The following is a 144,179-nucleotide window of genomic DNA, read 5'->3' as shown; positions in this document are numbered from 1 at the left end:
TCCTTTTAGAAAAAAATAAACGTCAGTGGTCGGACAGCCTGTGGACGGGCTGTATTCAACCAAGTGGGAATGTGACGCCCTGGCGCCGCCAGGTGGTCACAGAAGAATACTACACCCCACATAACATTATCCCACACCAGGTCCCATCAGCCACAAAATCCTAGCCACCCCCCTCAGGGTAGGAAGGACACACCAGTGGGCAGGACCAGGCGGATTGGGAGCGCCCACCTAGGGGTCTTGAGGATCCGGGGGCGGGAACAGAGTAGTCGAAGTTCGTCAGTTTCAAGTCAGTTTTTAGTGAGATGAAGTTTGGAGTTGGAGTGAAGAGGAGACTGTGGCAGTGACAGACTGTGGAGGTCAAGGCTAGTCGCCCTGGCCTACTGGCTAGATAGCAAGCAGTGGACGGTGTCCAAAGGCGACGGGAGTCCGGTCGCGGGAATTCCAAAGTGGACTGGGACAGGGTTGGAGCCCGCCGGTACGACAGCAAAGATCCGGTCTGGAAAGCGTGCACAGGCGGGGTACCTGGACCCTAGTTAGAAGACGGTTGCAAGCCCTTTCTCTAATTCACCAGGCCGGGAGCAAGGTTCCAGACATTGCTTCAGAAGTGTTAGCCCAGGCAGATAGAGCGAAACGGCAGCCCACCACGGGGGATAGGGTATCCGCAAACACCCACTGAAATCCCAAGGGTCAGTTTTCGCGGGCACGTCTCCCAACCAGAATATACCGGGAGCGGACCTCCCGGTTCCATACGGAGTTGTCCAGAAGTGAGGAAAATTACAGAGTGCCGGAGGCAGGGACACCGGTACACCAGCCGGGTGTGGGACCAGAGTACACCCGGACGCGGCAGCCGGCCACTGACACCTTGGTTTACCAGCAGACTTGTGTGCATTTATTCAACAGTGAGTAAACCAACATCCCCCGGTGCGGCCCAGGGCGCCACCTCCGGCCTACATCACTCCCCGTGTCCTGGACACTGAGTCCCGGGGCATCCACCCCTACCCACGGAGGGGTTAAACAACCAACTGCCATTCCATCGCCTCCAACAGCAGCGGTGGTACTCCATATTACCACACACTGTGGGTGGAGTCACGAAGTAACCACAGCAATCCCCGTACATATACGTCCCTTTTTATTTGAGTGTCCGCGCGACCCCCGGGTCTGGAAACCCCTTGAGCCACTGCGGATCCGGATCCGAGCAGCCCGACTGCTGACGTGGGGGCGGCACATATATGTAAAGTACCTCTACAAGTCATAGAGGCAGTCCCTGATTCTGGAACAATAATAAAGATAATAAAGAGAGAACTCCGGCACTCTACCCCAATACTGTCAGACAGGAAATTAATAGAAAAAAAGGGATTCTTTTTATATATATTTTTTATTGAAAAAAGAATTCATGCATATATGATGTCCAAAAAACAACGTTTCAACCATAATATGGTCTTCATCAAAGGACCATCTGTAATTATCAGGCAAGGTGAGTTGTTACTAGGCGATGCGGCGCGGCAAGCACCAGGGAGAAGAGACTCAAGAACATGAATCTACATAGAACCTTAGGTCTATCAATTGTCGGTATGTCCACAACCACTATACTGGTATAGCCCAATCATATTATATATTCAGGTATAGCCACAGTTTTATATGTAATCGTCTTGTTAATGGATATGATTATCCAGTAGGAGGGAAGCAGTGGCTTGCCCCTCTATCCTATAAGTGTAGTCAAGCAGTGTCAAAATTCAGGATTAGTGTGGGCTTGTATACTGTAGTGAAGGTGCAATTATATATCCTTTTTGTAGTCTTTACTGCAGCCCATGGGGATACATGCCACTGTGCTTGAATATGTAGTAAACAAATTCTGATCAGGTTCCTAGGTAGGTAATAGGCATACCCTAACGGGTGCAGGACTATCTGAACCTGTGTGATAGAATAATTGGACCAGCTCCCTCTGCGTGGCGCCACGATTACATATAAAACTGTGGCTATACCTGAATATATAATATGATTGGGCTATACCAGTATAGTGGTTGTGGACATACCGACAATTGATAGACCTATGTGGCGCCCCTGACCTGGTCAGGCACCACAGAGTATTGCACCCATGCGGGGACAATGCTTCCAGGTAATTTCCAAAGGCCAGGATGAGGTGCACACACAAACACATAGTGACCAGGTCTCCCACACCACTAGAAGGGACCCTTGGGTAGCCAGTAGGGGTTAACTTTCAATTCCCAGCTAGGGGTGTGTTCAGAGGCTGGTTGCTAGGAAGCAAGAGAGAGGAAGTGAAGAAGGAGTCTGGAGTTTGAAGGGTGTGGAAGGAAGCAGAGAGGGGGCTCTGGTGTCGGCCAGGTCCTGAGGAGTGCAGTAGCTGGAAGCGGGGGAGAAAGGGTACCGTGGGTCGGCCTGAAAGACATCCAGAGAGAGGGGTGGCTGAGTACGGAGATCCTGGTATCCGAGCACGCAAGGGGAAACAGATCCCCAGTACAGGCAGCAAATCATCCAGAGCTGCTTAACCTACAGGTGGGGGTACTTCATGCCCTCACCACTACTACACCGAGCTCGAGCCAAGCAGCAATCACCAGGCCCATAAGGGGACAGGGCCCGAAGCCATCCCACCAAGGCCACGCTGCCGGCAGACGGGCCAGAGAGAGGGGAGCAGGGTAGTAACAGCTTCCCTGGAGGAGTCCTACCACGCTTCAAGCAAGGGATCCTCCCAAACAAAAAAAGAGTGCAAGGAGGGCGAGTGGACAGCTACCCTCAGAACGGCCTCCTGGAATTCCTGGTTCCACCTGGTTATCACAGTGCCGCCCGGGCATCTCACCGTGACCTCCAAACAGTGAGTAAACACGTTAAAAGACTTCTTGGACTGTGTTTGAGTCATTCTGCGACCTGTGGTCCCACACACGTACACAGGGACCTGGGGCTTGCCTTACTCTCAGGAGGCTATTACAACCGACTGCACCCACCATCAGCCCCAGGCATCCCTTAACCTGCAGTGGCGGTCCTCACTGACCGCAATTCTGAGAGTGGCGTCACGACGAATCCCAAAACGAAGGTTCCCTACCTGTGACCAGACCGTCCCATCCCGTGGAGTCCCTAAGGGTAATACACTGCTGCACCGCACCTGTAGGGCTTCACACCTAAGGTTCTATGTAGATTCATGTTCTTGAGTCTCTTCTCCTTGGTGCTTGCCGCGCCGCATCGCCTAGTAACAACTCACCTTGCCTGATAATCACAGATGGTCCTTTGATGAAGACCATATTATGGTTGAAACGTTGTTTTTTGGACATCATATATGCATGAATTCTTTTTTTCAATAAAAACTATATATAAAAAGAATCCCTTTTTTTCTATTAATTTCCTGTCTGACAGTATTGGGGTAGAGTGCCAGAGTTCTCTCTTTATTATTGTCGATTTTTTCTCCCGAGCACCTAAGGTGAAGCAGGGTCCTATCTCCTGATTCTGGAACAGACGTGCCTAATTTGCTATAATCATTCACAAAGAGCTCTCCCTGTCTTACTGGTGACAGGGCTGGAGCAAGGCAGCTGCTGTGCCAGTGCAAGATTTCCAGCGTTTGGAGAAGGACAAGGTATCTTGCTGAAGAGGCCATTACCACTGGGCAGTACTACATAAAAGTATTATTCACTGTTGGCTTCAACTCCTTCAACTATGGGCCAGAAACAACCATAAAGAAAGAAAAAAGGGTCAAATTATTCATAACATGGAAAAGATTTATGAAACTATACTTCACGTTATCTAAAAGAACAGTGGAAATGTCATAATACAAATGTGATATAATATTTGTGTTTCTTTAACTTATGCCTTATATCTTTGTTCTTGACATTCAAAGGTAATCAAAGACACACAAGTAACTTTTCAGAATACGCTTCTCTGTGTGTACATAACATTATATCTGGCCATTACATGATTTGTATCCTTCATTTTCACCAGTTTTCCCTCTGCAGGGTCTATGTCTTGATAGCAATTGAGCTGCTATGATCTCTACTGTACACAGCACAGCATACACGGTGGGGTTTCTGCTCACCATTCCTTTTGTTAGTACACAAAGAGCAGCAGCAGCGGAAGCATGGAGGGAATTACACAGCAGTAGTGAACACTGATATGAATTCAGCTCTGGGTGAGGAAAAAGACTTACTAGAAAGCTCAACTGTGTCTCTTTTTGTTTTGTTTGTTTCCTCACTTGGCTCCCCTCTAAAACGGTTTGTCTGGGACAATTTTATTTTTGAACTATGGGGTTAAGAACAGGCAGGTAGTTGCTAACTACCTGTGTTTTCTACCCAGCTGCTTCATGTCAACAGAGCAGACTTTTCTCTTTCTGGCTACTTTCTTTAGCAGCCATCATACAGTAAGGCAGTGGTGAGCCGGCTGTCAACCGGCAAGATGTGGTGGAACATAAGCTTCTCTGTCGACGTGACGTCAGCAGAAGCCACTTAAGACTTAACGTAGGAGTGGTCTACGAGAGCTCTGTGCTGGCAGACATCTCCACCAGGCAGAACAGGCAGGTAATTAGCAACTCCCTGCCTGTTAGTTTTTGACCCAATAGGAAAAAAAATTAAAAAGTCCTGGATAGAGATGGGTGTACCCGCAGCCCGGGTCAGGAACCTACTTGACCCGAACTTGAGCCTGGACATTGAACGCCATATAAGTCTAAGGAGACCCAAACTTAAATGCTATAAAATAGTGGTAGTAAGGGCTAGGGGGCTGCAAAAGGAAGCAAAATGGGGATTAAAGCAAAGCAGGACAATTATACTTACCAAGTTTCTGCCATGCTGTCAAACTGCTTCCAGGTACTCTCATTAAATCTTATGAATATTCACTGCTTCCCCCGCCCACCATCTGTAAAAAAAGCAGCATGGGATCCCTGGTATTTTGATACACAGCCAAGATAAAGTACACAGCTGGGGGCTTCAGCCTCCAGATGTCTGCTTTATCTGCTCTGGGTATCAAAATACAGGGGACCGCACATCATTTTGTCTAATTATTTATTTATTTTTACACTTCACTTTAGGGACCAAGACAGCTAGTATGAGTGTAACCATCACAGACGCCGCCACAAAGTGTAGGGGCGCAGTCTGACTTCAAGCAATCACAGACGCTGTCACAGAGGGTGGGCAGGGGAATCGGTGAATATTCATAAGGTTTAATGAGCGGACTCGGAAACAGTGTGGCAGCAGTGTGGACATTAGTTAAGTATAATTATCCTGCTTTATTCTGCAATTTGTTTTGTTTTCTTTTTTTTTCTTTTATTTTTTATCTGGGCGGCATCCCTGAGAAGTCCATTTTCGGGGTCTGTGCATAGACATTAGGTGTCTGGTACAGACCCCAAACTTACAGTTCGGATTTGCCCGTCACTAGTCCTGGACAACTTTATTAACTCCCCTTTGAGAATTGGCTGTGTAACATGTCACCACAGTGAGTAGTCCTCCTTTTCTAAGCAAGACAGAGTTGAGCTCTTTCTTTTTCAGCGTGGATGACAAGTTCAGAAGGCAGTGGAGAGGTGAAGAAGTGTCTCATAAGAGGGGAAAGAGGCAGATTTATCTCATAAGATTTATTATTATAAGATATATTTGCCTGTATTACTGATTTACGCAAAGTTTGTAGTTACATTTTACATGGTAGTGGTGTTTCTTTTGGTCAACTGTATTGCGGCTCAGTTTTGATGACACAGATGTATCAGACATTTATTAGACACTGGCTGCATGATTTCAGACAGGTATGTGTGACTCTGAAGCGCTACAGTTTTTCAGTCAGGGACTGAGACGCACTGAAGACTAGTCGAACAGGAAGTTCCCCAACAGCTTTTTCCCTTCACCATGGCAGCACCTTACGTGAAAGAGTGTCCGCCCCCAAGAACAGGAAACCTAGAGATAAAAAGGGTGGCACCTCTCCGTAGCCCCAATGTGTGTTTCCTGTTCCTAGGAGCGGACACCTACGGACATGGATGCCTGGGGAAGTTTCTTCAAGGCATACCTGCATCTCCCTCGGGGTCCTCGCTGGGCCTGGGGCATGGATGTGGAGACTGCGGGTGTGGGCCCCTGTCCGTCTTCCTTGCACAGAGGACGCCTCTCTCGTGGAGTGCACCGCAACCACCACAGCCAGTCCCGGGAACCGCTTCATGCTTGTGGTCTGGGCCAGGGGGAGGGGGTCCTGTCCAGAGTATGAGCTTGCATTCCAGGTTCGGAATCAGACCAGAGGATCTGCCGATACTGCACCCAGACAAATAATATTTGAAGGGACACAACTGGTGGCGCCATGTCACCTGTGGACCTGGACACGTAAGAATAGCCTCATTATTGTCATTATTTTAATGTAGAAAATTGACATCTAAATCAAAGAATAAGGAATGCGCCTTATGCAACAGAAAGCTAGCCAAGGAGTATAAGAAACTGTGCTGTTTTGTATTGAGAAAACGATAGAGGAATCCCTCAGTTCATGGTGGCCAGAGGACTATGGGGGTGCATTAAAATATATGGAGGAATATGGAGAGGTGCATAATGTCACGGGCGGGGAGGACACCGCCGCTGCGCTCGCTAACGCTCGGGTCCGGTGCTGCTGCGACTGCTGCTCGGTGGCTCGAGTGGTGGGCCGGATCCGGGGACTCGAGCGGCGCTCCTCGCCCGTGAGTGAAAAGGGTGGTTGGTTTGGGGGATTTAGTCCGTGACGCCACCCACGGGTTGTGGTGAAGATAGGCACCACCGCTGCTGGTAACGGGGATCCCGGGAGCGATTGTAGGGAGCAGGGTTGCAGGGACAGCACTGCGTGGTGCCGGATGGCACGGGTGTACTCACTCAGTAAGAGTGCACAAAGTCCTCGGTAAACCAAACGGCTGGATGGACGGGTCCCGCAGCCGGCTGCAGTGTCTCTCCCCGGACAGGTGATGGTGGCTGTCTTTCCCTGCACCTTTGTGTACTGTTTGACTACGATTGATCCCCAACGGTAGTCCGCTCCCCGGTGTATGGATGCCGGAGGAGCTCGTTTGCCTGCAGGCGCTGGCCCTTGGGTCTCTAGCCTTAGGCGGTAGCTGTATACCCTCACGGTGTGGGCAATTGGCTTCTAACGGGTCTTTGGCTGTTAGGAAACCCCTTGGGTTCCTGTCACACTCGGATTTGACTGTTGACGGCGACTCCAAGCCTAGTCGGGGTCCGATGGCCCTGCCTGTGTGTACTGGCTTCACTTCGCTCCCCGGTCGGTACCGGCGAGCCACCGCCCGTCCCCGGTCCCACAGTTCCGCGTTGATTCACCACTCCTGCAGACGGCCACCACCGTCTGCCAACCTTGTTGTTAGTGCCTGGGCCACAAACCCAGACACTCTCCACTTTGCTCCTCTCACTTCAACCTCCTCCACTGTTGTGTCACTTTTCCCGCCTCCAGGCCTGTGAACTCCTCGGCGGGAGGGGCCAACCACTTGGCTCCGCCCTACCTGGTGTGGACATCAGACCCTGGAGGGAGGCAACAAGGATTTTATGTTTGGCTAATGTTACTGTCTAGTGGGGGTGGAGGTGTATGTGTGTTACCTGTGACGACCTGGCTAGTCCAGGGCGCCACACATAACACTATATGGAGGAATATGTGGGCTGCATAATACTATATGAAGTATTATGGGGTCTGTATTATACTAGATGGAGGACTATGGGGGCTGCATTATATTATATGGAGAAATAAAGGAGCTGCATAATACTATCTGGAGGACTATGGGGTCTGCATTATACTATATGGAGGAATATGTGGGCTGCATAATACTATATGGAGGAACATCGGGGCTGCATTATATTATATGGAGCAATGTGGGGTGAATTATACTATATGGAGGAATATTTGGTACATTATAATACATGGAGGACTATGGGGAGTGCATTATTATACATGGAGGGTTATGAGATACATTAAAGTATATGAAGGACTATGTGGTGCATGATACGATATGAAGGCCTATGGCGGGTGCATTTTAATATATGGAGGACTATGGGGAGTGCATTACAATATATGAAGGACTATGGGGTGCATTATACTATATGGAGGACTATGGGAGATGCCTTATAATATATGTAGGACTATGAGGGGGTCACAGTTGGGGATCTATCGTGTTGGGGGTCACCATTCATTGCTGGGGTAGTTGAAGGGGGGTACAGTAGGGTCAACACACTGTGCGTGTAGAGAATACTGTGGGGGAATTCACTGTAGGGATATCATTCAGTGTTTTGTGGGACACTTTTGTTGCCATAATGGCTGCAATGAAAGGGGAATTTAGCCAATAGAAGGAAAATTACTTTGTAAGGGCTGCAAGGTTGTGAAACATGTGTGGCGCCCTGGACAAGTCAGGGGCCACAGGTAACAACACACACACGCCCCCCACCCCCAGCAGTTTCAGAGCAGACATCCCCAGTGAAACTTGATTCCTTTCCTCGGGCCCGGACTGACACACCAGGTGGGCGGAGTCAGGAGATGGAGACGCCCACCCAGGAGTTAGCTGGCCTGAGGCAGGAAACAAGCCCAGTCAAGTCCTAGGAGAGGAAGAGAGAGGAGTTCTGCAGAGAGGCAGACGCAGACTGGGGCCTAGGATTGGAGCCTAGGGCCCTCGTGCAGCAGAGAGTCAGGCAGACGGTAGTGGCCGTCTGCAGGGAGCCGGGGAGACAGTTGGTGGAACCGTAGGTAGCCGGGGCTGGGCGGTGGCCCACCGGTACCGAACCGGGGAGCCAGCTGGAAGCCGGAGCGCAGGAGGAGCGTGCACGGAGGTGGAAGAAAGGACTTACACCACCAAACTGGGTCAGGGGAGAAACAACAACCGCAGCCGTCTGTGGGCACCCGTCCATCCAGCCGAGTGTTTTACCAAGGGCTGTGTCGTGATTACTGGCTGAGTGAGTACCCCGTGCCGTGCGGCACAGCGCTGCCCCTGCGACCCTGCACCTCGCCAGGCCCCGCAAACCGCCTGCCATCATCCCCAGCTTCCCCATCACCGGGCCCCGGGACAACCAACCCCCTACCCACGGAGGGGAGAACTAACATCTAGCTGCTCCATACCATCATTCCCGGGATCCCCGTCCAAAGCAGCGGTGGTGTTCCAACCTCACCACAACCGTGGGTGGCGTCACGGACAATCCCCCTTACCTAATCCCCTTTTACTGTGGAGCCTGGGATCACAGACCGGGTCACGCCACCGTGATACCCGCAAAAGTGACCCGGTGGCCCGGATCTGAGTACCCCTGGTCCCCGGGCGACACACATGCTCTTCTGTGACCCGGCCAAATATTATTATTTTTATTTATTTTTGGGGGGGGGGTAACAACACTGCCTCTGACACCATTGCTCCTAGTGTCATTGTCTGCAGCGCTAATGTTGACAGCACTGCAGCCAGTAACAGCTGATGGCACAGGCCGCTGCTCAGAGCTGCTGAGCTCACTAATTTACAATAACAGACACTGGGCGTAGCGGCTTAGATTTGATGTTGGACCTGGGGAGGGTAGGTATAGCTAGGTTTTTTTTTATAAACAGACTGTACCTGGCAGAAGAGTTTTCAGAAACTAGAAAATCCCTTTAATATGTAACCAGAACAAGTATTATCATGTTATTGTAATTCAGACAGACTTGTTTCTCCCGGTTATGCTTTAACTATCTCCGTGTAATCTTGTGTGTTTAATCTACATTTCCCAATAGCTAACACAGATGGGTATTCCTGTAATGTTATTGTGCTATTCAGGTTCTACATTCCACTGATATAGACAAAGGCAGGTATGATAGATAGTTATGTCTAATCATACACCCAGAGAGTTGCAATGCATCAGAGCTGCATCACCATTGATACTGGCGGACAGGGAGGTCTGTGCTCTCCGACTCACTGGTCAATAATGAGTAAAGGTCAATGCATTTCTCCTTTAGGCTACATTCCCACGATGAGTATTTAGTGACATTTTCATGCTGTGTAATTTATATGCACCAAAAAAGTGGCGCTTTAAAATTCCAGCACAATGGATAGTATTAATAGAAATCTCCTGCCAACTGCACTTTTTATTTACTCAGCATAAACCGACCTGCGGTGCATATTTCAAATCCACAACATGTCAATTTCTCTTGTGGGTACGCTAAGTTTTATGTGCAGATTTTTGTCATACACTTATATTAGATGCTTTTCCACTGCGTAAAAATGCATAAAAAAAATGCATGTAATCTGCACATAAGTGTATTGATAAAGTTTTTTTCAAAGCCAAATACCAGCAAATATCAAAGACAAAGCAGCTTTATTTAAAGCATGACATAATAATAATAATAAGTTTTATTTCTTTAGCGCCAACATATTCCGCAGCACTTTACAATTCAGAGGGGACATGTACAAACAATGAGACAATACAAAATAGCAAAATTAAGATACCAAGAGGAGTGAGGGCCCTGCTCGTAAGCTTACAGTCTATGAGGGAATAGGGGAGTACAAAAGGTGAATGGGTGGGAGAAAAGCTTGTCATATATGGTCCAGCCATTGATTTAATAGGGGATTCAAAACCAGCTGCGTGAACCAGTCACCAGCCAGAATTTATACAGGTACATAGTGTAAAAAAAGTATATGAAGATGAAGGAACCAAAAGGTACAGGGGACAAGTAAATTTTTATGAAGGGCAGAAAGGGACTAGATTAGATCAGGGTGGTGAGGTGATAGGCTAGACTAAAGAAATACGTTTTTAGGGCCCGCTTAAAAATGTGGATGTTGGGAATTAATCGGATTGTTTTTGGTAGTTTTTTCCAGAGCATAGGCGCAGCTCGTGAGAAATCTTGAAGACGGGAGTGGGAGGTTCGAATTGTTTGAGGAAGTGAGACTTAGGTCATTAGCAGAACGGAGGGCACGGGTGGGGTGATAGACAGAAATGAGGGAGGTGATGTAGGGCGGTGCGGAACCGTGGAGAGTTTTGTGAGTGAGAGTGATATGTTTATGTTGGATTCTGTAGCGGATAGGCAACCAGTGTAATGACTGGCACAGAGCAGAGGCATCAGTGAAGCGGTTGGAGAGGAAAATGATCCTGGCTGCGGCATTCAGAATGCATTGGAGAGGGGAGATTTTAGTAACAGGGAGACCAATTAGTAAAGAATTACAATAATCCAGGTGAGAATGAATGAGAGCGACAGTAAAGCGGGATTTACACGAGACGATAGATTGTGCGATATGTCGTTGGGGGTCACGGTTTTCGTGACGCACATCCGGCATACCGCACGACGTGGTTTCGTGTGACACCTCCTAGCGACGCAGTATCGCTCACAAATCGTGAGTCGTGTACTCGTCGCTAGGTTTCATAAAGTTGTTTAATTAAAATGGCGGCGGTAGTTCATTGTTTCCGTGGCATCACACGTTGCTCCGTGTGACCACAGGAACGATGAACAACAGCTTTACCTGCCTCGCGCGGCACCCGCCGGCTTAATGGAAGGAAGGAGGTGGCGGGATGTTTACATCCCGCTCATCTCCGCCCCTCCGCTTCTATTGGCCGCCTGCCGTGTGACGTCACTGTGACGCCGAGCGCCCCGCCCACTCCAGGAAGTGGACGTTCGTCGCCCACAGCGAGGTCGTCCGGAAGGTAAGTACGTGTGACGGGGGTTAAACGAGTTTGTGTGCCATGAGCAACTAATTGCCCGTGAGGCAAAAACGACGGGGGCGGGTACGATCGATTGTGCTATCGCACAATCTATCGTCTCGTGTAAAGTAGGCTTAAGAGTTTTGCAGAGTCAACGGTAAGAAAAGGACGAATTCTAGAGATGTTTTTGAGGTGGAATTGGCATAAACGAACGAGAGTGGGAGGGGGGAGTTAGTAAAATCATTCACTGAGCAGAGGCGGGAGAAGACCAGGTCCCGCGTATTCCTTCAAGTGTAGGAGAGTTAGTTAGTTATAAAAGGCCAAGAGAGGAGGTTAGAGATAAAAGATGAGCAGCAGCTGGGGAAAAGGGATCATCAATAGGGATGTTAAAGTCCCCCATGACAAGAGTGGGGAGGTCATAGGCTAGAAAATGTGGAAGCCAGGTGGCAAAATGATCTGAGAACTGATTGGTTGGGCATGGAGGGCAATACACAACTGCTACTTGCAGGGAGAAAGGTATGACATGCCGAAAAGAAACAAAAACTGTAGCTCCAAAAACGCAATAAAATTGCATGTAACAAAAATGCAAGTAACCTAATTTAGATAATACCGTGTTTCCCCGAAAATAAGACATCCCCCGAAAATAAGACATCCCAGGAGTTTTCAGGGAAGCTTTAATATAAGACACCCCCTGAAAATAAGACATAGCTGCGGTCAATAATGAAGTGTCATGCAGCGGTGAAAGAGTTAAAGACACTGCAGGACACTTCATTATAGGCAGCGGGCACCCCCAGAAGAGAGAAGACAGAAGAAAGAAGACCCCCGATCATACTCACCAGACGCCGACCGGGAGCAGGTGAGCGCATCAAGGTCCTGCAGTGGCGGAACACACATGTACACGCGCACACACATACACACACACACACACACACACACACACACACACACTTCAGATCACACTCACTCACTCTCACACACACATCAGATCGCATCCACACACTCACAACCTCCGGCGATATGGCTTGCTTCTCGGCGGCGATACTGTGCGTGCAGTGACCTTCCAGGACCTGCCGAGGATCACATGGCCGGAAGCATGTGGTATCTCCGGATGTTGTGAGTGTGTGCACGCGTATGTAAGATATCGTCAGTGTGTGTGAGTGTATGCGATCGGATGTGTGCGTGTATGCTGTCTGTGTGAGTGTATGCGATAGGATCTGTGAGTGTCGGCAGAAGGCAGAGGAGCACGGCGTGCAGCACAGCTGCTGGGACCGCCCACCGGAGGGCACAGGGAGAAGAGTGGTGTGTGTGTGTGTGTGTGAGTGTATGCGATCAGATGTTTGCGTGTATACTGTCTGATGTGTGACTGTGTGTGAACGTAAGCGATCGGATCTGTGAGTATCGGCAGGAGGCAGAGGAGCACAGCGTGCAGCAGAGCTGCTGGGATCGTGGGGTGGGTGGGAAGAAGTGGGGTGGGTGTGTGTTTGTGTGTGAGTGTGTGTGATCTGGTGTGTGTGTGTGTGTGTGTGAGATCTGATGCCAGCCAGCACAGGGGATGCATGCAGCGTACCTGATGGGAGCTCACAGAAGGATCTGGGAGCCATACAAACGCCCTGGGCTGGTAAGTATGACGATCCTGGGATGGGGGGGCGGTCTGCTTTTTGTGGGTGGTAAACTTACCCCCAACCATGTCTCCTCGAGAATAAGACACCCCCTGAAAATAAGACATATTTTTTTTTTTTTGCCCTGAAAAAAGCACTAAGACAGTGTCTTATTTTCGGGGAAACAGGGTAGGTGCAGAAATTCTGCAACATCAGAAGGTCACCAAAAAGTTCCAGAATGGTTGGTAATTAGAGATGAGCGAACCTGAGGTTCGGTGTTCGTACCAAACACGGACTGTTCCCAAAAAACAGAGTTCGGGTGTTTTACGTATGCAAACCACTCGTGCGAGCATCGCTGTACCTGGGTACTCTCGGTGCTCAGCCCAGTGCGAGGTGCCTGCAGTGTTTGAATGGCTCCCACTGGGAGTAACAACAGTGTGCACCAAACAAAAAAAAAAAAACGACTGGCTGCATGTGGGCGAAGACCTGAACTGCCTAATTAGTGACTTCCATTGGGGTTCACGTCAAGTTTTGTATAATAAATTGAGCCTTCAACCAATGCAGCCAGTCACATGCTGACAACACAAGACAAAAGGAACATGTGCTATTTCATTTTGTTTTATTAAAGCGGTGGAACACCCTTTCAAATCTATAGTTTACATATCTGTGATTTGGAATCCCTACATATTAAAAGAATAAGGAAAAGTAGGACAAGGCGTATATAGTACAAAAGACAAAACACTTTATTAAAATATATATGTGTAAAATAGGATGACAGACCAACAGGAGGGAAAGGTGAGCAAATTACACCAGCTCAGGTACAACTATAGCCTAGCCACTGTGAAATATATGATGACAATTAACAATAATAAGAATAGTAAACCGGGCGGTTTAAAATTTTGTATAATTACAATAGTCATATCATATTGAAAAAATACTGTGAGAAAGTCAGAAAAATATGTTACATGATATGAAATCATATTTATTATAAACTAGCTGTGGTATTCGGGCGATGCCCGGGATAGTAACTGTCTCTCTGTCTCTCTCCCAGTCTCTGTCTGTTTTTCTCTGTCTGTCTCTCTGTCTGTCCCTTTCCCTGTCTGTCTCTGTGTGTCAATCTTTGTCTATCTCGCTGTCTGTCTCTGTATCAGTCTCTCTGTCTCTCTCTGTGTCTATCTCTCTCTATCTCTGTGTCTGTCTGACTCTTTCCCCGTCTGACTCTTTCCCCGTCTGACTCTTTCCCCGTCTGACTCTTTCCCCGTCTGACTCTTTCCCCGTCTGACTCTTTCCCCGGTCTGTCTCTTTCCCCGGTCTGTCTCTTTCCCCGGTCTGTCTCCATCTCTCTTTCCTCGTCTGTCTCTTTCCCAGTCTGTCTCTCTCCCCGTTTGTCTCTCTCCTCGTCTGTGTCTCTCATCATCTGTCTCTTTCCTTGTCTGTCTGTATCTGTCTCTTTCCCAGTCTGTCTCTTTCCCAGTCTGTCTCTTTCCCAGTCTGTCTCTTTCCCAGTCTGTCTCTTTCCCAGTCTGTCTCTCTCCCAGTCTGTCTCTCTCCCCATTTGTCTCTCTCCTCGTCTGTCTCTTTCCTTGTCTGTCTGTATCTGTCTCTTTCATCTGTCTTTGTCTGTCTCTCTGTCTCTTTCCACGTCTGTCTCTTTCCACATCTGTCTCTTTTCACATCTGTCTCTTTTCACATCTGTCTCTTTCCACATCTGTCTCTTTCCCCATCTGTCTCTTTCCCCATCTGTCTCTGTCTCTTTCCTTGTCTGCCTCTTTCCCCGTCTGTCTCTTTTCCCGTCTGGCTTTTTCCCCGGTCTGTCTCTTTCCTCGGTCTGTTTTCATCTCTCTTATCCCATCTGCCTCTCTCCCCATCAGCCTCTTTCCCTGTCTGTCTCTTTCCCCGTCTGGCTCTCTCCCCATCTGGCTCTCTCTCTCCCTGTCTGTCTCTCTCCCTGTCTGTCTCTTTCCTTGTCTGTATCTGTCTCTTTCCCCGGTCTGTCTCTTTCCCAGTCTTTCCCTATCTGTCTTTGTCTGTCTCTTTTGCTGTCCGTTTCTTTCCCGGTCTGTCTCTTTCCCCGGTCTGTCTCTTTCCCTGGTCTGTCTCTTTCCCCGGTCTGTCTCTTTCCCCGGTCTGTTTCAATCTCTCTTTCCCCATCTGTCTCTTTCCTCGTCTGTCTCTTTCCCCGGTCTGTCTCTTTCCCTGGTCTGTCTCTTTCCCCATCTTTCCCTGTCTGTCTTTGTCTGTCTCTCTCTCTCTGTCTCTTTCCACGTCTGTCTCTTTCCCCGGTCTGTCTCTTTCCCTGGTCTGTCTCTTTCCCCGGTCTGTCTCTTTCCCCGGTCTGTCTCAATCTCTCTTTCCCCATCTGCCTCTTTCCCCGTCTGTCTCTTTCCCCATCTGTCTCTTTCCTCGTCTGTCTCTTTCCCCGGTCTGTCTCTTTCCCTGGTCTGTCTCTTTCCCCGGTCTGTCTCTTTCCCCATCTTTCCCTGTCTGTCTTTGTCTGTCTCTCTGTCTGTCTCTTTCCCCGTCTGTCTCTTTCCCAGACTGTCTCTCTCCCCGTTTGTCTCTCTCCTCGTTTGTCTCTTTCCTTGTCTGTCTGTATCTGTCTCTTTCATCTATCTTTGTCTGTCTCTCTGTCTCTTTTGCTGTCTGTCTCTTTCCCCATCTGTCTCTGTCTCTTTCCTTATCTGCCTCATTCCCCGTCTGTCTCTTTTCCCGTCTGGCTTTTTCCCCGGTCTGTCTCTTTCCTCGGTCTGTTTTCATCTCTCTTATCCCATCTGCCTCTCTCCCCATCAGCCTCTTTCCCCGTCTGTCTCTTTCCCCGTCAGGCTCTCTCCCCACCTGGCTCTCTCTCCCTGTCTGTCTCTCTCCCTGTCTGTCTCTTTCCTTGTCTGTATCTGTCTCTTTCCCCGATCTGTCTCTTTCCCCGGTCTGTCTCTTTCCAGGTCTGTCTCTTTCCTTGTCTGCCTCTTTCCCAATCTGTCTCTTTCCTCGTCTGTCTCTTTCCCCGGTCTGTCTCTTTCCCTGGTCTGTCTCTTTCCCCGGTCTGTTTCAATCTCTCTTTCCCCATCTGTCTCTTTCACCGTCTGTCTCTCTCCCCGTCTGTCTCTTTCTTTGTCTGTATCTGTCTCTTTCCCCGGTCTGTCTCTTTCCCCATGTGTCTCTTTCCCGTCTTTCTTTGTCTGTCTCTCTGTCTCTTTTGCTGTCTGCTTCTTTCCCGGTCTGTCTCTTTCCCTCCCCATCTGTACCTTTCCCCGTCTGACTCTTTCCACATCTGACTCTTTTCCCATCTATTTTTGTCTGTCTCTCTGTCTCTTTCCTTGTATGTCTCTCTCTGTCTCTTTCCCTGTCTGCCCCTGTCTGTCTCTTTCCCCGTGTGTCTTTGTCTCTGTCTGTCTGTCTTTTATTTTCCTATCTGTCTTTGTCTGTCTCCTGTCTGTCTCTGTCTGTCTGTCTCTTTCTCAGTCTGTATCTGTCTTTGTCTCTCCACCGACATCATATTACCTCACACATAAGCTTCTTATACTATGAATGTCCTTTGCTCCTATAGCAACCAATCATACCTCCTATTAATAGCCTGTAGCTCGCAGCTCCATTCAGTTTAATGGAGGCAGGTTTTTTGGAGGATAACTGTAAAGCGCAGGGTTAAATTTTCTTGACAAAACATAGTCTATGACGTTCCCTGAGTCACATGAGGCGTCTGTGCAAAATTTTGTGATTGTAAATGCGACGGTGCGGATTCCTTTAGCGGACATACACACACATACATACACTCAACTTTATATATTAGATTCCCACAGAAGGTTTCCATAATGGTGATAGATATGAAGGACTAATGCAAGGGAAAAGCTCCACAAAACATAAATTTACTAGGCACAACTCCTATAGAGGCTAATAAGTCTAAAAATAACAAAAGCAGATGAAGCAGGACATGCCTCCCCATGATTAAGCTATTCTGACACAGCAAAACACACGTCGGGCATCCACACTGCTCAGTCACCTTGCCGTTGTACTCCATTTCCACTCCTCCACATGTAGTCCGTTGAAGCATTGCTGCAGACATGCTTCATCTGCTTCTTCTTTGTTTAGGCTGATTAGTCCCCATAAGAGTTGTGCCTAGTGAATTTACAAGTGTTTTGTCTTTTTGTACTATACACTTCTTGTCCTCCTTTTCCTTGTTCCAGTAATTATGGAGTTTGTACTTAACCCAGGGGTCAATACCTTGTGACCTCTCGTTGTATTTCCCAGTATGGCAATGTTGGTGCATTTATTTATATATCAAAAGAATACAGAGCCCTGGTAAAGCATCTACATCGGCGGTCTAGGGCCGGCGAACCAGATCACTGCGTACTTCCTACCCTACTGCCACCACATCCCCGGTGCCTTTTCTGATTTGTCAGCTGCCATGACATTGCGATGTCATGATGGCAGACTGCAAATGTTTTTTCTCAATTCTACTATATAAATCTAACGAAATTAGATATTTTCAAAATTACAAACAGTCATGTAGCAGGGTACTTGTCACCTGCATTTTTAAGCAAGAAGATCATTTTTTAATCATATAGGTCAGGGGTACTGAATGGAGAAAACATCTGCTTCCCTGGGTCTGCGGTCAGATGAAGATGCAAATTGGAAGTCAATAGTAGAGACGTGCTCCTATTAAAATCTCACAAACTTTGTAAAACTATTTGTATCAAGATTAAAAGTGAGGTCCCATCACGTGACTGAGATTCAATGTGACTGTCATGAAAGTTGTTATATGGGTCTCCACTGTTAATATTTATGAGTGAGAAGTCCACTCCAAAACCCCAGATTTATTCAGACCATACTTAAAACTGGCTCCGTGTGCTTGTCTGCCTCCTTTTCATTGCACATATTATTCTGTTCCATATAATGGAGCAAAGTAATGCATGCTACAATTTTTTTTCCATGCAGACTATTGATCTTATCCGCCCTTCGTAGCCTGGGTGGCAGTTTGGCACCAAGAGCTGTACCCGCCCCCTGCAGCAAGTGACCAAAAACTAAACTTGCCCAAGAGCCCAGAGGTCCCACCTCCCAAAAAAGTGGAAGAGGATGGGATAACTGGGAAGTTGGCAGGAGATCACTAGAGAGCTACCTGGAGCGCAGGGTGAAGAAAATGGCATACCCTAGTTGTCCTGGAGGCGAACCGGTGCTGCCAACGATGATGGATGCAGACTACCTGCAAGGGGAGGTGGAGCGGCTGAGCCAGAGGCTGGCGAACATGCAAATGCAGACGTCCATGATGGGAGCAGTGGCGGAAATGCGTGCCCACCAGCAGAAGGCAATGCCGACCCCGGAGGAGGCAGGGACCGGTACCGAGGTAATGACAGATCCCGTTACCCCGGTGACTGGCGACAGCTTCGGAGAGACTCCTGCTCGTCCCCCTGCTTCCAACCCTGTCCCGGAAGCTGACAACACTGAACTGCCTTTTGTAACGGCCCCGACCAGTGAACCGGATCATCCATTGACAACAGGTGGAACCCCAGTGGGACCGCTGGTTGAGCCTCCAGTCCTGGCCTGTGGTCGAGCTCTGCCATGTTTGGCTTGGGGGGGACTAATGTCCACCCTTGTCGCTCACTACCGTACCCCGGAGTGTGGAGGACGTCACTAGCACGGCGTCGAGCAGCGACTATGAGGCATGCCAGGAGATGATCATCAAACTGGCAGCCGAGGAAGAACAGTGCTGGGAGGCAATGGAAGCCCGAAACATGGCTGCAAAACAGCGGCTCCAGAAGTCCAGTCCATTTGCCCGCAAACCGCTGAGGTGGGAAATCATTGTTCAGTTCGACCTAGAGAATGGAAGGGGCTTCATCTCTGAGCCGGGACTGTCAAAGGAAATCTTTGTCTCACGGAGGGTTGTTAAGGCCTATCTGGACCAGGGACACCCGGGCCGCGACCTCTATCATGGAGACGCAGTGATCTACACCCGGCACAAAGGTGAGTGGGGCTGGTATGCCCTGTGTGTGGGGCTGTGTCATCCAGAGGCGGCTGCTCCAGCTCGGAGACCCGTCCCAGTGCCCCACCAAGGGCTCACACCAGCCCGTAATGTCCGAGGTGTGGACAAATGTACCCAGACCTATGGAAAGAGCTTCGGGAAGCCCACCTGCCCGGAGTATCCCTACCCACAGTAAAAAGTACAGAAGAGTAATGTAAATAGTTGATCTGAATATTAATAATGCTGCATAGGTGTTTTTTTTTTCTTCTTAAAGTAAAATAAGGGTGGTTTAAAATCGACATCTGGGCCACTAGACTAGGTGTGGCCAGGACTACCTAAATAATCGGACAGGAATGGAGCCAATCCAAGGATTCGGGTCCCAGCGTAGCTTTAAGCCACCGGAACTTAACACAGCGCAAGTAGGAAGGACTCACAGAAAGAAACACCGGTTCTGGCCTCCAAACTATCTGGGATCTGCTGGAGCCCATGACAGCGGAGTCCGGCAGTCCAAAGGTGGTGACATCTCAGTGAGTAAAGAACTATATTTCTACTGACTTCTCCTGAGCATCCCCAGTCTTCTGGAATTCGCTGCCTCAACACGTCAGACTATCTGCTACACTTGCAAGCTTCAAACGGAACTTGAAAACTCATCTGTTCAGAAATGCCTATAATCTACAATGAACTCACTGCTTCACCACCACCACCGTGCGTGCGGAGCTGCCGCCTGACCACCGTGCGTGGCTGCCGCCCAACTTACACCCCACCTACTGTCTCCTCCCCAAAATTCTATAGAAAGTAAGCCCGCAAGGGCAGGGTCCTCTTCTCTCTGTACTAGTCTGTCTACTGTAACTTGTATATGTATTTTGTATGTAACCCCCTTCTCATGTACAGCACCATGGAATCAATGGTGCTCTATAAATAAATAAATAAATAATAATAAATAATAATAACTTTGATAGCAATCCCTGTGTCGCTCCCTTTCTTCACCACCTTCAACCCTGCGCTCCGCTGAAAAATTACTACTACTCCCAACCTTCCTGAGGACCTGAGCTCTGGCTGTGGAGAGCTGTATCAACCTAGCTGCGTCACCATCGGCCCTCAGCGGAAACCTCTTGCTGCGGCGGCTCCTAGTTTAGCCGCACACCACAGGTGGCGTCACGAATAACTACTATCCCCATCATTATCCCCCATTTCTTGACACCGCCGGTGTCATGGAACCGGGCCTAGCTGCTGTGACATCCAACCTCCCTACACCGGCCCGATGACGAGTAACCCCCCCAACCCCGTGGGCGCGTCAGATCCATTTGGAAAATCAGTCTTCTGCAACGGCTATAAGGGTCCATGTGCAGTCCCTGGAGCATACAAACAAAGCATGGACCTATATTTGCTTGTCTGAATGAGTTCTCAATAATGAACCCAGAACTTTATACTCACCCGTCAATTCAGTTCCCAAAGCAGACCTTTTTAAAATTAATTAAGACCCCAGACCAGACTGCTAGAATTATCAGACCTCATACTGGATCTCTAACATTAAAGGCTCATGCAGACAAGCGTATAAATCAGACGTCCTAATTTTTAATCCGCACACAGACCAATGTTATTCAATACGGCCGTTCAAATGAACAATTTTTCTCTCGTTCCGATTGATTGTGAGAAATAAAAAAATCACAGCGTGTACTATTCTTTTCCGAATCTTCAATGCGACTCAGCCACTCAAATCTATGGGTGCTTAAAATAAATCGGAACATCTGTTATAGCGTCTGATTTTTATGGATATATTTCTCTTATAAACCTAGGAAATTTGATTATTTGATATTTGAAATTTGATAGTGTACATTTTTGTTAATGTCGATATTAAAAAATGGATTCCACAAGGTAAAAAACAGACACAGTGAAAATCAATGATGAAATTGGCCTATACGGGATGTCTCAAGTTCTTATATAGTTAAAATTACAAAGTGCTTAGAAAAACAAGCAACTTTGCAATTTACTTTTTATTAGAACTCCTCTCCATTCATAAAATGAAGGGATCGAGTTTACAGTTCATTGCCTAGGTTAGCAGCCATGCCGCTTGCATGCTTTACGCTTTGTGGAGCAGAGTTCCCCAACTCCAGTTCTCAAGAGACACCACCAGAGCATGTTTCCAGGATTTCCTTAGTATTGCATAGGTGTTAATTTAATTACCTACTCAGGTGATGATTCTAACACCTGTGTAATACTAAGGAAATCCTGGAAACATGCCCTGTTGGTGGGACTTAAGGACTGGAGTTGGGGAACACTGCCGTAGAGCCTGATCACGCCACTCTGAAATGAATTTCAGTCTCCCTGCAGAGGCAAAGCTTCTTCATATAGCAGTACCAGAGAGCAACCTGTATGAACCAATGATGTACCCACATGCTCAATCTTCCAACTGCCCCAGGCAACCAAACAACTGAAAGGAACAGGAATGGTGTCCTACTGAAGACAGGAAATTAGAACAATAGTGGAGACCATAGACCAAACCTACTAACTGTAATCAGACCTTAGATCAGCCCCCTAAAATTAGTTTATACCCCAAAACAGACCCCATAAAACTATTCAGAACCCACACTAGGGAAAAAAAGAAATATATATACTCACAGTCTTGGGTCCTTTTCACTTCCATGCACCCTCTACACAACATCCTAATGCCGGCCAGTGTCAGGATCTTGTGTGCCAGGCCTCAGTAGTACTTCCATTCTTGATGGTAGACCTGCTCTCATTGATGCACTGGGGGAGGGGACTGCTCGGACAGCACACTGATCCATAGAGTTGCATTGATACAAACACACACAAGTTTTAAATACAGATTCATGTATCCAATATGCGAGGCTCAGAGGATGTCCTATTCTCATCCTGTTTGCGGATCAGATTCGGCCACTAAAGTCTATGGGAATCTGTGAGACGTGGATGAAACATGGAAAACAGTAAGTGTGCTTCATAGATCCATCAAAGCTTCATCGGCTTTTTATTAATCCATTGCTAAGAGTCAATGGATAAAAAAAAAAGTTAAATCTTCCTGTCTACCTGCTTCAGTGAAAAAAAAAAAAAAATGGAGAAGAAAAAACAAAGCCACTAAGATGAAACTGAGAAAAAAATTGTTCAACTTCTCCCAGGTGGTAAAACTTACACAAATGTGTGAATATAGTCGAATACTAATCTCTACAATACATCTCCCACAGATACACATATTGATAGGATGAGTTGGAGTGGTATTTTCATCTCACTGTCATATATCTATTTTCACTGAGTCAGATGGGACGTTCCTTACAGAAACCTCCAATATTCAATAACAACATAATGAATTTGGGACCTGTAGACGCTGGTAGCCTTGTTCAGCACAAGTATGATGGAGAACTCTCACTGACCCCTTTTTGTGTTTAGTTCCTCAAACCCAACAAAGAAAGACTTGAACTTCATGATAAAATACAATCATGTGCTATGTCCTCTGATCCGAATTGTTGATATTGCAAATGTTTTGGGTCAGCATTGACTAAATTAGACTTCTGCCAACCATTGTCTTTTAGGAAAACACAACACAGCATGTGACCAAAAGTCGGTAAGGGAGGTCGATTGAGTGCTGAAAACATAATGTTCTACATGAGGTACTATTATATTATTTGTTGCCTATTTAGTGCAGCATATGGTGAATAATGAGGAGGCTTGTGTCTATGCCTTGTAGAGGATTTTTCACCACATTTTTCATATTGAACTGGATGCACGATTTATTAGCCGCTGCAGAGCAGGTTAAAACATTTTTTGTTATTTTCTTAATTTCTGTTGCCAAGATATTAGCAATCAAAGTATTTTGCACCTAATGAGTTAATTATTGTTCAAGTCCAAGCAGGTGTTATCAGAGTTTTCATGTGTACGTCTCCCTGTATGATGTGGACCAATCATAAGCAGGCGGAAGAACAGTAGAAAAAGAACACACCCACACCGCAATTTAGGATTCCCAGTATGAGCGGAACCATGGAAGTTTGGTTTGGCAGGTGCAGCCGGACATATGAAAAAGTTTGGATTGGGACCCGGACTTGACCTGAACGCCGATGGTCACTGGATGGTTCAGGTCACTGCCCACATGCAGCTAGTCATAAACAGATCCCGTCCAGGGGCGGGTAGGCGGGGTTTTTTCATTTATTTATTTTTTTTTAGGGGGGAGGGTGCACACTACATCCGATCATGCTGTTGTTACCCCCAGTGAGAGCTGATCAAACACTGCAAGCGGCTCACACTGTGCTGAGCACTGAGCGTACCCGAGCTCAGCGATGCTCACACAAGTGATTTGCATACGTAAAACACCTGATCTTTGAACTTGAACTCTGTTTTTTGTAAATTCTGTGTTTGGTACGAACACCGAACCTTGGGTGGGGGAAGGGCAGCGCAGCTAAGTAAATAAACATATCCAGTGACACCAAGTTCGTAAAAGTCTGACATATTAAACCGTGGAATTAATTAATTGACCCCCTTTGTAAACAGTGTAAAGAGAAAAAAAATAAAATTGTTAGAATTGATTTTTTTGGTCACCTCACATGCCTAAAAAAATGTGATCGTAAACAATCAAAACATGGTATGTATACAAAATTGTTGTCAATAAAACCCATCAGCTCAATGCGCATACAACAATCAATCCTTCAATCAGCCCCATCAACAGGAAAATAAAAATGCTAGGGGTCTCGAAAATGATGACGGAAAGCCAAGAAATTATTTTAATTTTATTATTATTTATTTTATTATTTTATTATTCAGAATTTTGTGTCATCACTTAAAAAAAATCAATCCATGTTTGGTGTCACCGCAATGAGACTGACCTGGACAATCAACAAACGAAAAACAAGCGTTAACTTGCATATTTTTCTCCATTTCATTCCAGTTGGAATTTTTTTTTGCAGTTTTTCAGTACATTGTACGGAAAAATGAATAAGATCATTGAAAACTGTAGCTTGAACAAAAAACAAGCCCTCATATGGTTATGTTAACAGAAAAATAAAAAATATGGCTGTTGGGAGAAGGTGGGGAAAAATGGGCCAGTGGTTGTCTGAGCCATGTTCTGCCATGCTGATAGCAGTTGGGCATGCAAATCATCAGAATCTGCTACTGGCAGCTCCCTTTGCAATTGCCAACCAATAATGTTCAACGTGTACAATGGGAGACAAGAACATTTTGAAAATTGAGCCACAACTAAAAAAAAAAAAATACATAAACATACAGCCCCTCACACAATATGATTCTTCCAAAATCTCTACACAGTTTGATACCACACACAAATTATGATCTCCTAGACAAAGCATAATTCCCCACATCTCCCCACACACGGTATGATTACATCACACACAATATGAACCCCTGAGACCCATAGAGTATGATCTCACATAGCTACACACACGCCATAATACCCCCACAAAATATAATCCCTCACAAAGAATATGATTCCCCATACACAGTGTAATGTTCCACAGCCCCCCACACACAGTATGATGCCCCACAGCTCCCCACACAGTATGATCCCCGCACACTATAATCCCCCCCACACACAGTATGACCCCCACAGCTCCCCACATGCTATAATCCCCATACACACTATGATCCTCCCTACACAGTGTAATTCTCAACAGACCCCCACAATATAATCCCCCACATAGTATGATCCCCATAGGTTCCCTCAACTATGGAAGTATAATCTCTCACAGTAGTCCCCACATGGTATAATGCTCTCAAACATTGTGTATTTTACACATAGTATGATGCCCTCACAGTCCCTCTACAAGTACTGACTAAGTTTAAAAGCCAAGCATCATACATTCCCCTAACTCTGGATCCTGGGGAATCCTTCCACCACTGTGAGTCATGGCACTGGTGGATCATAGTGGTGACATTGTTGGGGAAGACCTCCGGGTCTCTCTCAGGGTCTCGGAGGAGGATTCCATATCAGAACTGTGCAGATGTATATGAATCAGAAGAAATGACCACACAGAGACATATCTCTATATGGGAGAAGCACAGTGCTCTTCTGACCCTTGTAGTCAACATATATGTATGTATATATATATATATATATATATATATATATATATATATATATATATATATATATATATATACTGCTTACTCAATACATCCACGTTATCTCTTAACCAACCAGCTATCTAGGCATAGTTCATTCCTTGTCTGAACAGTCTTAGCAACATTCGTTAGCAAAACATTCAAGTGTGTTTAGACCTAGATGAGAGTCTATGAATGGAACAATGTCAGTTACTTATTCTCTTCTATTCATGAATGTCAGTTACTTATTTGAAACTACAGATATGCATTCTTGTATGAATAGAAGAATGCTAGTTACCTATCTGAAACCACAGATAAGTATTTCTTCCATTCATGAATGTCAGTTACTTATTCATGAACTAAACCTTATTCTACTTAGCCCTGAGCTTAATTTGTTTTGGTTATACATTCCGTTAATATTTCAATTAGGTATATGTTGAGAAGCAATACATAAAACATTCAAAGGACAGATTATCTTATTATTATACCGGACAAACGATTCTTAGCCTAGACCTTCACAACATCATTGCGCTGGGGTACACACAGGACTTTAGAGTTCCGGCGCAATGATGTCACCATGGTCCTCTGCTCACACGTTAGTACCCTGTTCATCACCCTTGCAAAGCAAAAATATATATATATATATATATATCTAATATATAAAGCTGAATGTGTGTGTGTGTGACAGACAGACAGACTAAGGCAATTATATCTAATATATAAAGCTGAATGTGTGTGTGTGTGTGTCCGGGATTGGCATCCGCACCGTCGCAGCTACAGCCACAAAATTTTGCACACTCACACGTATGGACCCCGAGAGCGTCATAGGCTATGTTTCGAGGGGAAATTTTAACCCCACGCTTTACAGTTATTCGCCAAAAAACCTGCCTCCATTAAAGCGAATGGAGCTGGGAGCCACAGTGCAGCCAAAACTTCAGAAGAATGTGCAGCCACGCCCTTATATGGAATGTTGGCGTGTGACAATGCAGCCAGGGATAGAGACATACACAGACAGACAGGGAAAGAGATTGAGACAGACAGGGAAAGAGATTGAGACAGACAGGGAAAGAGATTGAGACAGACGGAGAAAGAGATTGAGACATACGGAGAAAGAGATAGACAGGGAAAGAGACAGACAGACAGACAAAGAGCTAGAGAAAGACAGAGAGATATATACAGAGGGGGAGATAGACAGAGAATGGGAAAGAAACAGAGAGACAGTTACTATCCCGGGCAGCGCCAGGTGCTATGTTGTGAGGCAAAATGTTAACCCTGTGCGTTCCAATTTACCAATCAATTTTGCCCCTATCTACATAATGGGGAAAAAGTGAAACGAAAAGTGTTGGGGGAAAATTGACAGCTGCCAGATGTGAACAAGGGGGACTTAAAAAATGAGAGCGATAGTGCCAAAGAGTATATACCGTACAGTTGCTAAGGTGGGGCCCCGACATGGGATACTCACCACACTCGGGGATATGAACACACATACAAAATGCGCCACACACTACCACGTGCTTGAACACATATACCACCCTCAGCACACATGTCACCACACACACACCAACCTCGCCACATAATCACCCTAAACACACACAAGTCTGGGATTATCCTTCAAAAATAAAAATTGATTAATAAGCAGCCAAACTACAAGAACAACAAATGTACCACATAGGAAATACGGCAGCTGTCAGTCACATGACCTGCCTATATGTGTATGTGTGAGCTAATATATACTGTCAGGGGGGAGGGCTTTCTGTTGCCTGGAGATTTATCAGGCTGCCAATAGCAACCAATCACAGCTTAGCTTCTATTTTGCTAGTTAATTAACCCCTTAACGACCGCGGGCCGTAAAATTACGTCCTAAATGACATAATCTTACTGCCCGCGGTCCTCCGGCGGCAGCATGCCGCGATCGGCACACATCTCAGCTGATTTTCACAGCTGAGATGTGTGCCTGCTAGGCACGAGCAGAATCGTTATCTGCTCGTGCCGATTAACCCCTTATATGGCGCTGTCAATACATGACAGCGCCATTATAAGCGCGATTGCGGTAAGCATTTACTTACCGCCCGAAACCGGAAGTCACGTGACGCGATCACGTGACTCCCGATAGTTGTCATGGTAGCACAGGGTCATGTGATGACTCCTGTACTACACATGACTTGGTTTCACTTTCGCTGTGCCCGGGGCACAGCAAAAGAGAAAGACAGCGTATCTGCTGTTTACAGCCTTCCAGCTGTGATCAGCAGATACTGCAGAGCGATCGGAATGCTGATCGCAATAGCCCCCTAGGGGGACTAGTAAAATAAAAAAAAAAAGTTAAAAAATAAGTTTTAAAAAATTAAAAAAAAACAAAAAAACCTAAAAGTTCAAATCACCCCCCATTCGCCCCATTGAAAATTAAAGGGTTAAAAAAATAAAAAATATACACACATTTGGTATCGCCGCGTTCAGAAACGCCCGATCTATCAAAATATAAAATCAATTAATCTGATCAGTAAACGGCGTAGCGGCAAAAAAATTCCAAACGCCAAAACGACGTTTTTTTGTCGCCACAACGTTTGCGCAAAATGCAATAAGAGGCGATCAAAACGTAGCATCTGCGCAAAAATGGTACCGTTAAAAACGTCAGCTCGAGACGCAAAAAATAAGCCGTCATTGAGCCTAAGATCCCGAAAAATGAGAACGCTACGGGTCACGGAATATGGCGTAAAACGTGCGCCACTTTTTTCGGACAAACTTCCGATTTTTTTTTAACCCCTTATGTAAAAGTAAACCTATACATGTTTGGTGTCTACGAACTCGCACTGACCTGAGGCATCACACCCACATATCAGTTTTACCATATAGTGAACACAGTGAATAAAATATCTCAAAAACCATAGTGCTATCGCACTTTTTTTGCAATTTTTCAGCATTTGGAATTTTTTTGCCATTTTCTAGTACACAATATGGTAAAACTGATGGTTTCATTTAAAAGTACAGCTCGTTCCGCAAAAAATGAGCCCTCACATGACCATATTGACTGAAAAATAAAAAAGTTACGTCTCTCAGAAAAAGAATGGCGAAAAAAAAAAACGGAAAGCGAAAAATCGGCCGGTCGTGAAGGGGTTAATCTGAGCTCTGCAGAGGGCACTGTCACGATGGAGACAAGGTTGAGAAGTTGTATAAAAACAACAATTATTGACAGCACCCACCACGTTTTTCTTATATTTTTGCCTTACAATTGTTTTAATGAGCCATTCTGACGGCTTTAACGAGTTGAGTAGCAGTCTTTATGAGGACTAGCACTTCACTACTACTCTCATCAGAGTTGTGTTTGACCTGCTCAACTCCACTAGGTGAGAAGATTCCATCTACTATTCCCTGTTTTTTATCACTAGGACTTCACAGTGGAGCGCTTTCTTTTTGGTCTTCAGTTCATCACCCTACCATTCTGTAGGTCACAGGCCTAAAGCTAATCTGCAGCCTACACAACGAGAGGCTAACAGTGCCTCCAATAGATACATATTGGTTTGCTTTTTTTGTGGTCAAAAATTATTTATTCCATTTCATTCCAATTCTATTTTTAGAAAAAAAATGTGTCCCGAGGTCCTCTGTTACAACCCACTCAGAGATGTACATAGAAACCTGCCCTTTGCTGTGGGGCCCCAGGGCTGTTATTAAACAATCCATCAGGTTCCTGCAATCGAGTCACAAAGCTCAGTAAGGTGACAAAGTCACTCCTCATCTCACCACATACAGTTGAAACCAGACAATTACATACACTATCTAAAAAGACACATATGAATGTTTTTCTCACTATCTGACATGAAATCAGAATAAACCTTTCCTGTTTTTTTTTTTTTAACTATATTTTTATTCAAATTTTTCAATAACATAACACTGGCATAAGCGAATTCAGCATTGCAAATTCAACATTACATTGTCATGTTTGATCATCCCAAATTCCATACCAATTTTTAAAATCAATAACCGTAACATGGCAAGATAAAGCAAAGCAAAGGAAAGCAGCGACCCCTTAACCCATCATTCTTATCATTCCCCCCATTGAACCCTTGTGAACATGGTAATGACATACAATAAAGAAGTCCCACTCAAATCGGTTATTTCCCCCTCTCCATTTAGTTAGCTTTCAGCCTTTCCTCCCCCACCTCCAAGCCATCCAATGTACCCTTCAATTTTTCAGTATGATACCAGACTGTGTCTTTGAAAGGTGACATAATCCTGACTATCTCCTCCCGAGTACAATAGGCCAGTATGAATTTCTTCCATTTGGTAAAGTGCTGTCGTATTCTATCCGCCCTTCTCTCTGCATCCAATCCTTCTATTTCAAGAAGATGCATGAGCTGACCCAAGATCTCTTCAATCGCGGGGACCCTAGACTCCAACCAATTTTTTAGTATCGCTCTCTTGGCTGCCAGAAGTATCACATGCATAAGTCTGGGTGGGTTAGTCATCTTCCCTTTGGTATCGTTCCCCTCCTCCCAATGGTGAAAAATAGCGAACCCAGGTGAGAGCCGAACTTCAAGACCCCACACCTTTTGTATACAACTTTTGATCTGTGACCATAATGGACTCAAATGGGGGCAGGACCACAACCCGTGAAGGAGATCAGTTCCACTACTCTTACACTTAGGGCAATACGTAAGCCTGTCTGGCTTTGTTGCTGATGGAGGGAGATTGAAACCATAAATTGCCTTGTGCATAATTCTAAATTGGGTTTCTCGCCAATTCTCATTTAAAATTGATTTACGAAGAGCATTCCACCCTCCCCTAATTTTTACCCCCATAGACGGGTCCTCAAATTGTTTTTCCCAAGATTTAAATAAACCTTCCGGGTGCTGTCCTATTAGTAGATCACGTATGGCTCCATAAAGAAAAGAGATAGATGATGAAGTTATTGAGTTCTTTACCAGACAATCAAAAGAGTTAAATACTACCTCCTGGGTCACATCATGCAACTGAGTCATAATACTATATCTCACTTGGTCATATTGGATTACTTGGTTAGGCCGCAGGCCATACTGCGCTATAATTTCGTCTTTACTCAACCATCTAGGCTCTGAGGTGTGCAGGAGATGAGCAACAGTCCTTATACCCCTCACCTTCCACTCTTCAAACAGCTTATTGCTTGTCCCCTGCACAAACTCTGGATTCCCCCATATAGGCAAGTATTTGGATATTTTATGGGGAAGTTTGTAATTTTTCCTCAACGCCTTCCACGCTGCAATCGTGTCTTTAAATAAGGAAGAGTGCTTGACTTTCACTGGGAGATTAGCCTGCCTAGTATGAAGCAATGCCACCAGATCCCAAGGCTGTGCATAGTCTCTCTCAAGCTCTAACGCTGAACCTTTCCTGTTTTAGGTCAATTAGGAACCAAAATAATTTCTATTTGCCAAATGCCAGAATAATGAGAGAAGGTTTTAAGGCATTTTTATTACTTTCTGTAAAGTTAAAAGTTTACATACACTAAGAGTATTATGACTTTAAACAATAATGGACAGCCCATATGATGATGTCATGTCTTTGGAAGATTATGTTAGGTTTATAAGCAACATCTGAGTTAATTAGAGACGCACCTGTGGATGTATTTTAACGCACACCTGAAACACACAATGGGAAAATCAAAAGAAATAAGCCAAGATCTAAGGAAGAGAATTGTGGACTTGCACAAGTCTGGTTCACCCTTGGGTGCAATTTCCAGATTCCTGAAGAGGGACCATTGAGCATCAGTCCCCCTGGCCATGTTCACCATTACAGATGACCTTCCATCTTTGGCATACACCATTAGGGATCATTTTTGGTTATGATTGCAACTGAGTTAAATGGATGGTATTGACATTATTTCCAGACTCTCAGTGACTTTTATGGACACAGCCACCCACATGCACAACTTTCTGCTTTGTAACCTTGTATGTAAGGCGGCTGCAACTTTGGATTGCTGAATATTACACTTCGTATGTGACTAAAAGCATTAGGGGTACTTTGCACGCTGCGACATCGCTACTGCGATATCGTAGGGGTCAAATCGGCGCCAGTAACGATGTCACAACGTGTAAAGCCTAGATGCGCCGATAAACGATCGCAAAAGCGTCGTTGTAAAATAGTGAGTTTATGGAGATTTGATTCATAGACTGGATTACATGCATTCATATAATGTATGTATATTGCCCCATCCCTTTAAGGAGAGTCTGTAAGTTGGAAAATGCTAACCAAGGTTTTTGACATTGTAGAACCAAAGTCATCTGCTAGTTGTTCATCAAAGCCATCTGACATTGTTTGTCAAAGTTGTCAAAGAAGAGCTATATTCTGTTTGGAATGTTGGGCTAAGAGCTGAAATAGCTATGAGAAACGTCTTACTGTTACTCTAAGGTCAAAGTTCAGCGAGCTTCAAAGGTTTATAAATAAGTTGAAGTAGGTTTTGTTACAAGTCTCTAGTGCGCAGGTACACTTATTTCGTGGGTAAAATGTACCACGTGACATGATGTAATGCTCAACCTAAAATAAGGATAGTTAGTTTTTGTGTTACCATGTAAAGAGATAAGGGCTATCAGGAGGAGGGGTTTTGGGTTATAAAAGAAGCCCACACTTCAAAGGTAGTGGAGAAGGAGGGAGAGGCAGAAGGTGACAGGAGAAAGACGGACCCATCTACAGACCATCCCGAGACGGCTTACACACTACAGCGATGTAAGAGATATGAACTGTTATTTTTTCTATCTGTCTATCCATCTATTAACTCAAGCCAAGACAGTTATTTTTCTCTAATGACTGTAACCCTCCAACTCTTATCTGAATAAATTCATAATATGTTTTTGACCTATCTTCGCTCCAATCATTTATATACTGGCTATGCAGTTGTCGCCGTAAACCCATTATTTAACATTTGGCGAGCACCAGCCTGAATGATTGTGAAACACAGCTGTTTTCTGTGAGAGGTGATTTTTGTCACGCTGCCTATTCTTGCAGAAGGACTCTTTTTTTTTTTTTCTCACGTCATTCCCTGCCTTTGTCCGAGAAGGGGGGGTCTGTGGGTCTGTGAGTAATTTCTGTCCAAGCTGCAGGCGAACGACGATACACTGTGTCCACATCAGAACCTAAGAGAGGGTTAACGTGACAAGCTGCACGGAGGTCGTATGTGTCAAAGCCATTCCAGGACCATCCATCCAGTCGGTTGGAGCCATCTGAGGACCATCCATCCATAAGACGGTTGAAGCCATTCCAGGACAAGCATCACATATTGGTGAGAAATGGATTTTATTCATCATTATTCTAGTAACTGTCATGTAGAGTATTCTTTTGACCATACACATAGTGACGCACAGTTATGGTCAAATCTGTACCGGCAATGTGAACTTGAGAATACTAAGCTAGATAAAAAGTTTTTTACTATGAATCGGTTACAGAAAAAGATACAGAATGTATTGGGTATGGTATACACTTACAACTCCATGGTGGGTGGGGCACAGCCATATGCACACACTATCTGCATGGTGACTGACACACCCATAACAACAGACACACCCAATACAACAGACACACACGTCACAGATTCAGAAGCAACAGATTGTCCAAATTGTTCGATATTAGCAGAACATATCGAACATCTGGAGGATCAGTTGGAAACAAGAGCAGATTTAATATCAAAACTACGGAAAGATATTAAATATGTATCTGTTAATATGAGACAGAACAAGACAGATGCTTCCGCATCACCTGGTTCAGGTTCAGACATCCCGGACAGGCTGGATACGGCCGAGGACGAGAGTCTGAATGAGGGGGAACTTCGGAAAAAGAAGTTACATGATAAGGCCGCCCGTCTTAACATTAAAATCCATGACCAACTAATGAAAATCATTAAAGACATACCGAAATATGATGATAAAATGGACGCCTTCAATAATGCGGACATTTTTGAGTCACATTCCGATAAATATAATCTAACAAATGAACAGAGAAACAAGATTTTCAGGGTATGGCTTCCCTCCCACATGGCAAAAAGGTTACAAGCAACACCTAGGACAGGCGAACACAATGACCTGATCCATGACACAAAGGAAGATAGGCTGAGACAGTTAATTCTCTTTACCACAGGAGAGTCTACCCCAACAGTCGAATTGTTAGAAAACCTTATGACACACATACAGGAGGATCCGTTTGTCTTCTTAGTGAAATTCGAGCAAGGATATCATTTGATAATGGAAATCGGATCTGATCAAGAACCGCCTTCCATGATCAAGGCCTTTGTTAAAAAGTTTAAATATTTGGACCCTGCTTCATTCGAAATAGCTTCTAGGATGGAAAATCTACAAGAGGCCACATCATTTATTGATAGAATACGTAGACGAATGAAGCAAAATCAGGTAAAATCAAAAATAGCCATGATAGAAGGGAACACTGACACATTAGTATCCCAGGAAAAACAGATCAAAAACAACAAAAGACCGGTGTTGAATTCTAAAAACAAGAATTCAGGGGGGGGTAACAGGAAAAGCACAATTCATTGCTTTTTTTGCGGCCAACCCGGACACCTGAAGTGGGAATGCAAGAAATTCCTGAGGGCGGGAGCTGAGGAAAGGCTGGGTAAGGAAAATGGACTGATGCCAAACACATCCAGTGCACCTCCCCCATCTTCAGCACCTCCACCATTATACACGCCCACTCATACTGACAACAGAAATAACCAATCGCCATATATGCCCACTCATACTGACAACAGAAATAACCAATCACCATATGCACCTCTGACCAGACAGATAAGAGAAATGACCATACAGGGATTGGATGGAAGGGGCAAGACACCTGCTGCTCTTCTCCCTTCTCCATCCTCCTGACTAGCAAAGCCGGTCCCCAGGCTCCATCCACTGGAATTTGTCACTCGAGTTTCAATGGATAGCTGTGGTCGACCATTTTTAAAGGTAAATCTTGAAGGTCAGGAAGTAACATTTCTCCTTGATACAGGTGCGCAATTGAGTGTCACAAATGTTGATTTACATTTAAAGCCAGATTCCCCTGTATGTACAATTGTTGGTTTCAGTGGTAAAAATGGAACAAAGGTGACTTTAGCGCAGGATGTTTCTTTGGAAATACCTGGTTTTTTGAAAACGAAAATGGATATTTGGTGTTGTCAGGATACTGAGAATATAATTGGCACTGATTTTATGGAAAAGCATGGCTGGATTATTGATTTGGGTAACAAAACAGTTTGGAAAGATTCTAACGGTTGTAAGGCGGTAGTTATTGATCCAGATGAATATAGTCATGTCGGGACCATTTGTTTGACCGATGTAGTGTCAGCAGATCATTTGTGGCCTGAAACTGGTGGTGATGAAGTATTGACTGAGTTAGTACAGCGGTTTCCTTCTTTATGGGCTCAGTACAGGAATGAGGTTGGAACAATGAAGGATGTAGTTGTCAAAATTGAAGGCCGAGATCCGCCTCCACAGCGTCAGTATAAGTTGCCTCCGGAGTCAGTTGCTCCGATGTCGAAGATTATACAGGAATTGTTGGCTCAAGGTGTAATACGTAAGGCAAATTCTGTCTGTAACAATCCATTGTGGTGTGTTCTGAAAAGCGATGGTAGCTATAGGATGTTGTTGGACTTGAGGATGTTCAATAAGTGTACTCCCAATGTAGCACCGATTGTAGCTGATACACATGACATGATGTCGAGATTGGATGCTAAGGCAAGGTATTTCTCAGTATTGGATATCAGTAATGGTTTTTTCAGTATACCGATTGAGCAAAGTTGTCAATATAAGCTTGCATTCAACCACCTCGATCAGCAATTTGTATGCTGTAGGCTTCCTCAGGGGGCTAGTATGTCGCCAAGTATTTTTCATCAGGCGCTAGCGAACGTTTTGTCGAAATTTTCTCGTCCAGAATGTTTATTGCAATATGTGGACGATATCTTGTTGAGCACGGAGGATGAGGAGATGCACGTGATCTTGCTTGCAGAATTGTTTGAGCTGCTGCATGATGCAGGTTTAAAACTGAATACCAAAAAGGTCAAGCTGATGCAGACTGAGGTCAGGTTTTTAGGAGTTCTGCTAAGTCCAGGTACACGGCGACCCCTACAGGACAGAATAGAGGCAATTGCATCTCTTCCAATTCCAACATCACACAAGGCACTAAGACATTTTTTAGGACTTGTAAATTACTCAAGGGATTTCATTGAAAATTTTGCTGACAAAGCCAGACCTTTGTATGATCTTTTAAAAGGTGACAATGATGATTATTTTGGTCCCTGGATTGTTGAACAGGAAAAAGCCTTCACACAATTGAAACATGATCTACAACACGCACCTGCGTTAAGTATGGTGGAAAAGAACGCACCTTTTGCGCTTCAAGCACACACTTCAGAGACAAGTGTCTCTGTGGTTTTGCTGCAGCTGCAAGGGGGGGAATGGAGAATCTTGGGGTACTTCTCTAAGCTTCTCTCACCTGTTGAGAGGGGGTTTGAGGTGTGCGCAAGACACCTGGTGGGAGTGTATTTTGCGATAAAAATCACTCAACACATCATCGGGTTCCAAAAGGTTATTCTCCAAACGCCACATTCCACACTGAAACTTCTCTTTGAGAAAAACATCCCAGGTGTGTCAAATCAGAGATTTGCCCATTGGTTGCTCTCATTGTCTCCAAATCAAATTGAGGTAGATTATAAGGCCAAGTATGTTCTTCCTCAATTGATGCAGTATGAAGGACAAACCCATGATTGCATAGAAACGTTCCATGAACCAAGTCCATCTCTTTTCAGACGACAGTCGGAAGACGCAGATGAACCTGTGTTTGTAGACGGTTCTAGATTTTTTCTGGAAGGACACTATCACACAGGATATGGAATTTTCTATTCCAAGCGAGGACAAGTGGTAAAACATAAGTTACCGAGTCATTTCTCAGCTCAAAGGGCAGAGATAGAAGCGGTAAGAATGGTCCTACAGCTGAATGAAGCTGATGATCAAACTCCAATGGTAATCTACAGTGATAGCTCCTATGTTGTCAGATCCCTAACCGATTACCTGCCTGTTTGGGAAAGGAGAGGCTATGTGGACTCGTCCAACAAAGTCTTGTTGCACCGCGAAACGCTAGAATCAATTTTTGAGATGGCATCTAGGGCCCCAAATAGATTTGCTATAGTGAAAGTCGCAGCACATCAAAGATCTGATGATGAGTTATCTGTAGGTAATGCTACCGCAGATGCTCTAGCCAAAGAAGCTGCCCTGACAGGAGAGGAAGTGTTTGACTCTGAACCCTCTGAGAATTCAGCGGTTCAGAGAACAGACACGTACATACCTTCATTTGCAGAAGAACAGAGAAAAGATCCTTCTCTTGTTATTTTTCTGGATGATCCAAAGCCTCCTTTCATCTGTGAAAATGGGGTTTTGTGTCACAGTTCAAATGAAGAATTGCGTCCAGTTGTACCAAAACATCTACAGGTAGAATTCACTCGATACAACCATGAGAGTTTAGGTCACTTGGGACAACAGAAATTGTTAGTCATTCTCAAGGAGAAATTTTATTGGGAAAAAATGGACGAAACAGTTCAAAGTGTTGTACTATCATGTCTCATTTGTGCCCAAATAAATCCAAGACCTAAAGGACAGAAGCCACCACTTCTACGAATCGCACCTGCAGATGGTCCATGGTCTACACTGCAGATAGACTATATTGGTCCTTTACCCTCAGGTAAACATGGTCTCAGGTATGCATTGATTGTGGTAGATGTGTTCTCAAAATGGGTAGAAATATTACCTGTTAGGAAAGATGATGCTTTGTCCACAGCAAGGGAATTGGTACAACATGTCTTTTGTACTTGGGGGATCCCAAGGATGATTACCTCCGATCGAGGTAGCCACTTCACAGGTAAAATCATGCAAACTGCTTGTGCTATTCTAGGGGCGCGACAGCAATTTCATGTCCCCTATCATCCACAATCTGCGGGAATTGTGGAAAGAATGAATAGGACAATCAAGTCCAGAATTGCAAAGATGCTTTTGGACAAAGGTAACACTTGGGTTGACAAGGTACCTTTCATACTGATGAGTATAAGAGGTTCAATCTCTTCTACAACTCAATTCACTCCGTTTGAGTTGATGACGGGAAGAAAAATGCCATTGTGGTTCCCACATGAGCCATTTTTATCCACTCCACAAAAAGATGCTATCTCAAGGTCCCAATGGTTGAGATCGCTACAGGAGAACCTGAAAGCGATTCTGCCATATGCGGCATCAAGAATGCAGAAAATGGAGCCACCCTATGAGTCCAAATTCAAGAAAGGTGCTCTAGTGATGATCAAAACCTTTCGCAAGAGTGGTCCATGGGAGTGTAATTGGGAAGGTCCTTTTGAAGTCCTTGAGACTATGGGACAAGTCATGATTCTTGTGCACCGAGTGTCAAATGTGGTAAAAAAGACCCGGAAAACACAAAAAGTGTGGGTTCACGTTGACCAGTGCAAAATATTTGTGACAAAATAATGATACTGCATTTCTTTCCAGGAAGAAATGGATTCCTATACGAACTGGAATAAAGAACCTAAAGACTGTGAAGGAAAGATGACATCAAGCCTTCTGGAGAAAGAACATCTTCCCAAGCTCAAGACAAGCTTCTACGTGATGGGATCTACGTTCCTGCTGCTTTGCTTTATTTTCGTCATTGTTTACATGTTACATCAAGGAACAATCGCCAATGATGTGAATGAACAGACTAGAGAGATTCAACATTCTCGAAGACCAAGAGGATCAGATACACGGAACTTACTGACAGAGAACATCACGGACGATTCTGTGGAGATAACAGGAAATATCTGCATGGGATATGGAACAAAATGTTGCATTGAATTACATTTCATACACGACACAGACATAATATTACATGCGATTGCAGGACCTAAAACTAGATTCACACAATTACAAGGAGAATATGTACACAATAATAAAACTGGTACATGGGAATGTTCTCCTACAGATGTACTATACTGGAACATAGAGATCAGAGGTGATGAACCTGCTGTATGGTCCGGTGATATTACAAATGACATGATTGCAAAGGGAAAGTTTGGAAGATCCAAAACAGAAATTTTGTTAAAAACTCAGGTTTTTGGGAAAATTCTGGATCCTTCTTTACTCTCCATCACAGAAGGAGATAAAGATTGGGTCAAAACATGGAATTTCCAGATAACACGGGAACCTGTGCAAGTTCAGGTATCTGTAGTGTTTACCGTTACTAACACTATAGTTCCGGAAATAAGGGTTTCACCACAGACAGTACATAATAAAGTAAATACATTACCCATAATGTTAAAATGTAACACAAGGTTGAAATTGCCTTCTGAGTCTTTGTTGACATGGACCAAAAATTCATCATTTTTGGGAAGTTTTTTAAACAGTCCAACTAATGTCATTCACAGAGGTCAGATTGGTAATATCAGGTGGATGGATGATACGTTCATTTTTTCCATAGAAAATCCATCTTCCAGGGACTCTGGAATTTACCAGTGTTGCGTTGAAACAAAGACACATTACAGACATTGTAAAGACGTTAGTGTGAATATTTGGTCAGCAGCAGATAGTGCATGCACAGACACGAGGTTCATGCCATCTACTCCTTTCCAAATTAATCAATTTCAGTCCAAGTCCTTATTAAGGGATGGAGAATTTATGACCATGGTGTGGACTTTCAATATGTCTCATTGGAAGATCTCTACCAGGTTTCCTCAGTGTCAATCACATCTCATAAACATGGAGATGGGGATAGAACAATGGTTTGGGAAAAGAACTACTCAGACTAGGAGTAAGAGAGGAGTGTTAGAAGGAATTCTGGGAGGAATTGGGACAGTGGGAAGTCTGACTAATGCCATGAATATACAGACACTTAAGTCAGATTTGGATAATATTGGTTTTATTGGAGGAAAAGGTGTAAAGGTTCAGAAGAGTCTGAATCAACTTCTTGAAAAGATGGTAATGAATACAGCTGCTGTACTAGGCTCTTCCGTGTCACATCTACAGGATGCTACATTAGCTCTCGTGGAAAGCACACACGAAACACAAGTGGCTAAAGCGTGCCTGGAGATACAGGTAGAGTACTCTTCTAATTTAAAGTTGATTGCACAAGCTTTACAGAGTGGAATTACTCCACTGGGAATACTGCGAAATTTACCTGTAGAGTATGATTTTGCATTGAATCATACGGATTTGTGGGTAAATAAGTGGTTAGGATGTGAACGAAACATTTGTGTTGGCACATCGCTAATCCCAGTGATTGGAAGAGAGGGAACTATTGTTCCTGTTACAGTTTTGGGTATACCTGTGAGCAACACACAACAAGTGTTCTATCAATTGCAGTACACAGATTTTGCATTTGATGGAGTGAACACTGAACAAGTAGACATTTCTTCATGTTTGCATTTTGTTTCTAAGGTGATGTGTTTACCTGGACAGGATAAGGTGATTTATCATTCATGTTTTCATAATCATTCTTCTTGTCATGCGAGAATAGAGACTGTACAGACACTACATGATCTGGTGACTCCAGTAAGTCCAACTAAGATATGTTTTCAGGTCATGTCTGAGACAGAGAAGGTTTCTGTTTTCTATTCTGCTTGTGTACATAAGGAAAACCTACCTATGGGTTTGTATTGTATAGAAGGAAATGTGAGGTCTCTTTCAAAGAAGGAAGGAAGTTTTAATATCACTTCTATAGGAAAGAGAAACTTAACGGCATTTCCGATACAATTCAATTTATCACAGATAAATGATTTTCCTTGGGATATGTGGACAAGTGAAATAAAGAAAGACAAGGGTTTGTTAGATTTATTAACGAAACAGTTAAAGGAAGCAGAAATTATATTTAGGCATGAACAAGGTGAATTAAGTGATATTGAACACGAATGGAATGGAATGTCAGGTAGAACTTGGTGGAAGAGTTTTAGCAAATCTGTACATTCCTGGTCTCAGTCATCTTTTCAGTCAGCGGTTGGTAATGTTTTATTTAATCCCATCATAATCATATTTTTATTAGTTTTGATGTGTATTATATATCAAGTTTTTGTGATGTGTAGAATTCAGAAGATATATAGGAACATAAAAATAGAAATGAAAAAGGAAGATAACATTCTTAGAGGAATGTTAAATCGCAAGATGACTTTTTGACAGAAAGTTGCAGATTGGTTTATCAAGTCAAATATTGGTCTAGAATTTCCAACAAGAATGTATGTGATACGAATGATGACACGATTGAGTTAGGGTTTCCCGGGGTTCATCAAACTGCCATATAAGGGGGGACTGTAAAATAGTGAGTTTATGGAGATTTGATTCATAGACTGGATTACATGCATTCATATAATGTATGTATATTGCCCCATCCCTTTAAGGAGAGTCTGTAAGTTGGAAAATGCTAACCAAGGTTTTTGACATTGTAGAACCAAAGTCATCTGCTAGTTGTTCATCAAAGCCATCTGACATTGTTTGTCAAAGTTGTCAAAGAAGAGCTATATTCTGTTTGGAATGTTGGGCTAAGAGCTGAAATAGCTATGAGAAACGTCTTACTGTTACTCTAAGGTCAAAGTTCAGCGAGCTTCAAAAGGTTTATAAATAAGTTGAAGTAGGTTTTGTTACAAGTCTCTAGTGCGCAGGTACACTTATTTCGCGGGTAAAATGTACCACGTGACATGATGTAATGCTCAACCTAAAATAAGGATAGTTAGTTTTTGTGTTACCATGTAAAGAGATAAGGGCTATCAGGAGGAGGGGTTTTGGGTTATAAAAGAAGCCCACACTTCAAAGGTAGTGGAGAAGGAGGGAGAGGCAGAAGGTGACAGGAGAAAGACGGACCCATCTACAGACCATCCCAAGACGGCTTACACACTACAGCGATGTAAGAGATATGAACTGTTATTTTTTCTATCTGTCTATCTATTAACTCAAGCCAAGACAGTTATTTTTCTCTAATGACTGTAACCCTCCAACTCTTATCTGAATAAATTCATAATATGTTTTTGACCTATCTTCGCTCCAATCATTTATATACTGGCTATGCAGTTGTCGCCGTAAACCCATTATTTAACAGTCGTAAATCGGTGATCTGTATAGCGTCGGACATTTTAATAATGTCGCACTAATAGGAGATACGATGTTGTTCCTCGGTCCTGCGGCAGCATACATCGCTGTGGGTGAAGCCGCAGGAGCGAGGAACATCTCCTTACCTGCCTCCACTGGCTATGCGGAAGAAAGGAGGTGGGCGAGATGTTTACGTCCCGCTCATCTCCGCCCCTCCGCTTCTATTGGCCACCTGGCATGTGACATCGCTGTGACGCCGCAAGACCCGCCCCCTTAGGAAGGAGGCGGGTCGCCGGCCATAGCGACGTCGCAAGGCAGGTAAGTGCGTGTGAAGCTGCCGTAGCGATAATGTTCGCTACGGCAGCTATCACAAGATATCGCATGTGCGACGGGGGCGGGTACTATCGCACTCGGCATCGCAAGCATCGGCTAGCGATGTCGCAGCGTGCAAAGTACCCCTTAGAGCTTGGCTCTCCATGGATTGGACACAGTTTACTCGCTATGGGTTTGCTCACATAAGTGTATACATCAGACAAGGGCTCTCCGATGTTTTATCAGATAGCACTCGGACTAGTGTTATACTATGAGGAAGTGTTGATCAATGTTTTTTTCTCTTTTCAAATGGTCATGAGAAAAAAACTGCACCATGCTGCACAAATCAGATGACACGCACCCATGCAAGTCTGTGGGTGCATGGAAATCATCCAACTGTACGTTTCCGCAGACTCATAGAATGGCGAAGACGGAGAAATTTTGTTCTCCATCTTCTGCTGACAGTGTGCATCCGAGAAAATCAGATTGTAGTAATTGGGCATTCTGATCAGACTTTGAGCCGAGCATCATTTGCATAATTGATCCGATGAGAGATCATAAACTTGTGTGACCACAGCCTAAAGAGAAGAATCCCAGAGAATGTGGAGGCACTAATGTTAAGCATACATGACTAATCAAATAGTGTAGACGTGGCGCAGACACCACTCATGGAGAAGGTGGTAATGACAGTGTTAGACTTTCACGGGCTCCCCGTCTGCCAGGCTCTTTTCTTCTGAATGTAATAACAGGAGGCCTTAGTGTAAGCGAGCCCTTGTGCTTCCACAGATCGTGTTGAACTTGTTTGGCTGGATTGATGGAGGAGAATAAACAAGCTTGCTGAGCCTGACGCACGCTGACATCATCGCAATCACAAACCATGCAGCCAATTTACCTGGGCTAAAAATAAATCAATCTCAAATCACAGAGCTCTGAATTCAATTCACACAGTGGGAGATGTAACTACAAAAAAGAACAGATCGATGTGTGTCCCTAGGAGAAGCTTTAACCCCTCAGGCAATGGCTGCTCTTTACGTCTGACTCTTTTAAGACTGGGAAACGTATAGTGATCAGCCATGCAATTAAGACCACTGACAGGGGCAATAACTAACATTGACTTTCACCTCCTCACACAGACACTTATCGGGGGTTAGTGGCAACAGAGAATAATCAGATATGGAGGATGATGTGTTAAAAACAGGAAAATGGACAAATGAAAAAATCTGAGCAACTATCACTGGGGCCAATTAAGGCTAAGGCCACACAGGCATTTAGCATCCGATGCGAGACCATTGGATACGTTATTTCGTAATGCTAATGACCCCCCCGCTCCCATTCTGCTGCGAGTGTAATTATAGCATGATGCAATCCTGCGATCAGAGCCCAGCTGCAGAGGAAAGAGGCACTAATCTCCCTATCTCCTCCATTATCAGCTGATGCGATTATCGCACTGCACTCTGGTGTCATCCAAGTGCAATGTGATGTTTCTCTCGCACCCATAGACTTGTATGGGTGCGAGTGTAAATAGAACGGATTCCACCCGCAGCATGCTGGGACTGTTTTCTCGGTCAGATTAGGGCTGAGAAAGAAAAAAAAAAAAGCGCACATGAGAGCGAGCCCATAGAGTAACATTGGTCCGAGTGAAATGCGATTTTTTTATCGCATTCCACTTGGTCCGTTTTAGTCGCCTGTGTCCTTACCCTTAGAAAACTAAACAACTGGGATACAGCATCTCCAAAACATCAGGGCTTGTGGAATGCCTCCAGTAGGCATTGGTTAGTACCTAACAAAAGTCAAAAGTGCTCCGGGGAAGGATTTCGGGTGAGGTTCGAAGAAAGAAATGGGACACTCAACGATGCAAAACACTTCTTTACTGTATCTTCATATTACAAGCTGTGGTGCAGGTGTGCAGGGGGTGGAGGGGTGAGGGCACCAAGTGGACTGCTTGACAGCTGCACCCCCCACACATCCACACCACAGCTTGTAACATGAAGATACAATAAAGAAGTGTTTTGCATCAGTGAGTGCCCTTCTGATTTCTTTCTTTGAAGGGTATTGGTTTCTTAATTGTCCCGAGAGGGTTAAAGATCACTGTCAGTCTAAAGCCCGCTTTACACGCTACAATATATCTTACGATGTGTCGGCGGGGTCACGTCGTAAGTGACGCACATCCGGCATTGTAAGGTACATTGCAGTGTGTGACAGGTACGTGCAATTGCGATTGAACGTTAAAACGTTCATCGCATACACGTTGTTGAATCCTGACGAATTGCACGTCAGGTTGTTCATCGTACCCGGGGTAGCACACATCGCAGTGTGTGACACCCCGGAAACATTGAACAGATCTTACCTGCGTCCTGCGGCTCCCGCCGGCAATGCGGAAGGAAAGAGGTGGGCGGGATGTTTACGTCCCGCTCATCTCCGCCCCTCCGCTTCTATTGGCCGGCTGCCGCGTGACGTCGCTGTGACGCCGAACGTCCCTCCCACTCCAGGAAGTGGACGTTCGCCGCCCACATCGATGTCGTATGGAAGGGTAAGTACGTGTGACGGGGGTTAATCGTTTGTGTGGCACGTTCAACAAATTGAACGTGCCACACATATGATGGGGGCGTTGCAAATCGCATACGATATCGTATGCGAAATTGCAACATGTAAAGCAGGCTTTACTCACTCACCCTGCACCTTTCGGGTATATCACACCATAGAAGCAGAGAAGGAATCCTTGGTGTGGTTACGGTCTCCTTTTTTTATTATTATTGCTAGGATTTCAGGTGACCCAGCAAGTGTCATGGGTGCCCAGAGCTCATTGACAAAGCCTGGCTGGACCGATGCGATACAAGAACTACTGTACCATAAATTTCTGAAAAAGCTACTGGTGGAATATACATAGGTGTCAGGACACTCAGAGCAGTGCAGCTTTCTGCATATTGTGCTGCTGACTAGTCATGAGCGCCATCCAGCCTCCAATGGCATCAGATCCAGACCATAGCGCACTGGAGAAAGTGGTCTGGGCTAATAATTCATGTTCTCTCGGCTACAGAATGTCACTGTCCCCACAATCTACATTCCCTATCAGGATGTCAGGGAGAACACACAAATTCCTTAAATATTGTCCTTAGTGGGATTTGAACCCAAGACCCCAGTGCTGCAAAGTAATAGAGCTGACCACGGGGCCACCGTGCTGTCCACATGCAATCGGCATGAAAAATGTACATTGGACGTCAGTCACATATCCGTGTGTCACGTCCTAGTGCTTTTTTCTCGGACAGCCCACAGAGCCATAGGGTCTGTCCGCATGTTGCTTTTTTCTTGCATTTTAGGGCTCAGTTAGACGACCGTTCCGTCTGTCCTGTTCAGTTCCTGTTTTTTTGCGGACCCACTGACAGCACCAACTTTTCAATGTCTTCTGTGTAGGATCGGATGGCACACGGAAACACTTCTGTGTGCATCCGATCCTACAAAAAAAACACATCAGATGCCATATGTCCATTCCGTTATTATTGAACATGTCCTATTCTGTTCCGTAACAACGGACTGTGACTCAATACAAGTCAATGGGCCCGCAAAATCCCCGGAAGCCACACGGAAGCACTTCCATGTGACCTCCGTCGGGTGACCCTACAGTCTGTGTCCTGCTCCCGCACCAGCCCAGCGGCTGCCCGCACTGCAGTGTGTCAGCATATGCCCGCACTGCAATGCCAGCATATGCCCACACTGCATTGTGTCAGCAAATGCTCGCACTGCATTGTGTCAGCATGACCCCCTTATTGGATTACGCCTGACCCGGATTTGATTATTCTTTCCAATAAATTGGTGAAAGAGGGAATGTGTTGGGGAGTGTTTTTTCAAATAAAAATATGTTTGTCGTCTATTATTTTTTTTTTTATTACTGTCTGTGTTTGTGCTGTCGGGTATCTGATAGACGCCGTGACATTACTAACCCCAGGGCTTGATGCCAGGTGACATTACATATCTGGTATCAACCACATATATTACCCCGTTTGCCACTGCAGCGAGGCATCAGGATGAGCTGGGGAAAAGCACCAGGATTGGCGCATTTATGGATGCGCCATTTCTGGGGTAGCTGCGGCCTGCTATTCTTATGCTTGGGAGGGTCCAAGAACTGCGGACCTCCCTAGTCTGAGAATACCAGACCACTACTGTCTGCTTTACCTTTGCTGGTGATTCAATATGGGAGGGGCCGCACGTTTTTTGTTTTAAATTTATTTAATTTAAAATAACAGGGTGCAAGATTACAAAATGCAGGGGAGTGGGACATGATATATGTCTTTTTGTGGGCCACAAAAAAAACGGAAGTCACACGGATGACACACGGCCCGTATACGGAACGGATGTCACAAGGATGCATCCGTGAAAAAACAGGACCGTTTTTTGCGCACTGCAAAAACGGTACGGTCGTGTGAATATAGCCTTAAACTGCACTGTGTCATTGACAAAATGCATGCGTTTTGCTTCCCCAGCAAAGTCTATGAGAAATCAAAAATTCCATGTGCATGTTGCCTTTTTTTTTAGGCAGCATTTTGTTTGACAAATATTTGTCAAAATGGTAACCTAAAAAGAAAAAAGCAGCATGTCACTTCATCGCGTTTTGTGAACATTTTCCACTCATTGACTTCTCAATCTCAAAACGCACTGTCCAAAACGCAATGAAAAAGCGGGGAAAATGCGGTCAAGATGCATGTATTCTGACTGCGTTTTTTTTGTCGAACACGTTTATGTAGCACCCCATGAGGCAGGTGGTTACCTACTCGTTGCTGGGCCATTGCGGGTCGGGTCAGGAGATGTCACAGATGGCCTTGCCCGGTTCCGTTGCCCCGAGGCGTACAGTAAATGGTGGGGAAAGTGGAGTGTTGGGGAAAGTTTGTCATGACGCCACCTGTGGTATGCGGCCAGGGAGTAGCCGCAGATGCAGAATTCCTTACCGGGGCAGGTGTTATGGCAGCCAGGATGGTGTCGCTCCCCACATGCGGAGCGAGCCCCAGGTGGATGACGGGGGAATGGCAGTCCCCTGGGAGCGCCGAAGCACGGAGCGACGGCGTCACTAATGAGTCTGAGTCGGCAAGTTTGAAACATTGAAGTTGCTGCGCCGCCCATAAAGGGAAGAAATAATGTTTGGGTTTAATGCATAACAAAAATGCGGTGATCACTGTAAAATGTTGCGGCCCCAGGTGTAGTACTTATCCCGGGTTCAATTCCGGTTTCCACTCACACAAACATACAGTCAATGGGATCTCTCTGCCTGTGCGGTGACTTTCTATCCCCCTCGGTGGGCTGTTGTCTTCAGTCGAGACTTGGGTGGGAAAGGACCTATAGTTCAGACCTCAATCAGTGAATTAACTCAGTCCAGTGGCTTCTGGACCTCGTTTCAGGGTCTGTGTACCCTCCTGTGTGCTCCGGGTGCCAGTCGGTTCCCCGGTTCGGTACCGGCGGGCCACTACCCTGTCTCGGTTCCATCTGGCCGTCTTCCCGACTCCTGCAGGCTAAGGCCACCGTCTGCCTCCTAGCCAGAGGTGACTGGGCTCCGACCCAGACACCTGTTGTTAGTCTGCTGCACTTGAACTCTCCGACTCCACTCCTCAAAACTGACTAAACTTGACTGACCGGTTTCCTGCCTCAGGCCTTCTGGACTCCTCGGTGGGCGTGCCAACCGCCTGGCTCCGCCCCAATGAGGGAGGAGCCAGTGTTTGGCTGGTGTTACCTGTGTGGGACTGGTGTTATGCAAGGGCCCACCTGTGACTACCTGGCTAGTCCAGGGCGTCACACAAGTCCTAACAGAGCCATCTTTTTGCAGCCCGTTGTCTCGGCAGCCCAGGGTGACCCATTCACCTCCATTATGTCACCCCCACAGCCTACACCTGACGGCTAGGGCTGTGCTCACATAGTGCCCTTATAACTCTAATAGCACCCTGTAATTATACCATACAGGCGGGGCACACGTTCTCCATGGCTCCTCTCATTGGTATGTGTGGCATGTAACCCTACTGCCCACCACCTCAGGGGCACTCCCGTCATGGAGACGCTGCACCTGCTCACACCATGGCCCGCTCCATGTGGAGGCGCTGCACCTGCTCACACCATGGCCCGCTCCATGTGGAGGCGCTGCACCCGCTCACACCATGGCCCGCTCCATGTGGAGGCGCTGCACCCGCTCACACCATGGCCCGCTCCATGTGGAGGCGCTGCACCCGCTCACACCATGGCCCGCTCCATGAGGAGGCGCTGCACCCGCTCACACCATGGCCCGCTCCATGTGGAGGCGCTGCACCTGCTCACACCATGGCCCGCTCCATGTGGAGACGCTGCACCTGCTCACACCATGGCCCGCTCCATGAGGAGGCGCTGCACCTGCTCACACCATGGCCCGCTCCATGTGGAGGCGCTGCACCTGCTCACACCATGGCCCGCTCCATGTGGAGGCGCTGCACCTGCTCACACCATGGCCCGCTCCATGTGGAGGCGCTGCACCTGCTCACACCATGGCCCGCTCCATGTGGAGGCGCTGCACCTGCTCACACCATGGCCCGCTCCATGTGGAGGCGCTGCACCCGCTCACACCATGGCCCGCTCCATGTGGAGGCGCTGCACCCGCTCACACCATGGCCCGCTCCATGTGGAGGCGCTGCACCCGCTCACACCATGGCCCGCTCCATGTGGAGGCGCTGCACCCGCTCACACCATGGCCCGCTCCATGTGGAGGCGCTGCACCCGCTCACACCATGGCCCGCTCCATGTGGAGGCGCTGCACCTGCTCACACCATGGCCCGCTCCATGTGGAGGCGCTGCACCCGCTCACACCATGGCCCGCTCCATGAGGAGGCGCTGCACCCGCTCACACCATGGCCCGCTCCATGTGGAGGCGCTGCACCCGCTCACACCATGGCCCGCTCCATGTGGAGGCGCTGCACCTGCTCACACCATGGCCCGCTCCATGTGGAGGCGCTGCACCTGCTCACACCATGGCCCGCTCCATGTGGAGGCGCTGCACCTGCTCACACCATGGCCCGCTCCATGTGGAGGCGCTGCACCTGCTCACACCATGGCCCGCTCCATGTGGAGGCGCTGCACCTGCTCACACCATGGCCCGCTCCATGAGGAGGCGCTGCACCCGCTCACACCATGGCCCGCTCCATGTGGAGGCGCTGCACCTGCTCACACCATGGCCCGCTCCATGAGGAGGCGCTGCACCCGCTCACACCATGGCCCGCTCCATGAGGAGGCGCTGCACCTGCTCACACCATGGCCCGCTCCATGAGGAGGCGCTGCACCTGCTCACACCATGGCCCGCTCCATGAGGAGGCGCTGCACCTGCTCACACCATGGCCCGCTCCATGTGGAGGCGCTGCACCTGCTCACACCATGGCCCGCTCCATGTGGAGGCGCTGCACCTGCTCACACCATGGCCCGCTCCATGTGGAGGCGCTGCACCTGCTCACACCATGGCCCGCTCCATGTGGAGGCGCTGCACCTGCTCACACCATGGCCCGCTCCATGAGGAGGCGCTGCACCCGCTCACACCATGGCCCGCTCCATGTGGAGGCGCTGCACCCGCTCACACCATGGCCCGCTCCATGTGGAGGCGCTGCACCTGCTCACACCATGGCCCGCTCCATGTGGAGGCGCTGCACCTGCTCACACCATGGCCCGCTCCATGTGGAGGCGCTGCACCTGCTCACACCATGGCCCGCTCCATGTGGAGGCGCTGCACCTGCTCACACCATGGCCCGCTCCATGTGGAAGCGCTGCACCTGCTCATCCTGGGCTGTAAAGCCCCACGTCTCACATTGACCCCAGGGAGCGGCCGAGCACACTCGTGCGTGGTACAAGGAAGTGGGTGTTGTTAGGCGGGGAATGAGGGCGCGGCCAGGTCACCCTGTTGCTAGGAGCCGCTTTACACTCCGTGCGAGTTGTTACTAGGGTCTCATAATGAGTAGGCGTGGCTTCCATAAAGGGGTGTGACTGATCACGCGGCAGGTGTATTGATGGGCGGGGCGTAGTACGGGTAGGCGGGGCGCCGCCGGTGAAGCGCTTGTTCCAGTCTCACCTCTGTCGTTGTCACCTGTGTCTTCCTTTTCCGCCGGAACAGAAATGGTAAGAGGGGAGATCGGGGGTGAAGCACCGGGAGCGGGGCACTGGCGGCTCTGTGACTGCGTGACAGCGCCGTGCTGGGCTGACCCCGGCACAGGTGGGCATTATGAACGGGGGAATCATTAACCCTCTCATCCCCACCTGCCGTGATGAGCTGCTGCCGATCATCCGTGTGATGTCACATCAGACGTGTAAAGGTGACTGTCCGTCCATCATATATGGGGGTCACACATGATCATATGGTATTAGTGTTCTATATACAGTGTCCGCCCGTTATATATCGGGGTCACACATAATTATATGGAGTCTATGTCCTATATACAGTGTCCGCTCATCATATATGGGGGTCACACATAAATATATAGAGTCTGTGTCCTATATACAGTGTCCGCCCATTATATATGGGGGTCACACATGATTATATGGAGTATGTGTCCTATATACAGTGTCCGCTCATCATATATGGGGGGTCACACATGATTATATGGAGTATGTGTCCTATATACAGTGTCTGCCTATCATATATGGGGGTCACACATAATTATATGGTATTAGTGTCCTATATACAGTGTCAGATCATCATATATGGGGGTCACACATGATTATATGGTATTAGTGTCCTATATACAGTGTCCGCTCATCATATATGGGGGTCACACATAATTATATGGTATTAGTGTCCTATATACAGTGTCCGCCCATCATATATGGGGGTCACACATGATTATATGGTATTAGTGTTCTATATACAGTGTCCGCCCATCATATATGGGGGTCACACATGATTATATGGTATTAGTGTCCTATATACAGTGTCCGACCATCATCTATGGGGGTCACACATAATTATATGGTATCAGTGTCCTATATACAGTGTCTGCCCATCATATACGGGGCTCACACATTATATGGAGTTTAGTAACTTCTATCAGTCCCGTCTCCCTCCAGTCAGTGCCTGTGTCTGCTGCGTTACAGGACTTATGCTCTGTATTACCACTCACTGATGAGTTGCGAGCCACGCTGGGATTGTGATTACTCCGCTGTTATAGAACCGCAGCATCATGTATGACATAGGAGCCCGGTAATCCAGATTACAGAACTAGGGGCTCATTCACAACTCAGTCATTTCTCTCATGAGCAAAAAAATGTCCGAATTTCATCGTTTCCATTGATCAGGTTTTCTTCAGTGTTGGGTCAGTCACCGGGTTTTCCCATATGCAAAAAAATATATAGTAGAATTCTCCAGCTTCTCCTATCAGTCTGTCAAATATGGAATGTAGAGGCAAATGGCAGCTGTGTGTTGTGTCCCCCCCCAACCCAAAAGACTTGCATTAGGTGTTTGGCATGTGACTCGTAGTCCACTAGTTCCTTAACAATCCCTTATTAATGGAAGACTTCGTTTTATCCAGTGTACATATCCTCAATTTACAGCTCACAGTAAATTATACTTAATATCTCTCTCTATCTATCATATATATAATTATGAGCCATAAGATGTAATCATGCCGGCGGCACACGGTACGATATATTGGGAGTCACGTTGTTAGTGACGCACATCCGGCATCGTCAGAGATATCGTAGTGTGTGACACCTCCGAACGACTGTGAACGAGCAGAAATACTCACCTTATCGTTGCTCGTTGACACATCGTTCCTTTTCAAAATGTCGGTCCTCCTTCTGTGCTCCGGTTGTTCATCGTTCCCGAGGCAGCACACATCGCTCCGTGTGACACCCCAGGAACAATGAACTGCAGCTTATCTGCGGCCGTCGGCAATGCGGAAAGGAAGGAGGTCGGCGGGATGTTTACGTCCCGCTCATCTCCGCCCCTCCGCTTCTATTGGCCGGCCGCTGTGGGACGTCGCTGTGACTCCGAACGTCCCTCCCCCTTCAGGAAGAGGATGTTCGCTGCCCACAGCGACGACGTGAGGGAGGTAAGTGCGTGTGACGGGGGTTAACGACTTTGTGCGCCACGGGCAACTAATTGCCCGTGACGCACAAACGACGGGGGCGGGTACGATCGCTCGTGCAATCGCACGATCGTACCGTGTGTCGCCGGCATCACTTAACTTTTATTAATGGTTTAGTCCAATTTCCAAGATTCTATCCCAACATTTAGTAGGTGTAATAATAAAAATAATATTAGTAAATACCTCCAGTTAGAAATGCAGTCTAATTTTCCTGATAAGCTTTGTCACTTACCTCATGTGCAGGGCATTACAGTAGCTTAGGTATCCATGATTACGACCACTTCCAACTAACTGTCCCTATATGCGTGGCCATAACCTTGAATACCTAAACTCCTGTAATGCCCTGCACACGAGGTAAGAGACATGGGTATATCAGGAGAACTATACTTCATATCTATTTAGAAGTATTTGCTAATATTATTATTATTATTATTACATCTACTACATATTGGGAGAGGATCTTGAAGATGGGAATAACCCTTTAACTGCTATCATTATGATTCTCCAGTTAGTAAAAAAAACAGTTGGCTTCTCTCTTTCTTTTTTTTTTTTTTTTAAGCTTGTCACCTTTAGGCAATTGGGAACTATCTGACAACTTTTCTTATTTAATTTAGTGATTTCCTCTCTGGTTGTCACCACTGCTCCAGGAGTTCAGGACTGGTTGTCGGTGGTTTCCTGTGATCTATACAAATATTCACTTGTTCTGCGTTTGCTACAATCAGAATTTGATTGATCTGAAATCTTCTATAGTAACAGAACCTGCCATGCACGGTATCCGGACCTAGTAGCAAAACTCCAGGAGTTCTCCTGGGGCGACGTCTTAATATGTTCCACCCGTCCATGTGTGTACACCGGATGTTGTGTTCTAGAGGGCGCTTGGGTCCGGGCTGCACATAGACTTTGATTCCATAACATTAAAGTCATCATCTGTCTGTGACTTGTTGAATGAAGCTCTGATTTGGCGATAAAGCAACCAAAATCACAACCAAGTCCTTTAGTAAGTGACAATCACACACACTCTCCGCTGTGGCCTACGGTGTCCGTGTGCAACCTGCAGCCTATGACTAGTCCAGCAGGTCTGCATTTTTGGCAGCAGTCACTTTGTAGATGAGATCTCACTTGCTGTTATACAGCCACATTGCCCCATTCATCCTAGACAACCCAAATTACCAGATACCCCTGTCCTAAATGTCTAGCCTCTGAGTAATCATGATTTTAATGATGTTAATATATTATGTTCCTGTCATTGGGATTCCTCTGTGCACAGATTAGGCCGGGCTCAGACAGGCATGTGCAGAGTTGTCATCCAGACTTTCCTTCTGCATTGTCCTCCATACGGCATCTGTGCTGTCATCAGTGCGTGTTCCAGATCCACATGTCAATTTCTCCTGCGGGTACTCTGTTTTCTGGGCAGATTTTCCCCATAGTATTGCATTAGAGGCGGAAAATCCACAGCTGAACAATACACATTGTTTACCTGTATGGATTGACTGTATCAATAAAGTTTTGTGAAAGCCAAATGCCAGTAAGTATCAAAAACAAAGCAACTTTATTGAAAACATGACATACCAACAAGAGACAAAATTTGCAGCGTAAAAAAATGCAATAAAAACACGAGTAACGTAATTTTCCTATAGGTGGAGAAATTCTGCAACATTAAAAAATTCACCGTTGTGTGAACAGAGCCTTAATATATTTTTTACCTGTGTAAAAACATTCCTCTGAACTCCCCATTGACTTCTATTGGTGCGTGTGCTGTTATATGCTATCCATGTAACATACGGACACCTAGGCCGAAATTGTCTGTAGCAGCAGCCTGTCATTACAAGCATCGCTTTATGGTTGAGGATGCTACATGCTGCAGGTGGAAGATCTCACATTGACCTCTACATTTCAGTGCCACCTCGTTTAGGCTTAGGCTATGTGCCCACGCTGCGGAAAAGCCGCGGATTTTCCGAAAATCTGCAGCTGCGGCACTTCCAAGCCATTTCAATGGCATTTTGGAAATGCTGTGTCCATGCTGCGGATTTTTCCGTGGCGGATTTGCCGCGGATTTTGATCCGGAAAAATCTGCAGCATGTCAATTATTGTTGCGGATTTTGGCTATAGAATGGGGGGAAAAAAAAAAATCCGCATCAAAATCCGCGGCAATTTCGCGGTAAATCCGCGGCAAAAAAAAGGTGCGGATTTGCTGCGAAAGTCGCGGATTTTCATGCAGAAAAATCCGCAGCAACATTCTACCGTGGACACATAGCCTTATATGGCTGAAAGTGGTGCATGACAGAGCACACGGTGACGCCATCTGCACCATTATAGTCAATGGCCCGTCAGCGCATACGTCTGAATCCCGTTTACAGGAGGATTCGGACATAACCCTCTACGGGGTCACTGAGCATAGCAGAAAGCCCTATGTGAGCCCAGCCTAATACAAATACATGCTATACTGTCAATACAGGACTCTTATGGACACGTGTCCGTTTTTCAGGGGCTCTGTGCTTCCTGGTGGCGGTATTTGATTGCAGATTGCTTTTATCAGATTGTTCCTTATCTCTCTTCTCCTTATTGTCTGTGAGATTGCTGAATATTTCAGCTGAGGCAGTGGCTCAGAGATAAACCCTAGGAATCGGCCTTTGTTCTGCACCTCTTCTAAGCTTCTCATGGCAGAGATGAAAACTGTCAAGGTGGCATCATGCTGCATGATATATTATACTAGATCGTCAGGCGCCATGTTGCTGTCCACGGCATCACCTAGTCTTCACTGCTGGGTGCATTTGCATTCAGAGATAATATTAATAATTCCTTATTCATGTAGTGCCTACATTATCCACTGTGCTTTGCAATGAGAGAAAATGAGCAGTCCCTAATCATAAGAGCTGACAATCTAAATGAAAAACAGCAGTGACACAATAGGTACATGGTGCTTTAAAGGGAACCTGTCACCGCTTTTTTTGGCTATAAGCTGCGGCCACCACCACCGGGCTCTTATATACAGCATTCTAACATGCTGTATATAAGAGCCCAGGCCGGGGGTATAAACATAATAAACACTTTATAATACTTACCTAACGGTCGCGCGTAGGGCCTTATGGGCGTCTCCGTTGTCCGGGGCTGGTGCCACCTCATTTGGGCATCTTTGTGCTCCTTCTTCTCTAGCGACTCGCCGGCATTCATGTCCTGAGCAGGCGCCCTTTGATCTGCCATGAGTAGGGCAGATCAAAGTATTGTAGTGCGCATGCGTGGGACTGGCGAGTGTGTATGACGTAGACGCGTCATGCACACAGGCTTCAGGAAGAGGACGAAGATGGTCGCAAGAGGAGGCGCTGGCACCGGACAACAGAGATTCCCATATGGCCAACCGTGCGGCGGTTAGGTAAGTATTATAAAGTGTTTTTTATGTTATACCCCCGGCCTGGGCTCTTATATACAGCATGTTAGAATGCTGTATATAAGAGCCCGGTGGTGGTGGCGGCCGCAGCTTATAGGGCAAAAAAGTGGTGACAGGTTCCCTTTAATTATTGCTTTGCCATGTGTAAAGCTTTTAGACCTAATCACCCATCGGAATCTAAAGGTCCAGTCACACTAAACAACTTACCAGCGATCCCAACAACGATAGGGATCGCTGGTAAGTTGCTAGGAGGTTGCTGGTGAGATGTCACACTGCGACGCTCCAGCGATCCCACCAGCAACCTGACCTGGCAGGGATCGCTGGAGCGTGGCTACACAAGTTGCTGGTGAGCTCACCAGCAACCAGTGACCAGCCCCCAGCCAGCAGCGCCGCGTGGAAGATGCTGCGCTTGGTAACTAAGGTAAATATCGGGTAACCAACCCGATATTTACCTTGGTTACCAGCGCACGCAGCTACACGTGCAGAGAGCAGGGAGCAGCGCACACTGAGCGCTGGCTCCCTGCTCTCCTAGTTACAGCACACATCGGGTTAATTACCCGATATGTACTGCAGCTAAATGTGCACAGAGCAGGGAGCAGCGCACAATGCTTAGCGCTGGCTCCTTGCTCTCCTAGCTACAGCACACATCGGGTTAATTAACCCGATGTGTCCTGCAGCTACATGTGCACAGAGCAGGAGCCGACACTGACAGTGAGAGCGGCGGAGGCTGGTAACAAAGGTAAATATCGGGTAACCAAGGACAGGGCTTCTTGGTTACCCGATGTTTACTGTGGTTACCAGCCTCCGCAGAAGCCGGCTCCTGCTGCCTGCACATTTAGTTGTTGCTGTCTCGCTGTCACACACAGCGATCTGCGCTTCACAGTGGGACAGCAACAACTAAAAAATGGCCCAGGACATTCAGCAACAACCAACGACCTCACAGCAGGGGCCAGGTTGTTGCTGGATGTCACACACAGCGACATCACTAGCAACATCGCTGCTACGTCACAAAAGTTGTTCGTTAGCAGCGATGTTGCTAGCGATGTTGCTTAGTGTGACGGGGCCTTAAGTCTCTGTGCACACATTACACTTGTATTCCGTTTCACAAACACAGTTGCAATAAGTGATCTATTGGATCTGATATGCAAACGGAAGCATTGATTGTTATAGGGTCCGTTTTCTTTAATGGAAAAAAAAATGTCCTCCGTTCTACAAATAGTCTTAGGTAGAGGTAGACTCCATGATAATCCATGGCACTCTCTTTTGCTTCTGTGGCGCCCCAGGACCTGGTCGCCACAACAGCATTGCCCTCCCAAAGGGTTAATGCTGAGCCTGGAGGTAATTGGGAGATCTATTGGCCAGTAAGGTTAACATCCAACGCAGTTCTCCCTCCGGCCAGCAGGGGGAGCTCTGAACCTGGAATTCCAGGGAGCATTCCTTAAGTCTGACCTGAGGGAGGAAGTAGTGTTCAGTCTGTAGAAAGGAAGCAAAGAGAGCAGACGCAGAGTAGTGCTGCCTTGTGGAACTGGGGCCTAGAGCTGGAATAGCTTGGCCCAGTGAAGCAAGAAGTGCAGAGAGGCACAGAAGAGACTCGGACATCGGAGTCTGTGGTTGCCAGGGTATAAAATCCTTCCCTGGTAGCTGAATCCGGAGGGCAGGAGAGCTGCAAGCCCCCTGGCCCAGAAGCAATCTGAAGGTACAGCTGCATCCCAAGGGCCCGGTGTGGACTCCAGCAGAGAAGCACCAGAGAGGGCCTGCGCAGTCTACCACACAGAAAAAGGGACGAACCACTGGTCCCAGCAGCAGGAGGGCCTTTGCTAAATTCAGAGTGCAGGGTCCTATAGAAGAAAAGAAAGATTAGGGAGTAGGCCTCATACTCAACTGGCCAAGGAGATCACCCCCAGGCACTTCCAGGCCGGCCGGACCATCTTTACCATCTGTGACGGTCTCCCTGGACTAAACTGCTGCCGAGTAAAAGAGGAGAAGGTAAAGAGACTACTGTTTGTGCCTGTTTCTTTTACTGCCTGTCGGCTCTGCACCGTGTTATCCACACAACACCATAGACTTTCACGAGCACCAACAGTGTCCCCGGGGCACCGCTCTACCTGTGGGGAGCAGTACCACCATTGCTGCCGTATCATCACCCCGGAGGCCTCACACAGCAGCGGCGGCTTAATAGCCGCAAACCACAGGTGGCGTCACGAAACAAATACTTTAATTGCTCCCAAGTCATCAGCCATATTTACTGACACCCACCAGGGCCACGGAGTCGGGCCCCGCCACCACTGACTACCCCCGGACTAGTCCGGCCCGGCTGGAAATGAGAGTAGAGAGGTATGATGGCACCCCATTGTGGTGAGCTTTGTAGACTACTCAGTGAAAGTAGTGCTAGTGCAATATAATCTAAGTGTATGTGCACACGATCAGGACCCGCTGTGTCCTGGATGCGACAGGTCCTGATCTGCGGGACCGCGAGTCTACTCTGCAGGAAACCGCATCTGCCTGTACCCACGATCAGGGTTCGGGGTGCTGCGGTCTCTCACTTGTGTTCTCCCTTCAGAGGACGCTTGCGACTCCGCAGCATAGAATTGACATGCGCTGCCTCGTAGGATCACACCGCAGGTCAGTTTTTGCTGCGGGCTGCGCACACACAGTGGGCAGGAGGTTTTTAGAAATCCCATCCACTGTGCTTGTACTGTACGTCACAGCATTTTGGACTCAGCTGAAGAATGCTACATCCAAACTGCTGTGAACACTGATCGTGAGCACGCAGCCTTAGGCTGGAGTTATACAGCGTCATGTATCATGCGACAGCAACTCACAGACAAGTCCGGGGACCAAAAATATTCATGCAACCGTTTTAAAGCTGCGATTTCAATGGGAAGAAAAACATCCAATCGCAAACTGGAGGACCTGATAGTGGGACCCCAGTAGAATGAAGGACCTGGAGCCATTATACTGCCTCTCTCATTCCCCCCCTCATAACAGCAGTGGGCAGGAGATTGACTGGACAGTGGGTCGAGCTTGCACATTGACCTTTTCTTAGAATATGGGGCTCATTTCTATTATATTTTTATCATTGATTCACTGCTGTTTGGGGTCTGCATTTTTTGTTCATAATCCTTCATTTTATTATGTCATCCACAGGGACAGTATGTGGGCAGATCAGCCGCCTGCAGCCCAGTGTAGTGAGACTATGGATTATTCAGGTTACGTCACCGCACATGTAATACAGTGCATTGAGAAAGTATTCATACCCATGAACTTTTCCACATTTTTTCATGTTACACCCAGATCTTTAAAGGTGTTTCATTGTGATTTTATGTGATATACCAACACAAAGTAGGAAGTATTGGTGAAGTGTGAAAGAAATGATACATGATTTTCTAAATGTAAAAATATAAATCTGAAAATTGTGATTTGCATTAGTATTCAAAGTCAATACTTTGTAGGACCACCTTTTGCTGCAATTACTGCTGCGAGTCTTTTGGGGTATGTCTCTACCAGCTTTGCACATCGAATCGATGACATTTTTGCCCATTCTTTGCAAAATAAGTAGCTCAGTGAGATTGGATGGAGGCGCCTGTGAACAGCAATTTTCAAGTCTTAAGGGGGCTTTACACGCAGCGATATCGCTGGCAAGCGTACCTGCCCCGTCGTTTGTGCGTCACGGGCAAATCGCTGCCCGTGGCGCACAATAGCGTTAGGAGCCGTCACACGGACTTGCCTGCCTAGCGACGTTGCTGTTGCCGGCGAACCACCTCCTTTCTAAGGGGGTGGTTCGTGCGTCGTCCCAGCGGCCGCCCAATAGAAGCGTATGGGCGTAGATGAGCGTCCGTAACATCACGCCCATCTCCTTCCTTCCTCATTGCCGGCGGCCGCAGGTAAGCTGTAGTCCGTCGTTCCCGAGGTGTCACACATAGCGATGAGTGCTGTCTCGTGAACGACGAACAACCTGCGTCCTCAACAATCAACGATTTTTTTGAAAATGAACGACGTGTCAACGATTGACGATTTGGTGAGTATTTTCCATCGTTAACAGCCGCTCGTTGGTGTCACGCAACGACATCGCTAACTATGCCGGATGTGCATCACAGAATCCGTGACCCCGGCGATATATCGTTAGATACGTCGTTGCATGTAACGAGGCCTTTAGGCTATGTGCGCACGCTGCGGATTTACCCCGGATTTTACTGCGGATTTGCTGCAGAAAATATGTCTAACCTTTCTTCAATCATTCCCCAGCAAAACCTGTGGGTATAAAAAAAAATGCTGTGCGCACACTGCATTTTTATTATACCTGCAGATTTACCCTCGGAATTTCCGCTGCCGAATTAATGTGCATATCACTTATTTTCCGCAGGTACCTGCGGTTTTTGCCATAGATAATGGTAAAAATCCGCGGGGACCAACCTGTGGCAAAACCGTACCAAACCGTGGCAAATCCGCATGCGAATTTTGTTGTGGTTTTGGTGCATTTGTTACCGCAGGTGCGGGATTCTTTCTGAGAGTCCGGAATTTCCTTAAGAAAAAGTCAATTTCTAGTGCGCACATGGCCTTACACATATTTTCAATGGGATTTAGTTCTGGGCCATTCACACACATGAATATGCTTTCATCTTAACCATTCCATTGTATCTCTGACAGTATGTTTAGGGTCATTGTCCTGCTGGAAGGTGAACCTGTGCCACAGTCTCAAGTCTTTGGCAGCCGCTAATGGGCTTTTCTCCAGGACTGTCCTGTATTTAGCTCCATTCATCTTCAGCTTCCCTGTCCCTGCTGAAGAAATGTATCCTTCACAGCATGTTGCTGCCACCACCATGTTTGATGTTGGGGATGGTGTTATCAGGGTGATGCTCATTGTCACCTTCACACTTCAGTCTTTTTGCATCAGTGTTTGTATGTCAAAGCCAGGAGTGAAACTTGCATAGAAAAACTATAATTGAAAGATTGACACCTGTTCTGTGTTTTGGAAACACACCTGGTTTTGGCATAGAAATACTGATCAATAATACTGATGTGTGAATGAGGCCTTAGTTTTCCGCTGCACATAGCATTTTGTATTTTGCCCAAAAAAGTTCCGCTTTGGTTTCTTCTGACTAGAGCAACTTCTTCCTCATGCTAGCAGTATCCCATACATGGCATGTGAAAGAAGGGGCTTTGTCAGATGAGAGCCAAAGTGGAACTTATTGGGCAAAATGCAAAACTATGTGTGGCAGAATATGAGGCATTTGTGCTTTTAATAATATGTTCTGGGCTTTATATATTACTGTTGACCTGGACATTTGGTTTTCATGTTATATTTTTGAAGCGCTATTCAATATACAGTGCAGGATTATTATTTATTAGGAAATATTATATTGATTTGTGTGGGTATATCACATAAATTCCCAGTAGAATTAATTTATTTGTGGGTGTAATATGAAAAAATGTGGAAAAATCACAGGGTATGAATACTTTTTCAAGGCACTCTAAAGGCTGCTTTACACCGGACAATCTATCGCGCGATAGATCGTCGGGGTCACGGTTTTTGTGACGCACATCCGGCATCGCTGGCGATGCCGGCCTGTGTGACACCTCCTAGCGACGCAGTATCGCTCACAAATCGTGAGTCGGGTACTGCTCGTTAGGTTTCATAATATCGTTTAATTTGGTTGATCATCGTTTCCGTGGTAGCACACGCCGCTCCGTGTGACACCACGGGAACGATGACCAGCTCACCTGCCTCCCGCGGCCGCCGCCGGCTCTATGTGGAAGGAAGGAGGTGGGCGGGATGTTTACATCCTGCTCATCTCCGCCCCTCCGCTTCTATTGGCCGGCGGCCGTGTGACGTCGCTGTGACGCCAAACGTCCCTCCCACTTCAGGAAGTGGACGTTCGCCGCCCACAGCGAGGTCGCACGAGAGGTAAGTATGTGTGACGGGGGTTACTGACTTTGTGCGACACGGGCAGCGATTTGCCCGTGACGCAGAAAGGACGGGGGCGGGTACGATCGATTGTGAAATCGCACAATCGATCGTACCATGTAAAGCAGGCTTCAATGTTCGTACATGTGCATTGGTCTCTATTTATTGGTGCTATGGGCAGACCGGAATAGCCGAGCGATGTACTCTACTGTCTGTCCGTCAGTCTCATAGAAAATGAGCAGATTGGCAGTGTGCATGTGTCATTATATCACTCCATTAAACCTTGACTGCTGCTAAAAGTGTTGGGTGCTTGGGACCCCATTCTGGCAATCAGTCAGTCGTGGGACCCTCAGTGATCTGATGTTGTTAATGTAATTTGTTGGAAAACACCTTTATAATCTGCACAAAAAAAATTGAGTTGGCTTTGTAAATACTCTTTGTTGCTCACTGTCCTTTTCCAATTATTCGATGACTATAGTTTTGCCAAGACCACTGAAGCCTAATATGTTCTTTGCAGGAGCTCTCTGTCCTAGCTCATTGATAGGACATTAGAAAGGAACCAACTATATGATGTCCAGTTTTCTTTTGGGCAAGGATGTCAAACTCAAATACACAGAAGGAAAAATGTAAAACTTGGAAAAAGTTGCGGCCCAACCTTGTCATGGGCCCCAAATAGTCCTCCATACAGAATAATGGGGCCCACATAGTCCTCCATACAGAATAATGAGCCCCACATAGTCCTCCATACAGAATAATGAGCCCCACATAGTCCTCCATACAGAATAATGAGCCCCACATAGTCCTCCATACAGAATAATGGACCCCACATAGTCCTCCATACAGAATAATGGACCCCACATAGTCCTCCATACAGAATAATGGACCCCACATAGTCCTCCATACAGAATAATGGGCCCCACATAGTCCTCCATACTCAATAATGGGCCCCACATAGTCCTCCATACAGAATAATGGGCCCCACATAGTCCTCCATACAGAATAATGGGCCCCACATAGTCCTCCATACAGAATAATGGACCCCACATAGTCCTCCATACAGAATAATGGACCCCACATAGTCCTCCATACAGAATAATGGGCTCACATAACCCTCCATACAGAATAATGGACCCCACATAATCCTCCATACAGAATAATGGACCCCACATAGTCCTCCATACAGAATAATGGGCTCACATAGTCCTCCATACAGAATAATGGACCCCACATAGTCCTCCATACAGAATAATGGGCTCACATAGTCCTCCATACAGAATAATGGGCCCCACATAGTCCTCCATACAGAATAATGGGCCCCACATAGTCCTCCATACACAATAATGGGCCCCACATAATCCTCCATACAGAATAATGGACCCCACATAGTCCTCCATACAGAATAATGGGCTCACATAGTCCTCCATACAGAATAATGGACCCCACATAGTCCTCCATACAGAATAATGGGCCCCACATAGTCCTCCATACACAATAATGGGCCCAACATAGTCCTCCATACAGAATAATGTGCCACACCTAGTCCTCCAAATAGTATGATCTTTACATAGTCCTCCATATAGTATTATGATCTCTACATGGTCCTTCATATAGTATTCTTGGCCCCACAAAGTTCTCTATATAGTATTATGATCTCTACATAGTCCTCCATATAGTATTATGGGCCCCGTATGGTTCTCCATATAGTATTATGGGCCCCACATTAAAAAATAAATACTTGCCTCTCCTTTTTGCCCCACTGCTCCGGTCTCGGCAGCGAGCGCTGTGAGGTTCTTCACTGCTCAGCACGGTGGGCATGAGATGGTGACGTCATCGCTCCCGCTGGATGGGACCTCAGATGCAGAATGATGGGGGAGGGAGACGACGGCTTCCCTCTTCTATCCTTGATTTCAACTGTATTGATACAATTGATAGTGCGATGCCGGGTGGAGGGGCTGTGTTGGAGCCTAACATCGCCTTTGTTCACATGTACTTTTTGACATCCATTTATTTGGTCACTTTAAGTAGCAGACAATTGGAATAAGTGACCTGTGCATCAGTTATGCAACATAGGGAAACAGAGGGACCCCATTGATTATTATGGGGACTGTTTGGTTTCCTGTTAAATTAGATTCCACAACAAATCCTGCATGTGGAACTTTGTTTTCCAGTTGTAACCCAGATGCTCCCTTATCAATCAAGGGGCCCCTCTGTTTCCCTCTGTTGCGTAACTGATGATTCAATGGATCACACAGCACAACAATGATTTTGCTACTGAGGGTAAAACATGTGTTCTTTACTAATTTGAACATGCTGATTCCAAATATGAACTCAGAATTTGCACAGCACGTCCAGATTTTGAGTTATACTTAGAAAAGGCCATACGCCTATTCAGGCATTGTTGAAGGCATTGCACATGCGGTTGGAATGAAAGAGACCTATGCTTCTATGCAGATCATTCTGAAATTGATTAAATATTCAGAACATCAATGGAACATTTGTGCTGACCTCAAAGTTGTTGCACTAGTCCTTGGTTTGCAGTTAGGTTACACTAAGCATATGTGCTTTCTGTGCCTATGGAACAGTCGAGATGACAACAACCATTATAAAATTAAACGGTGGCCCAATAGAGATGAACATAAGATTGGTAAGCACAATGTTCAACACGAATCACTTGTCGATCCACTTAAAGTTTATCTTCCACCTCTTCACATTAAACTAGGACTAATGAAAAATTTTGTAGTAGCAATGGATCGTCAAGGGAATGGATTTAAGTATCTGAAGGAAAAGTTTAGTGCATTGAAAACTGAGGCCAAACTCAAAGCAGGAATCTTTATTGGTCCTGAAATCCACCAACTAATCCATGATGAAATCTTCAAGAAAGAACTCACCCCACTTGAACTAACTGCATGGGATGCATTTATAGTAGTAGTTCAAAACTTCCTTGGAAACGAAAGAGCAGAAAACTATGCTGAACTAATAGACAATATGCTTCAAGCATACGAAATGCATGGTGCCCGAATGTCATTGAAAATGCATTTCCTACATTCACATCTTGACTTCATTCCTCCAAATATGGGTAATGTCAGTGACGAACATGGTGAGAGATTCCACCAGGACATTTCTACTATGGAAAAAAGATACCCAGGTCACTTTAACCCCAACATGATGGGCGATTACTGCTGGTTTTTGCAACGGGCCACTAGGACCACTCACAAGCGCAAAAGCAAGTGCCTGAAGCACTTTTAAAAGTACTCTGCTGAGTTCAAGGCGATTTCTTAAGCTACTATAAGTGATTTTTAAGTTTTTTGGTTTATTTACCTATACTTCTTTTTCAATAAAAATGATAATACATGTTGTGAAACTGTGGGACATAACGATTCTGTATCTTTATTAATTGCTTATTTTAATTTTCACAAAAATTGGAATAACTTAATATCCTGACGTGCTACAAAAAAACTAACTTCATATTTGGATTCAGCGCATTCGATTTAGTATAGCGCACATGGTTTTTGCCAAGTAGCAGACAAAAAGTGTTTATTTGTTGTGCTGTGTCATTTATTCCGTTTGTCTGCCCATAAAACAGACGGACGGACATGTGAAGGGAAAGCCTAAGATGTGGAACTGATCCAATAATAAGATTTGGCGCTACCTGGGGATTTCCAGGTCATTGCTCCCGGTGTGTGATGCAGCATACACAGATCAGTAATGTTCTCACAGACCTAGCATTGCTTATGAATAAATCAGAAATATTTCCAATTTATTTTTTTTTTCTCAGTGTAAATGTAATTTTTAGAAACCATTGGTGATGCATTTCCACCCACGGTGTACTGTGTGCTTGTTCTTTCATCGCTGGCAGGTTGTGGGATTGGGGGTGCACAGCGGGCCGGCTGTAGAGGAGCAGCTTCTTAATTCTTATGAATAGAATTGGCTGAGATCTGACAGTGGAGCAGGTCAGTCGCCTCTTCTCTCCTCACACATGTAACAGAGGGGATTACTGATTGTCTATTCTCTCACTGTTGTTCTGTTTTGGTACCTCCATGGTTGGAGCATTATCTGCACCTGATGGGTTTATATTAGCGCTTATTACAAGCTCAGGGGTGTGCATATACAGGTCTGCAAAAAGAAAGAATTAAGCACTAGACAAGTGACCCCTTCTGTCCACACACTGCATTGTAAAGGTTAATCACCAGTCCGGACATTTGCCTATCAATGGAAGAAGCAGGTAGAGATTGTTTGGGCATGACATGCTCCTGCACTCCATTTTCTTGGACAGGACCATTATATATATATATATTATATTTCTACCCCGTTCTGCTGCCTCTGTTTTCTGGGGTCCTGCTTCTACCTAGCCCTTCTCATTTTGGGTATTACCATTCCTGCAGCCGAGTCTAAAGGCCCTGTCACACACAGAGATAAATCTTTGGCAGATCTGTGGTTGCAGTGAAATCATGGACATATTGTTCCATTTGTACACAGCTACAAACCTGGCACTGATTGTCCACAATTTCTCTGCAACCGCAGATCTGCCGCAGATTTATCTGTATGTATGACAGGGCCTTAAGTCTCTCTTGGTCCTTCTCTTGTCTCTGCGCCTACCCGTGTCCAATCACTGCCTCGAATGCCTACACTCTGCTGGCTGACAAAGTTTGGGTAATTTCCATCTTCTGGGCAGCTTCCTCCAGGTTGGGACTTCTTCCCGTTCTTCTTCCTGCTTCTTCAAGGCTGCCGCTCATTCCCCATCAGTATTTTAAGAAGAACGGACTTTGTCTGTGTGAGGCACCTGCCAGATGCGGACACCATTGGCGACAGGGCATTTCTTAATCCCCAGCTTTTTTTTTTTTTTTAAAAAAGGGAACTTGTCAGGTGCAATATGCACCCAGAACCACGAGCAGTTCTGGATGTATATTCCTAATCCCTGCCTAATCATCCCTGTATACACTAGCACAGCTAAAGAGATCTTTAGAAAAAGTATTTCTAAAGATCTTTTACTGTATGCTAATTTAGCACCCCTGAAGCCATCAGGGAGCTACAAGGTACTGCATCCCCACCAGTATGCAGGGCCTACCCCCTAGGGACCCAGAAGACCAGTGTCGGTAAGGCTAGTTTCACACTTGCGTTGGACGGCTTCTGTAGCATTGCGTTGTGTTACGGATGCAACGGATGCTACAGATCGTACAAAACAGCGGAAAGCTTTTTTTTTTTTTTCTTTTTTTTTTTTTCTTCTTTACAGTTTTACCGGAAGCAGACTATTGTGAACGATCAGCTGATCGCTCTCAATAGCCGGCGGCCGGTCGCTCAGCTGAGCGCTGTCACTTGCCGGCGGCCGGGCATGCCGGTGGGCGCTCAGCTGAGCGCTGTCACTTGCCGGCGGCCGGGCATGCTGGCGGGCGGGCGCTCAGCTGAACGTATGGCCACCACGAGACAAAATAAAGTTTTGTGATTTAAAAAAAAAAAAAAGAGCATATGCAGTGAAATCCTGAGGATTCCGCTGCTCAAAACAACGTTACATGCTGCGTTCCTCCCGCTGGGCGGAAGCAACGGAGCGTCGCCCAGCAGAAGCAACGCAGGTCCTTTTGGCACAATCCGTCAACCATACAAGTCTATGGGAAACAGCGGAATCCCTTAACGGATTCCGCTGTTTTCCAAAAGGGCGGATTGTAACGGAAGGAAAATAACGCAAATGTGAAAGTACCTTAACACACAAACACTCCAGGTAATCCCTGTTTTCCCCAAAATCCCCCATAGAATGGTACCATGCTAGGGTTGGACCAATGGATGGCCGCCTAGAGGTGGAACCAATCCAGTCCACAAGACAACCAGGTGGGAAGGTCAGACAGTGGACAGTCAGACAGTGGAGAGTGAGGAGTCTAGCAGTGACCATGAAAGTGAGCAGACGGACTGAGAGGAGTGAGGGCCCAGGCGGTTAGTTGCCGGTGGAGTACGGTGGAGTGCTCCCGGAACTACACACCAACGGGGTACAGAATCCTAGGTCAGGCAAAAGCTCCAGGCAGACCTGATAAAATCTGCACAGTGAGGGGACCATCAAGGACCTCACTGACCTTTAAATTCGGAACTCAGTAGCAAAGGGAGAACCGGAGACAGGACCAGAGACTCCAACCCCACAGGGTTCACGCTATATTAACCGTCATATAAACTGCTGAAGAAGACAACCAGGATGGGACCCCCAGCCGCTCTATGCCACGGTGACCCACCAACCAAAGACAGGTGCAGGGGAAAGAAGCCACCAGGTCACTAAACCGGCACTGGGACTATGGGGACCTCCGGTTACTTTCATCTACACATCAATAAGTGACGGGTCATATTAAAATGCAATAATACATTGTGGCACCTAATAAGGTGGGGTCATGTTGTGCGTGACATTACCGCTGTGAAAAATCTTACTAGACTTTTTTTTTTTTTTTGGTTGTAAAAACGTGAATGCAACTTGTATGTGATTTGGATGTTCCATTGCAGACACATCTGAGCTCTAAGGCTACATTCTCACGATGAGTATTTAGTGAGTTTTTGATGCTACAGATTTTCAGGAACATTTCTATCTTTCTCCAGTTTCTTGCATTTTGTTTGCTTTGTGTGGTTGTGTTTTTGACGCTGTGGTTTAGGGTTTGTCCATATTCATGTCAGAATATAAACAAATCCACTTTTGTTATTGATGCTTCCTGACATTTGGCTTTAAGAGACCCGGACAGGTCAATGCTTAAAAAAAGGATCTAGAAACTGCGCTTTAACTTTGCCTATTAGGCTTTTGACTGTTCAATGGGGCATTGTTTCCCGAGACTAGTCGGCCCTCTTTCCATGTTATCACGCCTATGTGGGCTTGATAACATGATTCCCACCAGCATCATCATTTACCTTTTGTAAATATTGATATTAGTAAATAGTGTCGCGGGCGGGGAGGAGGACGCTGCGCTCACCCACTACTCGGGTCCAGCTGCTGCTGCTCGGTGGTGGCTCGAGCGGTAGGCCGGATCCCGGGGACTCGAGCAGCGCTCCTCGCCCGTGAGTGAAAGGGGGGTGGTTTGGTTTAGGGATATTGTCCGTGACGCCACCCACGGTTGTGGTGAGGTTGTGACACCACCGCTGCTCTGGACGGGGATCCCGGGAGCGATGACAGGGAGCAGCTTGGATGTTAGTTCTCCCCTCCGTGGGTAGGGGGGTTGGTTGTCCCGGAGCCCGGTGAGGGAGGAATATGGCAGGTGGGTTATGGGACCTGGCGAGGTGCAGGGTCGCAGGGGCAGCGCGGTGCCGCACGGCACAGTGGTACTCACTCAGCCAATGATCAATGCAAAGTCTCCGGTAAAACAAACGGCTGGATGGACGGGTCCCACAGACGGCTGCGGTAGTTCTCCTCCCGGTAGGTTTATGGTGACTGCCTTTCCCTGCACCTGTGTTGTGTGTATGGTTCCAATGGCTTCCCACCGGTAACCCGCTCCCCAGCTTGGATGGATGGTGAGGGAGCCCCTTTTGCCCGCAGGCTCTGGCCCTGGGAACTGTAGCCTTGGCGGTGACTGTGTTTCCCTTCACGGTGTGAGCTGTTGCCTTCTATCGGGTCTTAGCAAAGGGAACCTCCGGGGTTTCCCAGCAGTTAACAGATTTGACCGGTTTAACGGCGACTCCTAGCCTGGTCGGGGTCCGTAGGCCCTGCCGAATGGTGCTGGCTTCTCTTCGCTTCCCGATCCGGTACCGGCGGGCCACTGCCCAACCCCGGTCCTTACGGTTCACTCCAATCGGCCTCGCCTGCAGACGGTCACCACCATCTGCCAACCTTGCTGTACGTCTTCGGGCCACACACCCGGACACGGTCAGTCTCCTCTCCTGCTACTTCACTCCTTCAACTCTAAAACTGATCTGACTTCCTTCTCCTGCCTCCAGGACTGTGAACTCCTCGGTGGGTGGGGCCAACCGCCTGGCCCACCCCCTGGTGTGGACATCAGCCCCTGGAGGAAGGCAACAAGGATTTGTGTTTGACTTCGGTGTGCCTAGCCGGGGTGTGGGGTGTGTTGTTGCAGTACCTGTGACGTCCTGGCTTGTCCAGGGCGCCACATTCCCCCTTAGTAAAATGCAGACCGTCCACGGGCTGCCCGTCCATCACCGGTTTTATTTTTACAACTGAAAAAGATAGAAAAACTGTAAAACATGTAAAAACATAAGCATTTTTGTAAGGACACTTGACGTTGCACACGGTAACGGCTTCCGCTCTTCTCCCACCCAAACAACCTGGCCCTGATGCTGCCCCTAAGAAGTGGGCAAGCACCCCTTGACCCCAGTCCTGAACCAAGTTGCCTGAGCGGGTTCTGTCTCTTTCAGGGGACCCGCGTCCATGGGGACCCCTGAACCCCCGGAGGATCGCCACCAGTTACGGTAGTGGCGGGCCTAGGCCATCCCTTTCCTCCAGGCCCATCCTCCCAAATCTGCCTCTCCGGAGGCGGTAACAGATTAAGCCAACTATTTACATGCCACAAGTTTGTGGTTGCCATGCAAGTTCTTGGGCTTGTCCGTAGCAGTTCCTACGCAACGGTTGCAGGAAGTCCCTACGGGGACTAGTTGCCGGCAACGACCGGTTCAATCACAGTTCAATCAGGTAAACTTCATCGGTTGATTTTTGCTTATTATTCAAAACTTTTAAACTGGTGGTCCCAACGGGGACAACTTGCAACGGGGCCCCGCTGCCATCACTGCTCGCTCTCGTCCTCCTCTGAAACAGGTTCTGTGTCAGGTCCGGAGTCATTATCATCTGTCCCTGCGCTAGGCGGGTTGCCGCCAGCTGCCGCAGCCTCCGGGCTCGCCACTCCTTCTGCTACCATTACGAGGGGGTGTACGCCAGACGGACCAGCAGCAGCGGGGCGCACAGGCAGGGAAGACGGAGGCGGCATGAGGGCCAGGGGCAGACCGGGTCCCTCAGCCGCAACGGCCGGTCCCTCGGGGACACAGGGGCGTGAGTCACTCACCAGCTCCTCCTTCATGGCCTCCATTCCGTACACCCGGGCGACCGCAGCTACCTCTTCCACCTCCGCGGTCCACTGCTCCATCAGCAGGCATATCTGACTACGGTAGCGCCGGCAGATCCCTGCCGTTCGAGCCCTGAGCCACGCCGCTGTCCCGGGTACCGGCTCCGTAACCTCTGCGTAGCGGCGCGGGGCGGACATGTTGGTAGCGGTACTTTCCAGGAACCAAGTATGGCCGCAGAGTCCTGGCGTCCCTGCCTTTACAGCCGCGGCTTACATGCGGCCAGACGCCATCCAGCCCCCTTAGTCTTTTTTCGGCTCCTCCTCTACAGGGGCGGGGTTTCGGCTTTCGCGCCTTCGCTGCTCGAGGAGACGCTCGAGCGGGGACTTTTCGCGCCCAAAATGGCGGCTTCTCAAAATTTTCGGCCGGACACCTCCGGCGGTCACAAGGCGCACCTCTACCAGACGGCAGAGCGGTAAGATCCTGTTTGTGACGCCAAGTTGTCGCGGGCGGGATGGAGGACGCTGCGCTCACCCACTGCTCGGGGTGGCTGCTGCTGCTCGGTGGTGGCTCGAGCGGTAGGCCGGATCCCGGGGACTCGAGCTGCGCTCCTCGCCCGTGAGTGAAAGGGGGGTGGTTTGGTTTAGGGATATTGTCCGTGACGCCACCCACGGTTGTGGTGAGGTTGTGACACCACCGCTGCTCTGGACGGGGATCCCGGGAGCGATGACAGGGAGCAGCTTGGATGTTGGTTCTCCCCTCCGTGGGTAGGGGGGTTGGTTGTCCCGGGGCCCGGTGAGGGAGGAATATGGCAGGTGGGTTACGGGACCTGGCGAGGTGCAGGGTCGCAGGGGCAGCGCGGTGCCGCACGGCACAGTGGTACTCACTCAGCCAATGATCAATGCAAAGTCTCCGGTAAAACAAACGGCTGGATGGACGGGTCCCACAGACGGCTGCGGTAGTTCTCCTCCCGGTAGGTTGATGGTGACTGCCTTTCCCTGCACCTGTGTTGTGTCTACGGTTCCAATGGCTTCCCACCGGTAACCCGCTCCCCAGCTTGGATGGATGCTGAGGGAGCCCCTTTTGCCCGCAGGCTCTGGCCCTGGAAACTGTAGCCTTGGCGGTGACTGTGTTTCCCTTCACGGTGTGAGCTGTTGCCTTCTATCAGGTCTTGACTGCTGGGAAACCCTGGAGGTTTCCTTCGCTAACGGATTTGACAGGTTTTACGGCGACTCCTAGCCTGGTCGGGGTCCGTAGGCCCTGCCGAATGGTGCTGGCTTCTCTTCGCTTCCCGATCTGGTACCGGCGGGCTACCGCCCGACCCCGGTCCTTACGGTTCACTCCAATCGGCCTCGCCTGCAGACAGTCACTACCGTCTGCCAACCTTGCTGTATGTGTCCGGGCCACACACCCGGACACGGTCAGTCTCCTCTCCTGCTACTTCACTCCTTCAACTCTAAAACTGATCTGACTTCCTTCTCCTGCCTCCAGGACTGTGAACTCCGGTGGGTGGGGCCAACTGCCTGGCCCACCCCCTGGTGTGGACATCAGCCCCTGGAGGAAGGCATGAAGGATTTGTGTTTGACTTCGGTGTGCCTAGCCGGGGTGTGGGGTGTGTTGTTGCAGTACCTGTGACGTCCTGGCTTGTCCAGGGCGCCACAATAGCATCATATAGGGCTTTGTTAGGCCAGGAATTTTGCCATATAGGCATGAATGCTTCTGGGTTGGATGGCAGATTCCCTTTAAATAAAACCTTATTGGTACAGTCCTGTGCGGATTACATGAGTTTTTAGTGCACTTCTGTAGTGGATGCATATGTGTCTTTTAGTTCTGTTTTTTCACATCTAATGTAATTCTGGGGTAAAACACACATTTATTGCCAATGAAAAAGTTCTCTCTGTTCTCAAGAACATACAGAGAGCCTACAAACCCCTGGCAGAGATGTCCTTGGTGGGGTTTAAACCCAGGACCCCAGTGCTGTAAAGTAACAGTGTTAACTCCTGAGCCACCGTGCTGACCTCCAAAGTAGTTGGTCGTTCTCGGCCTTTTGTGTGTAAAATGTAGTATAAACAATGTCATGAGTATAAAACAAACACACACAGGGCTAGATCAAGGAAGATATCAGAGTATCAGGAAAGAAAACTCAAAACAATATGCCTTAAGAAAGTACCCAAGAAAACCAAGGAAAAAATAAATGAGTGTAAACAAAAGTCAAGATTTGTGACAGAATTATAAGAACTCGTCTAAATGAAATGGAATTTACGCATGGAAACACACTGAACAGAGAATAATAAGCTAGAGGACAATTTGAGATGGAATTTCTACCTGAAAAGTCCATGCACTGATGTTTATAGAAGTTTTGGATACTTATTCCTTAAATAGGATATAGATTAATTTATGGTTAAAGGGAATCTCACCGGGTTTTTTTTTCTACCCTGTGAGAGCACCAAGATGTAGGGGCAGAGACCCTTCACAAGGAAGAGGTCTTCATCTCTTGTGCCACCTATTAGCTGTAGCAATCCTAAAGGTCAAGATTGACCCTTGACTTTCCACATAACTTGCGATAAAAAGCTGAAGCAGAAACTCCATTTGCAGATACATGTTTCAGGTCTTTGCCTCTCCTCAGTACAAAGCATCAGATCTGACTTTGATGAGAGGTCACTGTCTGGATTATCCCAAGCGCTCCTTTAGGTGTGATCATTGGTCTAATCTCAGATCACAATGTATAGCCTGGCTATCTGTCTCCTGAAGTGTGACAGCTTCCTATATTTCTACAAGGCTGCTACGCTCAGTTCGGGAGACATGCGGATAGTCTGTGCAATGTGAGATCGGACCAATGATCACAGTTGTCTGAAACAATAGTAGCTCATGTGGCAAGTCTCATTAAAGGGTCAATATTGACTTCTAGGGTTGCTTCATGCAATAGATGGCACCAGAGATCAAGTCCTCTTCCTTTTGAAAATTCTTCTTGCATATTTGTTAGCTGGTGTCACTTTGATAAAATCATTGCTTTATCTTCTGCAGATCGACCAGTTCTCTGAATGCTGAGCTCTGTATAACTCCTCCCACACCACTGATTGGCTCCATTTTCTGTGTATACTGTGCTTAGGCAGAAAGCTGCCAATCAGTGGTGGGGGCGGGGTTATATAAAACTGATGAATATGTAGGACAACATGACAACAGGTTTACTAGTCCTCTAGTGATAATCTCCTGCTGATAATACAGGATTTTATAAAACCTACATCCAGCAGCCCACTAAGTGACCCATACCTGGAATCAAGATCTCTGCCCCCTACAGTATACTGCTCTCAGATTACATAGCTAAAACCTTCAAACAAATTCCCTATAAGGAATCTTTAGGGATGATAGTGAATCTCGGACAAAGAGTGTCAAAACGTTTTTTCTTTAGGAAAGAGAATTTCAAGAAAAACACTTAATGACCTGGGCAGTAAATGGTCCACGACAAAGCTCCATCATACAAAGTTGGGCTCTGCCTCACTTAGAGGAGTTGGAACCAGATTAATGGAGAATAATTAGTGAAGTCCGTGCCAGGTCGTCATGAAAACCCAAGGAAGAATGACAAACTACTAAATATTTTTTTTGAGGATTACATAATTTTCTTCTGTTTGATCTGGAGAAACATTAATTCCAATCATTTACTTCCATTTGGGACCGACATAGTTCATGAGTCCTGAGTGTTCAGAGATTATACAAAGGTTTCATGTCGTCTCTATAATTGGTGTGTTTGCTACAAAGTAAAATTTAAAAGTTGGGTGACCATCGTCTCAGGCTGCTTTCACACTTCATTTTTTTAACATGCGTCATGAACGTTTTTTGCTGTAAAAGTGGATCCTGTTTTTACAAAGAAAAACGCATGCAAACGTATGTGTTATTTTGCAGGATCCTGCCACTTGAAGTTTATGGGCGGGCATTGGAGTCATGTGATCGGGAGTGAGGGGAACTGAGCATGATAGACTGGGAGCCGGCATCTGACAGCTGCAGAGTCTGGTAACCAAGGTAAACATCGGGTAACTAAGCAAAGTTCTTTGCTTGGATACCCGATATTTACCTTGGTTATGAGCGTCCGCCGCTCTCAGGCGGGGGAGAGAGAGGGAGGGGGAGAGAGAGACTGATCACGCCAGGCTGGTTTCAGGGCATGCTCAGTAGAGCAAGCAGGATCCGGTCTATCAGCATGCCAGCATTCGCATGCATTTGCGTGCAGTATAGTCAGGATCCAGTGAAAAACAGTATTTGGACGCAGCTCAAAAACGCTACAAGTAGCGTTTTTGAAAAAAGTTAAAAAACTGCAACTCGCTGGATCCTCGCTATAACGCACGCAAACGCAGGTGAACGCATGTTGACGCGAGTCCATTGCAAATGCATTGAAATGAAAACGCATTTGCACTGGATCTGTTTTTGCGTTAAAAAAAAGTTCATGACGGATGTTAAAAAAAACGTAGTGTGAAAGCAGCTTAATATAGTGACTTCATATTGTGCCAGGGGTTGTAGAGCGGCACGGCAGGACCAATCCCTGGGGATTCGGCTATGAGAGATTTAGGCTGTGTCCCCCCCACATAGTATCTTAGCTGCAGGCTTCCCACAGAGGTTTTTACTGCTGTGGATATAATGGAGGACAAAGGTGCGTTTTTAAAAAGGTGAAACTTGCACCTACATCTGCAGCATAAATTCACATGCTGGCGCTGTCATCTGATTTTCCACAAGCAAATACGCAGTGGAAGATCCGCTGTATTTTAGCATTGCGGGAGCCTAGACTTAAAGCTGTAGAAACATACCGCTATTATTCGTTTCTGCAATTAGAATGTTTGGGCCCAAAATGACCTTGACTCTTGTTCCTGGAGAACGTGGATTTTGGAGAATCTGGTAAATGCACAAGAGAGCACTTGTTCTGTGTCTTTTTCCTTTGTGCATTATTATTAGAATATCTATTTATACACTTAACCACTTCTCCTTTGTCTGACTTTGTAACACATCACCCAAGTCAAATTCGTGTTTAGATGTGTTTATAGTTAAATACGGGCGATATTATTATGTTAGTACATGAAACATGTTATTGGAGGCCTCCAACTTCTCCTTTTCCATAAACACTTAGGAGACGATCGTCCACTTGTAAAATTGTTCTGTTTGTGTTTCTGTTTAAAGGGACAATTTCCACCAGTTTGAACTCGCGGCTAAGTCACTGGGCTACTCTGGGTCACGTGCAGTGTGCTCTCTATCAGTATTATCACCTATTTTCAGGAACTTCAGATAGAATATTATGAAATTGTATGCCTTCAGTTCCTTAAACCTATCTTATCTCTAAATACTGTAACATGAAGAGATCAGGTTAATGAGCAGGCTAAAGTGTTGTCTACCACTAGTTGTTGACAACCCCTTCTCATTCACCAAGTTTGGCCCCATTAAAATAAAAAAACTTATAGCGGCGCGGTTCCAGCGGTGGCGGCACTCGCTCTCTCGGGGTTCACATGAAGTTTTTACATCACAAAAGCCCTGCACCCAGGCACTGCCGGCTTCTACTATACTATACTACTATACTATAATGGCCCCCACATAGCCTTCCGTATAATATAAAGGGTCCCACATAACCCTTGATATATTAGAATGCACCCCCATAGTTCTCCATGTATTACAATGCATTTCCCCAAAGTTTTCCATGTATTATAATTCACCCCATAGTTCTCCATATATTATACTGCACCACATAGTCCTCCATATATTATACTGCACCACATAGGCCTCCAGTTTTATAACGCACACCCATAGTCCATGTATAAAGTATCCTCCATATTCCTCCATATATTATAATGTAGCCCCCATAGTCCTATATGTATTATAATGTAGCGCCATAAATCATCATATTGTATTATGCTGCCCCATACTCCTCCATGTATAATGCACCCCTATATTCCATGTATAAGCTGTCCTTCATTTTGTATTATGCTGCCCCATACTCCTCCATGTATATTGCACCACTATATTCCATGTATAAGCTGTCCTTCATTTTGTATTATGCTGCCCCATACTCCTCCATGTATATTGCACCACTATATTCCATGTATAAGCTGTCCTTCATTTTGTATTATGCAGCCCCATACTCCTCCATGTATAATGCACCCCTAGTCCATGTATAAGGTGTCCATGTTTATTATGTAGTCCCATAGACCTCCATGTATCATGCAGCCAGCACCCCCAGGCCTCCATGTGTCATGCAGCCAGCAAAATAAAAAAACAAGTACCTCTCTTCTCCTTCCGACCCCTGCGACCGCGGTAGTTACTCCCCTGCCCCCATATGTCACACACCCTGCTCCCCATACAGCCTGCACCCCCATATCACACACACTACACCCCCATATGTCACACACCCTGCTCCCCATACAGCCTGCACCCCCATATCACACACACTACACCCCCATATGTCACACACCCTGCTCCCCATACAGCCTGCACACCCATATCACACACTACACCCCCATATCTCACACACCCTGCTCCCCATACAGCCTGCATTCATATATCATACACACTACACCCCCTACATCTCACACACCCTGCCCACATATCTCACCCTGCCTGTACCCCAACTTACCCCTCTCAAACACTCTGCACCCCTTCACATCCTTCTGTCACAGTCTGCAGCCCTCATATGCCACTCACCCTGCAGCCCCCTTTCCCCTCATGTCCCCTCTTTTCTTATTACCAGTTATGTGTCCAAATCTCCTTCAGGATTCAGTATCTCTTGCTTTCTGCCCGGCATCCTGTGTCTCCTCCCACACAGTCACATGGGCGTGACATCATTGCAGGTCCTGCAGGATGGCTTATTCCGTCTTCTGTGCAGGTCAGGAGCACTCCTGCTCTGCTGCAGCTCAGAAACGGCTGGTGGCCTCTCCAGGTCAGGGGCCCCTCTACTGACACTGGGCTCCCCTGACTCACAGGCCGCCCCCCTGACGGTCGCATTGTCGGCCACTACACATAGGGGCCCGGTAGCCGGCTCTGCAGAGCGGCTGCCGGGCCCCTATGTGTACTAGTGTCGCTGTGTAGTGGCCGGACTGTGAGTCAGGGGAGCCCAGTGTCAGTAGAGGGGCGGCTCACTTCTCCTCGTTCCCCCGCTGATCCGGTCTCCTCGGCGCGTCGTCCATTGCTGTCGCTCGCTCTGACCTCTCAGCAGGCGCGCGGTGATGACGTCACCGCGGTCCTCTGCAGAGCTGTCAGAACGCCGACAGTCACAGCGGGGAGAATGATAAGAGAGAGAGCGCGCCGCTCACTCTCTCATCATTGCTCTCAATTGTATCGGCACCTGCGATGCCGATGCAATTGAAAGCGCGATCCTCGGCGGGGGGCGGCGACAGCACGGCCACCGGGCCCCCCTGAGTAGCGGTGCGCCACTCCTGCCACCGCGAGTGGGCCCCCCCGGCAGCTCAGGGCCCCGGCATTTGACCGGGTTTGCCGGGTGCTGGCGCCGGCCCTGTATTAGTGTCACCTAATGGAAAGCTGCGTAAGGCCTCTATCACACCTCAGTATTTTGCATCAGTGTTTCATCAGTATTTGGATCCCAAAACCAGGAGTGGAACTTACAGAGAACTATAATTCATAGACTGACCCCCATTCTGTGTTTTGGAGACAGTCCTGATTTTGGCATCCAAATACTGATGCAAAATACTGACGTGTGAAAGAGGCCTAACAGAACTCTCCTTGCCAGTCACTGAATCCCTCTGTTTTCACTAAAATTCTTTTATTTTCTGAAATTGTAATTATATTGTCACTATTCAGGACTTTTGCGTGCCATAATAACATACTAGATAAGTTTTATATATGGTATGTACGGTAATTCGCATTAGACGTACCTGTGAACCTCACCTTTCTTAATTTCCTTTTCTGCGGAAAAAAACTATTAAGATTATGTTCACAGGATGCGTTTTTGCTGCATTTTCAAAAGCAAATTAAAATCTACTGTTAAGGGTATGTGCACACATTGAGTATTTCATTGCAGAAAATTATGTATCTCTTGTCAGGAAAACACGCTGTTTTGATGCAGATTTTTGCATGTTTTTTATTTTTAGGTTTTTTTATTGCTTTGAATGATAAAAAACACGGGCAAAAATGCTTAAAGAATTGACATGCTACAGATTATTTTATGAACCATATCTGCAAGGAGAAAATTCTCAACATGTGCTCTATACTTCAGGATTCTCATTGACTTTGCTGCCATAAGGATTTCCTTGCAGTTTTGTGACAAATCTGCACTAAAAAACGCATTAAAAAAAACTCAATGAAAATGCACTATGTGCACACAGCCTTAAGTAGCAACCAGCAAAACCTGCTTTTTGTAAGGATCTACTTTTCTGCCAAGAGAGCAGGTTTTCCTCGCAGAAAATAGCACCAAAAAGCAATGTGTGAATATAGCCTAAGCGGAGTTGTGCCAGTTGTCAGTCATTTTTTATCCGTAGACTTCAATGTAAAAAAATGTATGCCACACATTATATAGACTTGGCGAATGTAACTGTTTAGTTGCATATATCGTGTTTATAGGAAGACTTACACACATTTGTTAGGGTTTTCACTTTCTGGATATATCTTACGTGGCGGAGACAAATCGTGCCGAGCGTCCCTTCTTGACTATGGCTAGTTTCACACTTGCGTTAATTTCCTTCTGTCGCACTCCGCTGTTTTGGAAAACAAAAACTCCTAAAAGTACAATTTTTAATGTTATTCAGTCTTAAAAAGGGGAAGATCCCAACATCAGATTTACAATAAAATAGATATCCATAAGTACAGGGGAGGGGCCTGACCCTTATTTCGCCCTAGCCTCACTCCTTCCTTGCCGCGGAGGTTGGCACCCTATAAGCCTGCGCATTTGGCGCCCCCGCTCAACGAAGACTATCCCTCCGGGCCCTGGAGTGACCCTAACAGTGTGAGGTGATAGTACTGCAAGGAATTAATTACAAACAATGAACTAACATTTGAATCTCAAATATGTAATGAAAATATACTATAGCCAATATAATTAGATTGGAGACAATAATGGGGTACAATGACCCAGAAAAAAAACACTCAATAATAAATTAGCGGTTCCAAACTGAAACCACCCTGTTAACGGATTCCGCTGTTTCCCATAGACTTGTATGGACGACAGATTGTGACAGATGGACCTGCGTTGCTTCCGCCGGGCGGAAGGAACGCAGCATCTAGCATTTTTTGAGCAGCAGAATCCTTTATTTTTTCATTGCGCATGCTCACCATTTTTTTTTTATCATAGAAAATTTAATTTGTCTCTCGGTGGCCGAACGATTAGCTGATCACCCGGCAGCCGGCTTTTGAGAGCACTCAGCTGATCGCCCGGCAGCCGGCTTTTGAGAGCGCTCAGCTGATCGCCTGGCGACCGGCTTGTGAAAGCGCTCAGCTGATCGCCCGGCAGCCGGCTTTTGAGAGCGCTCAGCTGATCGCCCGGTAGCCGTCTTTTGAGAGCGCTCAGCTGATCGCCCGGCAGCCGGCTTTTGAGAGCGCTCAGCTGATCGCCCGGCAGCCGGCTTTTGAGAGCGCTCAGCTGATCGCCCGGCAGCCGGCTTTTGAGAGCGCTCAGCTGATCGCCCGGCAGCCGGCTTTTGAGAGCGCTCAGCTGATCGCCCGGCAGCCGGCTTTTGAGAGCGCTCAGCTGATCGCCCGGCAGCCAGGCGATCAGCTGATCGCTCTCAAAAGCCGGCTGCCGGGCGAACAGCTGATCGCTCTCAAAAGCCGGCTGCCGGGCGAACAGCTGATCGCTCTCAAAAGCCGGCTGCCGGTAAAACTGTAAAAAAAAAACCAAAACAAACCCCCCCCCCCAAAAACAGATTCCGTTGTTGTTTTGTACGATCCGTTGCATCCGTTGTGCCACTATATACAACGCATCCGTTGCATCCGTCACACAACACATTGCAACGGATGCCGTTCAACGCAAGTGTGAAACTAGCCTATATTGGATTTTCGTTAGCTCATTGGTCATTTTATCAGAAAAAATAACTCATTGTACTATTCTTTTGACAAACTTTGAGCTGCAGAATAGGACAATAGTGAAGGGTTCATTACATTGTACAAGAAGGGAAATGTAGCCATGGGCAGAATGGTGACTTTTCATTAATCGGTTATGATATAGAGAAGAGGACAAGAGTTTTTAAAGTGCAAAAAGGTTACAATTTTTTATTAGACACAGTGGGGATAAACATCCAAAAAGTCATTAAAAACAAGTTAAAAAAGTTGGTGACGGGTGACCTATGTACGTTTCGATATTAATAAGTGACAATCTTCATCAGGGACGAGACGCCTCCTCCCTGATGAAGATTGTCTCTCATTAATATCGAAACGTACGTAGGTCATCCTGAGGCCCTTTTCCTGACTGAGTCCCCCTCCTCTTTCACTTGGCTGGGCTGATGTATGGTGTCATAGGTATCGTTATTATCTGCCTGTGCAGGGTTTTCAGTGGGGTCATTTACTTAATGAGCTCTGCTCAGTACTGCACCACAATGTGTATTGGTTGTATGATTCCGAGAGAGACAGCATGTTGATATATAATACCCACATGTCCTCCCTGTATATTTAACAGTGCTATATCTAAATGTTCCGTATGTGCACACCACAGCCTATGTTAAATGTGGGGGCAACCCGTCACCAACTTTTTTAACTTGTTTTTAATGACTTTTTGGATGTTTATCCCCACTGTGTCTAATAAAAAATTGCAACCTTTTTGCACTTGAAAAACTCTTGTCCTCTTCTCTATATTATGTTAATGAGTTTGTGCTAATTGGGTAGGGTTCTAGCAGAATCTGGACCCACCCTTTACTTGCTATGGTATTTTGGAGTACCCTCTCCTTAATTAATCGGTTATGAGAAGAAAAAAAAAGTGGGAAATGTAAGTATAAAGTAACTGATGTATCAGCGCTGGGAATGTCATGAACGCCTAGTAAATGACTGCCTGGGTAATCTATGGATGAAAGTCTCCAGATTACAGGGGGACTTAGTGCGGCTTCTCATTTCTTCTTTGGATGGGAGGATTCCTGTGTGCAGTAATGATATATTAGATGATAATGGGTTTCTGCCTCACCCTATGCTTGTGTAATGTTTTATTACTGTGGGTAGGGTTAATTGTAAAGCTGAAGATTCCAGTAACAATGTATTAAGTAAACCAGTATTAGCCGTGCTTAACATGATATCATCAAAGCGTAAAACAAAAAATTACATTTCCCATAGAGATATTTATTTGTTTTTTTTCTTGTTCTGTTAATTCCTCCAGTATTATAATTATAGGTATTATAAATGGGCAAAATTCCTTTTTAGCATGAATTGGACCAGGAACCTCGGTTTGCCCATTTTCTCCTATACTGTCTGCTTAGTTTTGCAGACTGATAAATGGGTTTTTTAGGTTCATTGTCTCTTTAAATTTAAGAATAATGTACTTTGTACTGCAAAGTTTTCATGAACTATCATATAAAAATGGTTTTCCACTAGAGTTGAGCGAGTACCTAACTATTGGTACTCGCTATACTTATAACGAGTACAGTACTGTCAAATACTCGTGTATTCATTGCGAATAGCATAAGCAATGCAAGTCAATAGGAAATACTCGCAAAGTAATTAGTAACTCGAATTCCGCACTATTTGCTACTCGCACGAATAGTATGGCATTTTGGTTACTCGTTACTTTGCAACCCCTTTTAGGTTTGGTATGTTTCTCTAATCATTTCTCTGGGCTCTCTTGTAGATTCGATTCCTCCTTCTGTTCAGCCGGCAAGGGAAGTTGAGACTGCAGAAATGGTATGTAACGCTGACCGAGAAAGAGAAACGCAAGATAACACGGGACCTGATGCACATAATTCTGACTCGGGGTCCGAAGACCAGCAGCTTCTTGGACTGGAAGGATTTAAAACTTGTATACAAGAGGTATATTGTTAATATACACATTCTCCTACTTACTCATTGGCATTATTTTCTCCATAATGCCAGCATCTCAGATGTAGGCATTACCCTAATGGTGGTGGGTGCAAAAATCTGGTTGTCTCATCAAAGCGGAGGATTGCAAACACTCCCTGATCACTTAAAATATTAGCAATTTGAAATACCTGTATGTTACTCAACTAATCAGACAACCCCCCTCTTGATCCTTATGTTTCCCCCCAGTAAAATACCAACACTTGTGCTCAACTCAATGTCATTTTTGCTGTGTCAGCACTGGCTCTCCTGGGGATCGCATGACATAGCTGCAGTTTAGCGCTGGCTTCACTCCTCCCCTTCTTTGGACAAATCAGATATCTGGAATAAGTGAGAGGGCAGCCACAACTCTTGCCTCCTCAGGATTTCATTTACATCCCAAGAATGGGTACAGTGAATCTAGCCCTGAATAGTCACAGGGTCATGTGCCTTAACAAGGTCACGCAATCCCCGGGAGAGGCAGAGCCAATAGTACTGGAACGGTACAGCTCCGAAGGTGAGTTTAAGTGTTTTTTACTTGAGGAAAGCTAGCGATTGTGAAGAGGTTGTCTTAGTAATTGACAACCCCATTTAAAATTATAATACAGAGATTATCTTTGGCACAAGTAATTTTCCAAGAATATGTTTCAATAAGTAATGGTTTATTACTCAAGATTCCAAAAAGTATACAGATGCATGAATCTATATATATATTTTTTTTACTTAGTAAAAAATGTTTTCTTTTTATTTTTTACTTTTTTTTAGTCTCCTTAGAGAACTTGAACCTGTGATCATTTAATCTCTTATGCTACATACACAAATACCACAGTATTGCGGTATATAGTAAAAATCATGATCTTCTATGACGCCCAGCCATAAGCAGGATGTCACAGGAGAGATAAAGCGACATGAACGGGGAGAGTTCAGCCGATTTCCAGCTGACATACCAACCCCTCGGTTCCCTGCTATGGTGTCACAGGGGAGCTAATGGCCACCCAAACTGGTGTCCGGGCAAAATGGCAGTGCTTAAATTCTGCAATCAGGAATTGACAACGGTATTTAAAAGCTTTAACAGTAGTGATCAGTGGGCACGCCGATTGCTGCTGTTGGAGGCAGGTGTCAGCTATATAATATAGCTGGCACCTTCCTTCTTTGGAGATGGGTCTGCTTCTGAGCCCACTTCAGTTCCTGACATGCTCCATAATGGCTATATCCATCATGGTCAGTTAAGGGGTTAAATGTCACATGCTTAATCCAGTAGGAAGTATGGTGTCACTTCAAAAACACTAAAGTAGACAAATCACCGGGCCTGGATAACATACACCAGAGTACTGCAGGAATTAAGTGCTGTGATAGACAGACCATTATTTATAATATTCAAGGATTCTGTGCCACACAAAATGTTGGTACATAAAATGAGTGATGGGACTAGCGGACAATGTGTAACTGGGTTAACAACTGCATGAGTGATAGGAAGCAGAGAGTGGTTATTAATGAAACACACTTGGATTGAGTCACCGATAACAGTGCAGTACCACAGAGGTCAGTATTGGGCCCTCTTCTTTTAACATATTTATTAATGACCTTCTAAATTGCAAACAAAGTAGAATTTCAATAATTGCAGATGATACTAAACTCTGCAAGGTAATCAGCATTGAGGGGGATAATTTAATAATACAAAAGGATTTATGTAAGCCGGTGGCTTAGAATGGGAAATGACAAATTAAGTTTAATGTAGACAATTGTAAGATTATGCACTTGGACAGAAGAAATAAAATGTGACCAGTACTAGGCAGCTGCTGCCAAGGCGAATAAAATAATGCTGTGTTTGAAGAGGTATATATGCATGTGTCAAAAACATACTGTAGTTTTGCATTTATACAAGTCACTAGTGCGGCAACACTTGGAATACTGTGTATAGGAAGGACATACTGTGGCTGAACTAGACCAAAGAGCCTCCAAGATTTTTAAGTGAATGGGTGGATTACAATACTAAGACAAGTTATCCAACTTTGGCTTATTCAGTTTACAAAAATGAAGGCTTAGGGATGAACATGTAACAATGTACAAATATATGAAGGGACAGTACAGCGATCTATCTAATGATCTTTTTACACTAGGCCTGCTGTGATGACAAGAGGGCATCCTGTATGTCTATACCAGGGGTGTGCAATTATTTTTTTTTTATGGGGCCGCATGAGAAATTGGGATGGTTTTAGAGAGCCGGGCTAATGTAATTAACTCTGTTCTACCCAATACTGTATGTAGTATATACACTATCCCTTCATAAACAAACAGTAAGTTAAACAATACAAAGATTCAATGACAATATGGAAGACCTAATTACATCATTATTTAATGATGAGATAATGAACTTTAATTAACTTGTGATTGTTCACTTTAGAAAATTGTCAACTTTTACAGTGTTTAAAAAAAATAACATCACATCTTGACCTAAAATAGTAAGTTTTTCAAAGACCGTCATCCCGGCATATGATCAGTTCTGGGTATGACTTGTATATAACCATCCTGTATCCACACTTACTGGATGCGCTCTACATACTTATGTGATCATTAAACCACTTCAAAAGGAGTCTTAGGAAAAGACATCTCTGAGGTCACGGATCCCGGCAGAAACTGCAGGTATGTGGGGTGGGGCCCAGCTGCAGCATCTCCCTCGCGCCTGCTCAGAGCAGCTGACACTGACAGCTTGGGGCCCCTGTGCAAGAAATTGTACCTGCCCCCCCACTTCCCCTTCTATGGCGACAAAGCTGCATAGATCGATCTATCTATCTAGATCATAGATATATATATATATATATATATAATATATATATATATTATATATCTCTATCTCTCTCAATAAATCTCCATATACTACATCACTAATCACTACATTCCCATATACTACACCTGTAATATACTACATCCCCATATACTACATCACTGCACCCCCCATGTGCTACACCTGTAATGTACTACATCACTACATCCCCATATACTACACTTATAATATATTACATCACTGCATCCCCATATACTACACCTGTAAAACTATATCACTATGCCTGTAACAAACTACACCCCCTTATACTACATCACTACACCCCCCCCATATACTACACCTGTAATAAACTACATCACTACACCCCCCATATACTACATCACTATATCCCCATATACTACACCCCAATATACTACACCACTATCTCTATATATATATATATATATATATATATATATATATATATATATATAATTGCCTTATTCTGTCTGTCTGTCTGTCTTGCTCCAAAATTGTGTCCTTACGGTGACACAAAGCTGATTGGCCGCTGGGCTTGCCATGGCCCCGCCCCCCCGCACGGATTGGCCGCTCGCCCAGGCAACTCGCCCACTCCCCGCCCCCTCACGCAATGCATGCTCGCTCTGGCCCCGCACGCATTCCCCGAACTGACCGACACGGAGCCACGACTCCCAGGTGAGTACTGTACCCCCGAGAGCCCACATCAGCGTACGCCGCCATCCCAGCCGACACATACCCTCGCATTGCTGGGATTGCCGCCGTATGCGGCGGAACATACACGCACGCACACACGCGCACACACACACACACACACACACACACACATCAGATCACACTCACTCTCACACACACCTCACATCGCATCCACACACTCACAACATCCTGGGATATCGCTTGCTTCTCGGCGGCGATACTGTGGAGTGAACTTCCAGGACCTGCCGGAGGATCACATGGCCAGAAGCATGTGGTATCTCCGGATGTTGTGAGTGTGAGCGCGTATGTGCAATATCGTCAATGTGTGTGTGCGTGAGTGTATGCGATCGGGTGTGTGTGAGTGTATGCGATCGGGTGTGTGTGTGTGTGTGTGTGTGTGCGATCGGATCTGTGTCGGCAGAGGAGCACGGCGTGCTGGAGGAGGCTGGGAGGAGAGAGGCTGATTCTGGGGAAGGCTGGGAGGGGGAGGCTGAGAGAAGAGAGGCTGATGCTGGGGGAGGCTGAGGATGGGGTAGGCTGGGAGGAGAGAGGCTGATGCTGGGGACAGAAAAGGCTGATGCTGGAAGGAGAGAGGCTGATGCTGGGAGGAGAGAGGCTGATGCTGGGAGGAGAGAGGCTGATCCTGGGGAAGGCTGGGAGGGGGAGGCTGAGAGAAGAGAGGCTGATGCTGGGGGAGGCTGAGGCTGGGGGAGGCTGGGAGGAGAGAGGCTGATTCTAGGGACAGAAAAGGCTGATGCTGGGAGGAGAGAGGCTGATGCTGCGGGCAGAGAGGCTGATGCTGCGGGCAGAGAGGCTGATGCTGCGGGCAGAGAGGCTGATGCTGCGGGCAGAGAGGCTGATGCTGCGGGCAGAGAGGCTGATGCTGCGGGCAGCATGGGGGATGGAGCACGATGGGGATGCGCAGCATGGGGGATGGAGCACGATGGGGAGTGCGCAGCATGGAGGATGGAGCACGTTTGGGAGTGCGCAGCATGGCGGATGGACCACGTTTGGGAGTGCGCAGCATGGGGGATGGAGCACGTTTGGGAGTGCGCAGCATGGCGGATGGACCACGTTTGGGAGTGCGCAGCATGGCGGATGGACCACGTTTGGGAGTGCGCAGCATGGCGGATGGAGCACGTTTGGGAGTGCGCAGCATGGCGGATGGACCACGTTTGGGAGTGCGCAGCATGGCGGATGGAGCACGTTTGGGAGTGCGCAGCATGGCGGATGGAGCACGTTTGGGAGTGCGCAGCATGGCGGATGGAGCACGTTTGGGAGTGCGCAGCATGGCGGATGGAGCACGTTTGGGAATGCGCAGCATGGCGGATGGAGCACGTTTGGGAGTGCGCAGCATGGCGGATGGAGCACGTTTGGGAGTGCGCAGCATGGCGGATGGAGCACGTTTGGGAGTGCGCAGCATGGCGGATGGAGCACGATGGGGAGTGCGCAGCATGGCGGATGGAGCACGTTTGGGAGTGCGCAGCATGGTGGATGGAGCACGTTTGGGAGTGCGCAGCATGGGGGATGCAGCACGATGGGGAGTGCGCAGCATGGCGGATGGACCACGTTTGGGAGTGCGCAGCATGGCGGATGGACCACGTTTGGGAGTGCGCAGCATGGCGGATGGAGCACGTTTGGGAGTGCGCAGCATGGCGGATGGAGCACGATGGGGGGTGCGCAGCATGGCGGATGGAGCACGATGGGAGGTGCACACCTCCCCCCAACACACACACACACACGCGCACTGCACAACACACACACACACTGGGAACCACAAACACCGCCCTACACAGACACCCACACACACAGACAACGCTGCACACTCACAACACCCAACACACAAACACCGCGGCATACATAAATATACGCACATACCGCACAACACACACATTGCACAAAACATACCTCCCCCCAAAACACACCACACACACACAAACCGCGCAACACACACACACACACAACGCTACAGACACACAGCGCTCCACAAACAACGCAACACACGCAACACACATACAACACCGCTCTCACCCCCCGCCACACCCAGACAACACCCAGAACATGTACAGCGCCCTACACAAACACTTGGTAAGTACACACAACAACATATATATATATATATATATAAAAACAAAAATCATACATGAACTACACAATACGTAAATTCTAGAATACCCGATGCGTAGAATCGGGCCACCTTCTGGTATACTATATAATGATATAATAATACTACACCTGTAATAAACTACATCTCTACACCCCCATGTACTACAACCCTATATACTACACCTGTAATAAACTACATCACTACACTCCTATATACTACACCTGGAACTATACTACATCACTACACCCCCCCGATATACTACATCACTACACCCCCCCGATATACTACATCTGTAAAACTACATCACTACATTTCCATATACTACATCACTGTACCCCTAATATTAGTCACCAGTTACCCCCCCCCCCCCCCCATGGTCCCCTCCTCAGGTTATTAGTCACCACTCACCTCTCCCTCCTTATTGTGCCCTCCTCAGGCACCTCCATACGGGCCCCCTGCTGAGCTGCTTCTTGTCTTGTATGGACCCTGGCTGCGCCACTGCTGTTCTTGTAAGGGCCCCTGCTGCTGCTTCTCTCCGTACAGGCCCTGGCGGGTGCTGCTTCTTCTCCTCTTGGGCGGGAACTTTTCAAATGACACACACGCGCCGTACTGACGACATCAGGGCGCGCACATGTGTCACAGAGAAAGGTGACGGGCAGGGAACAGAGGACAGATTCCTGCGTTCTGCTGCCTACACTATGCGGAGCTTCAGGATCGCTCCCTGCCCGGCACGCAGCGTGTGATGAGGGCGATCTGACCTGGGTCCCCTGGAGCCTGGAGCTCCAGACAACAGGTCTGATTGCCCTAATTACTGACTGGCAAGCAAGGGCAGGGAGCGATCCGAAGCTCCACAAAGTGTAATCAGCGGAATGCTGGAATCTGTCCTCTGTTCCCTGCCCGGCACCATTCTCTGTGACAAATGTGCGTGCCCTGATGCCGTCAGTACAACATGCGTGTGTCATTTGAAAAGTTCCTGCCTGACAGGAGAAGAAGCGGCACCACGCCTCCAATTCTGACCCAAGATGGGCGGGCTGGTCACAGACAGTAGGTGGGCCGAATGTGGCCCGTGGGCCACCCCTTGCCCAGGTCTGGTCTAGAGGAAAGAAGGTTTAATCATAAACACAGACTCAGATTCTTTACTGTAAGAGCAGTGAAACTATGTAACTCTGTTCACACGATGTGATCATGGTTGATTTACTGCAAAAGTTCAAGGATGGCCTGGATGACTTTCTTGATATAATATTACAGGTTATTCGTTGTAGACACAGTGATGGGACAGTGTTTCATGAAACTAGTCGTCTGATTGCTGCATGTGAAGTTGGGAAGGATTTTTATTTTCCCTAATATGGAGCTTACTGTCTATGCCATGGGGTTTTTGCCTTTCTCTGGATCAAAATGTTGGGTGATAGGTTGAATTCAATGGACTTTTATATCTACCGTCAACCTTAAAACTCTTTGAAGCTATGGCAGACGACTTCTGGAAGTGCTCTGTGCTTATTTCACTATAGTGTACAAGTGAAATTCACAGGTATGCAAAATTTTGATTTATGAAAAAAATGCTCAAATCTAATGACTGATTCTTATGTTTTCTTATGTCCTGATTTAAAAAAAACAAAACCAAAAACCTGTAGTTTTAATCATCACATATGGATTTTCCACAAACCAAAAGTGAAATTGCGTACAAGTGAGAAGAACAAGAAAAATCTTTATTGTAGCCAAAAATGTACACAATATTATATATAAAAATGTATTGCATATTGATTCTGCAACTTTATTGAAAATTAAATATTGCGCCTTTTCGCTTCAGAGCATCTCTTGACACCTTTTCTCTTATAGAAGACCTGCGGACCTTCTGTGGAAGCATCCAGCAGTAGTCCACCATCTTGTTCATGTTCCATGTCCTTGATCTTCTGATGAAATCTTTCTCTTTGCTCTTTGCTAACAGCACCTACATTTTCAGGAAAGCAGTCCAAATGAGAATGTAAAAAAATGTAACTTCAAATTAACCAGACAACCCAAGGCTTTTAAACGTTTCGGCAGGGTCTCCACGATGGCCTTAAATTTTGGATCTTTGTTACTTAGAAATTTCTTCACGCATTCTTTCAAAGAATCCCAAGCCCTTTTCTAAACAGCTTTCATTTTTTGTTTTGAACACTAGCATCCTTCATGAGTTTCTGAATATCCAGACCCACAACTTAAAGGGGTGGTTCACCCATTTTTTTTATTTTCTCTGAGTTCCACTTACCATTATAGGCGTTTTCTTCATTGGCTTCTATTTCTAGTTCTGGCACTGAGCGGCGCTATCCTGCACGCTCAGTGCCTGTCACATGACCCCCCTGGTGCTGTGGCCGCTAGTATCCTCTTACGTCACGTCAAATTCCGGGCTCTCAAACTAGACTGGTACGTCAGAGGAAGCTGGCGCCACTCAGATTGATTAACAGGGCTGTGGGCGGTGACTACCGCACATCACAGCCCAGCATCGAGGGGAGGATCCGGAGGACGCCATTGTGGAGCGGTGAAGACGGCTGAGCGTCCGGCAGATGGTGAGGCACCGGGCGCCAGTGTGGAGTACAGGGGGGGGGTTCTTCAGCTGAAATCCCCCTTGTCACGTAAGTGTGTGATCTCACTCTCCACCCGCCCGCTCTGCTGCGATGTCAGGAGAGCGGGCGGTGTGATCATGTTCTCCTCCCACCAGCACAACAGGATGCAGTAAGACACTGATTGGCTGGTGACATGCAGCACCGCATGTGTCAGAGCAGAGCATGTCACCGCTCTGCTCTGTCTCCTGTCCTGCTGCATGGGACCAACTGTCTCCACTCTGTCACCTGCACCACAAGTCACAGAGTGGAGCAAGTTGGTGACAGAGCACCTCTTTCCCCCCCTCTCTTCTTTCCCTACTCTCTTCTCTCCACCCCCCTCTCCCCCCCTCTTCCCCCCCCTCTTTCTCCCCTCCTCTCTTCTCTCCCCCCACTCTCTTCTCCCACTCCACTTTCTTCTCCCACTCCACTCTCTTCTCCCACCCCACTCTCTTCTCCCACCCCTCTTTTCTCCCCGTCCCCTCTTCCCCCTCTTCTCTGCCCCCCTCTTATCCCTCTCTCTTCGCCCCCCTCTTATCCCTCTCTCCTCGCCCCCTCTTATCCCTCTTTCCTCTCCCCCCTCTTTTCCCTCTCCCTTTTCCCTCTCGCGCTCTCTTTTCCCTAATATATACATACACTCACACTCACACACACACACACACACACACACACACACACTCACTATAATATATAATACAGTGCCTGCAAGTAGTATTCAACCCCCTGCAGATTTAGCAGGTTTACACATTCGTAATTAACTTGGCATTGTGACATTTGGACTGTAGATCAGCCTGGAAGTGTGAAATGCACTGCAGCAAAAAAGAATGTTATTTCTTTTTTTATTTCTCTTTTAAATTGTGAAACGTTTATTCAGAGGGTCATTTTATTACTCAACCCCTCAAACCACCAGAATTCTGTTTGGTTCCCCTAAAGTATTAAGAAGTATTTCAGGCACAAAGAACAATGAGCTTCACATGTTTGGATTAATTATCTCTTTTTCCAGCCTTTTCTGACTAATTAAGACCCTCCCCAAACTCGTGAATAGCACTCATACTTGGTCAACATGGGAAAGACAAAGGAGCATTCCAAGGCCATCAGAGACAAGATCGTGGAGGGTCACAAGGCTGGCAAGGGGTACAAAACCCTTTCCAAGGAGTTGGGCCTACCTGTCTCCACTGTTGGGAGCATCATCCGGAAGTGGAAGGCTTATGGAACTACTGTTAGCCTTCCACGGCCTGGACAGCCTTTGAAAGTTTCCACCCGTGCCGAGGCCAGGCTTGTCCGAAGAGTCAAGGCTAACCCAAGGACAACAAGGAAGGAGCTCCGGGAAGATCTCATGGCAGTGGGGACATTGCTTTCAGTCAATACCATAAGTAACATACTCCACCGCAATGGTCTCCGTTCCAGACGAGCCCATAAGGTACCTTTTACTTTCAAAGCGTCATGTCAAGGCTCGTCTACAGTTTGCTCATGATCACTTGGAGGACTCTGAGACAGACTGGTTCAAGGTTCTCTGGTCTGATGAGACCAAGATCGAGATCTTTGGTGCCAACCACACACGTGACGTTTGGAGACTGGATGGCACTGCATACAACCCCAAGAATACCATCCCTACAGTCAAGCATGGTGGTGGCAGCATCATGCTGTGGGGCTGTTTCTCAGCCAAGGGGCCTGGCCATCTGGTCCGCATCCATGGGAAGATGGATAGCACGGCCTACCTGGAGATTTTGGCCAAGAACCTCCGCTCCTCCATCAAGGATCTTAAGATGGGTCGTCATTTCATCTTCCAACAAGACAACAACCCAAAGCACACAGCCAAGAAAACCAAGGCCTGGTTCAAGAGGGAAAAAATCAAGGTGTTGCAGTGGCCTAGTCAGTCTCTTGACCTTAACTCAATTGAAAACTTGTGGAAGGAGCTCAAGATTAAAGTCCACATGAGACACCCAAAGAACCTAGATACCTTGGAGAAGATCTGCATGGAGGAGTGGGCCAAGATGACTCCAGAGACCTGTGCCGGCCTGATCAGGTCTTATAAAAGACGATTATTAGCTGTAATTATTATTATTATTATTTTTATTATTATTATTTATTTATAGAGCACCATTAATTCCATGGTGCTGTACATGAGAAGGGGGTTACATACAAAATACGTATACAAGTTACAGTAGACAGACTAGTACAGAGGGAAGAGGGCCCTACCCTTGCGGGCTTACATTCTATAGGATTATGGGGAGGAGACAATAGGTGGGGTGTAGGTCAGGCGGCGGCTCCGCACGGTGGTCGGGCGGCAGCTCCGCACGGTGGTCGGGCGGCAGCTCCGCACAGTGGTCGGGCGGCAGCGAGTTCATTGTAGATTGTAGGCATTTCTGAACAGATGAGTTTTCAGGTTCCGTTTGAAGTTTGCAAGGGTAGGGGATAGTCTGACGTGTTGAGGCAGCGAGTTCCAGGAGACTGGGGATGCTCGGGAGAAGTCTTGGAGTCGGTTGCGTGAGGAGCGAATGAGAGAGGAGGAGAGGAGGAGATCTTGGGAGGACCGGAGGTGACGTGTTGGAGTGTAGTGGGAGAGTAGTTCGGAGATGTACGGAGGGGAAAGATTATGCACAGCTTTGTAGGTCAGTGTTAGAAGTTTGAATTGGATACGGTGGAAGATTGGAAGCCAGTGGAGGGACATGCAGAGGGGAGAAGCGGGGTGGTATTGAGGAGAGAGGTGGATAAGTCGGGCAGCAGAGTTAAGGATGGACTGGAGAGGGGCGAGCGTGTTGGCAGGGAGGCCACAGAGGAGGATGTTACAGTAGTCGAGGCGGGAGATTATGAGAGCATGCACTAGCATTTTAGTAGATTGCAAATTGAGGAAAGGGCGGATTCTGGAAATATTTTTGAGTTGAAGACGGCAGGAGGTGGTGAGGGACTGGATGTGTGGTATGAAGGATAAGGCAGAGTCAAAGGTCACTCCGAGGCAGCGAACTTTGGGTACTGGCGAGAGCGTGGTGTTATTTATTGTAATAGATAGATCAGGTGGAGAGTGTAGGTGAGACGGAGGAAAGATGATTAGTTCAGTTTTGGCCACATTGAGCTTTAGGAAGCGAGAGGAGAAGAAGGAGGATATAGCAGATAGACATTTCGGGATTTTGGACAGCAGAGATGTGGCATCTGGGCCAGAGAGGTAGATCTGGGTGTCGTCGGCATATAGGTGGTATTGGAAGCCATGGGACTTTATGAGTTGTCCTAGGCCAAATGTGTAGATAGAGAAAAGTAGGGGTCCTAGGACAGAGCCTTGAGGGACGCCAACAGAGAGATGGTGGGATGAAGAGGTTGTGTGAGAGTGGGAGACACTGAAAGTGCGATTTGAGAGGCATGAAGAGATCCAAGAGAGGGCAAGATCTCTGACACCAAGGGAAGAGAGGGTCTGTAATAGGAGGGAGTGGTCAACGGTATCGAAGGCTGAGGACAGGTCTAGGAGTAGGAGTATAGAGAAGTGTTTGTTCGCTTTGGCAGTAAGCAAGTCATTTGTGATTTTAGTCAGGGCAGTTTCGGTAGAGTGATGTGGACGGAAGCCGGACTGTAGGTTGTCAAAGAGAGCGTTAGAGGAGAGGTGGGAGGAAAGTTCAGCATGGACATGCTGTTCCAGGAGTTTTGAGGCAAGTGGGAGTAGTGATATGGGGCGATAGCTGGTAGTAGAGGTTGGATCGAGGGAAGGTTTCTTTAGGATAGGTGTGACTGTTGCATGTTTAAAGGCAGAGGGGAAGGTTCCAGTCGTTAAAGATAGGTTGAAGAGGTGGGTTAAGGCTGGAGTAAGGATGGTGGTGAGGTTGGGAAGGAGGTGGGATGGCATGGGGTCAAGTGCGCAGGTGGTGAGGTGCGCTTTTGAGAGAAGACGTGCAAGCTCTCCTTCGGTGATGGTGGGGAGGAAGTTTATGGGAGAGGGGCAGTGGTCAGCTACATGAAGGGGTTGTGGTGGCTGAGCAGAGAAGACTTGCCTTATTAGGTCGATTTTTTCTTGGAAATAGGTGGCAAAGTCTTCTGCAGAAATGAGGGAGGTTGGAGGGGGCAGTGGTGGGCGAAGGAGGGAGTTGAAAGTGTTGAATAACTGTTTGGGGTTGTGTGTTAGAGAGGATATGAGGTTTCTGAAGTAATCGTGTTTAGCGGAGGTGAGGACTGAGCGAAATGTGTGAATTGCATTTTTGAATGTGGTGAAGTCTTCCTGGGAGTGCGTTTTCTTCCACCGCCGCTCTGCAGCCCTAGACCTTTGCCGAAGTTTTTTAGTGAGGCTGTTGTGCCAGGGCTGTCTATTGATTCGTCTCACTCTGCCATGCACAAGGGGAGCGACTGAATCAATAGCTGATGTGAGGGTGGTGTTGTAGAAAGTGGTGGCGCTGTCTGTGTCGTGGAGGGACGATATGGAGGACAGTGGGAGGATAGAGTCGGCGAGGGTGTGCATGTTGAGGTGTGCAAGGTTTCTGCGGGGATGTGCTAGGTGCTGGACAGGGGGGGTAGGTGAGGAGGACAGGGCTGAAAAGGTCAGAAGATGGTGGTCAGATAGGGGGAGGGGGGAAGTTGTGAAGTCAGAAAGGGGACAGAGGCGAGTGAAGATAAGGTCTAGTGTGTGTCCATCTTTGTGGGTGGCAGAGGTGGACCACTGAGTTAAGCCAAACGACGAAGCAAGGGAGAGGAGTTTGGAAGCAGCTTGTTGGCGAGTGTCAGTGGGGATGTTGAAGTCACCCATGATGATGGTGGGAATGTCAGCAGAGAGAAAGTGTATAAGCCAGGCAGAGAAGTGGTCGAGGAAGGCAGTGGTGGCGCCCGGGGGTCTGTATATGACAGCCACTTGGAGGTTGGAGGGAGAATAGATTCGGACAGAGTGCACTTCAAAGGAAGGCAGGTCGAGGGAGGGTAGAGGTGGGATTGTAATTGCAAACAAGGGTTAATCCACAAAATATTAAACCTAGGGGTTGAATAATAATTGACCCACGCTTTTATGTTGAAAATTTATTAAAATTTAACTGCGCAACATAACTTGTTGGTTTGTAAGATTTATGCATCTGTTAATAAATCCTGCTCTTGTTTGAAGTTCGCAGGCTGTAACTTATTTGCATCTTATCAAACCTGCTAAATCAGCAGGGGGTTGAATACTACTTGTAGGCACTGTGTATATGTGTATATATATATATATATATATATATATATATATATATATATATATATATATATATATATATATATATATATATATATATATATATATATATATATATATATATATATATATATATATATATATATATATTAAATGTATATGTATATATATGTGTATATATGTGTATATATATAATATATATATATATATAATTAGTGTGTGCGTATATATAATATATATATAATGTGTTTTTACCTAAAAACTGTTTTAAAAAAATGACGTGGGCTTCGCCATATTTTTTTCTGTAGGATCGGATGCACATGGAAGTGCTACAGCTACAAATCAAAAAGGTCCGTGGAGCCTCTGTTAGGAGTCCCTCGCTGGCTGCCGGCAGTGTTTTCTCTGGCTGGTCTCCCTGAGATCAGTGATTGTTTTCTTTTATCCGATCCTACACAAAAGACATTGAAAAGATGGTCCGGTCCGTGGGTCCGCAAAAAAACCAGGAACTGACCAGGACAAACGGAACGGTAATGTGAATGAGCCCACCTGCAGCTATTGCAGCGTGTGCGGGCTGTGAGATCAGGAGTCAGCTGACTCCAGTGCAGGCCGATAAATTCTGTGTCCCGCTGCAGAAGGATCCGGTAAAATAACGGTTGCATGCGCTGCACATTTAATCCACAGGATCAAGTCATATGCGGTTTGCGGTTGTTTGCCTATAGGCAAAAAAATGCTGATGTGAAAGTAGCCTGCAAAATGCATGCCACACGAATGATACGGACGACACATAGACTAGGCAAGAGGGAAAAAAAGCTCATGACCCCTTCATTTTTTTTTCCCTAATTATTTTTTTCACATGTTGCGCCGGCTAATAATCATAATTTCTGTACACACACAGACACACACACACACACACACACACACACACACACACACACACACGTATAATGCAGCCCCATAACCCTCTGGCCACCAAATACTCACTAATTAAAAAAAACAAACAACAAGTCCTCATCTCTCCTCATTCTCCTGCTGATCCGATGCGTCCCTCGTCCTACGCTCGTCTCAGCACAGCAGTGGTGACGTCACCGCGCTTGGCTGCACGTTGAGCGCAGGTACAGGGGGAGAATGATGGAGCGGAGCGCTCCTCTCGATGCTTCATCTCTGCTGTGTGCGCTGACACCGGGTCCCCCTGACTCACGGGCCATATAGCGGCCACGTGGTCTGCCACAGAACAGCTCAGCTCCTCTCTCACAGAGAGGAGCCGGCTGCTGATCTGCAGGGCGGGCAACGGACCCCTAGCACTGCGGGCTCAGTCGCGATGGTGACCTCTGCAACCACGGTCATTACACCCCTGTCAATAGTAAAACATATTTTCCTAGTACCAAAATTACTATTACTGGCTAATTTGAAACTAACTCATATACCCTCAATAACAGACGTAATAAATAATGTCAAATAATGTGTTGAACTATACTTATGCTATCCGGAACACTCTCATTTCTAAATATGATCAAAGATGGTCCTTATGGAACTTGGTATATGCTCCCAGTAAAATTATCCCTGTAAAATAACAATGAAAACAATATAATATCCTGGAAAACACTTCTATTCTTTTATGGTTTTAATATATTTTAAAATATTGTTTCCAATATTATTTTAGGTGTGGTTGAATGTTTGAGTTTGTATTTACATGTTTCCAATGTCCCTCCTTTTCTTTTTCCCCCTCATAGCCTTTCCTTCCTATTCCTTGTTTTCGGATTTTTATTTTACGTATATCATATCATACATTTTTTGTGTGTATTATTACCGATCCCCTATAATACTTACTAAAAAATAGTTTTAACAAAGTCACAAGATTTTTTTTTTGCCCCTTAATGTGTAGTTGGACAAACATTTAGCGCCTTTAAGTGTTTTCAACTAGAGTTGGGTTAACCCGCAGATGTTCAAAATGGGCTGGTCTGGACTGACTTAAAAAGTCCGGTTTGGGACCAGCGGTGACCCGCACTTGAGCCCAGATCCTGAACATCATGTAAGTTTATGGGAACTTGAACTTTAGTGCTATAAAATGGTAGTAGTAAGTGTTTAGGGGGTTGCAAAAGGAAACTCAATGGGGATTAAAGCAGGACAATTATACTTACCGAATTTCCACATGGCTGTCACACTGTTTCCGGGTCATCTCATTAAATCTTATCAATATTCACTGCTTCCCCCACCTTCTGTGACAGTGTCTGTGATTGGTTGCAGTCAGATTGCGCCACCACCCACTGTGGCTGGGTCTGTGACTGGTTGTCCCCACACTAGCTGTATAGGTTCCCAAAGTGGAGTGTAAAAATAAATCATTGAAAAAAATTACATGCGGTCCCCCGTGTTTTGAATCCCAGCGCAGATAAAGCAGACAACTGGAGGCTGCAGCCTCCACTTGTCAGCTTTATCTTGGGTGTGTATGAAAAGACAAGGGACCACACACGTTTTTTTTTGTTTTTTTTTTAAAGAACTTAATTAAATAAATAATTAAAAAATAGGCATGGGGTTTTGATACTCAACTAAGATAAAGCAGACATCGGGGGCTGGTATTCTCAGGCTGGGGAGCCCCGTGGTTATTGCAACCTTCCCCACAGGCACTCCAGTATTTGCGCATCCATTAGATGCGCCAATCCTGGCACTTACCTGGATCATGCCAGTTGCCTTGGTGCGATGGCAATCGAGGTAATATAAATAGTTAATGACTGCTGTGATTTGTGAAAAAATCACAGCTGTCAGGAAGCCCAGGATTAGTAGTGGGTAGGGGTCTATGAGACCCCCTCATTACTAATCATGTTAGTAAAATGAAAGAAAGAAAAAAACACAAAAATCCTTTTATTTACAAAAAACCCCCATCCTCGTTCTCCAATTTATTAACCCCCAAAACACCACTGCATGTCCAATCTAATCCACACCACAATGCCCACGACAATCTCGATTTTGCTACATCCTGAGGTCGCAGTGCGCGGTCTCATTAGAAAATGTGACAGATCATAAGTAGAGGGATAGATAGAAAAAATAGAATAGATAGCATGACTGCCCGCTGACAGCAGACACAGAGCTATGCCATGGGAATGAACTCAGGTGAACCTCTGAGGTCAGTGCCAGGACACAGGCAGTGGTGCGGGGCTGGCAGCTATGACGTCAGAGCGTCACCTGAGTTCACTCATCGCGCGGCCTGATTTGTGGTCACAGGTAAAGGACTCACCTTTGACCGCAAATCACCTAAGTGAGGGCTCTGCTGATCACGTGACTCACTTCATTTGCTGCGTGGAGTTCATAGGGAGCGGTCGTGCTTTATGGCCGCTCGCTGTGAGCTTCCGATGTAGCAGAGCTGAAAGCATCGTGGGACCTCATGTGGATTACGTCGGACCTGGAAGTGTGTTTGGGGGTAAATAAAGTGGTGAAAGAGAGTGGGGTTGTTGTTTTTTTTTTTTTTGTCTTTTATTCCAAATAAAGGATTTTTTGGGTGTATGTTGTGTTTATTTACTTTCACTTACAGGTTAATCATGGGGTGGTGTCTTATAGACGCCTTCCATGATTAACTTAGAACTTAGTGGCAGCTATGGGCTTCCATTAACTCCTTATTACCCCGATTGCCACCACACCAGGGCAATTCGGGAATAGCCGGGTAAGGTCCTGGGAATTTCGCATCTAATGTATGCGGCAATGCGTGCAGCTGCTGGCTGATTTTTTTTTTTTTTTTTTTTTAGGCTGTTGAGAAGCCTAAAAACGATAGGCCTCCCCAGTCTGAGAATATGTATAACCAGGCTGCAACCAATGAGAAAAAAATGGGGGAGTAAAGTTTACGAAACAGAAAAGGGAACCCCAATAAAATATAACTTTTATTCTTAATACTAAAAAGGTCCGAGACCAAATTCACAAACAAGGATAAAGTGCCGAATATGAAATAAGAGATGGTCGGAGGGAGGATGATCACACAGACTGGCCCTAAATCAGACCTAGTCAGCCTCTCCCTACCTAGCAATGGGAGGGTATGACGCCCTAGGGTTATGGCGCCCCCATTCACAGACGGAGGAACCCTGTATGACCCTAATAGGCCCCGCACAGCACAAAAAACACCACTTCAAGAATACAGAGACTCTCCATCCCAATCAGAGGGGTTTTCCCTTTTCCAGTCTGAGAATACCAGCCCTGAGCTGTGTGGCTTTATCTTGGCTGGGTATCAATTGGGAGGGACCTCACATCTTCTTCTTCTTTTTTTTTTATTTATTTATTTATTTATTTATTTATTGTACTGTACGATATAGATTCGCCCACCAGCGGCTGTGGTTGGTTGCAGTCAAACGAGCCCCCATGCTGAGTGACCGCTGTCTTATTGCAACCAATCATAGGCACCAGTAGACGGGGCAAGCAGTGAATATGAAATAAGTCGCGGGAGCAGTGTCACAGCCTTGTAGGGCCGTGTCGGTGATCAGTGAGTATGAAGGAGGGAGAGACCGAAAGACCTGCGTTTTTGTTGACAATACGCATACAAAATGCAACCAAAATGAAGTGCAAATGCACAGCTAAACAGTTTGGCTGCGTTTTGACACACCTCATTCATTTCAATGGGTGGAAAAAAGTGACGCTTTTTTTTTTTTTTTTTTTTTTAGGCAACGATTTTTTGACAAATATTTGAATAAAAAACACTGCCTAAAAAAAAAAAAAAAAGCAACATGCGCATGGAATTTTCTGACTTCTCATAGACTTTGCTGGGGAAGCACAACGCATGCATTTTATCATTAACACGGTGCAGTTTAAAACGCAGCCAAAATGCAGGAAAAAGCACACCTGCTCTCATGGCCTAAAGAAAAAAAAATGTAATGCAAGCAAATGTAACCGACTCATACTTGTTTGAAAATACATCCGTTTTTATCAGTTTTACTACTGATCACTTGTTTGTTTTTTAATTTACAATATAAAAAACATGTACCTTTCAAAAGTTACAAAAATGGGAATTGGAATTGGCCTAAAGGCCACTTTACACACACACACACATCACTAGCGATGTCGCTGGTGAAAGCAACCGCTCCCGTTGGTTGTGCGTCACGGGCAAATCGCTGCCCGTGGCGCACAACATCGCTAGGAACGTTCGCACGTACTTACCTGCCTGGCGACGTCGCTATGGCCGGCGAACTGCCTCCTTTCTAAGGGTGCGGTTCGTGCGGCGTCACAGCGACGTCACTAAGCGGCCGCCCAATAGAAGCGGAGGGGCGGAGATGAGCGGGACGAACATCCCGCCCACCTCCTTCCCTCCTCATTGCCGGCGGCCGCAGGTACGGTGATGTTCCTCGTTCCTGCGGTGTCACACATAGCGATGTGTGCTGCCGCAAGAACGACGAACAACCTGCGTCCTGCAACAGCAACGATAATTGGGATGAGAACGACGCGTCAACGATAAGTTAAGTAATTTTGATCGTTAACGGTCGTTCTTGCGTGTTACACGTGCGTGTAAAGTAGCCTTTAGTCTTTTTTTTTTATTTTTTTTCTATATTTGTAGAAAAAGTCAGATTTAGTACTGTGACTGTCCAGGAACTGTGCCTGAAAGTGGGAAAACAACACATTGCTTATTTTGCTCTTTTTATCTTTACATTGCCAGACGGATTTCTCCAAGGAGTTCCTCCTGCTGCTCCTGGGAAATTGACTTCCACACAGCACACATGTTTTTTGTTGGGCAGGTTACACCAGAAATCGCTTTTACTATATCCTCACATATATAACATTATGTAAAAAAAAAAATAAAGGTTATATCCTATATCTTGTAAGAAAAACCTTCTGGCAATCAGCTGATTACTGCTGGACCGTGGGAACCTCCAGCTGTGCCACAAATAAACCTGAGTGATGTCTGCTCATCACCTGGCTCAGTCTCTGCCTGAAGCTCACAGTGGGTGGTCATGTTCTGTGGCTGCCAACTGTCACTTCAGGTGTAGGTGAGCTGGAATCGTCATGGGACTTTGTGTGAATTACGCTGGACCTGGATGTTTTTGGGGTTAATAAACTGATGCAAGAGGGTGTTTTTTTTTTCTATTTTATTTCAAATAAAGAATTTTTTGGTGGTTTATTTCATTTCACTTACAAATTAGTAGTGCGGGGAAGTATCAGGTGCCTCCCATTACTAATCTAGGGGTTAGTGGCTGCTGTGGACTGTTATTAACCCCTTATCCCAATTACCACCACACCAGGGGAATTGGGATGAGCCGGGTAAAGATCTGGGGCTGTTACATGTAATAGATGCGACAATCCTGGGCGGCTGCAGTCTGGTATTTTTTCCGACTGGTGGGATCCATTAAACATGGGTCTCCCCAGCCTGGGAATACAAGCTCCCAGCTGTCAGGCTTTATCATGGTTGGATATCAAAATTGAGGAGGGGGGACTGCATGCAGTTTTTTTTTTTTTTTCTTTTCAATTCATTTAAATTTAAAACAAAAAAAAAAACACTGCATGAGGTGCCTCTTATTTTGATATACAGTCAAAATAGGTGCACGTCTGGGGGCTGCAGCTTGTATGCTTTATCTGTGCTGGGTATTATAATTTGGGGGGACCCTACGCCAATTATTTATTTTTACTCTAATCTACAGTAACCAGCAGACAGGATATGTGATTGCAAGCAGTCAGACAAGCTATCACGCAGGCTGGGGGGCGCTTTCTGACTGCAACCGCTCACAGACGCCAGGACTGCCGGTGGGCGGGGGAAGCAGTGAATATGTATGAGGCTAATGAGCGGCCCCGGAAGAAGAGTGAGCGATCCAAAAGCAATGTTACAGCCTTGCTGGAGACTCGGTAAGTATAGAGTGCTTGCTCTTATTTTTATTTTTCCTTTATTTTTTTTTTATTTCTCGAATTTCCGGATCATTAGCCGGAGTTCCCAGAGCACCCAGGTACTTTTGAAATTGTGCAGATCTGGACTCTTAAGGCCCCATCACACACCTATTGTTCCATTTGTTCACAGCCACAAACCTGGCACTGATTGTCCACAATTTCACTGCAACCACAGATCTGCCGCAGATTTATCTGTGTGTGTGACAGGGCCTTTACAGTCCAGGTCTGTCCAGCACTACTGCTTGTCTTAAAGGGGTTGTCCGGTCTAAAATGACAAATCTGCAGTCACTCTGTGTCACTGTGTGACTGCAGACTTGTGAATCCTCACTTTGCACACACTGTGCACTGTAAGGATTCACCGGTGTGCGCACCAGGAACGGCGGTCATGAGGCTGTGAGTATGCGATAAGCTGAATCCTGGCCAGAACCCGACTAGACAGGCATTGCCTCTCTCAATGTAAGTTCCTTGTATTCAAAACAGGAGTGAAGCTAAATACATCCATGCTAACTCTCCTGGAGAGAGACACATTGGATATGTAGAAATGAAGAAGTTTTATTCAAGTAGACATAGATCATAAGGAGACACTACAAAGCACCTTACATTCTGTTACTCCACTGCAGTCCGTTAATCTGAAAACTGTCTGTGTTGGACCAAAAAGTAATTTTAAATTTGCTTTTTATTTATGGAATAAAACAGTTAATTGATTTGTGTAGGAATCACTGAGATGTTGAGCTTGATAGATAATAGAAAACTTCAAACAAAACAGTTCTCTTCAGAGATCACCAATCTGCCGCTGCCTTTTTTATATAATAAGAGTGGCCAGCCCTAGATTGGTGACATTTTTTTTTTTTAAATGTAACATTTTTATTGATTTTCATAACATAAGCAATCCCAATCATTGATCATTGATATACAAAGTAGAGAGAGTAGCATCATGGTGCACTCAATAACAACAATCTATATTCCACTGCATCAGAGGCAGGAATCACTTAAAAAAGAAACAGAGGAGAGAAGGAAAGAGTGAAGAAGGAGGGGAGAGAAATAGAAAAGAAGAGAGATATGCCACGAATACCCCTGCCCGTCCGGACCAAGACCCATAATTAAATAGCACTCAGGAAGGTCTCACTTCGTTCGCACGAGTGCGTGTCACATTCTATCTCGCGTTACAGAAACCCGGACTAGTCAGGAAAGATTCCCAATGGGACCACTTTGTAACGGTGGTCTCTACATCATTACGAGATTGGGCCAGAATTCTTTCCATCCGGTAGATTATGTCCACCTCACTTATCCATTCCTCCACAGAAGGCGACTCGGTGGGCTTCCAGTGGCGAGGTATAACAGTCTTGGCCGCCTGAAGGAGGTGCCTGAGTAGCGATTGTTTATATAATTTTTTTGGCAGCAAGAACATATATAGGAGAACGGCCTCGGGTCGTCTGGGCACCGCCACCCCCGAGATCTCCTGAGTCGCTCTCAAGACACTGTCCCAAAAGGTAGCCAGGACCGTACATGACCACCATATATGGGTCATGGTACCCTCCTGCCGTCCGCAACGCCAACACACATCTGGGACCCCCGGTCACCACCTGTGGAGCAAGGAGGGGACCCTATACCACCTTGAGACAACTGGTGGCAGGTGCTGACTTGTGAGATTTTCAAAGGGTGACATAGGTTGTGTGGGCTCGTGTGACTGACTAGCAGATGACAGGAAGTGCTGAAGCTGTGCATATTCAAAATGATAGTGTGGCCTCAGCGGGCAGTCCCCCAAGACCAGAGTGAGGGGGAGAACCGTCCCCTGGGGTGCCACGTGAAGCACGCGCAGCGGGGCCTGTCTGGTACCGCCCAGGAAAAGGGCATTAGACGCACCAGGGGGGAACTTCGGGTGATCGGTTATTGGCATCAACGGGCCTAGTGGCTGGATCAGAGTATTTTTTCCCCCCCGGGAGCATGCAGGGTTCGCAAGGTCTGCCTCACACTGTAAACCAGCATGAGTTTGTTGTTGTTCAAAAAGGGCCAGGTCCAAGGCAGGGTTGGTACTGACAAGGTGCATGCATCGTGAGCAATGTTTATGGGCTGCCGCTAGATGGTACCTCCTACAGTCCGGTAGCCCCAGGCCACCCGCGTCCTTCGGGCGGGACAGAACCGCTCCCCGAATTCTAGGACGGCCCTTGGACCATATAAATTGGATGAATAATTTCTGAACTTTGCGCCAGAACGATGCAGGGCATGAACGGGCACCGTCTGCAGGAGATATAGTAGTCTAGGAAGTGCAGTCATCTTAAGTGCACCAACCCTGCCAAACCAAGACAAGACTTCCCCCCCGATGCCACGCCGCAAGATCCTTCTCCAGCCTAATAGCAAATTGTTGGAAATTAAGGGAGAACAGCCTGGAGAGGTCAGACGGAATAGTAATACCAAGGTAACCAATACTGTCGCCACAGGGCCATCTGAAGGGAAAACCGGACCGCAGCAAAGAAACCTGACACTGGGGTAGGGTCACATTCAGAGCCTCTGATTTGTCAAGATTAATTTTGAAACCGGACCACTTCCCAAATCGCTCCAGCTCAGACATCAACACCGGGAGTCCAACCAAAGGGTTGGAGAGATAAATCAGAAGATCATCGGCGAATGCCGAACATTTATATTCACTATTCGCTATTTTAATTCCCCGAATGTCCGGGCTGGTTTGAAGAGCCGCCATCAGATGCTCCATCACCAGAATCTATAACAAGGGGGACAGGGGGAATCTCAGTCTTTTAATCCTCGCACCATGTTTAATTAATACTCCCCGTAGGACGCACTTAAGGGCCTCCCACTTGAAAGAGGGTGCCGTAGTGTCCGACATGTGATCCATCCTAAAATTGGAAATAGAAGCACGTATATCTGAGGCACAGGGTTCGTCCAGGAGCAAGGATTCGTTCAGCCGCCACGACCCCATCGTCCTCGACAAGGAGGGGACACGTATGGAGCAAAACACTGGGGCATGATCTGACCACAGGATGTTTCCGATCCCCGTGAATGAGAGCCAGGACAGCGCAACATGCTGAACCAAGATGTAGTCCAGGCAGCTGTAAGAATCCTGCGGGTGCGAATAAAAACTGTAGTCCCTCTCTGAGGGTTGTTGTATTCGCCACGCATCGAACACTTGTAGATGTAGTAATGACCTCTTAATCCGCTTGATAAATGTATAGGAGAGACTGGAATTACCCTTAGAATTATCTAGCGCCGGGTCCAGTGTCACATTCAAATCCCCACACAAAAGTACCATACCTCTCACCAAAGGCAGGGCGGTATCTACCAGGCCAGTGACAAACAGGTCCTGATTGTGGTTAGGGGCGTATGCGTTAATAACCGTGAAAATATGGTCACCCAGGGACAATGACAGGATAATGTAGCCGTCACCCTCATCTATTTTGAGGTCCAGGATTTGATGGGGTAGCGATCTATGCACTGCAATTGCCACCCCCTTTGAACATGACTCTGGATTATTGGTGAAAAACCAAGTAGGGTAATATTTGTTTTTAATCTTAGGGGAATGGTTGGTCTTACAGTGGGTCTCCTGAAAACAAGCTTTGTGTATCTTATGTTTGTGGAGGTGGTACAGAATCTGTGCCCTTTTCTCCGGCTTGTTGAAACCTTTCACGTTGAAAGAGGCGATGTTCAAATTTGCCATTTGTGACGTAATCGGGGTTCTGCACTCGTATATAAACCGGGTCGCGACCTCCAGAGGGTGCCTGTGGGCCTGTGGCTAGAGCGAGCAGAGGAAAGAGAAGGCAGAAAAGAAACAAGAGATGAGAAAACAGAGAACACACAAACAAGCAGAGGGACAGTCTCTGCGCTTAACTTAAGGCGCTCGATTGCGCACCGTGGGAGCATGCCCAACACCAACCGGCAGGGCAGAGGTTCCCAAGGCATAGCATGAGAACAGCTCCTGTAAAGGAAAAAAACAGTAAGCACTAATAAACGAATGATACTATATGAAACAACGGCATCCGAGTAGGCAATTAATACTTGAACTTCTGGGCAAATAACCTAAGAGAGGGAACCTTAATCGATAAAGGGCCGCATAGGGGGTCTCAGGTCGTCCCCCTCCCTGTAATCATCCTCCCAGGTGTAGGGCGGTTGGGCTCACTAGGAGGAACCCAAGACACCAGTCACCCTTCTGTTGGACACAAGTAGTCCGCTCAGGTCTGGTCTCGTGACCTCTGGGGACCCGGGCACGGGTGCCTCCTCTCTCCAGGCCGGGCCACCCTCTGCGGCAGGCCCGTCAACTGCACACGGGCTGTTGGATTCTTGGGTGGCCCAGAGCTCCTCCCTGGGTGCCAGGGACGAAGCAGAGTGTCGGGCCAGAGGGGGAGAGTCATAGTTGGCAAGTCCAGTCCGGACAAAAATGCTGGCAAGTCCTCCGGGGAACGCAGGACATGATTTATAGAACCTCTGCGGACCGACAAGGAAAAGGGAAAGCCCCACCGGAACTGGATCCCCCTCTCTTTCAGGGAGTCCAGCAGGGGTTTAAGGGCCGCTCTTTGGGCCAGGGTATGTCTGGATAAGTCTGGTAAGATCCTTATCGGCTTCCCATTATGGGTAAGGCTGGATTTCTTTCTGGCCGCCTGCAGGATGGCTTCTTTAAGTCCATAGAAGTGGACGCGGCACACAATGTCCCTTAGTCTGGGGTCCTCTGGATCTATGGGACGGAGCGCCCTGTGAGCTCTATCAAGCTCGATTCTGGTTCCCGGTGGACGCTTGAGGAGGTTGTTGAAAAGGGAGATCAAAACTGAGGGAATGTCCGCTGGAGCGATGGATTCGGGCAAGCCCCTTACACGGAGATTATTTCTTCTGTTTCGATTTTCTAGGTCATCAATATTTTGTTGTAAAGAAAACAATTGCTTGGATTGGTCTTGTAATTTGGTTTGCAGCACTTGTATGGAAGCAGTATTAGAATCTTGGGCGGAAGAGAGATCATCCACTCTGGAGGCGAGAGACGAAAGGTCTGATCGGAATTGTGCAAATTCCTGCTTGCACTCCGCCACCACCTGGTTTGCCAAGGCCATTATATCATTTTTAGTAGGTATTGCCTGAAGAAGCGTGCGGAGATCCGCCAAAGAGGCCGGCCTATCATCTCCCACCGGGGCCATTGGAGGGGCCAGGGGGGGGTCCCATCTGGTAAGAGCCACACGGATTTGTATAGAAAGTCCATTGTGGTGCACTGGACATGTGGGGTCCCTCCCTCAAGGATACAAGCGCTGTTTGCTGGGAAGCAGGCTGGTGTGAGTTAGGGCCCAGCGAAGCAAGATAGTGCAGCGTTTCTGGTAGCATATGTGGGCCCTGGGGGGGGCTGCCTGCCCAGGAACAGCCCGACGACCACTGAGGTGAGTTGCTGGAGGTGGGGGTCCCCCTCGGTAGTGCCCACGCTGGTACCTCTGTGTCCTCTGTGGGCTGGGGGTAGGGGAGACTTTTGTCAGCTTGTGTACCCTCTTGTGCATTTATATAGGCCTCACTTAGTCCTCCAATGCTTCCTCCACACTGTGACCCAGCGGAGATATGGTCACACATAGGAGCTGCCTGAGTAAGCAGCACTTTGTGGGTCTCCCTCCCCCCCGCAGGAGCCGCCCGGTGCTTCTCCCCGCTGGGATCCCTCTGGCAGTGCGGCCTTCTGCTGACTCCGTCGGCCATCTTGTGATGACGGTTCCCCCGCGTGGCGTCCCCCAGGGTCTGGGATCAGGGCTTCTCTCGGGGCATCCCGGCACTCACCCCTCTCCTCGGTGGCCTCGGCTGGCTCCGGATGGTGGCACTTTCCTGTCTCCCCCGCCTCGTGGATATCAGCCGCGCCCCCCGGCTCCGTCTCCTGAGCAGGCCGCATGGGAGCCTCGGCTGACAGGCTCCTCGCTCCTGACAGATAGGGAATGATGTTGTCGCTCCTCTGTGGCCCCGGGCGGGTAGAGGAGCGAGCCCTGGATCGCTTGATGCCAGTCTTGCCCATTCTAATAGTCTGATGCCGGTGGATTGTGCTGGAAGTGCTGTGGAGCTGGAATGGTGCACGTCCTCACTCGGCCATGTCAAGCCACACCCCCCCCGGAGACATTTTTTTTTTTCCTAAATATCCATTAACAAACCTTGCAGGAATAGCCCTAACATCGCCCCAAAGGGCTTAATTTACTAGTAAAGTCAGACCCAAACTTCTGTGTTGCGGGATACTGACCTGCAGAGCGATATCCCACAACCTACCCATCCCGATCACTGTCACACTCGAAGTTCAAGATCTCGTTCTTTCCACTAATCCAGTGCTACACTCTCTTAGGCTGAGCTCACAGGAGCGTATAACACGGAAAGCACTCGCTCCAATGATATATTATGAGACAATACATACCTGTGTCTCTTTCCTCATGCCAATTTCGAAATGAGAAAAAAAAAATCACACCATGCTACGAGTGGATCACAGGTACCCATTCAAGTTTATGGGTGCGTGTGAAACCTCAACCTGCACTTGGATGTCATCCAAGTGCAGTCTGATTTACGAGTACACAGACAATGGAGAAAATTGGGAAATTAAGTTCACTGTCTTCTCTGCACCTGTAATACGATTCTCTTATGCAAGACAATTGAATAATGGTAAACTGATACTCGGCTCAAACTCTGAACTGAGATTGAGCTGAGTGTTATTACTGTAATAAATCTGATTCTCTCGAAAGAGCGAATCATCACTCGTGTGAGTACAGCCTTAAACTGTTACTAAATGGTAACATCACTGGAGTGTTACCATCCACTTTAGAGACTGTATGGCAACACTGGATTAGGGGAAAGAGCGAGAGCTCAATGTAATTGTGCTGTTAAGAGTTTTGGGCCAGACATACAGTAGATCTCCATGAGTATCTGCCTCCTGGGCTTATTTTAAATTTAGGGGGTGTCACGAACCACCGGGGGGGTCACTCAGAAATCCCCCGCGCTGGCTACCAGTACGTCACAATCGGGGGGTAACAAGTGGGGGTCACCCCTCCTTTATACCTCCCGACCGACAGACAGAGCACGTGACGCGCTCTCTAGCGCCCCTCTTATAGTCAGGCCAATTATGGAATTGCCCGACAATAAGCAAGGAGGCCGCTCTACTACTTATGCCGATTATTGAAGGGTCCCCGGTGAGAGTAGGGTATATATTCCCCCGACCTCCGCGGGCGGAATATATAAAACCTCCCCGAATCTCACTGGCCTCCCCACAATAATCCTTGGCACAACTCGCTGCCACCAACCGCTTCACGGTAACTATTAGCCGAACACACGGACGTGGGATTCAAGATCGAGATAACAGAACAGCCCAAGATTAATTATATAATTTAATCAGCCTAAAGCACACTAGAAACTACAATATATACAATAGGGAATCTACAGAATATACATATGTCAGAGTACAGTTACAATCAAAGCATGGGTTACAAACAGGCATACACAGTTCCAGCAGTTACCTTGTGCGTCTGGCCACAGGGGGGCGCTGTAGACCAGGTTTCCAGGAACTCCCTCACAGGTCTTTCCCAACCAGGCCCCCGAGCAAAAGAACACTGGAAAATGGCCGAAGTAGGGTTATCAACCTGGGCAAATCCAGGTCCCCTCCTACCTTAGTGACCTCAGAGGGAGCACTGCTCCACCCCTGGCTGGAGTTATGGACAAAATCCACAACATGGAATATGGCCATAACTTGGCCTGGGAGCGTCGTAGGCGGACGCCGACGCTCTCATTGTGACAGCTATGAATTTAGCTACAGAACGAGAGGACTCATGACTTGTCTACTAGTTCCCCATTGGCTGATATCACGCCTGGGGTATTTCCCCAGGTCCTGCTCCCATAAAAAGGGTGTGCCAGCATCGTCCGCATGCGGAGACACCATTTTTATGGTTGCCATATTTATCGGAAATATGGCTTGCGAGATATGAACCATTTTTTACTGGAGTCGTCCTGTCTGGATACTTCCAAGCTTGCTAACTAGATAGCAGCCCCTACTACAGGGTCACGGCAGGGAGTCATCCTGTGTCCATTGTTCCCACATCACCTAATCTCCATATCACAGGAGATGGCCCTGGGATGTGTTGCTAGGATGTGACACCTTCACAGATGCTGGACATCTGAGAACAAGAAGGGAGGGGGCACGGCCATGGAGTGATGAGAGCGATTATGACTGGAAGTCATAATTCATCTTCATATCCCAGGGTTTGCCTCACACCTCCCCCCTTTTGAGGGCGCTAGGGGGCAGCACACTCCGGTGTTCCCCCGTGCGCCCGTCCGCGACCTCTCCTTGTCGGGACAGCCCGTCTGCGTTACCGTGGTCCCGGCCCCTTTTGTGGCGAATGGTGAAGTTGTATTGCTGGAGCGCAAGGCTCCATCGCAACAATCGCCCATTCGTCCCAGAGACAGTGTGTAACCAGCTGAGGGGATTGTGGTCCGTCTCCACGATGAAGTGGCGCCCGTATAGATAGGGTTGCAGACGCTGCAGGGCTCACACTATGGCCAGGCACTCCTTTTCCATCGTGGAATAGGCCACTTCCCGTGGTAACAGCTTCCTGCTCAGGTACAAGACTGGGTGCTCTTGGCTCGCAGAGTCCACCTGGCTGAGCACCGCACCGAGGCCGAAGTCACTGGCGTCGGTCTGTACTACAAACGGCCGCGTGAAGTCGGCTGCCTGTAGCACGGGCGGGCTGGACAGGGCGTCCTTTAGGGCCCGGAAGGCTGTCTCGCAGTCCATTGTCCAATCGACTGCAGAGGGCAGCTTCTTCTTGGTGAGGTCCGTCAAGGGCTTTGCCAGGCTACTATAGCATGGAACAAACCTCCTATAGTACCCAGCGGTCCCCAAGAAGGACATCACCTGCTTCTTGGTCCTGGGGGTGGGCCAGGATGCGATGGCTTCCACTTTCTCAGGCTCGGGCTTCAGTGTTCTCCCGCCTACCCGGTGACCGAGGTACTGGACCTCGCTCATGGCCAGCTGACACTTTCCCGGCTTGATGGTCAAACCTGCCTGGTGGATCCGCCTGAGCACCTGTGCTAGATGCTCTAGGTGATCTTCCCAGGTGGGACTGAAGACGGCAATGTCATCCAGGTACGCGGCCGCGTACCCTTCAAGTCCCTTGAGCAGGGTGTTGACCATCCGCTGGAAAGTGGCAGGGGCATTCCTCATCCCGAATGGCATCACCGTGGACTCGTACAGTCCAAATGGGGTAATAAAGGCAGAGCGTTCCCTGGCCTTGCGAGTCAGGGGGATCTGCCAATATCCCCGGCTCAGATCCATGATGGTCAGGTACTGAGCCCCGGCCAACTGATCGAGCAGGTCATCGATGCGTGGCATTGGGTACGCATCGGCGACTGTGACAGCATTGAGCCCCCTGTAGTCCACGCAGAACCGATTGGTTCGGTCCTTCTTAGGGACGAGGACTACAGGCGAGGCCCAAGCGCTGTTGGATGCCTGGATCACCCCCAGCTTCAGCATCTCGTCAATCTCCTGGCGCATGTGTTGCTGCACCTCCAGGGAGACCCGATATGCTGAACGCCGGATCGGGGGATGATCCCCAGTGTCCACGTGATGGACAGCCAAGTTAGTCCTTCCGGGCTGGTTGGTAAACAACCCCCGGAAGGGGTGTAGGGTGGCCCACAGCTGGGACCGTTGGTCCTCCAAGAGCTGGTGGCCAACCTCCACATCCTCAATGGATCCGCCTGCCCTAACCTGGGCTAGCATATCCAAGAGGGTTTCCGCTTCTCCCTCCTCGGGCAGGTTGCACACGGGGAGCGCACATGCCTCCCGCTCATGATGTGCCTTCATCATGTTCACATGGAAGGGCTTCCGCCTTCCACGGGCAGGGTCCAGGGTGACCAGGTACGTCACAGGGTTGAGCTGCTGGTACACGAGGTATGGGCCTTCCCAGGCTGCCTGAAGCTTGTCCTGTGGTACGGGGACCAGTACCCACACCTTTTGACCCACTTGGTAGGTCCTCTCACAAGCGTTCTGGTCGTACCAACGCTTCTGATCGGCCTGGGCTTGAGCCATATTGTCGTGTACCAGTTGCGTCAAGGCCTGCATTTTGTCCCGGAAGCGCATGACATACTCGATAACCGACACTCCAGGGGTGGCCAAATCCCCTTCCCAAGCCTCTTTCACCAGAGCCAGGGGGCCCCGCACACGTCGCCCGTACAGGAGCTCAAACGGTGAGAATCCTGTTGAGGCCTGTGGAACCTCCCGGTAAGCAAATAACAGGTGTGGGAGATACCGCTCCCAGTCACGCCCATGGGAGTCGACCAACATCTTAAGCATCTGCTTTAAGGTGCCATTAAACCGCTCGCACAGGCCATTAGTCTGTGGATGGTACGGGCTGGCCACCAGATGTCGCACCTGGACTTGCTTACAGAGGGCCTCCATCAGCTGGGACATGAATTGGGTCCCCCGGTCAGTGAGCATTTCCTGGGGAAAACCCACTCGGGAGAAAATCTCCAGCAATGCGGTGGCCACCTTGTCAGCCCGAATGGACGACAAGGCCACTGCTTCTGGGTACCGGGTGGCATAGTCCACTACCGTCAGTATGAAGCGTTTCCCGGAGCTGCTGGGGATGGCCAGCGGGCCGACCAGATCCACAGCCACCCTCCTGAAAGGCTCATCGATGATTGGCAGAGATACTAGTGGGGCTTTGGGGTGTGGCCCCGCCTTCCCCACTCTCTGACAGGTTTCACACGAACGGCAGTAGGCAGCCACATCGGCCCCCATTTTTGGCCAGTAGAAATGCTGGTTTAACCTGGCCTTGGTCTTAGCGATCCCTAGGTGTCCGGCCATCGGAATCTCATGTGCGATCCGCAACAACTCCGTCCGGAACGGATAGGGTACCACCAACTGTCGGTCCCTGGGCCACGCCTCCGGTGAACCCTGCTGGACCGTGGCCCGGTACAGCCGTCCTTGGTCCCAGACCACTCGCTCCGGGTCCGAGTCCGAGGGAGGCTGTGCCGCCTGCTCCTTAAGAGCTTTCAGGCTGTCGTCAGCTTCTAACGCTGCCTGAAACCCCTGACTAGATGTGGCCAGAATCGACGAGACTGTCACATCTTCGGTCAGTACCCCGGGACCTGTGTCCTGGCCTCCACCTGACTCGGCTGCCACTTGGTCAGAAGGGGAAGAGCTATCGGACCTCCGGGAGGCCCCTTGGCTTCCAGCACTCCCACTGCGGGTGACAGCGGCCACAGCCGCTGCGACCGTGGGTCGTGCCTGCTCCTCCTCCGTTCCTGACCAAGTCGCCGGTTCAGGCAGACCTACCTGGCTTCCTGACACCCCGGTTGTGGGGGAACCATGCACCGAGATCTTACCTGGGAGCACTTCCGCTCCTGGACCGGCCCCAATCTCACCTGCCTGTTCCCCTCCTGCAGCAACAGAACCCCGCTGTGAAATCTCTGGGGACCCCACATTTGCTGTGGTAGCCCCCACCCCACACACTGGTCCTTCCCCTGCAGCACCCTGCTCTCTGCTTATCCCTGCAGAGGGCAACAGATCCCAGCTCACAGGCTGATTACTTGTAGAGGCATTGTCACACCTTTCTCTGACCCCCTCCCCTGTCACAGCTGCAGCTGAGTGTGTGTCTATGGTGTCTATGCAAGCAGAAATATCAGAGTTCACTCCCTCCTCCCTTACATCATTCATAGATAACACATTAACATTGTTAGGAGTCATGTCAGTACGGGCTGAAGGTTCAGCCCTTGGGGGGGGCCCAAACTGGGAGGTTATCTGCCCCAAATCTGTCCCAAGTAGCACGTTTGCAGGGATCCGATCAGTTACCCCCACCTCCCTCACCCCTCGCCCTGCGCCCCAGTCCACATAAATGTCAGCAACAGGCAGCGCCGGGTCAATGCCTCCAATCCCGGAGACAGCGAGGGTTTTTCCCGGGATCAAGTCTTGGGGGGACACCATGTCAGGCCGCACCAGAGTCACCTCCGAGGCGCTGTCTCGCAGTCCTATGGTCACAGACCGGCCGACGGTGACAGGTTGGAAGCTGTCCAGGGACCTACCACCACCCCCACCCACACAATACACCTTGGGCGGCCCTTGGGACGGGGACGGAGCCGGGGCCTTGGGACGCTGAGGGCACATGGCCTTGAAGTGTCCAGGTAGGTTGCACTGGTGGCACCGTCTTGGTTCTGCCACGGGCCTGGAGAGGGGAGTTGAGGGGGGCACCCCCTGCAGTCTAGGGGCAGGTGGGGCAGTCGTAGAATTCATCTTACCCCCTCTCCAGGTGCTGCTGGTGGCTGCTCTCCTGGCCTCAGGAGCCCGATTGTTGGTGTAGTCATCGGCCAGGGCAGCTGTAGCCGTGGACCCCTTTGGCTTCTGGTCTCGGATGAACTGGCGGAGATCCTCAGGGCAGTTCCACAAGAGTTGCTCCGTGATGAACAAGTCCAGGATCTCCGGTCCGGTGGAAAGCTGCAGGCCTTGGGTCCAGTGGTCGGCAGCTCGGGCAAGTGCCCGCCGGTGGTCAGCCCAGGAGTCCTTTGGTCCCTTTTGCAGGGTCCGGAACTTCTTGCGGTAGGACTCTGGAGTGAGGTTGTACTGTTGGATCAGGGCCCGCTTGATGGTGTCGTAGCCCTGATCTGCCTCAGCAGGCAAGTCCCCAAGGATATCCAGGGCCTTACCCCTTAGACGGGGGGTCAGGTATTTGGCCCACTGATCCTTGTCCAGATGGTGCTGCAAGCAAGTCCGTTCAAAAGCAGTCAGGAAAGAGTCCAAGTCTCCATCCTTCTCCAGCACTGGGAAGTCCTCAACACGGACCTTTGGAAGTTTGGTGTTTTGAAGGTCACATGTGGCTGATGAGGGCCGGAGCTGAGCTAGCTGCAGCTGGTAGTCACGGTCTGCCTGTCGCTCTCGCTCTTCACGCGCTGCCTGCCGCTCCGCAGCCTCACGCGCTGCTTGCCGTTCCGCAGCCTCAGCGTCACGCGCTGCTTGCCGCTCCGCAGCCTCAGCGTCACGCGCTGCCTGTCGCCCACGCTCGGCCATGAGTATCTCGTAGGTATCCCGGTCTCCAGCCATAAGCCTGGCCAAGGCAGCTTGAAGGAGGGCCTCTGCACCTCTCAGGCCAGAGGGATTGGCAAGTGGTGATCTGCGGCACGCTGCAGAGCCAGGTGATTCACTGTCCATTTCAGAGCGGAGGACTGGCATCTGGCTCGTTGAGGACCCTTGGGCGAGCTCCTCCTCATTTTGTCCAGCAGTGCCAGGTTGTGCGATGTCCTCTGCAGAGCTGTTCTCTGGCGTCGGGCTCTTGGAGGGCTCGTGGACAACCTCCTCATCGTCTCTGGCCTGAGCATCGGCCATTCCTTTGGCTTTGCTCCTGGTGCTCTCAGCCATTGTTGCAGACTTTGGTCACTGACACAGAACTGACACCTGATGCCTCCACACACCTTACAGTATCTGCACTCTGACACTCTAGTGTTGAGCTAGTCTGAAGACCCCAGCAGCCACAGCTGCTGCAGGCAGTCTTTAGTGTCTGGGAGTATGGGTCTCACACTCACACACACTATTATCTCGATCCCACCGCTATGCCACCAATATGTCACGAACCACCGGGGGGGTCACTCAGAAATCCCCCGCGCTGGCTACCAGTACGTCACAATCGGGGGGTAACAAGTGGGGGTCACCCCTCCTTTATACCTCCCGACCGACAGACAGAGCACGTGACGCGCTCTCTAGCGCCCCTCTTATAGTCAGGCCAATTATGGAATTGCCCGACAATAAGCAAGGAGGCCGCTCTACTACTTATGCCGATTATTGAAGGGTCCCCGGTGAGAGTAGGGTATATATTCCCCCGACCTCCGCGGGCGGAATATATAAAACCTCCCCGAATCTCACTGGCCTCCCCACAATAATCCTTGGCACAACTCGCTGCCACCAACCGCTTCACGGTAACTATTAGCCGAACACACGGACGTGGGATTCAAGATCGAGATAACAGAACAGCCCAAGATTAATTATATAATTTAATCAGCCTAAAGCACACTAGAAACTACAATATATACAATAGGGAATCTACAGAATATACATATGTCAGAGTACAGTTACAATCAAAGCATGGGTTACAAACAGGCATACACAGTTCCAGCAGTTACCTTGTGCGTCTGGCCACAGGGGGGCGCTGTAGACCAGGTTTCCAGGAACTCCCTCACAGGTCTTTCCCAACCAGGCCCCCGAGCAAAAGAACACTGGAAAATGGCCGAAGTAGGGTTATCAACCTGGGCAAATCCAGGTCCCCTCCTACCTTAGTGACCTCAGAGGGAGCACTGCTCCACCCCTGGCTGGAGTTATGGACAAAATCCACAACATGGAATATGGCCATAACTTGGCCTGGGAGCGTCGTAGGCGGACGCCGACGCTCTCATTGTGACAGCTATGAATTTAGCTACAGAACGAGAGGACTCATGACTTGTCTACTAGTTCCCCATTGGCTGATATCACGCCTGGGGTATTTCCCCAGGTCCTGCTCCCATAAAAAGGGTGTGCCAGCATCGTCCGCATGCGGAGACACCATTTTTATGGTTGCCATATTTATCGGAAATATGGCTTGCGAGATATGAACCATTTTTTACTGGAGTCGTCCTGTCTGGATACTTCCAAGCTTGCTAACTAGATAGCAGCCCCTACTACAGGGTCACGGCAGGGAGTCATCCTGTGTCCATTGTTCCCACATCACCTAATCTCCATATCACAGGAGATGGCCCTGGGATGTGTTGCTAGGATGTGACACCTTCACAGATGCTGGACATCTGAGAACAAGAAGGGAGGGGGCACGGCCATGGAGTGATGAGAGCGATTATGACTGGAAGTCATAATTCATCTTCATATCCCAGGGTTTGCCTCACAGGGGGGAAGGGAGGAATTACGAGGGGGGATACATGTAGATCAGGAGGGCAGACTGTCAGTCATTACATGTCTCACGCTGGTACTTCCCCCTTTCATATAAAATAAGTCCTGAAGGCAGATTCTCAGACAAATCAGTGTCCAGCCCAAAGATCTTAACAGCTCATTCACATATAAGAAAAATATGTAATTTGGAATAAGACATCTGATTGCAGATAAAATATTATTTTATTAAACGTTCTATGTCCTGCATATTCATATAGATGGCTTAGAAGGGTTGATCCTACTGACAAACTCCCTTTAAAGGGTTTGTTCACTTTTGGGTACTATATTTATTTTTGTTACTTAATGCATGTATTTCCGGCTAAAATAATTTTAATTAAAGTTTTGCTTTGTTTGGCTTTTTCAGGCTCTTTGTTTCTTTACACTCAAGTATGATGTCTGTGGTCATAAATCAGCTGAGAGATCAGTTAAATAGTGGCAAACCTTTTTGTTAGTCCATCAGAATATGTATATATATATTGTGTGTCTCTAAATAGCAGCAATTTTGCTGTCATACGTTGGACACCCATTTATCACACACATTTGGTATAGAGGTCATGGCTGTTATTTAATGCAGCCTGCTATCCTGATTGTTACATACACTGCTTTATTAATAACTGAGGAAGAAGCAGCAATTTCCCCAACTGGGACGTGCTATAATCAAATAAGGTTCCTCAAATTAATCTTGGCCTTTTATCTCCCGATTTTTCAGGTATGCCAGCCTGTACTTCTGCTGTGCCATAGAAGATGAAGACAATGAGCTGTTGACGTTGGAGATCGTTCATAGGCTTGTGGAGCTCCTTGATAAGTACTTTGGAAATGTAAGTTATTTCACTTTATTTTACCATCTTTTCATCTCTGTTAACACGGCTGAGGGCGACCGATGTTTTGTTGGCTAGCACTCGGCCCAATGTTACACTATGGAGCAGTGCCGACTTTCAATTTTATATTCTACTGCTGATCCGGCATGAGAAAAAAAATTCCAGCATGCTGAGAGTGCCTCTGCTAATGGCATGCACCCATCCGAGCGCAGTCTGAATGGGGAAAAAAAAAAAGTATGTAGAAAACGATTATCAATTTCTCACAGCATCATTTAAGGGGGTTGTGTGGTCTTTGGGTACAAGTCTGTGAATCCTCGCAGTGCGTGTACTGTCAGGATTCTCCGCTGCCAGTTCTTGGAGCTGGCAGACTGCAGTTATGTGATTTTTATACATGCAGTCACGTGCCGGCTAGACATGTGCCTCACTCAGTATAAGGCCTTTTTCACACGTCAGTGATTCTGGTACGTATGTGCTAGTTTTTATACGTATCAGAATCATGGACATACGCAGACCCATTATAATCAATGGGTCTGCGCACAAATCAGTGATTTTTCACTGACCGTGTCTCCGTGCAGCGTACACGCGTGTCTGTGTTCCGCACAGAGACATATCCATTTTTTTTCTGGCATCACTGATGTCCCACGGACCACACTATGGTATGGCCCATTAAACACGTACTAGAAAAACACAGACATTGAAAATAAAAAGCTTTTTTAAACTTACCTGTCTCCAGCGACGCTGTGTTCTGCCTCTGCTCTCCACAGCTTCCTGTCCAGCCAATTACTGTCATGCATATTTATTTATGCAGGCACAGCTGACCCAGAAGCAGCTGCAGAGGTGACACAGCGGCGGCCGAATGCTGCATCGTGGGACTCTTCAGCACCACGGACAGCAGGAGTGGGGACAGGTGAGTTTCACCATGTGCAATCACGTGTCACGGATTGCACATGGAAAACCCACGTGTGCAGTGAATCATGGCATCCGGAGGGACATATGTGTTTTACCACGCCAGTGAAAAATGTCTGTGTTTTTCACTGATTTGTGAAACAGGCCTAAGTGAATAAAGTGAGGCTGGATACATATATTTGGAATGTGGCCGGAAGTATGCAAATTGCGTATACGTGGTCACATGACCTCTCGCTCCTGCCACCGAACACTCCTGACACTGCAAGCTCTGAGGATTCACAGTCCACAGTCACATAGACTGACTGCACACTTGTACCACAAGGCCGTATAACTCCTTAAGATAGTGGAGTAATCACGTCACATGACTTCCAGTGCCCATTGGCCCCCGTGCAATGCAATTGTGGGGAGCCAGTGATTGACAGTGCCAGGGGCCCGCTGAATGGGCTTCATAAGAGATTATTGAATACATTGCAGAAATGACAATCTATAAAATGATCCCAAGGTCAAGTCTCCTAAACAGTCTAAACATGAAAATAAAATAAAAATGTTTGAATCTCTTTTAACAGTTTAAAATGAAAGAAAAACATATTTGTTATCACTTAGTCTGTCTGTAAAAGTCTTGTCAATGAAAATATAAAACCTGTATAGTAAATGCCATAGAATATAAATAAATTAAAAAGCTATAGTTACCAGTTTTCAGTAGCCACATCGCCCCAATAATGCTCAATGAAATCGCACAAGCTATCCCAATATACCAATAAAAACACCAGCTTGTCACACAAAAACAACACACCCTAATAAAGCTCTGAAAGTACAATTTTTTATTTTTTTTTTATTTGAGCAACTAAAATATAAAAAACTGTACAAGATTAGGATCACCACAATAGTAACAACCTGAAGAAGCATGCTTGCATTTCTACCACACCATTTCATCCCAATTGTTTTTCGTTATTTTTCAGTACATTATTACATGGCAATGGATTTTTCATTTTCTTCTAGGTAGTGATACAAAAAAACTCACAGTTCTACTGTTTTTGTTTTTCTTATTATGACTCTAAAGGCCCCGTTACACGCAACGACGTATCTAACGATATATCACCGGGGTCACAGACGGATTCCGTGACGCACATCCGGCATCGTTAGTGACGTCGTTGCGAGTGACACCAACGAGCGGCCGTTAACGATGGAAAATACTCACAAAATCGTCCATCGTTGACACGTCGATCATTTTCAAAAAAATCGTTAATTGTTAAGGATGCAGGTTGTTCATCAGTCCCGAGGCAGCACACATCGCTATGTGTAACACCTCGGGAACGACGAACTACAGCTTACCTGCGAGCGCCGGCAATGAGGAAGGAAGGAGGTGGGCGGGATGTTACGGCCGCTCATCTCCGCCCCTCCGCTTCTATTGGGCGGCCACTTAGTGACGCTGAACAAACCGCCTCCTTAGAAAGGAGGTGGTTCACCGGCCACAGCGACGTTGCTAGGCAGGTGAGTCCGTGTGACTGCTCCTAACGATATTGTGCGCCACGGGAAGCGACTTGCCCGTGACGCACAAACGGCAGGGGCAGGTACGCTCGCTAGCGATATCGCTAGCGATATCGCTGCGTGTAAAGCCCCCTTAACTGTATGGTTTAGTTATTATATTTTGATATGCCAGATTTTTAAAGCTATACCAAATATGTTTTATTTTTTAGTTCTTATTTTTTTTTAATGGGGTTGCAGAGGGTAATTCCAAATTTTATATATATATATATAATAAAAAAAACACTTTTTTACTGTTATGTTTTAGTCCCCTTATTGAATTTTAAACTGCAATTGTCAGATACATAGAATTGCAGTATATGGTGAAAGTCTAAATCGACTTTGAAGTTCATATGGCTCCGCTTCATATGAGTACCAAGATGGCAGTGACTGAGTCTTTCAGCCGATTTCTGGATTCAATGGTAATCTATCAGTGCCCCGCAATCATATTGTGGAGGGGCCGAAAGAATCACATGACCATCGGGCATGTACAATCTCTGAAAGCTATGTTTAAAGTGGTTATCAGCAGCAATCTACGTGTGTGCTATCGTGATCATTAGTGAGACCCGTAGCGATCAGCTGACATCGAAGATGAGTCACAATCTTGGTACTACCACTGTAAAAACAAAAACACAAACAAAAGGTTCAGCAGCACTCTGTAAGCACCAAGACGTATACAAGCATAGCATATATAAGATTTAAACTGCATTAATTCTATATAGAATATACTTGGAAAAATGAAGGTTCCTTGTGCAAAAATTGGCCAATTCTTTTGTGCCCATCAACATTGGCAAGGTGATATTTCTTTGTTGGGACCCTATCCTATTTTCATGCCTCTTCTGGACTAAAAGTCTACAAAATATGGGCAGATAGGATCTGGCACTAATTCAAACCACCCTATGGCTGATGGGCGTAGAATGCAGTCAGAATAGGAGGCTGTCTACACCTCCAATATATACTGCAAAAACAAAAAATCTGCAACTTCAAATAAAACATAACAAGTGTGAACAGGTGCCAATTCCCATAACTATGCAAAACACAAATAAAAGGATACAGCAGCACTCTGTGAGCACCAAGACATATACAAACATAGAATATGTGAATTTAAACTGCATTAATGCTATATAGAATATACTTAGAAATCTGATGGGTCCTTGCATAAAATTGGCCAATTCTTGTGTTGCCCATGAACCACAGCAAGATGACCTTTCTTTGATGGGACCATATCCAAATTTCATACCTCTCCTGGACTAAAAGACTTTAATTATATAGGCAAATAGGATCTGATACTAAGTAAAACCATCCTGCAACGGATGGAGACAATCAGAATAGGAGGATATCTACACCACGCATATATACTGCAAAAAGAAAACAAAACAAAAAACTGCATCTCCAAATAAAACATAGCAAGTCCAAACCCGAGACACAAACCAACAGATACAGCAGCACTCTGAATGCGCCAATAGAATAGGTAAAACCCCAGCACTCAAAGGAAAAAAGAAGAATTTTGTGTATGCAAATAAATTTCTCCCCACCATTCTTCTGAATCTTCTACCCACCAATACCTTGATTCTTGTACTGCAAAGTGTGAAGGACCTGCTTTATCTCAGCCACTGTTGTCCATTGTGACCCGCGTTTTCTTGTACTTTCATATTAAGCAACAACCTTGGGAAAGGCGCAAGCCAAAACATTGGTGTTGCATTGTCAGGGTTCACTTTTTGCAGTTAATAAAAATAAAATTTATTTCATACACAAAATTCTCCTTTTTTCCTTTGAGTCCTGGGGTTTTACCTATTCTATTAGTACCCTTGCTTTACCCTTCAGCACCACCTTTGAAGCAGTGAGCCAGATGTCACCTATATTCTCTGAAAGCGCCAAGACCTATGCAAGCACAAAATATATGAAATTAAAACTGCATTAATGATATATAGACTATACTTAGAAAATTGAAAAGTCACCTTGCCATGGTTGATGGGCACACAAAAATTTGCCAATTGTTGCGCAAAGAACCTTTATTTTTCCAAGTATATTCTATATATCATTAATGCAGTTTAAATTTCATATATTATAGGTTTCACATGTCTTGGCGCTTACAGAGTGCTGTGCTGTACCCTTTTGTTTGTGTTTCGTGTAGTTGTAGCAGTTGGCACCTGTTCACACTTGCTATGTTTTATTTGGAGATGCAGTTTTTTTGGTTCTCACTTTAAATTACCATCAGATTGCAAAACTAGCATATAACATTTGCTATTAGAACAGTCAAATGCAAATGAACTAGGAAAATGGAGACCCATATTAATAAAATGCTGTTTCTCCGTTAAGTAAAATTTGTGTAACTGTTTATTTTCTTCCGCTGTCCTAGGTCTGTGAGCTGGACATAATTTTTAACTTTGAGAAAGCCTATTTCATACTGGATGAGTTTCTCATGGGGGGTGAAATTCAAGAAACCTCCAAAGAATCTGTGGTGAGGGCCATTGAGGATTCGGATATGTTACAAGAGGTAATTTCCTTTGCTCTTACTTAATGTACTACCATTACCCTCAATAATGATATGCTAGCTATGGAGAAAGAATGTTCACTGAAAACTTGCCAACCATCTGGTACTTTTGTGGCAAAGACTAATCTTTCCTATGTAATCCTATCTTGGTGGATATTTTAGGCTTGGACATCATGCACTTGGGTTAATCTGGTTTCACCCTTATTAATTTATATAGCCTTTAGTAAAGAAGGGAAAGAGAGGACATGATGGAAAACCTTCAATATATTAAAGGTTTAAATAAGGTTCACGAGAGAAGTGTTTCAGTAAGAGACTTAACACAAGAACAAGGAGGCACAAGCTGAAATGAGTTCAGTGGAGGATCAGAAGCAATGTCATAAAAATAATGAACAAGTAGAAATAAAAAAGAGATAATATAAGGACAGACTTTATAGATCATGTTCTTTATTAGCCAGCAATTTTCTATATTTCGGTTGCCATTATTAAGGTGTTATTAAGGGGTTATGATCAACGTTTAGGGTGGGTGGACACGATTATTGTCCACAGCGTTTTGGACGCAGTGGATTTTCCCTGTGTCCAAAATGCTGCGTTGTACAGTACAAGCAAAGTGGATAGTATGTATAGAAATCTCCTGCCCTCTGTGCTTTTTACCCACAGCATAAACTGATTTCCGAGTGTTCTACGCAGGTTGAATAGAGGTAAACTCTGCAGCTGTCTGAACCTTAATGGTGTGCTTCAACAGCTGCAGTCTTCTGTGGAGAGTAAAGTTGAGCGGACTTCTAAAAATCCGGGTCCGGCGGATCCGTCGCGGGTTGTAAAATAAGTCCGGATCCGATCCGGACCTATCTATGTGAATGGAGAGAGAGAGAGAGAGAGACAAACAACCCGGATTCCCGCGTCCGGGTCGGACCCAGATCAGACGCTGAAACTGCGCGGATCCGGATCGGATCCGCTCAACACTAGTGGAGAGCACTCGTGGTCCCCGCAGAAGAGGACACGCTGTGTACAAGATTGTGTGCACTCACCCTTAAAGATCTCGCATATTGCTTGGAGGAGTTTAACAGAGGGAACGTGTTTCCTTTGGGATCCCATCACCCCTAACAGCATGATCGTGGGATGCTGGTGGGTTACTGTGGCATATAGAGGCCTAACAATGGCGTCTGGGGCTTCCATAGACCGAAAGCCTATTAGTTCCTGCCGAAGTTGGGGGTCTAATAGGCTAGATGTCATTGTTACACTGACAGGCTAAACTAATACACTGCAATTAATAAGTAGTGGAGTGTTTTCTCTACACTGTCGAAGGATCATGTGTTTAAGTCTCCTTGTGGGACTAATAAATGTTATATAAAAATGCTTTAACTGTTTTTAAAAAATCTAAATCCCAGTGTTCCTAATAAAAAGTGGTTTCATCTGGAAAAAAAATCACAACTCCATCAAGACAAAGCACATTTGGTATTGCCATATGCAGAATGACCCATATAAAACTATTTCATTATTTATCCTCCACAGTGAAAGTCACAAAAAAATGGGAAACTATGAACTGTGGATCCCATAAAAAAAAAAAAAAAAAAAAAGTAAAACAAAGCCAGAATTGCTGTGTTTTGGTGTGGATAGATGTTCTGGAGTAAGACGCTCCTAATTCAATAAGATGCACATGCCACTTAATGAATTAGGTGCATCTTGCCACTGGCCTGTGCCTCCGCCAGAAATGTTACTCCAGTTAAGCATTGGAATATCATTTCTGGTGTAAGGTACGCGCCATAACCTTTAATTAATTTGTCGAGCAGGCTTTGCCATTCCCCGTCTTGTCCCATATCTACTCAATTTGGCGAAGCTTGCTAAAATTGGATTGAAACCGCCAAAATTTGCAATACTTTTGCACCACTTTGTTTTTTCACGAAAAATAGAAATTGTAACTTTTGATGGTGTTTTACACCAGAGAACTGGTGACAACTGCTTCATGAATCGGACTTAATTTTTTTTGAAAACTGACTTTTTACATAAACGTAAATAACATATACTATATAAATTTGATATTACCATTATCGCATTCACACCTAGAATAAAAGTTAACTTATTAATTATACTGAATAGAGGGGAAAAAAAATCTAAATTCTGTTTCTTTTGTTAATCAGTTAATAAAGTGTACTAAAAAGTGATCAGATGGTTGTCAGTAGCAAAATGATACAAATTAAAACTACATTTTCATACAAAAAAAGTAACCCTCTGTCAACTTTGACAGAAAAATGTAAAATGGACGGCATTCAAAATTCAACAACACAAAAATAAAAGCTGGGGGGGGGGGTTTCTTTTTTTTTTTTTCCCCAAACAGTGAATTGGTATTGCCATAATCGTACTGACTATTGTAAAATTTAAATTGCAAAAAAAACAATGGCAGCATTGCTATTTTTTTAATTTATTTCTTCCTGTAGAAGGTTCCCCAAAACTAACTGCCACTAACAAATACAACTTATCCCGCAAAAAAACTCTCACCAACAAAAAAATCTATGATTCCTGCAATGTGACTATAAAAGAAGTTAAAAATGTTGTTTGGTCATTAATAGTGATGAGCGAGCACTGCCATGTTCCCTTGCTCTGTACTCATTAAGAGCAGTTGGATGCTTGGATGGGTGCAACGCGAGCATCTGAATATAATGGAAGTCAATGAAGGACTTGAGCATTTTTCCGGAAGATTTCTCAGTAAAATGTTTAAGTTCTCCATTGACTTCCATTACACTCGGTGCTTAAAATCGAGCATCCAACTGCCCTTAACGAATACCAAGCACCTGAATATGGTAGTGCCCGCTCATCACTAGTCATTAAGGCCCAAATAAGCCTAATAAGGCCGGATTCACACTTGAGAGACTCTCGCGAGTCTCGCATTGCATCACCCGACACGGCCTGCCGCCCTCAGACAGGAGCGTCTCAGCTGCATAGAAATACATGCAGACGCCCCGCTCCTGTCAGGAGAGTGTGCGGCCATTCTGGGTGATGCAATGCGAGACTCACGCGAGTCTCTCGCAAGTGTGACTCGGGCCTAAGAGGTTGTCCAGGATATAAAGGTGTTGTTAGCTTTTAGTAAATTAATGTCTTCTGATGTACTCTCCTTCCCTGGGTTCACTGGTAAGTCTCTGTCCGTGTTCCTGGTGTATGACTTTGGTTGCAACGCTGACATCACATCGACAGCATGTCAGCCAATTGGTATGCTCAACGGCTCTACCAATGTAGACAGAAGTCCCTCTTTAGAGTGGTCGCCTATACCACACACTTAGAGCATCAGCAGAGACTTGCTGGTGGATCTGGAGAAGAGGAGTACAGCTCGGTTTGCTTCTTTATAATAACCTACAGCCGGCAACAATCATTTACTGAAAGGGAAAAATCTCTTTCAATATTGATAAACTACCAGTAGTGTAAGTCATCAAGAGGAGATAGTTGGCTGTTTGACACTCGGCAAAAGCCAGATGTAAGTGGAGAACAGAGTAGAACTGGACAGCTCTATATATTGTTTAGTGACTGCTGCCGAGTGTTGAAGGTTATTTCTCATTTAAGGCTGGACTCACACGAGCGTATGGCATCCGATGCGAGAGCATCGGATGCGATATGCTAATGCCCCCTGGCTCAGGCTCTGCTGCGAGCGTGAGCCGAGTGTCATGCGACTGTAACCCGATCTTGCGATCGGGTCACAGCTGTGAAGCTGTGTGCGGGCGCTGCGGAGGAGAGGGACGGGTTAATCCCCCCCATCTCCTCCACTGTCAGCCTGTGCGTATATCGCACTGCACTGGGATAACATCCGAGTGCAGTCTGATGTATCTCTCGCATCCATTCACTTGAATGGGTGCGAGAGATACGGCGGTAGCAGCAAAACGCAGCATGGTGCCGCTTTTCTCGCATCCAGAATCTGGATGTGAGAAAAGCTGACCAAAAGCTCAACCTCATTGCCTAACATTGGTCAGAGTGCAATGCGAGAATTTCTCGCATTGCACTCGTCCGATTTTCACGCTCGTGTGAGCGTACCCTAATAAGAACACTGGGTTTCAGACCCCCACGCAGGGCCGTATTTGCCACTAGGCACCCGTGGTCCCGTGCCTAGGGCGGCACGTTGCGGGGGGCGGCACTTTCTGGCAGCAAAAAAAAAAAAAAAAAAAAAAAAAATATATATAAATTTTTTTTTTTTTTTTTTTTTTTTTTTACATCCCCGCCCCCCGTCCCTCCCTCCGTTACACTCGGCTGTGTTCGGGGGGGGGGGGGGGAGGGAGGAGAGGCGCACTTCTGTCTATTTAAACAGGCATAGTGAGCTGATTAACCCCGGAAGTTCCATTACCTGCACTTCCGGGGTCAGAGGCGCGCGGGCGCGACAATCAGCTGACTGCCCCGTGCTGCAGACAACACACGCCGCGGAGGAGGACGCGTCTGCAGCTGGAGCCAGCCAGAAGTGGAGCCAGCCAGAGCAGGGCGGCGGGCACCGGAGCAGGTAAGGCAGAGGCAGAGCCTAGAATGTATGGGCTCCTTACAGGTTAGTTGATCGTTGCGATGCCTCTTTTTGTCCACTATAATCATGCAAGGGGAGGCTGGGGGGAGAGAGGCTGAGGCTGGGGGAGGCTGGGAAGAGAGAGAGGCTGAGGCTGGGGGGAGAGAGGCTGAGGCTGGGGGAGAGGGAGGCTGGGGGGAAAGAGACGCTGAGGCTAGGGGGGAGGCTGGGGGGAGAGAGAGGCTGAGGCTGGGGGGGGAGGCTGGGGAGAGAGAGAGGCTGAGGCTGGGGGGAGGCTGGGGAGAGAGAGAGGCTGAGGCTGGGGAGAGAGAGGCTGAGGCTGGGGGGGAGGCTGGGGAGAGAGAGGCTGAGGCTGGGGGGGAGGCTGGGGAGAGAGAGGCTGAGGCTGGGGGGGAGGCTGGGGAGAGAGAGGCTGAGGCTGGGGGGAGGCTGTGGAGAGAGAGAGAGGCTGGGGAGAGAGAGGCTGAGGCTGGGGGGGAGGCTGGGGGGAGGCTGGGGAGAGAGAGAGGCTGGGGAGAGAGAGGCTGAGGCTGGGGGGGAGGCTGGGGAGAGAGAGGCTGAGGCTGGGGGGGAGGCTGGGGAGAGAGAGGCTGAGGCTGGGGGGGAGGCTGGGGAGAGAGAGGCTGAGGCTGGGGGGGAGGCTGGGGAGAGAGAGAGGCTGGGGGGGAGGCTGGGGAGAGAGAGAGGCTGGGGGGGAGGCTGGGGAGAGAGAGAGGCTGGGGGGAGGCTGGGGAGAGAGAGAGGCTGGGGGGGAGGCTGGGGAGAGAGAGAGGCTGGGGGGGAGGCTGGGGAGAGAGAGAGGCTGGGGGGGAGGCTGGGGAGAGAGAGAGAGAGAGGCTGGGGAGAGAGAGAGGCTGGGGGGGAGGCTGGGGAGAGAGAGAGGCTGGGGGGGAGGCTGGGGAGAGAGAGAGAGGCTGGGGGGGAGGCTGGGGAGAGAGAGAGAGGCTGGGGGGGAGGCTGGGGAGAGAGAGAGAGAGAGGCTGGGGAGAGAGAGAGGCTGGGGGGGAGGCTGGGGAGAGAGAGAGGCTGGGGGGGAGGCTGGGGAGAGAGAGAGAGGCTGGGGGGAGGCTGGGGAGAGAGAGAGAGGCTAGGGGGGAGGCTGGGGAGAGAGAGAGAGAGAGGCTGGGGAGAGAGAGAGAGGCTGGGGGGGAGGCTGGGGAGAGAGAGAGAGGCTGGGGGGGAGGCTGGGGAGAGAGAGAGAGGCTGGGGGGGAGGCTGGGGAGAGAGAGAGAGGCTGGGGGGGAGGCTGGGGAGAGAGAGAGAGGCTGGGGGGGAGGCTGGGGAGAGAGAGAGAGGCTGGGGGGGAGGCTGGGGAGAGAGAGAGAGGCTGGGGGGGGAGGCTGGGGAGAGAGAGAGAGGCTGGGGGGGAGGCTGGGGAGAGAGAGAGAGGCTGGGGGGGAGGCTGGGGAGAGAGAGAGAGGCTGGGGGGGAGGCTGGGGAGAGAGAGAGAGGCTGGGGGGGAGGCTGGGGAGAGAGAGAGAGGCTGGGGGGGAGGCTGGGGAGAGAGAGAGAGGCTGGGGGGGAGGCTGGGGAGAGAGAGAGAGGCTGGGGGGGAGGCTGGGGAGAGAGAGAGAGGCTGGGGGGGAGGCTGGGGAGAGAGAGAGAGGCTGGGGGGGAGGCTGGGGAGAGAGAGAGGCTGGGGGGGAGGCTGGGGAGAGAGAGAGAGGCTGAGGGGGAGGCTGGGGAGAGAGAGAGGCTGGGGGGGAGGCTGGGGAGAGAGAGAGAGGCTGGGGGGGAGGCTGGGGAGAGAGAGAGAGGCTGGGGGGGAGGCTGGGGAGAGAGAGAGAGGCTGGGGGGAGGCTGGGGAGAGAGAGAGAGAGGCTGAGGGGGAGGCTGGGGAGAGAGAGAGAGAGAGGCTGGGGGGAGGCTGGGGAGAGAGAGAGAGAGGCTGGGGGGGAGGCTGGGGAGAGAGAGAGAGAGAGGCTGGGGGGGAGGCTGGGGAGAGAGAGAGGCTGGGGGGGAGGCTGGGGAGAGAGGCTGGGGGGGAGGCTGGGGAGAGAGAGAGAGAGAGGCTGGGGGGGAGGCTGGGGAGAGAGAGAGAGAGGCTGGGGGGGAGGCTGGGGAGAGAGAGAGAGAGGCTGGGGGGGAGGCTGGGGAGAGAGAGAGAGAGGCTGGGGGGGAGGCTGGGGAGAGAGAGAGGCTGGGAGGGAGGCTGGGGAGAGAGAGAGAGGCTGGGGGGGAGGCTGGGGAGAGAGAGAGAGGCTGGGGGGGAGGCTGTGGAGAGAGAGAGAGGCTGGGGGGGAGGCTGGGGAGAGAGAGAGAGAGGCTGATTCTGGGGGAGGCTGATGCTGGGGGAGGCTGGGAGGGGCAGGGGGAGGCTGGGAGGGGCAGGGGGAGGGAAGCTGATGTGGAGGGAGACTTGGAGGAGGGAGGCTGAGGGAGGAGGGAGGCTGAGGGAGGAGGGAGGCTGATGCTGGGAGGAGGGAGGCTGATGCTGGGGGAGGCTAGGAGGAGGGAGGCTGATGCTGGGAGGACGGAGGCTGATGCTGAGTGATGCTGGGAGGAGGGAGGCTGATGCTGAGGGAGACTGGGAGGAGGGAGGCTGATGCTGGGGGAGGCTGATGCTGAGGGAGGCTGGGAGGAGGGAGGCTGATGCTGGGGGAGGCTGATGCTGGGGGAGGCTGGGAGGAGGGAGGCTGATGCTGGGGGAGGCTGATGCTGGGGGAGGCTGATGCTGGGGGAGGCTGATGCTGGGAGGAGGCTGGGAGGAGGGAGGCTGATGCTGGGAGGAGGCTGGGAGGAGGGAGGCTGATGCTGGGGGAGGCTGGGAGGAGAGAGGCTGATGCTGGGGGAGGCTGGGAGGCTGATGCTGGGGGAGGCTGGGAGGCTGATGCTGGGGGAGGCTGGGAGGCTGATGCTGGGGGAGGCTGGGAGGCTGATGCTGGGGGAGGCTGGGAGGAGGGTGGCTGATGCTGGGGGAGGCTAGGAGGAGGGTGGCTGATGCTGGGGGAGGCTAGGAGGAGGGTGGCTGATGCTGGGGGAGGCTAGGAGGAGGGTGGCTGATGCTGGGGGAGGCTAGGAGGAGGGTGGCTGATGCTGGGGGAGGCTGGGAGGAGAGAGGCTGATGCTGGAGGAGCCTCATGCTGGGGGAGGCTGGGAGGAGAGAGGCTGATGCTGGAGGAGGCTCATGCTGGGGGAGGATGGGAGGAGAGAGGCTGATGCTGGGGTAAGCTGGGAGCAGGGAGGCTGATGCTGAGGGAGGCTGGGGGGAGAGAGGCTGATGCTGGGGGGAGAGAGGCTGATGCTGGGGGAGAGGCTGCTGCTGGAGGCGGGGGGAGAGAGGCTGCTGCTGGGGGAATGGAAGAGAGGGGCCAATGCTAGAGACAGCGGACAAGGGTTGAGGGATAGAGCAATGACAATATCGATGGGGGGGGGGGGGGAGTGTAAGGACTCAGAATAAGAGGGGGGCAGCATTGGGAGCTCATTATGGAGAAGGGGCAGCATGTGTGGGCTCAGTATGGAGTGGAGCAATGTAGGGGAGTCAATATCAAGAGTGGGGTAGTGTGTGTGTGTGTGTGCGTGTGTGTGTGTGTGTGTGTGTGTGTGTGTGTCTCAGCATAAGTGTTAGTGTGGTGGTCTTAGTATGATGAATGGGGCAGCATGGAGATGTCATTATGGAGAAGCGGAAGGCAGCATTAGGAGCTCATGGAGAGGGGCAGCATGCACGGGACACTGTCAGGAGGGGGCAGCATGCACGGGACACTGTGAGGAGTGGGCAGCATGCATGGGACACTGTGAGGAGGGGGCAGCATGCACGGGACACTGTGAGGAGGCGGCAGCATGCATGGGACATTGTGAGGAGGGGGCAGCATGCATGGGACATTGTGAGGAGGGGCAGCATGCATGGGACACTGTCAGGAGGGGGCAGCATGCATGGGACACTGTCAGGAGGGGGCAGCATGCATGGGAAACTGTCAGGAGGGGGCAGCATGCATGGGACACTGTCAGGAGGGGGCAGCATGCATGGGACACTGTCAGGAGGGGGCAGCATGCATGGGACACTGTCAGGAGGGGGCAGCATGCATGGGACACTGTCAGGAGGGGGCAGCATGCATGGGACACTGTCAGGAGGGGGCAGCATGCATGGGACACTGTCAGGAGGGGGCAGCATGCATGGGACACTGTCAGGAGGGGGCAGCATGCATGGGACACTGTCAGGAGGGGGCAGCATGCATGGGACACTGTCAGGAGGGGGCAGCATGCATGGGACACTGTCAGGAGGGGGCAGCATGCATGGGACACTGTCAGGAGGGGGCAGCATGCATGGGACACTGTCAGGAGGGGGCAGCATGCATGGGACCCTGTGAGGAGGGGGCAGCATGCATGGGACCCTGTGAGGAGGGGGCAGCATGCATGGGACCCTGTGAGGAGGGGGCAGCATGCATGGGACCCTGTGAGGAGGGGGCAGCATGCATGGGACCCTGTGAGGAGGGGGCAGCATGCATGGGACCCTGTGAGGAGGGGGCAGCATGCATGGGACCCTGTGAGGAGGGGGCAGCATGCATGGGACCCTGTGAGGAGGGGGCAGCATGCATGGGACCCTGTGAGGAGGGGGCAGCATGCATGGGACCCTGTGAGGAGGGGGCAGCATGCATGGGACCCTGTGAGGAGGGGGCAGCATGCATGGGACCCTGTGAGGAGGGGGCAGCATGCATGGGACCCTGTGAGGAGGGGGCAGTATGCATGGGACCCTGTGAGGAGGGGGCAGCATGCATGGGACCCTGTGAGGAGGGGGCAGCATGCATGGGACCCTGTGAGGAGGGGGCAGCATGCATGGGACCCTGTGAGGAGGGGGCAGCATGCATGGGACCCTGTGAGGAGGGGGCAGCATGCATGGGACCCTGTGAGGAGGGGGCAGCATGCATGGGACACTGTCAGGAGGGGGCAGCATGCATGGGACATTGTGAGGAGGGGGAAGCATGCATGGGACATTGTGAGGAGGGTGCAGCATGCATGGGACATTGTGAGGAGGGAGCAGCATGCATGGGACATTGTGAGGAGGGGGCAGCATGCATGGGACACTGTGAGGAGGGGGCAGCATGCATGGGACACTGTGAGGAGGGGGCAGCATGCATAGGACACTGTGAGGAGGGGGCAGCATGCATGGGACATTGTGAGGAGGGGGCAGCATGCATGGGACACTGTGAGGAGGGGGCAGCATGATGTGAGGACAATGTGCAGATCATATTTCATAATTGAGGAAGGTGTGGTGGGTATAATTTATAAGGGAGGGCAGTGTGTAGTTTATTAGGGGCAGTGTGACAGTCACAGTATATAAGTGGGGACGGTGGGAATATTTTATACTCATGCTATGTTTTGCTGTGCCTGTGGTGATCCCCATTGGGGGGGGGGGGGGGGGTTAGTGCCCTTCGTTTCTCATTGATACTTTTTCAAGTGTTTTACAAAGTAGATCTGCCTTAAACAGATGTCGTGTGCGAAAACTCAGTTTTACGTTGTCACTAAGGGGCGCGACCACTTAAAGTGCCTAGGGCAGCACGAAGGCAAAATACAGCCCTGCCCCCACGTATGTGATAATTATAACCTATCCCATGGTTATGTCATCAAAATATTAACTCCTGGACAACCGCTTTAAGGGGTCAAACACATGGCACATCCAATCAAAGAGAATTCTTACACTCATGCTCTCTTTTTTTTTAAAGAATTTGTTGAGTTTAGTAAAACAATTTTCTAACGTTCAATTAAGCAATTCTGGGTGAATAGGTGTTAACTGAAAAGGGCCGTTCTCTAGTAACGGAAGGCGACACATAGAGCGTCTGTCATACTGGAGGACCCAGACAGCCCATTCATTTGATTAGCGTAATTTCTCCTGTGGAGGCGCTGCAGGGAATCGGACACTTACTAAGGAGACATCATATTACCAAGTTATAGTCTGGGGACCAACGGGAATTGTCCAAAGTGGGCAACACCTTTTAACCTATAGACTCCCCGATAGTGGCTATATTGTAACATAATAGGGATCTGCATAAGGCTGTGTGCACACGTTGTGTTTTTTACCGCGGAAACGCTGCGTTTAGAACCGCAGCGTTTCAGTGGCAAATTGCATGCGTTCAGCTTTCCCAGCAAAGTGTATGAGAAAGCCGAAAAATCAGTGCACACGCTGCGTTTCTAAACGCAGCGTTTTGGATGCTAAAAATCGGTGCGGAAAGAAAAGCAGCATGTCACTTCTTTTGTGCGGTGTGGCTGCGTTCTCTCCCCCATTGAATCAATGATGTGGGTCAGAACGCAGCTACACCGCAGTAAGCTGCTTTTTTGTTGCGGTCCGCGGGCTTTGTCGGCATGCCAGAACGCAGGCATTTACCTGGAAGTGAGGTCAAGAGGTTTCCTGTTGACCTCACTTTCTGTCAAAGTCCTGGAAAGCCCCCGGTGTCGCCAAAGTGCCCGCCCCGACCCCCGGCCCCCCTCCCGAAAATCCAACATGGCCGCGCGCACAGCAGCGCACCGGCCGCCCTACTCCTATGATTTCTGTCGCATGTGCCTTGAGACATGCGACAGAAAAATGCCCCCCAGGCCCTGCCAGGTCAACCCCTATTCCCCCCAGTATTCCTCCTTACCAGTCCGGTCGCAGCGCTGATCCCCCGCGGCCCCCTCCTCCTTCACAGCAGACGCCGGTCAGTGCGGTCACATGAGCAGAGCAGCTGACAGCCAGCACTGTGTTCAGAGAGCTGTGCTGGCTGCTCGCACTCTGCAGCTGTGACCCGGGGAGAGTGGGTGCAGATTTTTGGCACCCACTCTCCTCAAATGGAGGGTCTGCCCTCCTAGAAAATGGGGGATACGTTCCCTGAACGTGCCCCCATATTCTAGAAGGTCCAGAGCCGACGTGGGACGTCCAAATGGATTTCTGCGGACCCATTTTTTTTCAAATTTTTTTGATTAAATTGGTGAACGAGGGAATGATTTGGGGAGTGTTTTTTCTAATAAAATTTTTTTTGTCATTTTTTTTTGCTTTTGTTTACTGTCAATTAGTTATGTCTGGTATCTGATAGACGCCGTGACATCACTAATTGCTGGGCTTGATGCCAGGTGACATTACACATCTGGTATCAACCCCATTTATTACCCCATTTGCCAACGCACCAGGGCGCGGGATGAGTTGGGGCGAAGCACCAGGATTGGCGCATCTAATGGATGCGCCACTTCTGGGGTGGCTGTGGCCTGCTATTTTTAGGCTGGGAAGAGTCCAATAACCATGGCTCTTCCCACCCTGAGAATACCAGACCCCAGCTGTCAGCTTCACCTTGGCTGGTGATCTAATTTGGGGGGACCCCACGTTATTTTTTTTTTTAATTGTTTATTTATAAATAAAAAAAAAAAGTCTGGGGAGCCCTCCAAATTGATCACCAGACAATATGAAGCTGCCAGCTGTGGTTTGCAGGCTACAGCTGTCTGCTTTACAATGACTGGCTATCAAAAATAGGGGGGACCCCACGCCATTTTTTTCATTTTTTTTGGGTAAATACTAAGCTAGGCACCCTTTAGTGCCACATGAAAGGTACTAAAGGTGCCAGCTTAGAATATGCAGGCGGGGGTGGGACGTTATATATATTTGACATCCATTCATCCATTGACGCTTTTTTGGCTGTGTGCCCACAATCAGGTTTTGCAGTGGTTTGGACGCTGAGTGTTTTCCCTGCATCCATAATGCTGCGTTGTGCAGTAGAAGCACAGTGGAAGGATTTTTGGAGATCCCATGCCCACTGTGCTTCTTTTCTCCGCAGCATAAACTGACCGGTGGCGTGGCTTCCCGAGCCTCAGCATGTCAATTTATGCTGCGGAGATGAGTGTTCTTTGCAGGTAGAATAGAGCTAAAGTCCACAGCAGCCTGAACCCAAATCGTGGGCATGGGCAGCTGCGTTCTCCCGTGGACAACACTCACATCTCTGCAGGAAGGCTGACACTGTGTACTAGACGCCGTGTCGCTGGATCACGGCCACTTAGCCTAAAAGTGAGAATATTGTTGCTACAGCAACATTTTGGGTGAAGTAGCTGTTGATTCAAAATGCTTAATATACTCCTGAATAAAATCCTTGAGGGGTGCAGATTCCAAAATGGGGTCACTTGTGGGGGTTTTCTGACGTATAGGTACCCAAGGGGCCCTGCTAATGTGACATGGTGCGCAAAGTTTATTTCAACTTTTCCAAAATTCAAATGGTGCTCCTTCCATTCCAAGCCCTCCCATTTATCCAAACAGAATGTGGAGAAGGAAATGACATCACAGGTTTTTTTTTCCAAATGTCTGTGTTCAACCAACTTTATTAACACTGACAAGTCTTAAAAAACGCACCTAAAAAAACGCATGGAAAGCGCATGAAAAACACATGAACAACGCATGCGTTTTCGATGCGTTTTTCTCAAAAAGCATTGTTTACAATTCTCCCCTCTGCCAGAGGGTGCGTTTTTTTTCCGCGCTGAAAAAAAAGCAACGTGTGCACATAGCCTAAATGTAAAATCTGAGAAAAAAGAAATTATGCTGTAAATAAATGTAATAATTTAACAAGCAAACCTCTGTACTGTTTTTAGACGATGGAGGAGTACATGAACAAGCCAACTTTTTAAGAGAGCGACTCCAAGTTCTGTCAACCGGACAAGAAGTAGACTCTGCAGTGAGATTTGATTGGGCAGAAGACATGGCAACTGCACTACAAGATCAGAGGGCACCGCTGGGCGGACCTCCTGCCATCCTGGAAGACGGCAACATGAAATCAAGTGGGACATGATTACCAAGACTACCTTATTCAACCCTTTGCAGCTGTATGGACCTAGACATATGCACAGTGAATACATGTATGCAAAGAAAACCTTGCTTTTTAAAGGAGAAAAAAAATATTTTTTTATGTATATTTTGACTCTTATAATTACCAGAATGACTGCCGAAAAATGCCGACCAAAGCAAGGACTTATATGAATGATTTTTTTATATCTTAATACCTCTTCATGTGTTTGGTGTAAATAGGCTTATCTGGCCTTATCTGTCTAACAGAAAAGCTGGCCTTGTTGCACAAAGCAACCAATCACAGCACAGCTTTGATTGTTCATAGCAGGGTAAATATTGAAAGCTGAGCTGTGATTGGTTGCCATGAGAAATGAGACCAATTCCTCTATGATATAGTTTTTACAAGTGATTCCCTATGCTTTCTCTCTGGGTGTAGAATTATCTACCGACTATTAATGTAGATCCTGAAAATCATGCAAATATCCTAAATAAATGGAAAAGGTTATTGTTTAATCAAGGCGTTTTGCAACATTACATTTTTTTATGTAATTTTTTTTCATAGTTAAGGTTAAGAGCACAAACTAATATTAAAAAGCGTCTGTCTGTCTATCTGTTTCTGTCTGTCAACTGCTAATGGAATTAGTAAAATCAGTACCGTATTTTTCGGACCATAAGACGCACCCTGGTTTTAGAGGTGGAAAATAGGAAAATAAACTTTTAAGCAAAAAATGTGGTCATGACACAGTTATGGGGCGAGGATCTGCTGCCTACACTGTTATGGGGGTAATTTCCCCAAATTCTCTGCTAAGGTACCTCAGCCTGGTAATGATTCTCCTGCCTTGTATATGTACCCCATCCTGGTATATGCCCTTATCCTGCTATATACTGGCATCCTGCTATATACCCCCATCCTGCTATATACTGCCATACTGCTATATGCCCTTATCCTGCTATATACCCCCATCCATCCTGCTATATCGCCCCATCCTGCTATATAGCCCCATCCTGCTATATGGCATGTATCCTGTATCACACAAAAAAATAAACGTTTATACTCACCTTTCCTTGCTCCATGCAGCATTGCTCCTCCCCCTGTCTGTGGCGGCAGCAGCACTGCTGACCTGTGTGGAGCCGTCACTGTTCCCTGCAGCATCGCTCGTCCTGCTGTCTGCTGGCCAGCTGACCTGCGTGACTAGCGGCGCGCACACCTATGACGTCATCTCTGTGCTCACCGCTCGCTACACAGATCAACTGGCCGGCAGACAAGAGGAGATCGCGGTGCTGCAGGGAACGGTGACGGGTGAATGTACCGTACTTATTCACTGCCCCCGCGCTGATGATGATGCGTGGGGGGCAGTGAATACAGCCGCACATGATCACTCCAGGCTGTAGTTGCCAGGGGAGATCATGCGGGCAGGCTGTTTAATATTCGCGTACCCCCCCGTCCATCATTCCGCCCACCTCTCAGCGCTGGATTCAACGCTGCGAGATGATGGGCGGGATGATGGGCGTGCATATGTAATGAGTGGGCCCACATGGTCACGGCAGGCGCTGCCACAGCCTGCTCGTGCCGCCGATGACCCGCTCCACCGCAGCACCCTCATTCCCAGCCGCAGCCCTATATTCAGACCATAAGACGCACCCCCAACTTTCCCCCAACATTTGGGGGAAAAAAGTGCGTCTTATGGTCTGAAAAATACGGTACATTTTAACTCCACTCCATTAAGCTACCTTAAACCCACTTAGGAATGCCTACTTGCAATACAACCCGCCAAAGTGTGAGATTGTCGTCTGCATGCATGATGGAGTATGACATTTTAACTACTGCGGGAAAGGTTGAACTTGATAGACCCAGGCCTTTTTTCAACCTACAGTATGTAAGGCCTGAAACACACGTCCGCAGACAACATGTGTGTGTCTTTCGGTCCATTTTTCGGGGCCGTGTTCTGTTTTGGATATCCGTTTCTCCGGTACGTGTGACATCAGTTGGATGGCGTATGCTTGCCGTGCGTGCGTGTTGAATGTCCGTGCATGAGATGCGTACGTGTTATGTCCGTGTGCAGTCCGTGTGTCTTGAGCCGTGTCGCCATTAAAAAAAAAAAACGCACACGGACCGTACAGAAAGCACACGTACATGGTCAGTGTCACATACGTGCAGACACGTACCCATTGACTTTAGCGGGTCCGTGTCTGCGTGATGCCGGTGAAACGCGGACATGTCAGTCGTGTTAAAAATCGCACACACACGTACAAACCACACGGACACGCGTTCTGTGTAGCTTTACGTGTGTGTGCCTGTTACCATAGGGTAACATTGGTGCACGTGTGTTGTTGCAGGCTTAACTGATTTTTGGGTAAAAAGTCATGCTAGATATCAGATTGCATTGCTAATAGGCTGATATGTAAGTAATGGAGATGATCAAATAGACTGAGACCCTGCTCCAGCAGCCACGTCAGTATACCGCCTCCTACCTGCCAGCATTGCCAACTCCTCTTTTGATTAGCTGGCCTGATGCAACATCATCATTGTGGCATGATACACATCGAACGTCATATCAGGCTGGTCAATCAACAGAGGAGCTGGGGATGCTTGTAAAGAGGCAGTATACTGACATGGCCACAGGAGAAGGGTCCTGTGCATCGATATGTTTATCTCTGGTAGGTAGCAGTAAAGTTTGTAAAGAGCGGTATTTTACACGAGCGCCATCTTTTGTGAGGAGGATAGTTTTTAGGGGGCAGCCTAATCACTTACTAACCCAGATACCAATGTAACCCTCACCCTTTATCAAACTGATGGTATTATTAATGTAGTAGATATGTGGAATACATTAAATACTTCAGTTTCCTGTAAATGAGGTATTTATGCTGCATTTTTATCACAGTAAGGGCCGTTTCAAACTGCATTGTTACCTATATTCACTGGTCTCGTCAGGGCCTCTGTCCGAACCCCTCCGCAAAACACCCAGATGTAGTAGGCTGCGTCTGGGTCTCCGCCTGCAGAAAGCGTATACTCCCAAAAATGGTGCGCGACAGAGCACACAGTGACTACATCTGCTCTATTATAGTCACTGGCCGCGTAAGTATATGCGTCCGGAACCCGTTCTGCGAGGAGGGGGGGGGGGTTGAACAGAGGCCCAACGGGACCAGTGAACATGGGTAGTAACGCAGTGTGAAAGCAGCCTTATTGTGGTAAGCTATAAGGTATATTAGCACATATATAAGAAAATGTTTTTCTACCTTTATTTGTCTTCACACACAATTCTGTCTTTAATTAAGAAAAAAAAGATCTGTAATTAAACGTTGTTTTCTCATTACATTAACTTGTGGCTTATAACTGCATGCCGAATTTGTTTAGTAGTTTACAGAGAGACGGATCTAGGTTTTCAGGCACTTGAAGAATTCTGTTTTGGCGCCCCACCAAGCGGTTTGAGTTGTCGTCATGTGACTGGTCATTTATATTCAATTTGCACATTTACCCTTATGTGCCAGATAGCTGCTCTTCCTGATTCTCTGATGTTCCCTGATGTTCAGGGAAGAGCTAGTTATTACATGGCGGTAACTGAAAATCGTATATGAGTGGAGTGGTCATGTGATGACTGCTAGAACCAACAAGCAGAGCTGAATCCTGACAGCTAGTATATTACATGCTTTTGGCATTGCACATGCTGCAGTGCTTAAAGGGAACCTGTCATTAGAAATTTAGCTATAAACCTAAAAGTTTCCCCCTCTGCAGCTCCTGGGCTGCATTCTAGCAAGGTTCCTCTAGTTTTTCTGGCCCCTTTTATACCAAAATAAACACTTTATAAAGTTGTACCTTTTCGTATGTAAATTTTGTAAATCGTCCATGGGGGCGGGCTGCCTGGTGTCGGTTACTGTCCTCCTGCCGATTTACGCCGCCCCCGAACGCTGAATTTCATATCTCAAGACGCCGCCCCTGGGCGCCCGAGGTCCTGCGCATGCGCTGTGTGACTGTAGCAGGACTGTGCACTGCGTGCACGTGTGACCGCTGGTGACGTTTTGCGCAAGCACGAAGTTATGGGCGGTGCTGTGAGTGTCATCAGCAAGTGCCGCCCATAACCTCGTGACCGCACTTTCCCCTCTGCCTCCAGCGTTCTGCGCTGGCCAAATGACCAGACGTCACCTCCTTCCCATCGTACCCTGCAGCAGGAAATAGATGGGAGGAGCGGAGAGGATCTGAGCGACGTACAGAGGGGAGAGCTCCCTTGCGTCTGGCCGACACTCACACATCAGAACACAGTCACGATATCACACATACCATTACAATTGCGCGCACACACTCAAAACATCCGGAGATGCCATGTGCTTCCGGCCATGTAATCCTCCGGCAGGTCCTGGAAGGTCACTGCATTGCACAGTTTCGCTGCCGAGAAGCAATCGATATCGCTTGATGTGGTGAGTGTGTGAATTCAATCTGTTTTGTGTGTGTGTGTGTGTGTGTGTGTGTGTGTGTGTGTGCGCGCGCGCATGTGAGTTCCGCCGCAGGACCTTGATGCGCTCACCTGCTCCTGGTCGGTGTCTGGTGAGTATGATTTGGGGGGTTAGTCTCTCTTCTTTCTACTTTCTTTAGGGGGTGTCCGCTGTCTATAATGAAGTGTCCTGCAGTGTCTTTAACTTTTTTACCGATGCATGACACTTCATTATTGACCACCACTAGCTCTTATTTTCAGGGGATATCTTATATTTAAGCATCCCTGAAAACTCCTGCTAAGTCTTAGGGTATGTGCACACGTTGCTTTTTTTTCCGCGCGGAAAAAAACGCACCCTCTGGCAGAGGGGAGAATTGTAAACAATGCTTTTTGAGAAACAACGCATCGAAAACGCATGCGTTTTTCATGCGTTTTTCATGCGTTTTTCATGCGTTTTTCATGCGTTTTTTTAGGTGCGTTTTTTAAGACTTGTCAGTGATAATAAAGTTGGTTGAACACAGACCTTTGGAAAAAAAAACCTGTGATGTCATTTCCTTCTCCACATTCTGTTTGGATAAATGGGAGCGCTTGGAATGGAAGGAGCACCATTTGAATTTTGGAAAAGTTGAAATAAACTTCGCGCACGTAGCCCCTTAGGTACCTATACGTCAGAAAACCCCCACAAGTGACCCCATTTTGGAATCTGCACCCATCAAGGATTTTATTCAGGAGTATATTAAGCATTTTGAATCCACAGCTACTTCCCCCAAAATGTTGCTGTAGCAACAATATTCTCACTTTTAGGCCCGCTTCACATGTCAGTGAAAAACACTGACGTTTTTCACTGGCGTGTAAAACACGCACATGTCCCTCCGTGTGCCGTGAATCACGGCACACGTGGGTTGTCTAAGTGCAATCCGGGCTCCGTTCTCCGTGGCCCGTGATTGCACTTAGAGATTAACTCACCTGCACCCGCTCCCGCTCTCCATGGTGCTGATCGCTCACGCGGTGCAGCATCCGGCCGGCGCTGACCCCCGCAGCAGCTGGTTCCGGGTTGGCTGTGTCGTGCATCATGAATATGCGCGACAATAATGAGCCGGCACAGAAGGAACAGGGAGGACGGGCTGCAGAGGACATCGCTGGAGCCGGGTGAGTTAAAATGTTTTTTATTTTAAAAGCACGTTTTTTTCTGGCACGTGTTTCACGGATCACACCACTGCGTGGTCCGTGGGTTATCAGTGATGCCAGAAAAAAATGGACATGTCTCCGTGCAGCAATCACGCACACGCGGGTACGCCGCATGGAGACACGTGCAGTGAAAAATCACTGACGTGTGAGCAGACCCATTCATTATAATGGCTCTGCGTATGTCAGTGATCCTGGTACGTTTAAAAAAAAGCACAAACCAGAATCACTGACGTGTGAAAGGGGCCTAAGGCTATGTGGCCATGATCCAGCGACACGGCGTCTAGTACACAGTGCCAGCCTTCCTGCAGCTGCCCATGCCCACGATTTGGGTTCAGGCTGCTGTGGAGCTCTATGCTACCTGCAGAGAACACTCGTCTCCGCAGCATAAATTGACATGCTGAGGCTCAGGAAGCCACGCCACCGGTCAGTTTATGCTGCGGAGAAAAGAAGCACAGTGGGCATGGGATCTCCAAAAATCCTTCCACTGTGCTTCTACTGCACAACGCAGCGTTATGGACGCAGGGAAAACACTCAGCGCCCATAACGCTGCAAACCCTGATTGTGGACACACAGCCTAAAAAGCGTCAATGGATGAAGGGATGTCAAATATATAGAACGTCCTACCCCCGCCAGCATATTCTAAGCTGGCACCTTTAGTACCTTTCATGTGGCACTAAAGGGTGCCTAGCTTAGTATTTATCCAATAAAAAAAAAAAAAAAAAAATGAAAAAAATGGCGTGGGGTCCCCCCTATTTTTGATAGCCAGTCAGGGTAAAGCAGACAGCTGTAGCCTGCAAACCACAGCTGGCAGCTTCATCTTGGCTGGTGATCAATTTGGAGGGCTCCCCATGTTTTTTTTTTTATTTATAAATAAAGAATAAAAAAAAAAATAACGTGGGGTCCCCCCAAATTAGATCACCAGCCAAGGTGAAGCTGACAGCTGGGGTCTGGTATTCTCAGGGTGGGAAGAGCCATGGTTATTGGACTCTTCCCAGCCTAAAAATAGCAGGCCGCAGCCGCCCCAGAAGTGGCGCATCCATTAGATGCGCCAATCCTGGCGCTTCGCCCCAACTCATCCCGCGCCCTGGTGCGTTGGCTAACGGGGTAATAAATGGGGTTGATACCAGATGTGTAATGTCACCTGGCATCAAGCCCAGCAATTAGTGATGTCACGGCGTCTATCAGACACCCGACATAACTAATTGACAGTAAACAAAAGCAAAAAAAGACAACAAAAAATGTTTTATTAGAAAAAACACTCCCCAAATCATTCCCTTGTTCTCCAATTTAATTAAAAAAAAATGGGTCCGCAGAAATCCATATGGATGTCCCACGTCGCCTCTGGACCTTCTAGAATATGGGGGCACGTTCAGGGAACGTATCCCCCATTTTCTAGGAGGGCAGACCCTCCATTTGAGGAGAGTGGGTGCAAAAATCTGCACCCACTCTCCCCGGGTCACAGCTGCAGAGTGCGAGCAGCCAGCACAGCTCTCTGAACACAGTGCTGGCTGTCAGCTGCTCTGCACATGTGACCGGCCAGCGTGCACTGAAGGAGGAGGGGGCCGCGGGGGATCAGCGCTGCGACCGGACAGGTATGTATGACACCGGGGGGAATAGGGGGTGACCGGGCAGGGCCTGGGGAACAGTTTTCTGTCGCATGTGTTATTGCACATGCGACAGAAATCATAGGAGCAGGGCGGCCGGTGCGCTACTGTGCGCGCGGCCATGTTGGATTTTCGGGAGGGGGGTCGGGGCGGGCACTTTGGCGACACCGGGGGCTTTGCCAGGAAGTGAGGTCAACAGGAAACCTCTTGACCTCACTTCCAGGTAAATGCCTGCGTTCTGGCGTGCCGACAAAGGCCGCGGACCGCAACAAAAAAGCAGGTCCATGCGTTGTGGCTGCGTTCTGACCCCACATCATTGATTTCAATGGGGGAGAGAACGCAGCCACAACGCACAAAAGAAGTGACATGCTGCTTTTCTTTCCGCACCGATTTTTGGCATCCAAAACGCTGCGGAAAGAAACGCAGCATGTGCACTGATTTTTCAGCTTTCCCATACACTTTGCTGGGAAAGCTGAACGCATGCAATTTGCCACTGAAACGCTGCGGTTCAAAACGCAGCGTTTCCGCGGTAAAAAACGCATCGTGTGCACACAGCCTTATTTTCGGGGGGGGGGTCTTATTTTTGGGGAAACACGGTATTAAAGGGCTTGTCCAGGTTTTTTATGAAAGTCTGCAGACCCTTTCCAAAACACTTTCCTACTAGACGTGTCTGGCCTCGCTCAAGTCACTTTCTTTTGAGCAAGGCCAGGCATGTCTAATTAGTACATGACCGCATGTATAAAAAAATCGCATACTTGCGTTTCCTGACCTCTCACTGCTAGCACCTTACATCGTGCAGTGCGCACACAGTGAGGATTCAGTAGTCTGCAGTTACATAGAATGACTGCAGACTTTTAACACAAATTTGAACAACCCCTTTTAATGCTCCTAACACAAATAAAAATATAGTAACCCTTTAACTTACCACACTTTATTTTCATAGCCATGTATCACATAATATTTTAAGATATGGATTGTTACATGTGTGGATTCACAAAAATATCTCAAACCCCAATAAAAAAACTTATTGATTTTCACTTAAAAACTTACAAAACACACCCAATATAGCACAAATAATTTATAAAAATCAGCAGCAGATCAGAATAATTATCACAGGTGGAGGGAAGGTATGAACCAAAG

At 47.6% G+C, this 144,179-nt stretch overlaps 1 protein-coding gene and 1 long non-coding RNA gene across 2 annotated transcripts; both read left to right on the top strand.

Moving 5' to 3' along the window:
* The first annotated feature begins 31,641 nt into the window (after window positions 1–31,641).
* On the top strand, window positions 31,642–38,020 carry LOC142295535 (uncharacterized). The gene is made up of 2 exons (XR_012751486.1): window positions 31,642–32,415; window positions 37,667–38,020. It is a non-coding gene; the product is annotated as an uncharacterized LOC142295535 (long non-coding RNA).
* An 11,512-nt stretch (window positions 38,021–49,532) lies between these two features.
* Window positions 49,533–136,337, top strand: AP1S3 (adaptor related protein complex 1 subunit sigma 3). The gene is made up of 5 exons (XM_075340826.1): window positions 49,533–49,642; window positions 81,607–81,785; window positions 117,568–117,676; window positions 122,466–122,603; window positions 135,628–136,337. Exons 1-5 carry the CDS (start codon window positions 49,640–49,642, stop codon window positions 135,661–135,663), a joined length of 465 nt encoding a protein of 154 aa, XP_075196941.1. The 5' UTR covers window positions 49,533–49,639; the 3' UTR covers window positions 135,664–136,337.
* Window positions 136,338–144,179: the final 7,842 nt, after the last annotated feature.

The sequence above is a fragment of the Anomaloglossus baeobatrachus genome, chromosome 3 (genome assembly GCF_048569485.1).
Source record: "Anomaloglossus baeobatrachus isolate aAnoBae1 chromosome 3, aAnoBae1.hap1, whole genome shotgun sequence".
NCBI lineage: Eukaryota > Metazoa > Chordata > Amphibia > Anura > Aromobatidae > Anomaloglossus > Anomaloglossus baeobatrachus.
Note: the sequence above shows the minus strand (reverse complement) of the source record. Positions and strands in the feature narration are given on the sequence as shown.

Excerpts from the sequence above, each read along its gene's own strand:
- AP1S3 (XM_075340826.1), top strand. Across the intron at positions 81,786-117,567 it reads TTAAAACTTGTATACAAGAG|GTATGCCAGCCTGTACTTCT; the intron begins GTATATTGTTAA and ends CCGATTTTTCAG. Across the intron at positions 122,604-135,627 it reads ATTCGGATATGTTACAAGAG|ACGATGGAGGAGTACATGAA; the intron begins GTAATTTCCTTT and ends TACTGTTTTTAG.